Source organism: Nomascus leucogenys, chromosome 6 (genome assembly GCF_006542625.1).
Source record: "Nomascus leucogenys isolate Asia chromosome 6, Asia_NLE_v1, whole genome shotgun sequence".
Classification (NCBI taxonomy): Eukaryota; Metazoa; Chordata; class Mammalia; order Primates; family Hylobatidae; genus Nomascus; species Nomascus leucogenys.
In genome coordinates, this window is record NC_044386.1 from 114,929,259 (window position 1) to 115,073,437 (window position 144,179).

At 44.0% G+C, this 144,179-nt stretch overlaps 1 protein-coding gene and 1 long non-coding RNA gene across 4 annotated transcripts; one reads left to right on the forward strand and one right to left on the reverse strand.

Moving 5' to 3' along the window:
• Positions 1-20,115: 20,115 nt before the first annotated feature.
• Positions 20,116-80,974, reverse strand: LOC100589380. The gene is made up of 8 exons (XR_004030610.1): positions 80,783-80,974; positions 44,010-44,164; positions 42,017-42,108; positions 38,668-38,801; positions 36,201-36,349; positions 25,442-25,537; positions 23,594-23,743; positions 20,116-20,313 (listed from the first exon to the last, which is right to left on the reverse strand). It is a non-coding gene; the product is annotated as an uncharacterized LOC100589380 (long non-coding RNA).
• NR2F2 (nuclear receptor subfamily 2 group F member 2) lies at positions 79,509-92,379 on the forward strand. Of its 3 annotated transcripts, none has more exons than XM_003268531.4 (3): positions 79,509-79,933; positions 87,668-88,195; positions 90,919-92,379. In XM_003268531.4, the coding sequence occupies exons 1-3, from the start codon at positions 79,891-79,893 to the stop codon at positions 91,191-91,193; spliced, it is 846 nt and encodes a 281-aa protein (XP_003268579.1). In that variant the 5' UTR covers positions 79,509-79,890; the 3' UTR covers positions 91,194-92,379. The 3 variants fall into 3 exon arrangements, with proteins under 3 accessions (XP_003268579.1, XP_003268580.1, XP_004088401.1); XM_003268532.4 differs by lacking the exon at positions 79,509-79,933 and adding an exon at positions 84,278-86,143; XM_004088353.3 differs by lacking the exon at positions 79,509-79,933 and adding an exon at positions 86,756-87,448.
• The last annotated feature ends 51,800 nt before the right edge of the window (positions 92,380-144,179 follow it).

A 144,179-nucleotide genomic window follows, 5' to 3' on the forward strand; every position in this document is an offset into this window, starting at 1 on the left:
CCCCCAGCTCGCCAGCAGGTGCCCATTGTTGGAATTCTTCGGCTGTAATGGTCATTCCCATTTCTCCCATGGAGAAAGACAGCATCTCCTTTGACATTCTTTGTGGGTAAGGTGAAACCAGGGCAGGAGGAGCCACAGCCCATCACTTTCTGAGTTGACCAGAGACCTCTCAGGGGCAGCCTGGGCTCCTCTACCAGATGGCCCGGGTTCTAATTCTAATTCTTCCATTGAGTAGTTGTGTGACCTCAGGCAAGCTACTTATCCTCTGTGTGTCTCAGTAAAAGGATGCTTTATTAACAAATTTTTATATTGCACTATTTAAAGGACTTTACAAATACAAATCCATTTAGTCCTTATAGCCATAGAAGGTAGGTCAGGGCCAGGTGCTGTGGCTTGTAATCCCAGCACTTTGGGAGGCCAAGACAGGTGGATCACTTGGGGTCAGGAGTTCAACACCAGCCTAGCCAATATGGTTGAAACCCTGTCTCTACCAAAAGATAAAAAATTAGCCAGGCATGGTAGTGTGAGCCTGTAATTTCAGCTACTCGGGAGGCTGAGGCACAAGAATCACTTGAACCTGGGAGGCAGAGGTTGCAGTGAGCCAAGATCATGCCACTGCACTCCCACCTGGGCAACAGAGTGAGACCCTACCTCAAAAAAAAAAGAAGGTAGGCCAGACAAAATGTGGTAAAGATGAAATGGTTCATATACACAACGTGCTTAGAGGCCCCTGTTTGGTACATGGTAAATGTAAGCACGATCCGGTGTTGTCATTATCATTGTAAATGCTGTCCATTAGCTGCCATCATCTTCTTCTCCATCTTCCAGGGGTTCTGTTGTGGTATAGCACTTGAGGGCATTTTTCCCTCCTCATTCCACCACCAAACTCTCCTCATTTTTTGGAGGGGGGCATATCTAATTTTATTTATTTATGTTTTTTTTTTTTGTAGCAATTTCAACTTTTAGATTTAGGGGCTACATATGCAGGTTAGTTAAATGGGTATACTGTGTGATGCTGATGTTTGGGATACAGATGATCCCATCACCCAGGTAGCAAGCATAGGACTCAATAGGTAGTTTTTTTAGCCCATGCTCCCTTTCCTCACCCTCTGCTCTAGCAGTCTACAGTGTTCATTGTTTATGTCCATGCATACTCAGTATTTGGCTCCCACTTACATGTGAGAATGTGCGCTATTTGGTTTTCTGTTTCTGTGTGTGTTTGTTTAGGATAATGGCCTCCAGCTGCAAACAGGTTGCTGCAAAGGACATGATTTTGTTCTTTTTGTGGCTGCATAGTATTCCATGGTATATGTAACCACATTACCCAATCCACAGTTGATGGGCACCTAGACATTCCATGTCTTTGCTATTGTGAATAGCTCTGCAATGAACATAGAAGTGTATGTATCTCTTGGATAGAAAAATTTATTTTCCTTTGAGTATATACCCAGTAATAGGATTGCTGAGTGGAATGCCAGTTCCATTTTTAAGTTCTTTAAGAAATCTCCAAACTGCTTTCCACAGTGGTTGAAATTGTACATTCCCACCAGCATTGTAGAAGCATTCCCTCTTCTCCACAGCCTCACCAGCATGTTGTTTTTTGACTTTTAATAATGGCCATTCTGACAGGTATGAGATGGTATCTCATTGCGGTTTTTAATTTACATTTTTGTAATGGTTAGTGATGTTGAGCATTTTTTCATGTTTTTTGTTTGCTTGTATGTCTTCTTTTGAGAAGAGTCTGTTTCTGTCCTTTGTCCATTTTTTAATGGGTTGTTTGTTCTTTGCATGTTGAATTGTTTAAGTTCCTTATAGATTATGGATGTTAGACTTTTATTGGATGCATAGTTTGTGAATATTTCCTCCCATTCTGCAGGCTGTCTGTTTACTCTGTTGATGGAGTCTTTTGTTGTGCAGAAGCTCTTTAGTTTAGTTAGATCCTGCTTATACATTTTTGCTTTTGTTGCAATTGCTTTTGTGGACTTAGCGAAGAATTCTTTACAAGGATGATGTCTAGTAAATATTTCCTAGGTTTTCTTCTAGAATTTTTACAGTTTGAGGTCTTACATTTAAATCTTTAATCCATTTCAAGTTAATTTTTGTATGTGGTCAAAGGCAGGGGTCCAGTTTCATTATTCTGCATATGCCTAGCCAGCGATCCCAGCACCATTTATTGACCATTTATTGAATGCTCTCCCTGCTTTTGAGACACAGTCATTTTAGTATTTCCATCACATTCTTGCCTCCCCTTGACACTGCTTACCTTTACCATCCTTGTGTTCTGAATCCCTGCTTCTTCCAGCTAATTTAAATGGGTTCCAACTCTCCCCAGGCCCACAGTGTGCCAAGCACAGTGCTAGATATTCTCACCTACACATAGCCTAGGGCTTGGGGAAGCTGAGTGTAAACATCCATTCATCTCCAAAACCCAGTCCCATCCAATTTTACCAAATAATTTAAAAATATTCCCCTCACCTTCCCAACTTTTTTATTCATCACCCTTAAACACTGAACTGATTTGTTTACAAGGCACATCATCTAAATGTTTAAAGATTCATGCTAACTTAGTGTATTTATATATGATTCTCAGCTGTCTGTATCTTTTAATTTTTTAAAAAAGCTAGTATGTGAGCTGCTATTTATCATGTAATGTGCCTTCTTGACTGGCGGTAGGTTCTTATTCAAGCACATAACCTTAAATAGGGCTAGTGACATGGATGTATTTGCTATGTTAAGAGGAAAAGCTGGTTACAAAACATATGTAGAATAGCATGCTATTTTATACATCTGCAAAGATATATACCAATGCAATCACAATGGCTAACTTGTAGAAAAGGAAAAAGTTCTTTTTCAGGGTATTCTTCTTAGTTTGGCTTTTTGTATATTCTAATTTTCCTTTGTTTTGAGTATGTACTGCTTTTGTAACGCCACAAAGAAGGACAAGAAACCATATTTTGATGGGAAACATGGTTGGAACTTAGCCAGCTGAAACCATCCTCAATAAAGCCTTTTATTTTTTGTTTGGTTTTATTTTGTTTTTTTAAGATAAAGTCTCATTTTGTTGCCCAGGCTGGAGTGCAGTGGCATGATCACTGCAGCCTCGAACTCCTGGGCTCAAGCAATCCTCTTGCTTCAGCCTCCCGAGTAGCTGGGACTACAGGTGTGTGCGACTATGCCAGGCTAATTTTTGGGGGGGTGAGTAGAGATGGAGTCTTGCTATGTTGTCCAGATTGGTCTTGAACTCCTCAAGCAATCCTCCCATCTTGGCCTCCCAAGGGGCTTGGATTACAGGCATGTGCCCCCACACCTGGCCCCATTAAGCCTTTAATCTGCTGTCTCATCAGGCTGTGCACTTGTCTGAAAGATGGCTCTGTTTATTGTGTCCTATCATGTTGTTAATTACTTCGAACTGAAAACAACTGGGTGGCAGTGTCTATAGCTATTTAAGATTCTTTTTTTCATGTTTTGAATCCATTGAAAGGTATATAAAATTTTTTCTGATCATAATGATGAAATCAAGAACAATCAGTCCTATGTGTTGAAGGCAACATTGACTTCCCTAGCTTGGTGAATGAAGAAAAACAAAGGCTGAGCTAAGTCCTCCCACTCTGCCCCACCAGCAGCATCTTAGGATGCAGGGCACACTGAAGGCCCTTGGCCACGTCACAAGCAATCTCAGATGGAGGGTACTTACTCTCTCACCCCATTTTCTTCCTTGTATAACTGTGCAGTTTCTTAAACTACCCTTTGCCTCACTACATATTTTAATCACATTCATTAATTTTCAAAGTGCCTATTTTTCTTATCATTCTAGAAGTACACTCCATATAGTGAAAGCTAATGAGCATGTGTTCAGGAAACAGTGAAGAGCTGAATTTAGATTTTTATTAAATTTGTATTTTATTTTTTTCTATTTACATTTTTCTGATTAAAAATGTGGCTTGTATTTTGCTTACTTCTACAGGAAACAAAGAGGGTGGTTATGTCTGCTCAAAACCAAGCATGTATCTGAAAAAGCAAAATTTCAACTAAATATCCAGACATTACATCTTTTTGCTTTTTATTTTGTTTTGTTTTTTGAGACAGAGTGTCGCTCTGTCACCTAGGCTGGAGTGCAGTGGCGCCATCTCAGCTTACTGCAACCTCGGCCTACCGTGTTTAAGTGATTCTCCTGCCTCAGCCTCTCAAGTAGCTAGGATTACAAGTCGGATAATTTTTGTATTTTTAATAGAGACAAGGTTTCACCATGTGGGCCAGGTTGGTCTCTCGAACTTGTGGCCTCAAATGATCCACCTGCATCGGCCTCCCAAAGTGTTGGGATTATGGGTCTGAGCTACCGTGTCCAGCCCCAGCTATTATATCTATTTAATATCAATACATGAAGAGCTGGGTTGGTGTGTGTTTGCTTTGCTTTTTGTTAGGTTGATTGGCATTATGTAGAATGCCACAGTGGAACCAAAAACTCCTCTCTACATCAAAAATTAGAATAAAATGAATTTAAATTTTTTCTTATACTTTTCTCAGGTGCCTTTGAAAAATATTAAGGGCACTAGTTTAAAGCTATAAGAGGCATATGTTTGTAAGTAAGAATTGTAAGAACTGACATAACTGAATATTAAGAATTACTTTAAAAGCTAAAAACTTTAAAGAAATATTAGCCTGGAAAAGTGGAGAATAAGGGTGATTTAACACTTAGTTCCAAATAAGTAACAGATTGGTAGACGGTAGGCATCTTGTTGCCATCCCACTTAAAGACAAGGACTCTTGAGAATTGCCTTTAGATTCTATCGTGTCTTTGATCAGACATAACACAGTGCTGGACACGTAGTGAATGTCCTTCAACACCTCCTATTCAGCATACCTCCCATATGTATGCAGCCACTGTGTGACCACCTGGGGCAGGTAAACAGAGCTGCACCATGCTGCCACAGAACTGGACCCAAAGTGTTCTGAGAAGTGTCCACTAATAACCCAGACAAGCATCAAGGAAGAGAAGCTGTCAGAAAGGGCAACATCTCTAGGAGTAGCTTTTACAGGTGAAGAGAGACTGTGCAAGTGAAAAAAAGAAAGTCAGGGAGTCCAGGCAAGGGGAATTGCATGGTCAAAGGCACTAAGGTATAATGTGCCTGGCAAATAGACTTCTGCAGGACTAGAGAGCTGGATTTGTGAAGAGATGGCATATTAGAAGCAGGCCCAGGCCATGTTAGCAAAAGTTTTTCTTGTACACCATGTTAAAAGTCTGGGTTTTGTCTCCAAGACAATTGTAGAACTCTTACAGTAAGGACTCTCTACAGAAAAATGACATAATCTTATTAACATAATAATGTTTAAAATATCACTATAGCAGCAGTATGGAGAATAGAATGGTAAGGAATGAATACTGGACATTGTTGCAAGGTTCTAGGCAAAAAAATTTTTAGGAACTGAATTAAGACAGTGGCTGTACAGGTAGGGATGAAGAGAAGGAAGTAGAGTCAGGAGATGATAAACAGTGCTGGCAGAACTTGTGAATCGCCTTGAGGAAGAGGAAAGAGGAAGAGAATCGCCCAAGACGACCCTAGGTTCTTGCATTGAGTGACTGAGTAGATGGTGGCTCATTTTCCCCAAACAGGCAATACAGGAGGAGATACAGATTTGGGGGGGCTACCAAGGGAGATAATCCATTTAGTTTCCTAGTTGTAGAACTTAAGAGTACCTCTAAGGAGGAAGTCACATTTACTAGCATATAAGAACCATGAGAATGGGGACTTTGTTCGTTTCATTCACTATGTCCTTAGTGCCTAGCACAGCACCCAGCAGATGATAAATCCTGGTAAATTCTAGTTGAATGTGTGTTCCTGGACACATTTTTGGGTCCAGGTCTCAGCAATTATTCAATGCTCTTTGGTTTTCTTCCATAGAAAATCCTAGAACCTCCTTTGATGTTGACCAAGGTTGTCTTGCATCCAGAAATAAGAGATTCTGCTCCACGCTCACGGCGGTGAGTTACAAAACCATGACTAAGATTCTTAATGGTCTTATCACTATTCGTTAACACATATAAGCAGGGCTAGTTAATTGTTAACTGACAAAAAAGCAAAAACTACAATAATAAAGTTTGAAGTGGTCAGAGAAGAAATAGTCACTGGAGTGAGCCTCTAATATTGTAATAAGACATGTGGCTTTCAAGCTGCCATTGAAATGATTAGGAGGCGGGGCGTGGTGGTTTATGCCTGTAATTCCAGCACCTTGGGAGGCTGAGGTGGGAGGATTCCTTGAGCACAAGAGTTTGTGACCAGCCTGGGCAACATGGCAAGACTCTGTCTCTACAAAAAACTAAAAAATTAGCTATGCATGGTGGCTCACACCTGTAGTCCCAGCTACTTGGGAGGCTGAGGTGGGAGGTTCACTTGAGCCTGGGAGGTTGAGGCTGCACTTAGCTGTGATTGTGCCACTGCACTCTATTGTGGGTTTCAGAGTGAGACCCTGGTCTCAAAAAAAAAAAAAAAAAAATTAGGGGAACCAAGTATAATTGTTAAGAATGAATATGAGCCAATTTAATTTGGTTTTAGAGTACCAACAACTCTAAAAGGGATTGTTGCATTAAAACAAGAAACAGTGAGAAGTACATAGATCAAATAAAAACCTGGAAAAAACTTTAAGAAAAAAGAAAGAAAATCTAATAAATGGCACTGCTACTTGGAGAAGTTGGAGCAAATCTTCCTTGCCAGGGAAGCTTGAATTACCTGCCTATCTCTTTAAGCATTTTTGTGTACAAATCAAACACAGATGGCCCATTACGTTTATGACCTCACTGTCGATTACTCTAGATGGAGCATGCATTAATTATTGAAATATTTTCATAGTATACAAGTTTTTAGTGGGCTACATTGCCACAGATAATTTCAACTTTCTGATTAGAAGCTGGTATAAACAATTTTATTTATGAGAATTAATCTCTTGAATGTAGTAAATGCTACGAATACAGTAGTGATTTTCTTTTCCCCCATTTAACAAAGCCAAACTAGGAATCCTGGCCTCTATCCTTGAAACTCAGCGTTATGTTAGCATTGCATACAATACATAAACTCTGCCAAAATCTATTACAATTGTAGTAAATTTTGATTACCGGAGTTGTTTGCTATTTATGTCTACAAGATAAAGATAATATTGGGATAGCCCTCTTCCATTCAATGTATAAATTACTTCCATAAAATATCTTGTTTTGTAAACAGTAAAAAAAGAAGAAGAGACTAAACTTAGTTGAAGCTTCAAATTGTTGCATCTACTTTAGTTCAAGTCAATAAACACTTCAGATGATGTGGAAGTCCACGGAAGGGTTTAGACTTTTAATGGTGCCCTGGTTTATCTCTGGCATGATAAACAAAATGCTGGGGTCATTCACTGATAAAGAACAATAAAAACATTCCAGTGAAGGAGTGCTCGGAGAGAAGGCACCTGGAGAAACATTTTGCAGGACTTTAAGGAAGACGCGTATTTTCTATCATTCTGGAAGAAAGCTATTCATTCAACAAACATCAACTGAGCACCTATTGTGTGCTCAGGACTTTTCTAAGCATTCGTAGTGCTTTGGGAGGAAAAACTAAACTCTCTTTCTGCCAGGTGTAGATTCTAGCAGAATTGATTACCTCCTTAAATCCTCTTTGCACAGAGAAGGAAGCTGAAGCTTAGCAAAGTGAGCTAACTACCCGGAGATTACTCACACAGAAGGCAGTGAAGCTGAATAAGAGCCCGGGCCGTGTGGCTCCACAGCCCCTGTTCTTCACCTACCGTATCTCAGTTGCCTTCACCATTTTCAACCTTTCTCTGGCTCAAAGGTCTATTAATCTGGGTCACTGTGAATTTATATTTAAAAGTAGGCAGCTGGACTTCCTTCAGTCCAGGTCTTCATTTAGGTCAGTTAACTTTTAAAAAATAGTTATCTGTATTTCTTCTTTCTGAAATTCACCATAGGAAAGAATGTTCAGGCAAAGAATGGCACAAATAAGATAGGCATCGCAGAAATGCTGATTTCACAGCCCAGTGGGATATAGTGGCCCTAGAAGCAGCAAGCAAGGTCAACATGCAATTATTGGTTTCTTTCTCTGGCCAAAGACAAACAGGTATAGAAAATTATACTTCTAGCAACACACAGATAGCAGCACTGACGGCACTGTGCTTTCACAATGGGTTGCACAACACAAAAGAGAGAAATTCCTGCATACCTTGGGGACAACTAAGGCTGGAATAATATGATCCTCAACCAGAATAGTGCAAGAAGATGGAAATTTAGCATATGTATTAGGTGAGAATCTTCCACCAGTGAGTAATGCTTACATATAAAACCCCTCTAGCAAACATTTATAAGACACACTGCTAATGGAGAGAATTCATGTAAAAATTAACAATATATTAATTAATTCAATGCTGTTCAATTAATTTTGGATATTCATTTCATTAAATTAAAAAGTAATGCATTTTCCTACTGCTCATAATAAAAACTCTCTCAAGATTTGTTTAGCACTTTATACATTTAAAAACTCTTTTGCTATTGGTGGAAGAGAGAGGATCAGAGACATCTGACAACTTGTCTGAGGTCATGTCAAATTTGGCAGGGAACAGCCTAGAATCCAGAGTTACTGATTTACACGGTCAGTCCTCGGACATTCTTTCACATTATTCTTATTTGATCCCCAATAAAGTAGGTATTATCGTGTTCACTGATCATAGGAGAGGCTGAGGCTTAGGGATGCAGAACAAGTCAATGCTCAATTCCTTTCCAAAAAATGTAACTGTGCATACAAATTCTATTAAGGGTGTGTGGGTAAGAGGGCATGGTTATTGGGAGCCAAGGTGTGCAAGAATAGAACATAAAATATGCAATAATGTACACGGTAAAGAAGTTGTACCATGGTAGAAGAAATTAATTTTATCTAGAATAAAAAAGAAAGGTCCAACCAATTATAAATACAACTGAGTGTAAAAGCTATAATGATATTGGTTGGGCGCGGTGGCTCATACCTGTAATCCCAGCACTTGGGAGGCAAAGGCAAGCAGATCACTTGAGGTCAGGAGTTCGAGACCAGCCTGGTCATGGTGAAACCCTGACTCGACTTAAAAAATGCAAAAATTAAGCAGGTGTGGTGGTGGGTGCCTGTAGTTCCAGCTACTCAGGAGGCTGAGGCAGGAGAACTGCTTGAACGTGGGAGTCAGAGGTTATAGTGAGTGAGCTGACATCACACCACTGCACTCCAGCATGGGCGACAGAGCAAGAGTCTGTCTTAAAAAATAAAAATGAAAAAGAATTATAATGATATTGTGTATTGTGACTGGTTATATAGTGTCTGATGTTATGGTTCCTTATGAGATCACGCAATACAATTACCTTGGACACTTGAGAAAAAGTAGAATCTTGTACCTATGGAATCAGACACTTTGGACATAGACAGCATAAATCTGGTTTTTAACAAGCTGTATTAGGGGCCCATGGTCTAAAATCTTGCTATTCAAAGTACGGCCCATGAGCCTGCAGCATCAGTGTCACCTGGGAGTCTCTTAAGAACGCAGAAACTGAAACCCAACCCCAGATCTACTGACTGAGAATCTGCATTTGGTTAAATAACGAGATCCCCTGGTGATTTCCTCTAGTCTTTACAGTTTGAAGAGACTACAGTTTGCTGGCTTATGGCATCCCTTCCTACCACACATTCACCTTATCAGAAAAAAAAAAAATAAGTCAGCATGACTTGAGCTGTTTTTAGTGAATCCATGAGGGATCTAAGCGAACTGTTTCTATTTCCAACTTCCTTCTCAGTCTAATGTTCTAGATTTCCATCATCCTCTGATAAAGCTTTACCAAATATCCAATTAAAAATGTATCCTAAATTCTGTTGAAGCTCAACATCTAATTCATGGGCCATCAAGTGTTTCACTTCCAAAATTCACCTTCAGAATATTTTTTTTTTTAACGTAAAAACCTTATTTGCATATCTCTAAATTTCCACTAATTCTTCCATTTTTTACAATTCCTCAAAGACTAGTAAGGTACATTGGCAATCCCACTGGCTACTTTTCTTCGTCCCCTCATAAGATAATCAATCTATTAAAAAATCAGGATATCTGGGTGTGTTTTTAGTAGCAGGAATAGCTATGATGTGTTCCACCCTTATACTGAGGCTTCAGGTTTCTCTTATAAGTGTTTGTTTAAGGCTGGGCACGGTGGTTCACACCTGTAATCCCAGCACTTTGAGAGGCCAAGGTGGGCGGATCAACTGAGGTCAGGGGTTCAAGACCAGCCTGACCAACATGGAGAAACCCCGTCTTTACTAAAAATACAAAATTAGCCAGGCACGGTGGCGCATGCCTGTAATCCCAGCTGCTTGGGAAGGCTGAGGCAGGAGAATCCCTTGAACCTGGGAGGCGGAGGTTGTGGTGAGCTGAGATCGCGCCATTGTACTTCAGCCTGGGCAACAAGAGCAAAACTTCGTCTCAAAAAAAAAAACGTGTTTGTTTAAACCAGTCTCTTCAAGTGAAATCAGGGTGGTTTTTCAGTTTGTCCATCTCAAGTTCCTTGTTTGCAAGAGCAATGTGTGCTCTTCCCTAGTTTTGGGGGAACCCCTCCAGCTGCCATTCTGAGGCTAGGAAAAGACAGAATCCTCTTTCTCTGATGCAGCTCTCACCACTCAGCTAGGAGTAATACAGCTACTGTAATGCTTGGATTTCAATGTCCACTCAATATAACATTAACTTTTGTTTGTTTGTTTGTTTGTTTTTTGAGATGGAGTCTCACTTTGTCATCCAAACTGGATTGCAGTGGCACAATCTCGGCTCACTGCAACCTCTGCTTCCTGGGTTCAAGCGATTCTCCTGCCTCAGCCTCTGGAGTAGCTGGGACTACAGGCACGTGCCACCACACCCAGCTAATTTTTGTATTTTTAGTAGAGATGAGGTTTTGCCATGTTAGCCAGGCTGGTCTTGAACCCCTGACCTCAAGTGATCCACCCGCCTCAGCCTCCCAAAGTTCTGGGATTACAGGCGTGAGCCACTGCTCCTTGCCCACATTTTAGAATTTTTTAAAGAAATGAAATAACTTCTCAATCTATCACGCTGACAAGTTCACAGTCCATAGAAAGTTAAGTTTAAATATGGGTTTGCCTTTTAACTGTCCGTAAGATTACCCTAAAACCTTTTTCAATATTAATATAGACTTTTATAACATTTTAAAGCCCATATAATATTTCAGTATTGATATATGTATGGACTCAATCTACTATTCTTGGACATATAGTTGGCTTCCAATTTTTCATTATTATACATAAATTCTAAAAGTTAATTTTCGAGATTTAATCCCAATATTTGACAGTTATCCTTAAAGAAAAAAAGAAAAAGCTAGTGCAAGATCAGGATTCCATGGCTGACTTCCACCAGGCTTCTCATAAATGTATACCATTAGTTACAGGGGGAACAGGCAGAAAAGGGTAGAGAAAACTGTATAAAACAGATCCTTTTTATCTTAAAAATCAGCTGAAAATACATGTTCTACTAATAGACTCAAAGTATCATTTTCATCTCTGAATTGGTATACATAACATAGTCTAAATATGTCATTAATATATATGGGGTTAGCTTCTTTGCACTTAAGGGTCCTGAGTTACAAACAATCCAGGGGTTATACAGGAGGCCATTTCCTCATTAGATGCCTGCACTAGAGTAGGAGCTGAACAGAGACTTAACTGTAGCATAACATTTTAATACAGCTACAATGAGATTACATTCTCACATTCTGTTTTAGACTGTGGAGTGGAAAATACACCCACCACTTAGAATGTGTGTAACCCTTATTTAGGTTATAGTGGGTTGAGCCATTTCACTTAGAACTCAGAGGTTAGCCCAACCTCTGACTGCTGGTTTCCCTCTCCGATTTTTTTTGTTTTTTAGACAGAGTTTCACTCTTGTTGCCCAGGTTGGAGTGCAATGGCGCGATCTTGGCTCACCACAACCTCCGCCTCCCGGGTTCAAACGATTCTCTTGCCCCAGCCTCCCCAGTAGCCGGGATTACAGGCATATGCCACCATACCCGGCTAATTTTGTATTTTTAGTGGAGATGGGGTTTCTCCATGTTGCTCAGGCTGGTCTCAAACTCCCGACCTCAGGTGATCCGCCTGCCTTGGCCTCCCAAAGTGCTGGGATTACAGGTGTGAACCACTGCACCCGGCCTCCCTCTCCCATTTTAATCCCTGTCATTGTCTTCTATTAACAGTCACACTCATTTGGTAGAAAATGAGGAAGACAGGAAAAGCCTCATGGAGTGGCCTGACTTTGAAGACACGGATTTCTCTGCAGTTGAGGAAAGAGCATTCTGGCCAAGGGAAGAGTAAAGAGGCAGGAAAGTTGAGGGAAGGGTAACCGTTTCATTTTGCTAAGTAAAATATACATGAAGGAGAAGAAGAAAGGAAGTTTTAAAAGACAAGTTTGGGAAAAAATCATGGAGGACTTTGAATGGCAGGATAAAGGGTACAAGTAGTAAGAAGAAGCTATGTTAAACGATAGCCAATCAAAACCAGATTGGGGCCAGGAAGGATGGTTCATGCTTGCAATCTCAGCACTTTGGGAGGCCAAGGTGGAAGGATGGATTGATCCCAGGAATTGGAGACCAGCCTGGGCGACATGGTGAGACCCCATATCCACAGAAAATAAAAAATAGTTAGCTGGGCATGGTGGTGCATGCCTGTGGTACTAGCTACTCCGGAGGCTGAGGTGGGAGATCCCTTGAGCCCAGGAGTTCAAGGCTGCAGTGAGCTACGATTGTGCCACTGCCCTCCAGCCTGGGCAACTGAGGGAGACACTGTCTCTTGAAAATAAACAAACAAAAAAACTAAAAACCAGATTTGTACTTCATGAAGATTTAGCAGGGTAAAATGGATGGAAGAAAGAGGAGACTAGCAGAGACAAATTAACAAGAAGCCACCAGAATGATTTAAAGGTGAGTCTGAATGAAGAGGCAGCAATAAGTCTGGGAAGGAGTTCATGGGTGTAAGATACTGTGCAGAGGACCAGAAAAACACTGGGTGAAGGGGATAAGGAAAGTTGTTCCCAGGAGCATCCCCTTCCTGGGCCCTAAATCCTAAACAAACACCCGAAGTCTGATTATAAGTCTTTCTACCTCGCCCCCAAGGCTGTCTCTGAAAATAGGAAAAATGTGTAGGCCTCAGCTATAAAACTGGCAGAGACAATTGTTTGAATTTGGACATCAATGTTATGATCAAAATGAAAATGTGTCACTGACTTTATTGATGCATTTTTAAAAGATGAACAGGCTTCGTTTGTTGACCTAATGCTCCCCAGTTTCTGAATGTCTGGTCACCTCAATGGCCCTGAGCAGCCCCGTTTCTGAACATCTGGCTATGCCCCCGTGATTAGCCTGCCTGGCCCCAGCTTGTCCTAGAAAAGGGAAAGCTCAGTAGAAAAGGCATTCTGGATGGTTTCCATCTTCTTGGAGAAGCAGAAACAAAATTATTAACAGAGAATGAGACTGGCTGTAGCAATGTGTAGGTTTCAGTAGAGTTGAGAAAAACTGTATCAGAGATTAGGGTAGGACTTTCATTTAAAATTAAAATTGCTGGATAATATGGCAGTAACTAGTAAAACATAAAATATGTATACTTATGACCCAGCAGTTTCACTTTAAGTGCCCATGCTAGAGAAGTACTCATGGCATATGAGTATTGTATTATGCATATGAGCATATGACAAATACTAGAGTACATAGGAAGTATGTACCGGGATCTTTACTAAAGTGCTATTTATAATAGCGAAAAGGTAGAAGGAATCTACGTGCGCATCACAGGAGAAAAACTCTGAGAGCATGGTCTACCCGCATCATGGGAAATTCTCTAAGCAGTAAGAAGGAATGGGGTATACCTGTTTCTCCTAACCAGGTAAGATCTCCAAGACATGGATAAGTGAAAATAACAAATGTGCAATGATACATACAATATGGCACATTTTGGTGACTCATTTGGACAGAAAAGGGACTGGCAAGATGCACATCCTTGGTAACATAGATCACATCAAGGGAGGCAGAGAAGTCACAGCAGAGAGCACTTTAGCCTTATCCTCTAATACCTTAATATTTACAAGTAGAATGAATATATGGTAATTGTTTGGTGTTTCAAAATTTATTTGAAAATTTTAAACTTCTTAGTTCTAAGGAGTCCCTTTTCACATTAAATATCAGATCTTATGCCAAAGACATCTTTCTTTCAAAATGATCGTTTAAAAAAGTCAATGAGGCACTGGTGTAATGCAGGACTTAATGGTTGAATAACAATAGAAAGACAGAAAGATAGATACATAGAGAGATAGACAGAGAGACAGAGAGATAGACAAATCAGCCAAGCTACTTGCATAGCCAGTTTCCCTAAGAGCTGCAAATTTTATGCAAGATTATCAAGGCAACTCTGTTCAATATAATGATGGGGCCCCCACAAGTTAGGTAGTGTAGCAAAATAAATATCAATGGCATGCCACTGAACTGCCAACACAGGCAAATTCTTGCATATGTCATATTTAAAAGGCAGAGTGAAACATCAGGAGGCTGAGATGAGGTCCAGGAATGGAGCTGATTCAAAATCAGAACTGAAGAATCTAGGCCAGGTGCGGTGGCTCACGCCTGTAATCCAGCATTTTGGGAGGCCAAGGCAGGTAGATCACGAGGTGAGGAGTTCAAAACCAGCCTGGCCAAGATGGTGAAACCCCATCTCTACTAAAAATACAAAAATTAGCCGAGTGTGGTGGTGGGCGCCTGTAGTTCCAGTACAAAGGAGGCTGAGGCAGGAGAATTGCTTGAACCCGGGAGGCGGAGGTTGCAGTGAGCCAAGATCATGCCACTGCACTCCAGCATGTCTCAAAAAAAATAAATAAATAAAAAGGAATCTAGACTGGAATTTATTCACTGGAATATTTTTCTAGGTTCAAAAATCAGTGGTAGCAAATTATTTTCTAAATTGGAAACTATATCTGCAATACTTTTATATCGGTTCCCATTTAGAGGACAAGGTAGAGCTAATGCAATTTTAATACAGTTTAGCAGATAATGATTATTGGCAAAATCATCTTTTGCTCCCTTAGGACTTTTTCACTTAAAAACTTGATGGTGTTTGGGGTAAAATGTCATAAGAGACATTCTAGCACATGACAGAAAAGAAAATATTAACTCACTATGTAGCCAAGAGATGGATTAATCTTTCAAGCAATTCAAAAAGAGAATTGGAACATGAACTCTAAGAAACAGTTCAAGTATCCTGAAAACTGCTAAAATAGCTCTGTTTGGTGAATCTCAGGTATTTTGGTCGCATCGCTTCAACTCCTTAATTCAGAAGTTAAGTTTTAATGTGAGTCGTTTCAGTTTTCATGTATTTAAAAGTAATAACCACTGAAACAGTTTTTACAAAAATACGTCTTTGAGCCTAATGTTGAACACAGTCTGCATTGCTGAGCTTGTGAGAGTCACTCTGGGAAAAGGGTGTTTAATGAATAACTTTACAGTAAAAGGCTTGAAAACTTCCTCTAAACATTAGACCCGTGCTTGCTTTCTGAAATACATTAACAGCCTCCAGAAGCCTCATAGATGCTGGCAAGCCCTTTAGGCAGACTTTTGAAGTCCCTGACATTTGTGTGCAGGGAAAGGTGCCTGCCCGCTCTCCACCCCGCCCCCAGCCCCTCCCCCCACCCAGGCAGTGTTTGGAGATCCTGTTGACTTAGGAGTTTTGCTGGAGAGAAAGATTGATAAAGCAAAGCAATCGGAGTTATTTCCTATGCATGAAATTGATTAAATGCTTCACTAAATGGCTTATAAATTTGCTTCTCATATTTCTGTCACCCACTGAAAAGATTACAGAAACTCTGCATATAACTATGTTGTATACAATACCAAATTACAAAAGGTTGTAAAAACTAATGTTTTGTTTAAAGTTTTGAGCAGGACCATATGCCTTCAGTGACCTTGAGTAAGCTATTTTAATTCAAAACATTTCAAAGAATATAAAGGGGAGAAATATCCAACTACATAACAAATCAGACCAGTGGTGGGTAGATCTCCGGTAACTATGTTGAACTTCTGCTCTTTTCTGCAAGGGTGTACAGTGAATCCCATCATACAAACGCCTTATGTCTGGAAAGCTTGGAAGCACGTGTGGTGTCAATGGGGATATATTTACAAAGGAGATGAAAAAAAGGGCTTTAGGACCTCCCAAGGTTGAATCTGCTCTAGTATTTTTAGTTGAGAGACACATCCTAATGAGTTCTGAGTGTAGCAGAGACTTGTAAAACTATGTAGAAAAGGTGACAAATATTAACAAGGGTGGTGGGGTTGTTTTATTTTGGAGGAATTTTTGTTTGTTTGTTTTTAATCTTTACATATCTTTCAAATGTCAGCTAAGTTCTATTCTTTCTACCATGTGACAATTTCTTCTAACAGTTGGAAGGGATGTTAGCATAGAGGCGATTTATAAGCAAGCAGGTGACCTGCAGATGTTATGGGGAAACTGGCCCTTTTCTTAACATGGCCTTAAAAGTACCTGCACTGCTACAGGAAAAATGATATTCTTTCATAACATTTATAAGACATCATGTCCCCAGCAAGAATTAACATTTGGCATTAATGCACAATTCTGGCCATAACTTCAAGAAAAGAAATTTTACAACCAGTAATGTGCTTAAATCCCTCCTGACCTGCCCTCTGTAATACATATCCCCAAACTTTCACCTTCAGAAATAGCCAGTGGGGGGACAAAGATGGCTACCACAGCTATGGCCATCTGGAGCCCCGTGAGCTAGAAAAGCCCAGGAAAGTACTGTCAAAGGAGGGGCCAGAAGTACTTTCTAACATCAGGCCCAGCCCAATGCCCGTCTGCTCATGCAACCAGTTTCTGGGTACAGGCAAGTATTGCACTGGAATTATCCCTCATATATGAAAACACAATGTAATCTCACTTAGCAAAACCCAGGTTTCTTTCTTTCTTTTTTTATGAGTACCTGTTCTGGGAGATATGCCAAAAATTCAGGGATAATTTAACCAAACCATCAACAACTGGACAACTTATTTAACTCTTTGGTGAGTGTTACATGAACCTTTTTGCTGGCATCAAGCCACCACATAATGAATCCTGATGCCAGACACAGAGGGTTTGATAAATTAGAATAAAGGAAGAGGTTCCTTACTGTACAACATATAAAAGAATTAGCTTCTACCAACAGGTATTTGCCATCTTAGAAGAGAGGAATCTGTGTCTCCTGAAAGTCTATTCCTTGAACACCAATGCTACAAGCTTATCCTTTATAAAATGGTTTGGGTAATCAAATCTATTGAAGATCAAATGTCCTGGGGATTCACAGTGCATAGTAATGTGCTGGAGGCTTTGGGGGCCCTGCTGCAAATAATCCTATTTAACTCAGGTTAATCTACTGTTTCTCACTTGACCCCAGACATTTTCTTAAATCAATGTTTTGAGACATGAAATTACTTTTTCAAACGTATTCTGGAGAACACTGATGTAAATCTACTGCATGGCTGACAAACGAGTCCACCTCTTTTGAAAGTTTAGCAAGCCCCTTTAGGAGGACCCTTGGCTGAATAAAGGAAGTCTCAACTCAACTGCAAGAAGGTCTTTGCCATTCCTCTTCTGAGGATATGCTGACCTTGGGCCATGCATATTCTCTTCTAATTAAGACATGTTGCATGTTCTGTGGCTACCAAAGACTAAAACAGCAGACCTCACTAATTTGCCCATGGGTTTCACAAATGGCGCTGGTTACCTAGATAAATATTTGTCGTACATCAAATAAATGCTTCACGTACATTGATTTTTCTTATGGACTCCTTTTCTTTTAAGATTATGTACAAATCCACTCTTTCTTTCTACTTCAAATAATAGACAAAAGCTATGTTTATTCTTCCTATTCTATAATCAAAGTCACTCATACATCAAGATCATTCAAGAAAGCCTAGCAGTATGCAAGTGAATGAGAGTGGCATGATTGTGAAGATAATCTTGGATCTACTCTAATTGAATTTTTTGAAGTAAATCATTTGCAAACTCCAGCATTCTAACTAGTACAAGTAACAAATTACCCATGAGGAGCCTCAGAGGCTACAGATGACAGAGCTGTGTTGCAACACCTTGGCAAGGATCTTTGTACTACAGCCTTGGTTCTCAAACTGCAGAGTGCATCAGAATCACCTGGGGGCTGTGTTAAAACACAGATCTCTAGGCCCCACCCCTAGTGAGTTTCAGTTTCAGTGGGTTTAGGGAGGGGCCCAAGAATGTGCATTTGCAACACACTCCCAGGTGATAGGGATGCAGCTGCTCTGGCTGGGGGACAGCACTTTGGGAATTACAACTGTACAGCAGTTCCCTAATGCTCCCGATCAGGATTACCTGGAAACTTTGTTAAAACCACTAAGTCCCACCCTTAGCCCCAGACTCCTGAGATGGACTCTCTAGGAAGGAAAGTCAGGAATCTGTATTTTTGATAAACTCCCCAGGGGATTCAAATCATCCAGCTCTAGACCTCTTCAGCCTGAGAAGAGGGGCTTGCCTTTTAGATCTGGGCCTGAGGTCTTGAACCTTTGCCTGCCTCTGGGCACACGGACTCTCCCTGCTAGAGGCCCCTTCAAAGTGCAAGCAGGATGAAGACACGTGAATGCCTCCTCCAATAACTTGTCCAGTAATTGGTATATTGATTGCTAATGTCATCATGTTTTAGTATATATAAACCCCTCACTCTATTACACAGCCCCCAACAATCCAAAAAGTCATTGTTTATTCATTGTGACTCCCAAACTGGCCCTTGTCAGCTCCTGCTGGAGGGCTTGCTGATAAAAATCAGCAGATGATTGGACGCACACATTCTTAACATGACTGACCCATGACATCTCAGAGGGCAGCTCGAGAGCCTGTCATTACAGTACAATACATTTCTTTCTTCCTTCTTATCTAGCCCAGATGACTTCGAGATTTTTATTAACTCATTAATGACTGAAGATGTCATTAGAATCAGTGGGAAGGGTTATTTTTTCTCTCTCTCTTTTTTTTTTTTGTTAAGTGGGAATAAGTGTGCAATTTGCTGGGAAGGGGGGAGGGGCTCATTGATGAAACAGCTAAGACAAACCTAAGTGGAGAGACCCTTAGACTTTATTAGAATCTGAAATCTGATTGACAGGTCCTGGACCTGAAAATCTGCAGACAGAAACACCAAGTTGATTCAGAAACATGTTGGGAAGAATGGGACAATTTGATCAAGGAAATAGCGACCCATAAAATTCAGTAATTTTTATTGTGTTGTGGACCCAATCTTTCCAACATAACAGCTAAACAAACAAACAAAAACGTCAGAGTAAAGCTACTGAAACCTCTAAATGTTTCTTAACCTACACATTCATTAAATCATATCTTGTTTCTGTGTGCCTTTAACATTCACATCTGCAAAATTGCTTTTAGAAATCAAATTAGACCTTTTGAAGGCACTTAAATTGCAACAACCTTATGTTTTTTTATATACTCTTGGGTTTCAGCCTTTTCATCTGGGTTGTGTGTCCAATTAATGGGATATCTCAAGGAAGCACTAATCATTTTGAAAACTTAAGAATATGAAAAGCAAGCAGACTATTTTCATTATAACTGATTGGATTGAGAATAAGCTGCAGAGGAAATGTTCAATAATTATGATAACTTTTTTAGAGGAGATCACAAAAAAATGTCAGTCACAGAAGGTGCTTTTCATTGCGACAAAGGCTTTGAAGTCCGGTTTCAGTAGATTCCTCTTCAGGGTTCAGCCTCAGGCATGTCAGAAGGCTGCTCTGAGAGTGGGTTTTACACTGATTTTTATCAGCCCCAGATAATTCACTTGGCAAAGAAAACATCTATTACTAGATGTATCTCATATGTTACTGAATGTTTACTAAATTTTACTACTGTCAAAACATATTGTAAATGAACAGACCCTCATAAGAACCAGGGAAATCTATTCCTCAGAAGAGAAAATGGTTGTCTGAGGACCTAAAAAGATTTTTGCCCAAGGAAATTAATGCCAGTAAACTATGACCAAGATTTAAATACGCTTTAAGCCAAGCTTTACGCTTAAATCACCTAATTACATCTTTCTTTCTTTATTTACCTGGTGGAGAATTAGATTCATTACATGTTATGGTAAACAGAATAATTAGTTAATATTTACAGATTAATTAAACACAATCATTTTATCTAATTCAGTAATAACGGTGCTGAATTTTATTTTTCGCATTTCTGAACATGATGCCAAACACCCAGATGAAACCTAGGAGGAGAAAAGAGTCAAAAATCCAGATGTTATTAAAAGATCCAGATGTATGGTATCAAGTAAACAGAACATCAAGGATTTTTACTTTTTTTTTCCATTTTCATCCAGATGTTTGGTGTCGTATAGACAAAGTCTTCATCTGTTCAGTCACAATCACAGCGTTCTTTAATATCATTTGCCAATATTTCACTCCCTTCTTCACAAAATGATCTCTGAAAATCCTGTGTAATTCATTCACGAGGAGAACAGGGATATTTTCTTCAGAAACAAAAATATAATGCCTAGTGGATTCATAAGACAAGATCACCATCCAGGATGGTGCCCAAGTCTTTATATTGAAAAAGATTTCATATCTGCATTTTTAAATGATGAAAGTTAATTCAACTTAAATGGTTGGAATGGCAACTTAATTTTAGTTGACATGCACATGCAAATTTCAGTCCTAGTAAGTAGCTTTGGAGAATAACAGGCTCTGAAGTGTAAATGATGGTCATCTTTTCAATGGGATCCTTTCCCGATTCATTCACTTATCATTAAATCCTAAAAGAGATTACCTGCCATTTTAAGAATAATTTCTGCTCTGCAACTTTGGGTACCTTAAAGCACTGACCCAGGGACTTAAGAACTTGATGCTGAGCCCCAGCATCTCATTTTTCTGTGTGACCTTGAGCCAGTCACTTAACCTCTGAGCCTCAATTTTCTCTTCCTTAAAAAAAAAAAAAATTAAATAATAGACCTGATTCTAGTGAACCCAAGGATCTAAAAACAAGAACTTGGGGAGGGCAAAATCCTTTATGAATATAAAATTATCAGTAACACACAGAATATTTTATTATGAGTTTTACATATCATTAATACATGAATAGTATTACTATGTAAAAGTGTCATTACTATTAAAATGAAATCCAAGAGGGCACAGTAGATACAGTCATGCTAACAAGACCTGGTCAGCTATTTACTGTTTACAAATTAAATACAGGAATGACTATAATCCCTGGATGTGCAAAGCAATATCAGATTCTACTTCCTTGTGCTGCCGTGTTTCACCACGCTAAATCTGAGAAATAGTTTGAGTGCTACCCTTTTCATGGTACTAAACGGACTAATCGTAAGACACACTGTATCTCTGATTACAATAGGACACTTCTGCCAATCTAGGACCCTATGCTTGGCTGACTGGTGGACTTAATTTTGACAGACACACGTACCCTCCTCCCTCCTGGCCAATGGCAAAGACTCAAGCCTTTGCATAGAGCAAATTGTTGCTGCTGAATACTCAAACAGATCTCATGGTTTCCATCATGGGAGATTGCTTCTACTTTTTTTTTTCTGTTAGTAAAATGTACATCCTAGGAAGTTATCATCAAAGAACAAGCTTTTTGCTAACATTCCTCTTCACAGTATAAGAGGGTTTCTACGTGAGAAATCAACTCATGCACTTGTAAAATGCTAAATAAGCACTAAAAATCTCTGAAACACTTTAGTCTTACACTTTTCTGTAACGGTGCCGAGATTTTGGGAAGAGACATAGAAACTTTTGAGTTGTGCATTTAAGATACTAAAAGACTCTGGAAGTACAACAAAGGGAATAAAATAAACGAAAGGAAGATAACTTCGTTAATTTTAAATTTAAAAAAAAAATCTGCAGTGTCAAGATGCTACAGTCAAAAAAAACAAAAAACAAACAACAAAAAAAACTCACACATCAAGAAATTTCTTTCAAAGTTTAGCCCAACTCTTTGCTCAATTATATGACTACAGAGAAGACGGGATGAATAATCAAGTTTTAGTTCTTCAACGTTGAAGGCACAAATCACTCATTAGCATGTTGCTCTGTTTGATGCAACTTATTTTGAAGAGCCAGAAATCAATACAAAAGGAAACAATAATAATAAAAGGAAAGATTTCTACTGTCATAATAGGGAAAGGTGTGTGAGCTGGAAGAAAGTACAGTACAGAAGCCCATGACAAGTCATGATAAATGGGTCTTTATAAAATTCATGTTTAGGCAGCACTAGGCCGCGGATAATGCCATTCGTCATGGCAACACGAGGCCGCTAATGAGCCCTCATTGCATATTCATGTTGGTGGCGTTTCTTCCCTCCCACCCTGAACTAGTGCCTGGAAATATCTCCACCTCCAGCTGACGCTCAGCTTAGGTCTTCTTCTTCTTCTCTCTCTCTCTCTCTCTTTTTTTTTTTTATTTGTTATGTTGCAGCAATTACACTGTAAAAGTGCTGCCCAAGATTGATTGCTCTGATCTGTAGTTCAATTGTAAATTAGAATACACATCCCCCCAGGGACACACGGCCCCTATTTGTGATTAAGAAAAAAGCCCCATAATAGACTAATAGCTAAAGTTCTCTCTCTTTTACTTTCAGGCAATTAGCTTGATGAAATGGCCTCTTTTTGTGTACCCTGGAAGTGTAAACCGATATCATAATGAAGTATATGATGTTTATTCTATTATTTTCACCTTGCTGGGTATGCAGGAATGCATAAGTAATGGCTGCTTTGTCTAGTACGTTTACTGATTCACAAGTAAACTATTTCTTAAAGATGCAGTGTATGCTTTCTGAGGCTTGAGTTAAGCAACTCCTAACTGTGGATTAACCTTCACGCAAATGTCTACTGCAGAGGAGGAAAGTGAATCCCCCAGGTTGGGGGAGAGCATGATGCTGATATTCAAGAGGCCTCCAGCCACTGGGGCAGCTCTGGGATGGACGTGGTGACAAAGTGCAAGTGCCAGCACTCAGGATCAGTGAAGACACCAGGGTACTTTGGAAAAGTGTCATATACCGATTTCAGGCCCAAAGAGACTCCACCTGACTACAGTATACTCTTCATCTCCCCCAGTTACTTGTGGAAGACCAACTCACTCCCGGCTGTAGGGTGGCTGAAGCTCTTCCTACACAATGGTTATACAGTCTTTTTTTTTATTATTATTATTGGATTGCACCCTTGAGCCCACCACCCAGCAAATGTAAGTCTTGCCAAAACGTTGGCAAGAAAATATTCTTCAACTTCCTACATGCACCAGCTGACACAGAGCCAACGAATCCACCTGCAGTTGGTGCATTATCAAAGCTATTTGTGTTCTTCCTATGTAATATTTTAATATTTGTTTTGTTTTCATCCATGAGGATCTCAAAATTAGAGAATAAAAAAGGGTGTCCTACATGACAAGATACAAAAAAAATAGAAAAGAAGACATAGAAGAAAAAAAGAAAAACAAAAATCTATCTTTCTCTAAAGCATTTTATGGTGGGTAACTTACCAAGAGGTTAATTACCGTTTCAATTCTACATTCCAGTTGCCCGCTGTTCATCCATAACCCAGTTCATTTCACCCTTCAAACCCTTCCTGGGTTTGTGTTGTCTAAACAAATCCATCCTTCTCTTCTTTAATATGAATCCAATTTGAGTTTCTAGAAAATATAAGGAAATCATTTTTATGGCAAAGGATCTCAATAATTTTTAATGCTGAGTTTGATGTGCACCTTTTGATGTCTTATATTTTGAAACTAATATGTGAGACGTTGTTTGTCACATATAAAATGTGCTTGCCTTTCCTCCAGTTACTTAGCTCCTTCTTGATTAAATAAAACATTTTGGGGAAAGTTTGTTACTATATTCTGGAAAGCAATTCTATTGTTACATAATTTCCAAAAATACTGCAAAGTGAGTTACCAAGAAATATTTCATGAAAATTTGCTTTATGCCTTCTTTTCTAAAAATCAAAAGTTTTTATCAATCTTTATTTGGGGGGCTGACTTTCTCTTTAATTTGTACAACATTGAACTGCCTTCTAAACTATAAACCTGCAACACAATAAGTGTAAATTTTCACTGCTCTCAGAAACTTTTGCATGTCTAGCCACATTGCCATATTTGAAATATGCTATTTTCAATTTTCAAATGATATTGAGCTTGGGTAGGGCCTCTCCATTCACCTACATAACCTGGCACATTTTTAAGTACGCTTTTTCTGGAATAACAATGCCTCCTATTTACAAGGTGCTTTATAATGTTTAAAGTTTTTTCAAATAGATTGCCTTATATAAATAATTCTATGAGATAAATGAGCCAAATAACCTTATTATTACCACAAAGTTAGTGGGGGAAAAGTTATGACTCAGAGAGGTTATGCGACTTGCCCAGGGTCACAGGTTAGTAAGTGCCAAGTTGATCCTTGTCCCCAGGTCTTTAACTCCAAAACGTGAGCTCTTTCTGGTACGCAATGCTGCCTCTTCACTAGGTATACATTCCAGAAGCAGCAGCTCACCAAAATCTCACAGCTCTTAACATAAACAAGATCTGTGATCTTTATTTATACATGGGCAAGATTAACAAATGAGTTTAAAGACACATGTGCACACACACACACAAGCCCTTCTTGATAAAAACACCCAGGAAAAAAAGTAATGAAATTCACACTGCTGCTGGGCACGGTGGTTCACCCCTGTAATCCCAGCACTTTGGGAGGCCAAGGCGGGTGGATCATGAGGTCAGGAGTTCGAGACCAGCCTGGCCAAGGTGGTAAAACCCTGTCTCTGCCAAAAAATACAAAAATTAGCTGGGCATGGTGGCGCATGCCTGTAATCTCAGCTACTCGGGAGGCTGAGGCAGGAGAATCACTTGAACCTGGGAGGTGGAGGTTACAGTGAGCCGAGATCGTGCCATTGCACTCCAGCCTGGGCGACAGAGCGAGACTCCGTCTCAAACAAACAAACAAGCAAAAAACAGAAATTCACACTGCATTGTTACCTATCAAACAAAATTTAAGTAATCTACATTAGATTACAAATATATGCTTAGACTGGGTACATACCAGGCACAAAATTGAAGCAATTATCTACATAATTCAAATCCGAGGGATGGGAGATTACCACTCTTCTCACAGTCCATTAATTGGTTTTGTATGTCCAGAGATTTGGTTGAGCCTTTTCACCAAACATCTCTTCAGGCCTTTGCACTGCTATTCCCTCAGCCCACCATTACACCATGTCACGTATGTCCATCTGAGTAACTCAGTCCTGACCACCAATCTAGATTCAGCTCAAAGATCACTTCTGCCTGGAGACATTCCCTGACTTCTATCAATCCCTTTATCCCTGTTCCAAATACCTCTTTGGTTTGCTCTCCGCTAAGGAGCCTCCTTCATCCCAGTTTTGAAGCCAGTGAAGACAGGATTCTTGAAGCCAGTGAAGACAGGATTTGGATCTAGAATTCAGCAGATATAAAGATTTTAAAGGGTGTGCTGGACCTGTCTGCCAAGGTACCTCCCATGCTCAAGACCCTCTGTCTACCAAAGAGCCATGTTCAGAGCCCCGGGATTAGCAAAGCAGCTCTAGGCTATTCTTTGCAAAGCAATGGCCACCATTTCAGTCAGCAGTGGGCATCCAACCCAGTTTGCCCATTGTTGGAGCAGCCTTGAGATGACAACTTCACCAAATAAAACACCTAGAGCAGAAACCACTGAAGAAGACAAAATCATGTCGGGCATGATATTTTTTTTTTTTTTTTTTTTTTTTTTTTTTTGAGACGGAGTTTCGCTCTTGTCCCCCAGGCTGGAGTGCAATGGTGCTATCTTGGCTCACTGCAACCTCCACCTCCTGGATTCAAGCAATTCTCCTGCCTCACCTGCCTCAGCCTCCCAAGTAGCTGGGATTATAGGCATGTGCCACCACACCCGGCTAATTTCTAATTTTGTATTTTCAGTAGAGACTGATTTTCTCCATGTTAGTCAGGCTGGTCTCACAATCCCCACCTCAGATGATCTGCCCACCTCGGCCTCCCAAATTGCTGGGATTACAGGCATGAGCCACCACACCCAGCCCAGCCATGATTTTTATGAGAAATGATTGCTGCCTGAACTTGAGAAAGAAACGACTCCAGAAATGATCCCAAAACACTGTATAGATACTTCCAAATCTCAGGTGTAGCATTACCTAAACATAGGAGAAATAAGGGTATATGTCACTATTTCTTTCACTTATTCATGTTTTCATTTATTCAATAATTCATTCAAGAAATGCTTATTGAGCCTTTAGCCTTCATAAAAATGACATCATTCTGGCCCTCATGGAACTTACAATTTAATGGGAGAGATAAATATTATATAATCACACCAATGAATAGAAAATTGCATACAATAATAAATACACAAAGTAAAAGTAAGAGTAAAGTGGACCTTACAGTGAAGCCTTCGTATAAACAAGTGCTTCAGTATAGAAGGTCTTGCAATAGAAGCCTGAAGAATGAGGTTATAGATAAAAGTATCAGGAAAAATGAAAACATTTCCAAAAACATGTGAAAAGGTCCAGGAGTAGGAAACAGCTCGGAAGTTAAAGAAATAATAAACAGGCCAGCATGCTTGGACCACGAGGACCTGGAGATAAAGCAGAATGTGATGAGACATAGGTGAGCAGAGCCACATCACATAGGGCCTTGTAGACCACATGCTTAGGTAGGAATTTTGGATGCCACCTTAAGTCTAGTGTAAAGCAACTGAGGGGTTCTAAGCAAGAAAGCCCAATGGTAAGACCCACAGCGGCTTGGAGGGTGATAGTGTTATCTCATTTTGAATAAGAAACTTCAATTTGTTAGGAAAGAAAAATAAAACTGTTATATTTTTCCAACACCAACTAACCAACCGTGCTCTAGGAAAACACTTCACCTTCACTGGGGGAAAGCAAACCCCTCTTCGCCCCAAGTCTTATGTGAGCCCAGCACCAGGCCTGCCAGCATCGAATGGAAAAGATCTGACATCAGGTATGATATCAAAGAGCTTTTTTTTTTTGAGACAGAGGTTCACTCTGTCACCCAGGCTGGAGTGCAGTGGTCACCGAAGCCTTTACCCCCGGGATCAACTGATCCTCCCACCTCAGCTTCCCAAGTAGCTGGGACCACAGGTCCACGCCACCATGCCCAGCTAATTTTTATATTTTTTGTAGAGGGGGGTTTCGCCGTGTCATCCAGGCTGGTCTCAAACTCCTGAGCTCAAGCCATCCTCCCACCTAGGCCTCCCAAAGTGCTGAGATTACAGGCATTAGCCACTATGTCCGGCCTTCAAAGAGCTTTTGAATCAGTTCGGAGAAACACTGACTGCTCTCGTGATAGCAAGCCATCTGCTAAAATGCGATAGCACAACTGGAAGATGCTTTATGGGGTCTGCATGAAATATAGTCAGAGATTGGTTCAAAGAACCCATAAAGTAGTCATGCTCAGCGTCTTGAGATGCTGGCCTTGACCTCATGACACACTCCTGAGTCACTTTCCTATACCCACTGATCTGGTTAGGACCCACCCACGCCGAACCACAGCTCCCTGTTAGAGCACGTTGCTGTCATCACTCATTAATGGTCTTATCTCCTGCACTCAGCAGTGAGCTCCACAGAACAGGAAGAGCATGCATCTTATTCACCTAATGCCTAATGCCTGGTACAGTGCAGGGCACTTTTAGGTGCTTAGTCATGTTGGTGTGTTTCATTTGTGTTATGGTATGTAGCTACGTGTTGTAATTGTTGATTGGCTTTTCTGTCTCCTCCTGTGAGTTATTCACAAGTATAATCCATGCCTCCATCTTTGCATCTCCAGTTTATCAAAGAGGCTGGCTCATAGTTGCTCTTGATTAGGATTGATTAATTGATTAGTTAATTAACATATGGATAAAGCAATTAGGTATAAAGGACCTTCCTAAATGCAACCAGCTCTACTTCTCTTTCAGTCAATCACAAGATGCATAAAACCACATTGTCTGAGAATCTTGCATATCATCAATATTCATTGGTGAGAGATGCTTTCTTAACGCTGGTGTTTTATGCATTTCTACATGTTATTATACACCCCAGAAAAGAGTGCATGTAAAACTGCTGAAGCCTGAATAAAGCCTCTGACTGAGTTAACAATATTGAATCAATTTCCTCATGTTTAGAATGTGCTGTGGTTATGTGATATGCTGTCTTTGGGGAAAGCTGGGTGAAGGGTACAGGGGATCTCTCTGAATTATTTTTACAGCTTCAGTGAGTCCTATATTATTTCAAAAAAAGTGATAATTTTTAAATACTTTCTGATTTTTACGTTTATACTTTTACATATATTTGTATATATTTCTATAATATCTAAAATGTAGTTGAAATGTCATAAATAATAATTAAATGATGTTTTCATATATTACACTAGCATACAGGAAAGAAAATGCCCTAATTTGGGGCACTATTCTTTTTGTCTGGCTAGGTTGGCATTTAAAATATGCTAGGAGAGGAAGGAGATGCATTACTTTTGCCTGATTCAAGCATATTTTCGAAATGATGTTTTCATAAACAAAGTGCCAACAGCTATGATCTTATCTTCTCCTTTTTATCCTAATTCAGGTCAATAACAAGTATTTCTGCTCTCTTCTGCAGATTCTAGGTTTTGGAAGACAGGATGCAATTATGAGCAACGGGGAACTGTTAGTGAAAAATTCACCAAGAAGTCAGAGAGTGCCTTTAAACTTCTTTCTATCCAGTGTTGTCCTATTAAGAAAATGTCAGTTTCAGAGAGTGATGTTTTAAATAAATAAGGCTAGCGTTTACAGTATCGCTGGACTTTTAAATTACATGTTCAAGATCCCACTGTTGGTTACATGGATAACAATGTAGGTCATCACATCTAAACTCTGAAACATGGTAGGCAATTCTTCTACTACCTGAGAGATCTGAAAGCCACCAACAAAAAAATCCATACGGCAGATTAAGGTAAAATTTCAATATGTCTTAAACTGCTTAAACATGTAAGTTCAACTCCCCCCCCAAAAAAAAACTCTTTTAGCATAAAGAGCTGCAGTTTCCAATACTATTCAATTAATTAGTTTCCTGTAGTCAATCAAATGAAAATTCTGAAATAGCCTGTAGGTGTCATAAACCTAAAGTCAAATTCAGAGACGAATGACATTCTCCCATACGCTTCCTTCTTTTTCTGGAAACTGCAAACTCATTAGTAGGTACATCTAAGAAGTATACCTGCCCAGAAGTCCCTGTAGTTTTGTGATAACCTATGTAAAATAAGTTCAGCCCAAGGTGTGGCATGGTAGCTTCATTCTACAGACCCACCGGTTTCTCCCGGAGAGGTTCTGAAGGACACAGTAAAATAACCAGGTGCAGGGAAAGAGTGCCTCTCTGCTTGCTAAAGCTCATTAGAGAAGGGCATCCATCTTTACTCCTTCAGGATAATATCTATGAGCTGTAAAAATAGAGCTTTACTTAGTAAAGGAAGGGGAGAATAAATGCAAGAATGTTCTTAGGATCTGGCATATTGAATAATGAATCAAAGAAGAAGAAACTATAATTACCTCTCGTTCTATCGAACAGAGAAATTTCTTCCACACGATCTTTTGTGTGGCAAGAATAAAGCTTCATTCCAAAGAAAATCCAGTTAAAATATCCCAAAAGAAATAAAATACGAGATCCTGCAGCTCTTTAATGGTTGCTGCTGGCCAAATCTTGCAATTAGAATCAGTCACTTTAAGTGCTGAAGTCGTACAATGCTAATAGATCACTTTATAAAGTGAGCAGTTTTTAGGGCCGGGCGCGGTGGCTCACGCCTGTAATCCCAGCACTCTGGGAGGCCGAGGCGGGTGGCTCACTAGGTCAGGAGATTGAGACCATCCTGGCTAACACGGTGAAACCCCGTCTCTACTAAAAATACAAAAAATTAGCCGGGCGTAATGGCGGGCGCCTGTAGTCCCAGCTACTCGGAGAGGCTGAGGCAGGAGAATGGCGGGAACCCGGGAGGCGGGGCTTGCAGTGAGCCGAGATTGCGCCGCTGCACTCCAGCCTGGGTGAAAGCGCGAGACTCCGTCTCAAAAAAAATAATAAATAAATAAATAATAAAGTGAGCAGTTTTTTAAAGTTGTATTTAATTTTCCATCATTACAGTACTGAATGCCAGTTGTGTCTGTCCATTCTGATACAGGTTCTTAAGTCTCCAAAGGATACAGACTACTGCTTGCCTAGGCATTGCTTAATTCTGGCTTTAATTCTCAGAGGCCTGAATTAGAGCTGTAAAATGGACTGTATTTCAACTTTTTCCCTAACTGTGTTTATTTTTATTTTCAAACCAAATGATGACGGCTCCTTTTTATTTCATAATTATTTTATTTCAAAAAATAGAAATTGAGGTGAGGAGTGTATGTCTGAATGTGTGTGTGCACATGCACACGTGTGTGTGGTTTTCTTTAAGAAAATGAAATGAACCAGAAAATAAGCCCTTAGCAGTAACCTAAGAAATAAAACAAAATCATTTACAACACATGGGATTGTTGCAGGATATGTCAAGATTAGATGGTTTTAAGGGAGCTATCCTGAATGTGGAAGCAATTATAATGAAATTCATGACTCATTAGCAAACATTCCATATTGTGTTTCTCATTTCTGGGTCAATGTTACTAGGAAATATAGACTTAAGATTTAGATGTTTCATTGACTTCAATGCCAGATTATAGATAGTTGGATTGTACAATGACATAAAGAAAAGACTCCAGGGTTTTGAAGTTCTTCACTTCTCAGATGTAGGCAATTTGGTCTTAAGATACCTATGAGCAAAGTAACTTCAAAAATGTATTGGTAAGAATTAAGTTGGTGATAGAAGGGTTGTCTGTAAATGTAAAGAATTACCTGGTGCAAATGCATGCTGGTGGATGTCGGTGGGGATTTTGCCTGCACACTGCTTGGTATGCAAAATGGCTGGTGAACTCAAGCACCCAGTACTGTACGTAATGGGAACCAGATGTCTAACAGAGAGAGAAAAATATTTTATAGCAATAAATGTGACATTGACTCTTAAAGGGTTTGCTGTTTTTAAACAACTTCCCAGTCTTACTTTCCCTCATATTTTAATGTAGTTTAAAGTAGATTGCGTAAGGAAATTATTTTCATATTTTAAAAGAAAAAGTATTTAACTTGCCACTAACTTATAAAATGCAGACATAAGGAGGAATGATCTGAATAAGATAATTTTGGAATTCATTCATTTACCAAAGCACTATGCTCAGCAATGTAAAAAATAAAAAAATATATTAAGGCAAATAAAGCATAATTCCTCCTGCCCTTAAGGAACTCAAAACATACTAGATGTGATAAGATGCACACAGCTGGATGGGGACATGGCACAAGCAAGCCCTAGGAAAGATGCCCAGAGTGCTCCGAGAATTCCAAGAAGGAAAAGAAAAGGCGATGCGATGGCCAGCAGGTTCCATGAAGGAGGGTCCCACTGGTCCGTCCTGTATCCTGGTCAACATCTCCCCCATCCACCCCCTCCTCTTCACGGCACTAGGCCACCTTGGTGAAGGCCCTCCTGCTCTCTGGCCAATGCAGCGGTCTCCAATAGCTCAGCAGCTTTGCTCTCTCAGTGTCCCCACACTCACACTCCATGCAACCCTGACTTTGCTACCAGGGTAGTTGTTCAGAAGCACTAATCCAGCTGGGAAGTGGGGTGCCCCAATGATTAGATTGCAAGCTCTGTAATGAAGCTTGGGGTTCACTTCCTGCTTTGATGTTCATTGGTTGTGACCTTGGAGAAGTCACTTAACCGATCTCCCTAGATCTGCTTTTTCGCCTCTGTAATAGCACATGTATTATATGCTTGGAGTCAGGATTTCATGAGCTGCTGCACACCATGTGCTTTCCACAGCACCAGCATGGAGTTGGGGCACTGTTGGAAACTCTTTTAGCTGTTATCTGATCAGTCATCCAATCTAGTTTGTTTGTTTGTTTGTTTGAGACAGAGTCTCATTCTGTCACCCAGGCTGGAGTGCAGTGGCACAATCTTGGCTCACTGCAACCACTTCCTCTTCTGCTTCCCGGGTTCAAGGGATTCTCCTGCCTCGGCCTCCTGAGTAGCTGGGATTGTAGGCACCTGCCACCATGCCTGACTAATTTTTGTATTTTAAGTAGAGACAGGGTTTCACTATGTTGGCCAGGCTGGTTTCGAAATCCTAACCTCAAGTGATCCACCCACCTTGGCCTCCCAAAGTGTTGGGATTACAGGTATGAACTACTATGCCCAGCAGGAGAACTCATTTCATTCCCTGGCTAAAAGATCAGCCATGCCTCACTGTTACCATGGTGGAATAGGGGCTAATTATTGTCAATTCTTTCATTTTTTCAAGGTAAGACAGAAATCTGTATTTTTACCTAAAATCTACAGTGTTCATTTTTGGTAACTAAAAAGAAATCAAATACTATAACTTTAGAACAACTAAAACCCCCTGGGGACCAAGTGGCTAACTGCATGCAGACCTTGGCTCATGGAATGCCTTATTCTGGGATTTCCTTGCAGGTGCACACCACCAATCTGGCACATTTAATTTTGCCCTCTAATTGTTTGCACACCTACTTCCCTAACAAACTATGCCCTTGAGGATAAGGATCATTTAGGGTTACCTTTGTCTTCCCAAGGTGCCTAGCACAGTGGGTGGCTCAAAGAAGCCTCTCACTAAATTTCACATTGATATTTTCCAGAGCCTTGAAGCCAGGGAAGGGTCTGTCGATGGCAGGTCATTCCAGGCACATCAAAAGATAAAGATATTCCAAATGTTCTTGTTTCTAGAAAGGAAAGATTTTACAGATACTGTAAGCCTTAGTCTACATTTGACTTCCTTAGGACCATCTGGAACTCTTCCTATGATGGCTGCAAAGTCCACTCCATCATTAGCAACACTCCAGCCAGCTCTCAAAATATAAACCTAATCCATAAATCTGGGCTATATATAAACTTAATCTATACCTGACATGTAGGTGAATAGCTAAATGAATTAATTAACTTTACCCCAAAGAGTCCCAACTCAAATGTCAGATGTGACGTTTTAATTTTGTTGGAAAGTGAACACAGACCACATCCTGGACCCAGAAAGAAACATGTTTTCTCTAAATGTGAGGCCAAGAAGAAAATTGTTAAGGCTAGGGTGGTGGATAACACTGAAGATTCAGAGACAGCCATCCTAGTGTATGTTTTTTTTTTGTTTGTTTGTTTTGTTTTGTTTTGTTTTTGAGATGGAGTCTTGCTCTGTCGCCCAGTCTGGAGTGCAGTAGTATGATCTTGGCTCACTGCAACCTCCGCCTCCCGAGTTCCAGTGATTCTCCTGCCTCAGCCTCCCGAGTAGCTGGAATTACAGGCACCTGCCACCACACCTGGCTAATTTTTGTATTTTTAGTAGAGATGGGGTTTCACCATCTTGGCTAGGCTGGTCTCAAACTCCTGACCTTGTGATCCGCCTGCCTCAGCCTCCCAAAGTGCGGGGATTACAGGCATGAGCCACCACACCTGGCTCCTAGTGCATGTTTTAAAAAAAATTTTATGCCCATAATCTTTGATCCAATAATGCAACTTCTTGGCATTTTTCTCAAAGAATAATCATGTGCAAATATTTGACTGTAAGGATGTTCACTGCCGTTCTGTTTATAATGTTGAAAATAGAGGCCGGGTATGGTGTCTCATGCTCGTAATCCCAGCACTTTGGAAGGCTGAAGTGGTCGGGTCACCCGAGGGTAGGAGTTTGAGACCAGCCTGACCAATGTGGTGAAACCTCATCTCTACTAAAAATACAAAAGAGGCAGGAGAATTGCTTGAACCCAGGAGGCAGAGGTTGCAGTGAGCTGAGATTGCACCATTGCACTCCATCCTAGGCAACAAGAGCAAAACTCCATGAAGAAGAAGAAGAAGGAGGAGGAGGAGGAGAGGAGGAGGAAGAAGGCGGAGGAGGATGAGGAAAATAGGAGGGTTGTTACAGGAGTAGTCACAGAGTACTGGTTTCATGATTATAAATAATGGGAGGTGAAGTCTACTGAACCCTCACTTATATGACAGAAAATGTGCTATGAGCTTTAAGAATCATTACATCATTTAACCTTATTGTTGTGCCTATCTTACAGAGGAGGGAACTGAGTGAGGCATAGGGTGTTTAAATAATTTGCCCAAATCACATAGCCAACAAGTGTTCAGGGCAGGGCATTTGAACTCAGTACTCTTTAACACCAGAGCTCAAGCTTCTCCCACAAATTGCACTTCTCCCATAAATATTGAGACATCCACAATAGTCACTGTGCAGCCATGAAAATTATAATCTAGGAGGACATATGATGACTCAGAAAAAAAAGATGATGTATTTTTCAGTGAACAAAGCCTGTGCCTGTCATTCTGCACAAGCATTGTTAGATGAAAATATCAGAATCCCATAGACATTGCTCCATTAAAGATGAATATTAGGTAAGGATGCAAGGCAATTCCACAAAATTTGCTGCAGGGATCAGTGCCAGGATACAAGGAGTCTCTGCCCCTAGAACTCCGCCATCTCTTCCTGTGCTTCTCACTGTCTCCTCTACTCATCTCTTGCCAACCACCTTCTCCACTAAAGCTTTAGCTTTCAAGGTACAAATTCTAATCCCGTGTTGATATGGCTTGGCTGTGTCCCAACCCAAATCTCACCTTGAATTGTAATAATCCCCATGTGTCAAAGGAGGGGCCAGGTGGAGATAATTGAATCATAGGGGCGGTCTCCCCCATACTGTTCTCCTGGTAGTGAATAAGTCTCATGAGTTCTGAAGGTTTTATAAAGGGGACTTCCCCTGCACAAACTCTCTTGCCTGCTGCCATGTAAGACATGCCTTTGCTTCCCCTTTACCTTCTGCCATAATTGTGAGGCCTCCCCAGCCATACGGAACTGTGAGTCCATTAAACCTCTTTCCTTGACAGATTACCCAGTCTTGGGTATGTCTTTATTAGCAGCATGAGAATAGACTAATGCATATGCCGATGTGCTATTATAGCACCAGTCCTGCATACAATCTAATTTAATCCCAGGGAAAGAGCAGGGACTAGCCCAGCTGGGCCAGATGTCCACGCCTGTTCCAATCACCTGGGGCCAGGGAATAGAGTTCTGTAGAACTGGTTCAGTAAAATAGGAAGTAGCTCAGATGAAAGCATTGACCATCTAAGTGGTAAGGCTACTTTTTTGGATATAAAAACCATAGTTAGAAAGAAAAAAGATGAGAAAGGCCCACATCAAGTTGTTAACCATGTTTCTGTCTACAGTGTTTGTTTTCTTATTTTTGCTTGTCTGTGTATTCTAAATTTTCTAAAGTGGACATACATCACTTTACACTAAGAGGATAAAAGAGACCCAACCTACATGGAGATTAAAAATGAATGTCCCCTGGCCAGGCACAGTGGCTCATGCCTGTAATCCCAGCATGTTGCGAGGCCAAGGTAGGCATCCGCTTGAGGCCAGGAGTTTGAGACCAGTTTGGCCAACATGACTAAAAATGTTTATATTTTTTTTAAAAGGCGGTCAGGTCACCCGAGGGTAGGAGTCTGAGACCAGCCTGACCAATGTGGTGAAACCTCATCTCTACTAAAAATACAAAAGAGGCAGGAGAATTGCTTGAACCCAGGAGGCAGAGGTTGCAGTGAGCTGAGATTGCACCAAAAAAAAATATAAATGTTTATATTTTTCTACTAAAAATGTTTATATTTTTAGTAGAAAAAAATACAAAATTTTTAGAATTTAGTAGAATAATACAAGAATTTTTTGTAGAAAAATTTAGTAGAAAAATACAAAATTTTTCTACTAAAAATACAAAAATTAGCTGGGTGTCATGGCACAAACCTGTAATCCCGTCTACTCAGGAGGCTGAGGCACAAGAATCACTGGAACCTGGGAGACAGAGGTTGCAATAAGCCAAGATTGCACCACTGCACTCCATTTGGGGCAACAGAGCAAGACTCCGTCTCAAAACAAAATAAAACAGAAACAAAGAATGTCCCAAGTGGGTGCTATTAGGAGACTGAAGGTCCAAATCAAGATTAAAAGTAATTTCAGTGATGATGGAATATAGTAAATACTTACCAAAGAAAGGTTAGCAGCTGAACAGCAACCCTACCTGACAGCCCTTGGATTGGAGCAAGCTTCATCATGAAGATCTCAAAGCTGTATCTGGTGGAGATGCCAGGCATTGTGGCACCAGGGCCCATGACACTGTGCTGGACAACTGGCTCCTGGGATAAGACAAGTCAGAGCAGAGAAGGGCGTGAGTCACGTGGAATATAAGATAGGATTTGAGGAGGCAAGAGACAGTGGCCATAAAGAAGGAAAACAAGATGAATAGGTATATTTCAAGCAGTTGACTGAGGAATGAGACAAGGGCAGAGAGAAGTTCACTGGTCTGAAAAATGGCTATGGAGTAGCAAGTATGTAGGGAAGGAGACGGGGAGGCGAATCTTTTTCTTTTCTTTTTTTTTTTTTAATTTATTGCTCTGTCACCAGGCTGGAGTGCAGTGGCGCGGTCTCAGCTCACTGCAACCTCTGCCTCCTGGGTTCAAGTGATTCTCCTGCCTCAGCCTCCCGACGAGCTGGGATTACAGGTGCCCATGACCACACCCAGCTAATTTTTTGTATTTTTAGTAGCAACGGGATTTCACCGTGTTAGCCAGGATGGTCTCGAATCTCCTGACCTTGTGATTCGCCGGACTCAGCCTCCCAAAATACTGGGATTACAGGCGTGAGCCACCGCGCCTGGCCCGAATCTTTTTCATGCACAGAAAGGATAAAGTCACAGCAGAAGAACAAAAAAGCCAAGGTTTTTGGACCATTGCAGAATGATGTAATTGAAATAAAGTACAGTTGGTCATACCAAGGCGGGGCAGAGGAGGATAAATAAATCATCGAGCACAGACATAGGAGTTTGAATAAGGCGAGGAAGCACCCCCACTCCAGAGTGAGGGAACCTCAGCCACTGCTGTCCTATTTGCCTTCAACGCTCTCCAAATGATCAGTGGCCACAGGCCTTCCGAAGTACACTCTGCCTGTGACCTATACGAATGCGAGTGTTCATCTTGTATCCCACTTTGTACACGTTCTTCTATCACCTCACTCACCTGGTGAATGGGTATTTATTTTATTACTTTTCACAGAATACTTAATTGACTTCGATAGCTCCAACGAGATTGGAGATTGGAAGCTCCTGGAGATCGAGGGGCTGGGAGTAGCTGACACCATGATTGGATGCTTTAGCAGTTTTAAAACATGTCCACGAGTTCTTTAACACTCCCCACATCCAGAGGAGGTATCTAAATGCCCTGCCCTTGAATCTGAGCTGACCTTAGCGATTGGTGGACAATAGAAAAGGTGACTTGGTAGGTCAAAAAGGATAATTTGGGCCGGGTGCAGTGTCTCACACCTGTAATGACAGCACTTTGGGAGGCCAAGGCGGGCAGATCACTTGAGGTCAGGAGTTCGAGACCAGCCTGGGCAACATGTTGAAACCCCATCTCTACTAAAAATACAAAAGTTAGCCAGGCATGGTGGCGGGCGCCTGTAATCCCAGCTACTCTGGAGGCTGAGGCAAGAGAATCGCTTGAACCTGGGAGGTGGAGGTTGCAGTAAGCTGAGATCACGCCACTGCACTCCAGTCTGGGCGACAGAGTGAGACTCCATCTCAAGGAAAAAAAAAAAAAAAAAAAAAGGATCATTCAGCCTCAACCTTACTCTCTTGGGACACTCATCTTTGGAGTCCTGAGTGGCCATGTAAGAAGTGCAAGGATGAGATGCTGTGAGGAAGTTTGGATTACATGGAGTGACCCCATGCAGGGGTTCCAGTTGACAGCCCCAGCTGAGGTCGCAGCCATGGCCAGCATCAACCAGCAGACATGAGAGTGAGGCAACCTCAGTGATGACTCCAGCCTTGGCCACCGCCAGACCTCATCCTTACCCTCAAGAAAAACTGTGTGGGAACCACCCAGCTGATCCCAGTCAACGCTCAAAACAATGACAGATCATCATAACTTGATTGTTGTGGTTTTAAGTTAATAAATTTCAGGGTGATCTGTCATGCAGAAATAGATAACTGGATTAGATATCGTTGGTTCTCAGTAAGTTTCTATTAAATGTCATCCAATAGCAGATAAGAGAAGGTAACATTGTCTCTTGATCTTTTTCTCCCCTTTTGTCTAACTCCTTGCTATTTTGTTCCTTGGTCAGTCTCTCCTTATATCCTCTGTCTCTCTCTCACTATTTTTTTCTCTCTCTCTCTGCAAATTCAGAATTCTCCCCCTTTTTTGTGGCCATGGAAGCTGGAGAAAACAGAACTTCCATCCAGATAGCCAGGGCTCTCTCTATATCTATAAAAGGCCTCTATTTTCTCTCTTTTGGCATAAAGAAACTCAATTCCTTTGTTTTTAACTGCTCCCATTTCTCTGTTCTGTACTGACTTTATTCCTCCTTCCTGAATGATCTTTGAGTCTTCTGTGTACTTTTTAGGTTGTAAAACAAAGAACAAGACACCCTACCCCAGTGATGATCTTGGCTATAACATTACCCTCATCTGGAAAGCGCTGTTATTTTTGGCCACCTTCGGCTCTTCGTGTAGCTGTTCCACCCCTCTGCTGCAGGAGCTCCGACTCACTTCCCCAGGCAGTCCAGGGGGTCTGCAGACAGCAGCTGCATCGGGAGCTTGAGTGGGAAGATAGCAAGCCGGGTGGTCAGAAGAATCTCTGTGAGGATGCAGCTTCAAATGAAGCAGTGTGGGCGGGAATGCACGAACCCTGTGGCCTGGAAGCTGCCTGGCTCGCCTCACCCAGAGGGCGAGTGACTCATAGAATGGTCTCTGAGCAGCTGATAAAGTATGGAGGCTGAGGGAGACCCAGAAACTGGACTGGAAATCTTCCCCCACCCCCAATGTGAAAGGACGTCTGTTCCATCTGCGTTGCCCCTCAGAGGTGCCCTGACCACTGCCTGACTGTGTCACCCTGGGGCAAGCCTAGGTGGGCACGCGTGAACTGGTTCACACCCTTGCTCAAACATACAGCATCGTGCATGAGCACAGAGCTGCTTGGCAGAAAGAGGAAGAAGCCAGCCCCCAGGAATGGCAAACACGTTGCAAAAAGGACCGCGTGCAGGGTTGGCTGGGTGCACTAGCAGCAGGCCAGGGAATATCATCTCAGGTCAAGGAGAAAGCCCCATGGCCAAAAATAGCTGCCCTTCCCAGTTGCCACAGTGTCTAAAATTATACCATTGGAGATTTATTCCTTTGTGCACCTCACCTTTGCTGGGGGTGGGTCCGGGGAAGACCCACGAAATGTCTTCACATTAAGGTGCAAAAGGTCTGGCAGCTCCACAGAGTTATTTGGGGGCAGGAAAGGAGGGAGGTGTTGAAAGGGCAGGAATAAGGAGAGGAAGTGCTGGGAAGGGACAGCGCTGGGCAGCTTCTCCTATTTCAGAGTTTTACCCTGAAGGAGCCTGGCTGGCAGCTACACCATAAAACTGAGGCCTAAGCAATTTGCCAGTAAATTTGAACCATGCATATAAACAATTCTAATAATTTATTCCTTGAAATGTTTCCTATAATACATTATTATGCAGAGCTGCACATGCTGTATTTCAAATTGCCTAAACTGAAAAAAAAAAAAAAAAACGTACATTAAGGGACAATTAAAAACAATAACAAGAGGCAACATGAGGAAGCAGTGTATGCATATGCCAGTCAGGCTGGAACACAGAGGGAAGCTGAAGGCAGCCAGGCAGCCCGGTGCAACCAAAGGCTTGGTTTCTGGGGCAAGATTCCCTCGGAAATTCAGGCAAGGACTGTCTTTATACATAGAAGTTTGGATAACTTGACCCCAGAAGATTAAGCAGTAAACAAAATAAAAGCAAACAATCACTATTCAAAAGCCACATCCAGTCCACTGCATCAATACACAACAGCTCCATTGTAAAAGTTCCTAAGACGTAGATAAGAATTTCAGAAAGGTAAGTCCACCCTGCTTAAGCCACCTCTGGGACAGAAAGCGAAGTCCCATGGATGCCCTGGTGGGCTTTAGGAAGGGGCAGGGATAAAGTAGGGAATGGAAGGAAGCAGAACATGAGGAAGGGAGAGAGGAAAGAATGAAAGAGCAGAGCCTGACACTGGGAACAGCTGGTTCCCTCAAGAATAACCACACCTCTACACCATTTGGCAGTTTAAAAAGAACTTTCATGTTAACTTTGCCTTCAAACCTCCAACTCCCATGAAGGAAGGAAGTTTACTCTCATTTTTATAAAGGAGGGTTGTTTGGATGAGAGCAATTAGGTAACTTGCCCAAGGCCACACAGCTGGTAAGCTGGGGACCACGGTCAGGTCTTGAAACCCAGTCCAACTAACTACAGCCCCCGCTTTGTTTATTCCCACAGTGTTGGGAGTTACAGAACGTGGGGATTCAAGAAGTGATCCTCCCAAATCTGCTCAGTAAATTCCTGGGGATTTTAGTAACTAAGGCTTTCCTTCTCCACCTTAATTCATTCATGCACTCAACAAATAATGATTGAACCTCAACAACTACTGGGCATTGTTGTGGAGCTGGAGTTCACCTTCATGGAGATTTCACATAGGGCGCTCCTTGACAGCTGATGGCAACTGTCACCTTTTCAGAGAGCCACTCCCTGACTGTGCAATGCAAATCGGCTCCAGCCACTCTTTCAATCTTCCCATAATACTTAACACCATCTGAAACCATGAGGTTCATAGATTTATTCACTGTATTACTGCTTATCTCCTTCTCTAGAAAAGTAGGTCCTTCAGAAAAATGACCCAGTCTTATTTGAAGCTGACTCTCCAAAATTAGAACAGTTCCTGCACATAATAGATGCTCAGTAAATATTTGTCCAATAAATGACATTGAATACCAAGGAAAGCTTTTTACCAGTGTCTACTATCTTCACAAAATAGTGTGAGACTACTTACATAAATCATTTCATTAAATCAAGATTATATATGCCAAAATAGAAAATATATGAAGAAAATAGGGTTTTAATATTAGTGAAGAAACTGCTTGGAAGAAATAAGGGTCAATTTGAAATGCTTCTATCCTGTGCCACTTAATGCAAGAACAAAGGCTATTCTGTGACATTAAAAAGCAACAAATTTAAACCCAAGAAAAGGAAATACTTTTTAAAGCAGCGTATAATCTACCTGTGGAATTCAGTGCCGCAGGATATTATTGAGGCAAATAGTCTAGCAAGATTCAAGAAAGGATTAGACATTTATATGAATAGGAATAATATTGGCAATTACACTAACTAAGTTAAAAAGTTACAAGGCATGTCCGTCCTGGGCTCCAGGGCATAGCTGTTCACCAGCTGGAGTGAGGAAGGAATTTCCCCCTGGGATGGAGCATTGCAGAACTGGCCAGATGCACGATGGCTCATATTTTTGCCTTCTTCTGTAACATAGGCAGGGACCACTGCCAAGGGGAAGTTTCTAGAGTAGATGGACCAATGACCTCTAAACATGGTGTTTCTGTCTTCTCCTTGAACGGTCCTGAATAGGAGATGGAGGTTGCATGTAAAGTCTTTTGGGATTCATACCTGAGAATTTTTCAATTTCAGAAAACAGAAATTGACGGGTAAAAATAACTTCACTCTTCCTAATGACGAAAATATTACATGGAATGAAATCATGCCCTGCCTGTAATCTTATTAGCAGCACAGCCAATAGCGCCAGGAGGCTGCCTGAGCAACTTCCAAACCTCAGCACATCGGAGTCTTTGTAGAATCTCATACAAGGACATCATCTACCCGTGTTTTACTTCCATCTATCACTGTGCCTTATGCGCATGTGCTTAACACAGGTGTTTAACGAAAATGCATTTCTGCAGATGTGAACAAAGCCTCTCATGATGCTGTCCACTCACCTAGCGAAGCTTCTCTCTTTATTACAGAGTCAATTACACTGCCAGGCACAACCTTTGATTCTTGGTGATGTATGCCATGCATTTTTTTCATTCTAACATGAAAAATCCAAAAGGTAGTTGTTAGCTACGCAACCAAATACGAGTGTTCACAATGGTATGGTATCATATTAATGAAAACATTGAAACTAAATTATACATTATACTTGCTTACTTTACCAACCTCAGTTTTCCAGGTGTAGACAACACTCAGAAAAAACTGTATCAGTATTTAAATTATTAGAGATACAGGCCAGGTGCGGTGGCTCATGCCTGGAATCCCAGCACTTTGGGAGGCCCAGGCAGGTGGACCACTTGAGGTCAGGAATTCACGATGAGCAGCCGGGCCAGCATAGTGAAATCTCCATCTCTACTAAAAATACAAAAATTAGCTGGGCATGATGGTGTGCGCCTGTAGTCCCAGATACTCGGGAGGCTGAGGAAGGAGAATGGCTTGATCCTGGGAGGCAGAAGTTGCAGTGAGCCAAGATTGTGCCACTACACTCCAGCCTGGGTGACAGAGTGAGACTCTGTCTCCAAAAAAAAAAAAAAAAAAAAAAAAAAAAAAAAAAAAAAATTATTAGGGAAAGGAAAGTCCTTTCTCTGAGGTATAAAGAACATTCTGGAAGCCAAAACAGAAAGGGAAATGTTAGTTTAACTCTTAAACCAGCAATAAACCTAAAATTATCAAAGTTTCCTGAAAAAAAAACGATAAAATATATACAGCAAAATGTTGAATAATGTTAATATATGTGTTTTTCTGGAGAGAGAAAGAGAAACCGTAGATTCCATTAATATCTTCAGCTTTGTTCTCACACGGTGTAAGTTAAGAAAGTTAAGAAACACTAATCTAGGTCCCAGTCCAAAAGAAAATTCTCACCTAAGTCTGGACAAAGTCCTTTCAAAGTCCTTTGCAACTTCGTGTAAGACTTGTTCCCTTGAACTTTCCTTAAATTAGCAGAATAGTATCAATTAGATTATTTTGGTCAAAAATCATTCATATAGGGTCTAATTCCCATCCAGAGGAAAAAAAGCCTTAAAACATGTAAGTGTTGAAGGCTACCTGTCATTTTATTAACTGGTTGCAGATAAGCTTTTTTAGGGTTGGCCGTTTTCTCAGTCTAAGCTTTCCTAGTATTTTTTCATGTGGTTATTATAAGAGAAGAGCTTATCTGATTTTTGTTTGTTGGTGTTGGTTTTTCTTTTTTTGGTTGTTAATGTTTTTTTTTTTTTCTTATAACCACATATTATGAGGAATGATAAGGTATTATAAATTAATAGTGTAAGCTCTGTAATCAATTAGGATGGGTTGAAATCTCACACTAGACTCCAAATAAACCAATTAGTCTCCCCAGGCCTCTCTTTTTTAATCTGTAAAATGGAGATATAATAATATCTACCACACAATGTCTGTGTACAAAATAAATGAGACAATGCCTATAAAACATGTGGCATTGTGCTTGTCATATATGAAGTGGACAATAAACATTACCCATTGGTATGACTATGTATATTTTGCCTATGTATTTATAAGCATTAAGAGCGCATATCCTGTTTCCTTATTATCACATAGTTCTCATACATTTTTATGGGCCCTTGATGCACACTGTGAATGAATTTCCAAAAGGGTTTTGCTAGTATATCCTATCATAGCAATATGACAGTGTCAGTTTTACCACTCCTTGGTTAAAAATGGGAATTACTATTAACCAGGAATAAAAGAAAAAGACCAAAAAAAGAAAGAAAAAAGCAGGGAAAAAAAGGAAGGCAAGAAAGAAAAGATAATTAAAAAAATTTTTTTAATGTGTACATGTAAGCTTTTGTGTTTCTTCTATATCTAGGAAAAGAAATCTGTGAATGTTCAAACTTCCGTTCGACATCAGCCAGTTTCTGTCCAAACACTTTCTCAAAGGGTCGTACTTCATCTTTCAAAAAGCCTCATCCTACAGTCACACACCTTGTAGTTTTCCGGCTGAGTGGACTCACAGAAGGGAACCGTGGTTTCCTGGTTCTCTGCCAGATGTCCAGTGGTCCCACGAAGGCCAGAGATTCAACTGCCTGCCACCCTTGTGAAGACGTTGCATACAGGACGATTCCCAGAGGAACTGGGACCTGGTGAGGCCAATATACAAATATTTTCTCGTAAGGTAGGATAATGCAGAATGACACAGCCCGCATCTGACCACAAGTCATGGGAGGTGTAACCCAAGGTGGCTTATCACCTGAGCTCTGAAAGGGATAATCTGGGAGGAACAGTTGGTTTGTGCAGCTTTTCAAGAGACTTAAATAATACCTGGTTTTGTGGGAAGAGAAGGAACAAAAGAAAAGAAAGCAAGAGCCCGGGCATGATGGCTCATGCCTGTAATCCCAGCACTTTGGGAGGCCAGGGCAGGCAGATCACGAGGTCAGGAGTTCAAGATCAGCCCAGCCAACATGGTGAAACCCCGTCTCTACTAAAAATACAAAAAATTAGCCAGGCGTGGTGGCGGGTGCCTGTAATCCCAGCTACTTGGGAGGATGAGGCAGGAGAATTGCTTTAACTGGGGAGGCGGAGGTTGCAATGAGCCGAGATCGCACCACTACACTCCAGCCTGGATGACAGAGCAAGACTCCACCTAAAAAAAAAAAAAAAAGAAGAAGAAGAAAAGAAAAAGAAAACGAAAGCAAGATAACACTTTAGTTATGGGTACTGGATTTACTGCATGTCAGAGTGGGGAGATTGACAGTGTTGACTTGGAAATATTCTAATGCTAGACAACCAAATGGAGCCTTTTCCTCACCTTCTCCACACTGATGTCTGGCTGGCCCCCTCTTTCTTTTAAAACAGTTCCTGAAGAGGCCCCAAAATTCATTTGATGTCTGTATGAGCACTGTTCTAATAAGAAAACTGTGAACTCCCTGGTTTTTTTTTTGTTTTTTTTTTTTGTTTTTTGTTTTGTTTTTTTGAGATGGAGTCTCCCTCTGTTGCCCAGGCTGGAGTTCAGTGGCATGATCTCGGCTCACTGCAACCTCCACCTCTTGGGTGCAGGCAATTCTGCCTCAGCTTCCCGAGTAGCTGGGACTACAGGCACGCACCACCACCATGCCTGGCTAATTTTTTGTATTTTTAGTAGAGACGGGGTTTCACCATGTTGGCCAGGATGGTCGCGATTTCTTGACCTCGTGATCCACCCGCCTCAGCCTCCCAAAGCCTCCCTGCTTATTCACACAAATCACCGGATGAGAACTCTCTCCCAGGTGGACATGATTTATAGGGCTGATTCAACAGCTTCTCCTACTTTAGTTACCATGAAGGACTCACATTAAAATGCTTAGAAAAGATGAGAGTTGGGCTCTTTTGACTTTTGCTGGTGTTGTGGATTATCTGCTATATTCCTGAATCTGATGCTGGTTAAAGAGGTTGAGAGGATTTGCCCTCCAAGATGGGGACCACTGGCAGGACCTTTTTCCTTGGCTCTGTAGTCAAGCCACCCACTGCTCCACTTACTACCTGAGTGACGCCAGGCAATCACTTCACCTCTCTAGACCTCTGCCACCTAATTCAGTACATGGAGATAGTCACACCTGCCTTGCAGAGTTATGGTGAGGGAAGCGCCAGCTTCTGGTACATGGGAGATTTTATTTATACATGAACACATGTGTGCGTGCATACACACAGATGTGTACTTCAGTTTTTGAAAATCATCTCCATCTTTATAGCTCACAAGGTGATTTTTGAAAAGTCAATCAAGAAAAGAAGAAAAAAACCATCTTCCTCTGCAACAAGAAAAAGCAATTAAACGTCAAATATTAACTGTTCCTGGGAGTAAATTTTTTTAATGGGTTAAAGGCTTGGCCATTATAGACCTCCAATATGTAATTTCTAAGAAAGGACCAGGTAATATATTTTTTTAAATTAAGTGGAAGACAAAATGCTGGAAGCAGTGAATCCATTCAGAAAGCACTTTTTTATCCATTTTCAGTAGCTTCCCAATTGCATCATGCCTTTTAAGAGGCCCAATTTGTTTAACAGCATTTTATTTTAAACCTTTACTTGTGAAAAGCATTGATTTATGATAGGGCTGATTAAAGCAATGGTGTCTTAAGCAATAATGATTTCAACTATAGGACTTTCACCAACGTGCATTATTCTGATTTGCTCTCCATTCTTGCCACATTTTTATTCACAAAGGAAGGGGTAGGGATAGGTGATGTGATTTTGAAAAGTCCCTGGACAAATTTACTATCAGAAGGGAATGTATAGACAGATGGACTGATGGACCTTTTTTGATTCTGTGAATGTCTTGGATTTTAATATGTTCTGACAAAATCTTCAGCAGCTCCCTGATGAGCCCCTACTTGGTATCATCAGGGTTATTTAGTGCTTAGATTCAGCTCAATTCCCATGGGAGCCACACTGAGGTTGTAGAAATGTGCACACTACAGATTCACTCGAAGCCTAGCACTTAGAGTCTTCTCTTTTTGTGAAGCTGGAGAAAACAATTAAGCTCACACTTAGATCTTTAACTTGTTCAAAGCCAACAGCCACAGAAAGGCATACTAGGCTGGGCATGGTGGCTCACCCCTGTAATCCCAGCACTTTGGGAGGCCAAGACAGGTAGATCACTTGAGGTCAAGAGTTGGAGACAAGCTTGGCCAACGTGGTGAGACCCTGTATCTACTAAAAATACAAAAGTTAGGTGGATGTGATGGTGGGCACCTGTAATCCCAGCTACTCGGGAGGTTGAGGAATGAGAATCGCTTGAACCCGGGAGGTGGAGGTTGCAGTGAGCTCACGCCCCTGCATGTAGAGACATGGCAAAACCCTGTCTCTACAACAGATACAAATATTAGATGGGGATGGTGTTGCTAGTCCCAGTTACATGGGAGGCTGAGGTGGAAGGATTGCTTGAGCCTCAGGAGATAGAATCTGCAGGGGGCTATGATCTCACCACTGCACTCTACCCTGAGCGACAGAGTGAGACACTGTCTCAAAAAAAAAAAAAAGAAAAAAAGAAATAACGTGAAGTCAGCCTGGAGTCATATGCAATGGAATTCAGTGCGTCCATCTAAATCTAATTCAGAATGCAACCTAACATGGTGGTGGTGGTGGTGGGGTGGGGGGGGGGTTGTTGGGAGGTGCAGGGGGCAATCTATCACATTTATTAATAATGGCAACCTGTGAAGGAGCCCCGCCTAACGGGGGCTGCTATTCCTGATAGTCACTATGCACAGCTGTTGACCAAACAGTGCCACAACTTCAGAATTCAGAAATTCATATTGTTATGCAAAGTTGAAGCTTCTTGATTTTAAAGAGTGGATAAACACTGGCCCAATTCAGCCTGCAGGCTGCCTGTGCAATGCTCCCTAGTTGGCGCACAACTGGCCAATCAATCAAGTTATTGAAAGGAAGATAGGCCCAAAACAGCATCATGCTCTGCAAGAACCTTTTTAAAAATGATCAAAGTGGCCGGGCGCGGTGGCTCGCTTGTAATCCCAGCACTTTGGGAGGCCGAGGCGGGTGGATCACGAGGTCAGGAGATCGAGACCACAGTGAAACCCCGTCTCTACTAAAAATACAAAAAATTAGCCGGGCGTGGTGGCGGGCACCTGTAGTCCCAGCTACTCGGGAGACTGAGGCAGGAGAATGGCGAGAACCGGGGAGGCGGAGCTTGCAGTGAGCCGAGATTGCGCCACTGCACTCCAGCCTGGGCGACAGAGCTTGACTCTGTCTCAAAAAAAAAAACATAAATAAAATACAATAAATAAAAATGATCAAAGTATTTCAATTCTTCTACTATGCAAACATTTAGTGGAAATCTATTATGTGCTAAGAACCATGAGTGGAGTACTGGGAACACACAAAAAGAATAATATCCATTAGCCCTCAAGGGGATGACAGTCTATTATTTACATATATGAACTATGAAAGATTTGGGGTTAAAAAACTAAGGAGAAATGCAGTCTAATATTGAGTCCCAATCCATCACGTTTATTTTTAGTTAAGAACCTCCTTTATTACCCTTTAGGTAAATTAGTTTGTCCCTATTCTCTGCTTTAAAGTATCATTTTAATTTGAGAGCTAGTCCTATGAATACCAAAGTCCATGTAGGATATATTCCTCTTAAAATCCCCAACAGCAATTGGAAGGGAAAATTCCAATCACACCTTGATAGAATTTTTCTCCATCAAATCAACTTTATAGATTTCTTAATTAGGCGCTGATATTAACTGAGCCCTCGCATGATTTAAATCTAACTTTTAATCTCAGCTATTCTATGCTGCTGTAGTTTTTATGAGAGTTGACCGGCAAATGCTTTATGCTTTAATGTCTCTGAAAAATCACCTTAATAATTTTTTAAACTTTTTTGGGGGGAATAGAAGTCCCAAGATGCAAATGAAGGCATTGAGGTCCGGCTATTAGAATTTGTGCTTTAGCACTTGAAAAATTATGTGCCAAATTGCTTTACAGAAGAAAATCAGATCAAAGTTAAGATTCTGTTTGAACTTTGTCATTATTTCTCAGACTCCCTTTTTAAATGCCTTAAACGTGCCTCCGTTGAAACGTATACGAACTTTTTCTCTCTTGTTTTCAGTATGTTGTTGCCATTTATTTCCTTCTCTGATGGCATTGCCTGAAGGAAAAGCTCTCACATATCACCACTGTGGGCAGGATATGGAAACAGCCAAAACAGCTGGTGCACTGTGCTAAGAACTCGGCATTGAATTGATTTAAACACAGCATTTGATACATTCTCTACCTTAATAAGAGGCTATTACAGGAGACCTCATTTCTTCGTTGCATGAAAGTCCCAGTCAAACTTGAGTGTACAGTTCCCCTTTCCTTCCTCTTCTTATCAGCCCATCCCCGCGAAGTTCTTCCCAGCGAGCATTAAATCATAGGTAATGTGCTCTACCTGCTCTGGACACTGGATATTGTAAAGCATTGGAACCTTTTTATTTGCTTTACAGGGATGACCATTCTCATAAGGTCATTGACTTTCTTAATTAGAAGCTACTTTGGGGCTGAGCGCAGTGGCTCACGCTTGTAATCTAAGCACTTTAGGAGGCCAAGGTGGGTGGATCATGAGGTCAGGAGTTCAAGACCAGCCTGGCCAAGATGGTGAAACCCCATCTCTACTAAAAATACAAAAATTAGTCGGGTGTGGTGGCAGGCCCCTGTAATCCCAGCTACTCGGGAGGCTGAGGCTTGAACCCGGGAGGCGGGGGTTGCAGTGAGCTGAGATGGCACCATTGCATTCCAGCCTGAGTGACAGAGTGAGACTCGTCTCAAACAAAAAAAAAACAAAAAACAAAAAACAAAAAGAAGCTACTTTGCCCATTTTCCTCCAAATCCTTTATGTGATAAGTAAAGGAGAAAAGACTGGGAGAAATGAGGTGACTTGCCCAGAGTCACGCAGCCAGCTCCTGTGACTTCATGGTCTAGTCCTCTCTTGCCCATCTTCAGGAGGATTCTCAACCAATGGAAACCAGAAGCATTCTAATTCTGATCCAATCCTGACCTGCTAATGACTCTTCCTCGCTGAACTGCTTAACAGAATCACTCCTGGCCGAACATCACCCAGAGTGTGAATGTGGAGAGGAAACAGAACTTTCATCTCAACTCCTCCTCATTTTACAAGAGAACACTGAGGCCCCCAGAGGTCTTAAGAGTGAGTTCATGTTAGAGGTAGGCCTAGAACTCACAGTGCTGACCCCCCAGTGCAGCTCTTTTCACTTGAATACATTCATCTAATTCAGAATGCATCTATCATGGGGCCCATTCTATCACATTTATTATACATATGTCCTTTGTCATCTTTCAGGTAAGTTTGTTTCTCCCTTTGGTCTGCTTTGAAGCTCCATTTTAACTTGAGAACTAGTTCTTTAAATGCCAACATCTACATAAGACACATTCACATTAAAATCTCCAGGAGCAATAGGACGATGGTCCATGGGACCCAGAGTTTAGGCACCTATGCGATGGAACTACAATGATTGGCAGTGTGCCTGGCAATAGCATGCACTCATACCTCAGACAGATTCAGGGCAGATCCGAGGAAGTAGTATCATAAGCTGTGGTCAACAGAGATACTATGATGTGTTTGGACTGTCTTCATACTAATGTAATGTTTGCACTCGCCACAGATACACTTAAAATACTAGCTACAGTTTATATATTTTTTCAATGATCTTGTAATTGAATCGTGTTCGATAATTTCAGCTGAAACTATAGATGGAAACTGGACCCATTAAAGAAGGAGTTAGATCTGCCATTTTTTTTTAAATGTGATCTTCCAGTAAGCGGCCTCTGGATATAACTACAGAAAATTAACACAATAAGTAAAGCCTTATAGAACAGCTATTAACTGATTACAATAATAAAAACCAAATGGGGGCCTTAATTCTGCCCCTCTGGGAAAGCAGGACAGATAAAATAAACAATAGAAAAAAAAAGCATGGAATAAAGGATAATTGATTTTAAACAATAACACAGATACCTCCCATTATGTTTAAAAAGATACAGATCTCTATCTTCATTTTGGGAATGATAGGGGTAAATTCTTATTTTACCTCATTAAGACTTAAGTTTGATACTAATAGGGGTGCTTTCCAGGCTAACAAATTGGAAAAATTAAGGGGTGCTGACAAGGAGGTTCTTAAATGATACCAGGCACATGGCTGTAATGACTAAATTTACTGTTTTACCAAAATTAGGAGCCCTTCTGGTCTCCCTCAGAGGAAGATAGAATCTAAACATTCACAGTTCATGCTCCATCAGGGTGGGACAGGAAGTAGGATCCAATAAACTCAGCAGTCAAGGCAAAGGCCAACCCTAATAGAGGAGAGAAGACAGGGTTTCCACTACCTTGGGCAGAGGCTGGGGAGCCCTTTAATGGCACCCCCAGTACAGTAATGCCTGTTGACTAAATCCTAAACTTCTTGAGCATGTTTGGGGTTAGTTCTATGTAGAAATTCATAGTAAAGTCTTTCCATTTGTTATCTAAACATGGACCATGTTCCTGCCTTCAAATCTGGCCAGAACCTAACAGCTTCTCTTTTAAGTGCCTGCTTAGGTGCCAAGTGTCCAACTAGATGCTTTCCAGAAGTTGTCCATGATTCTTACATTATCCTAGCAGGGGAAAGATGCTCAATTTAGAGTTGAAAAAATGGAAACTCAGGGTGATACAGAGATGTGTTTGAGATCTCACGGTTTTTAAGCTGTGGCTCATCCCAAAGGCCACCTCTGCTTGGAGAGGTTCACCATTCCACCTCTCCACGTGTAACCAAACACTCTTGCTAAACATTGCTATTTTTCCCCTCAGTCTATTTTCACATATTGTTCTAACCAGTCTAACCCATGGAACCAATTCTTTTTGCACGGCACATGCAAAATCCCAGGTTAGTTTTACTTTTCCCTGGCAGAAATCCAGCATAATTAAAATGAAATGACCACTTCTATGTGAGAAAAAAGTTTAGCATTTCTTAAAATGGAAAAATAAAAACTCTTATGCAAGACACTAACTTTTAAGGTGGCAGAAAATAGCGAGGTAGTTTTTTATGATTTACTAAATAAATCAAGGGTGATTCCAATTTTTATGGTTTTGGTCCAAGAATTGAAGGAGAGTGCTCCTGCTGTGAACCATGGGTGTTATGACTCAAAAAGAAGCATCAGTAGATAAGTAATGAGGCTGTGTGTACAGAGATAGAACATTCTTGTATACAAAAAGGGTAAGACGTATTCAGCACTGAGCAGGGAGGACGGGGAGCCATACATTGGGACTATGGTAGAGAAGGTTCAGGAATGGAGATTGAAAGTTGAATCCAAAAACACATCTAAGAGCCAGAGCTTATCAAAAATACAGTGTATTCCTAGCAGTGAAATATTGAAAGCCTTCCTAATGAAGAATCTTTTTAAATAATTTGGAAGTTCTAATCCTTTGCAATAAGACAGGAAAAATAAAGAAATTACATAATTTTGGGAAAGGAACAGAATGATCATTATTTGCAGATAATAATGTGATCTACCTCGATGATTCAAGAGAATCAAATTGACAAATTATTTGAATAAGAAACCAGTAAAGTGGCAAATATGAAATAAAAATGCTTAAAATGCTGAAAAAATAATGTTGCTCAGCGAAGTCATGAAATTGAGTAGCAAAACTGCATGCACAATAGCACTGAATAAATGTGAGATTTTATTGAGAAACTACCTGATGGAACTACAACTTTATAGAAGTTCATATGAAAAGATTGATGAGAAGGCATGGTTTATTTCTACCTGAGAAAACCTGGTTTTAAAAAGACCTCTAGGCCGGGCACGGTGGCTCACACCTGTAATCCCAGCACTTTGAGAGGCCGAGGCGGGCAGATCACGAGGTCAGGAGATCAAGACCACGGTGAAACCCTGTCTCTACTAAAAATACAAAAAATTAGCCGGGCGCGGTGGCGGGCGCCTGTAGTCCCAGCTACTCGGAGAGGCTGAGGCAGGAGAATGGCGTGAACCTGGGAGGCGGAGCTTGCAGTGAGCCAAGATCGCACCACTGCACTCCAGCCTGAGCAAGACTCTGTCTCAAAAAAAAAAAAAAAAGACCTCTAATCCACACACATTAATCTATAAATTGTACTCTCTCTCTCTCTTTTTTTTTTTAATCAGAATCTCTCTCTGTTGCCCAGGCTGAAGTGCAGCGGCTGTATCATGGCTCCTGCAGCCTTAAACTCCTAGTCTCAATTGATCCTCCCACCTCAGTCTTCCAAAGAGCTGGGATTATAGGTGTAAGCCACCGTGCTTGCCTTAAATTGTATTTTCTAACATTTAAACTTGAAACTGGATGCATTCTTATGGAATAGCAAATAAGAAAGCATCATCCAGAATACCAATCTTAAAGAGGGAGCGCTTACTTTACTAGATATAAAACCATATTCTTGAATTACAATAATAAAAACAGAATTTTGGCAAAAATGATGGAGACAAAAAGATAATAAAATAAACATGAAAACACAGAAACAGGCCCAATAGCATACATTTAGATCAATAAGGAAAAGAAATTTTAATGACCAAAAAAAATTCCAGATAAATAACATATTTAAATGTTTTTATAAATAAAAGGAGCCACAAAAGCACTAGTAGAAAATATAGGTTAATACTGATTTTACTCTGGGATAGGCAAAGCCTTTTAAAACATAAAGCAGAAGGAAGAATAAAGGAAAATATTTATGTACTTAAATTCATCAACATATCCATTAACAATTAAAAACCAAATGACAAAATGGAGAAAATGTTTGCAATATATGATAGTGAGAGAGTTGATAAACTTAATATGTAAAGAACTTTTATAATGTAATAGAAAATTAATGAAAATTTCCTTGGAACTACAGGGCAAATGTTAAATAAACAAATATTTTAAAAAGCATGCAAAATGACCTGCACACAAAACCAGACAGAGTCAAGAAATGTAAAGAAAGTTAGCATCACAAATAATCAACATAATACGAAGCACAATGGGATGCTATGTTTCTTATCTTTTGGGGGGAAAGAGTTAATTATGGTTCCTGAAATCTTTGTTTGTTCGCGTGCACCCTGAGTGAGAATACAAATCGGCAACTTTGGAGGGCAACTCTACAAAATGTAGCCAAAAGTAAAACAACAAAACAGAAAGAAGGCTTTGATCCATGATTTTCACATATAACAATTTATCCAGAGGAAATGAAGATACACAGGAAGATTTTATAAGGGCAAAAAGTTACAAATGGTATCAATATCTAACTGGAGGTTAGAGGAATGAATGAGTTACAGCCTCCACAGATAAGGAAATGCAATGCTGGCAGAGAAATCATGTTGTGGAGGCTGGGCACAGTGGCTCACACCTGTAAACCTAGCACTTTGGGATGCTGAGGTGGGTGGATCTCTAGAGCTCAGGAGTTCGAGACCAGCCCAGGCAACATGGCAAAACCCCATCTCTACAAAACAAACAAACAAACAAAATTAGCTAGGTGTGGTGGTGCAGGCCTGTAGTCCCAGCTACTTAGGGGAGCTGAAGTGGGAAGATCGCTTGAGCCTGGGAGGTCGACACTGTAGTGAACCCAGATCGCACCACTGCACTCCAGCCTGGGTGACAGAGTGAGACCCTGTCTCAAGAAAAAAAAAAAAAAGAAGAAGAAGAAGAAAGAAAGAAAGAAATTATGTTTTGGAATAGTTTTAACAAAATGAACAAATATTTACTATGACTTATCAAATGGGAAAAGCAGTTTGCAAAATAGTACACTACAGCAGGGCCTGCACTATAGTTCCAAACACACAAATATATGTGTGCAAAAAAAGTAGAGGAAAAAAATTAGAAAATGTCTATCAAAGTGTTCACAATGATTATATTTAAGTGGTGAGATCAGAGGCAATTTTTATTTACTTCTTCATGCTTTCCTCTAATTTCCAAATGTCTTACAATGGCCATGAATGGTCACTCTTAACCACTGTACCTCTTTGCAACTAAACACCAATATTTTCTTGTGTTTGTTTCAGTCCTACTTTGCCAGAAATGTGCAGGCGTCAGGTGGACTCTACCTGGAGAAGATGCTACAGGAGAAAGTGAACCCGGACCTCGAGGCCTCTTGAGCTTGTGAGTCTATGCCTTCACCTTGTTCTGGCTTTTTTTTTTCTTTTCTTTTTTATCTGTTCTCAGAAAGCTTGCAGCTTCCAACACCATTTTATTTGCTCCTCCTGTGAGTGACAGACCAGTGTGTCCCAAGAATACTTAATGTATTTTGTGTCAGGGGCCTGTGGGTCAGTAAGGTTATTAATAAACATCGCCTCTTGTTCTAATTTAGGTCCCTCCTCTCCTTCATGCCTCTCCTCCTGCCCTGCTTTTCCTTTCGCTTCTCTTTCTGTCTGACCCTTTTCCCCTTCTCCCTGATATAAAGCATTCAGCCTTCATTTCAGCTCAACTTCTGGCACTTTTCCCATGACGCTTTTTTGATGTTGGGTGGTGCTGTTACGTTTTCATGGAGAATTTAATTTTGGAGGAAATGCTTACCGTCCTAAATCAATTTTATGCAGGCTGATATGATGCTATGATCTGACAGGCATGGGAGGGTGAAGGGATCACTAAAACTGAGGCAAAATGTAGATGAGGAGGGAGAACACCTTTTTTTAAAAACGAATTTCTGTTTGACAAGATTCACTGACTACAAAACTAGCCCAGAACCTGAGAGGTCAGTATCATCAACCCTACATAAAAACAAGTGACGTTTGAAGGCAGAAGGCATATTTGAATTTTGGTATTTTTTTTTTATCTTTAATAAGACAAAAAGAATTTAACAAGTTTATTGTGTATATTTGAATATATGTATATCAATTTTATGTTCCATTAAGAGTTTGATTGACCACCTCAACTTACACTTAGATAAGCCTTGTTTTATTTGTGCTGATTTTATTATACAAATGGAAGTGGCGACATTGCCATCATCACTATCAAATTCTCACGCACACACTCTTCAAAGTCCCCGAATATTGTCCAAATCCTGTTTAATTTTTTTTTTTAACTTCTAACATTTTCTAAGTGCAACTTCAAACTGGAGGTTGTTTTGTAAACTGAAAAAAGTCAACTCCCCAGCAATACACACACACACACACACACACACACACAAATGCATGTGCTCTTTTCAATTTACTAAACTTCAGTTACTTTCTTCTAAAAAACACAATATTGCGTCTCCTATCTGAGCTCTATGGGAGTTACACGTGCCAATGGGAGTTTACTTAACAATGAGGAGGCAATATTTTTATATAGGAAAATATGTAAAGAGAAATGCATAATTTTGTGTTGAATTACTTATACTTTTCAAATTATTGTATTTTTTCATATTCAAGAACACATTATTTTTTAAATATAACCTAGACCACTGTTTTCAGAATGAGTGGTATGAGTGATGTCATGTTTTAACACATGATTAATTTGACTTCAAACTAGGGTCCTCATATTGTGAACTACTTTTTTTAAATGAAGAAATGACAAGAAAGCTAAATTTATTAAGGAAAAAGATAGTTTCCTTTTTCTAATTTCATTATCATTAAACATACTAGTTTTATAGCATTAACAGAATTGCACCTGATTTTTGGTCTTTCCCACATTGAGAAAGAAAATCTGTGGGAACTCTGAATGAATTAGGCATTCAACTTCTTAACGGTCACTCTTAACCACTGTACCTTAACAGCCAGAGAGGCAGGATCCTAAACTCAGCTAAAATCTCCACTGGAAATAGTCATACTTGACTGAATGTCTAATTTGGTTCTTTGTTTACTCTTTATTTTTCCATTTTTCTTTCGATTAGATCATTCTTACCTGTTCTATACCAATAATCAAAGGGTGAGTATAGCTTTAAATGTGTTCTGTTAAATGCATAGTCATTTGTTATTCATGGAATAATAGTTAAGTTTTTTTAAAGAGAGTATTTTTCTTAATATTCATAGGCTCGCATAAGCATTATTAGGAGATGGTGGGGAAGAAAAGATGAAAAAGAGGAAAGAAGCTTTTACTGAGTGCCTACTAAGTAGCACACGCCGCAACAGTTGCAGGCATTCGCTCGCTGGTGCATGTATGGTGTGCTAAGTGCTTGCTGATGTTATCCTCACAGCATTACTGTGAAGTTCCTGTCTTAACCTTAGGATATATAGATGAGAAAAATGGGGCTTAACGGCCACATGCCCAAGATACACACTTAGTGTGGCACAAAGCAGGGATTCAAACCAAGGCTTTGCTTGTCAAATGACGGCACTTCCGATGATTAGCAACAGGCTTCATTGTTTACAGCTGTGAGGGCCGTGACTCCAAGGAGGAAGGATTAAATCCTGGTGTTTGCTGCAACCAGAGCTTCTAAGCTGATTACTTAGAAGATATGATTTGAGGATATCTGAGGGGCCAAAAAGACCTTGCAAATAATCACATGAGATAACACGCTGGAAATCACTGTGAAAGGTTTAATATAGCAATCATCATATTCGCATGACAATATATGTGGGATACATGATAACACCCATAACAAATGTGATTCAACTCGGATGTACCAGCAACTTTCAAAAGATGAGCATCTTTGTGCCTTTGTTTTACCTATCTTAAATTTTCTATATTTAAAGGTCATTGGTTCCAAGATGCTCCTTTAAATTTTGATAAATAAATGTTCTGAAGGTCATCTATGGGGAATTCTTCCCCCTCACATAATAAGGTTGGATGCAAAGCATGGTTTTATGCCCTGTAGCAGACTTTATTTTTTTTTTTTAATGCCCACTCTGTTTTAGCTGCTTCCAAGTCCCAGCCTGGGATCTGCAGGTTGTGGGACAAGGATAAAGAGTGTGGTGAGTATCAGGCTACAGTTCTCAATGCTCGAGGGATAAGATTTCTTATGAAAACTGGCAGCTTTTTTGTTCTTCCTCAGCCTTTTTAACACACAGCCAGGTCTCTCTGTTCAGCTGCGCCCACTGTGCTTGTGACTGTACCGGGCTAAATTTATGCCACTGACAACCCCTATTGAAGTGTCTCGGTGGCACAGAGTCAGTGGGAGTTATGTGTATATAAGCACCAGCAGACCTTGGCCCGCTGAGTGTAATAGCATATCTGCCTTGGGAGATTATGGGTATGATATGGGCCATGTGTAATGGATAGGGCAGTCTGTGTACAAATTTCAAATGACTTGCTACACCCCTTTAGGATGGTTGCTGTCAAAAGTATTAGCACGTTACACACACAACAACCGCATATCATATTACCCATGGCCCCTGCTCCTACAGAATGGCTCCTCCCACCTCTTGCAGTAGGTAATTGCTTCAGGGGTACCTATTGAACACATTCAAAGGAGAAAACACTGGTGAATTTGATTCTTTGAGCTCGACTGTTTTAATATAGAAGTAGGAAAATACCGACTGTGTTTAAATTAGCACGGACAGAAGTTCAAAGGGAGTTACGTGTAAAAGATATCTCTGGAAGATTTAAATTTTCAACCTGATGAGAACTGGCTTTAACATACTGAAACTGAACCCAGGGGAGGGTTACATGGATATGCACCTAAAAATCAAGACATTCCCTGATGGCAAAACTTCACTTGTGATGTAAACAGAAAGGTAGGAGGATGCAGAAATTTTCACATCATGAACGATGTCTAAAACATTTATTTTTTAATCATATATTTTTTGAATGAATCTGCCTCAGGCCTAGGAATCTACAAAAGTTGAAACAAAATGAAGATCTGATTAGGAAACACTAGCATTCCTTGGTTAAGCTCCTTTTCTTGCTAAAAGTAGACAGTATCCCCTCTCAGACTAGTGTAGGCACAAATTAAGCAGAATGCATTCTTCTTTTCTGAGTTGAGAGTAGACTTAAGTGTGTGTCTTTTCTGGTCTTCCATGATAAAAGAGGCATGATAGATTAGGTCAATAAAGACACTGATGCTATTGTCGTTCACAGAAAGATTAGTGGCAAAATGACCACCATGGAGATGGTCTGAGGTTGAATGTACACAACTTCTCTTTCCATGGTCAGGACTTCTTTTTTATAATCATGTTGAAAATCTGTTAACATTAGGAGCCATGGCATTGAGTGTAGCATCTGCTTACATGCATGTCTACAACACTATGGAGACCCATTCATCATATTCTCAATATATTAGCAGCAAATGTACTCCAGGCACAGTATCAGTCTCTGGAGCTACAGATATAAACAAGACACTACCCTCTCCTTAGGCATCTTGTTTCAATTTATTTTATCTTCATTAATAAATAGTGCATTCTATGTGCCAGTCACTAGTCTAAGTGCTTTATATATCTTAACTCATTTAATCATCAAAACAACCATATGTGATAGTTACATTATTATCCCCATTTTAGAGATGAGGTAATTGAGGCATGGATAAGTTAATACACCTAATGCCACACACCGGTATATTGGCAGATCCAGTACTTAAACCCTCGCAAATCTTATTCCAGAGACCCTGCCATTAACCACTACTTGTGAGTTAACTGAAGAAATAAACATGCAACCATTTTCAACATAATCACTAGTCACACCAAAGACCCCAGAAACTCCAGAAGCCCTGGCATCTGCAATACTTAGTTCAATGACTGGGCAAAACTGTAAAAAAGAAAAAAAATGCTAGTAAATTTGTAAAGGAACAAAATATAAAAGAGACAGATTCTAAAAGCTACTACAAAGCCAAAACAAAATGAAATTTAATGGGGATAAGTGTGAGACGTTCTTAAATGCAATAAATCCCTTGTACAAGCCCCAGATGATTAAAATTTGACTCCAGGATATGGAGGCTCTTCCTTGATGAAAGGCTCCATTTAAAGCCAATCACATGGTGCAGTGGACAGACACTGTCCCTGATGGTCATGTAACTTCTGAGTAATTTACTTGTTTTGGGACACTTCTTAAGAGACTGGCAAACCAAGGCCAACTCAGGGAAGCAAATCTCTTGAGTCTATGTCATATGCAGAACTGGGAACTTTAGCCACTAAAACAAAAGCAGTAGATTGAGGGGCATGAAAGTTTTCAAAGATTTAAAGGTCTATCATATGGTAAAGGGATGAGATTTCATTATATTCCTTCTGAAGATAGAATCAGACAAAAGAGAAACATATTTCGAATACATCAATTTTTGCTTTCATACAAAGAACAAAGCTTTCTAAAAACAAAGTTCCCCAATAGTAGCAGCCTCGGAGGGCATGAGCCCTTCCCCTCCATCTCTCTAGTTGGCCCTGGGTGAAGGCAGCCTTCACCCAGACCTTCTCACGTTTATGTTACCTTCCTTGAATCTGCAACTCCTGAAATTCGCTCCATCTGCATCTGTTTGATCATCTGTCCATCTCCAGAACTCTGGGTTCAGTGGAAAGTTGGACCAATGCCCTCCAAACTTCCTTCCAAGCATAGAATTCCATGACTTCTTGATTCCATTATGGAGCCTTGAATTCCAAAAAATTTTAAAAGCAGATTATCTGTTTTATAGATGGAGGAGTGTCAGAGTGCTGAGTAACCAGCCAGAATGAGAGGCAGACAATGACTCCCTCTCACATCTAGATTCCTGCTCACACTTGAATAACTGCTTCTACACAACCAACCTTAACATCGTTACAGAGCACCGTAGTCCTAACCTTATTCCAGAAAATTGGTCTGCTCCCCAGTGGCCACTAGATCATTTAGCTGAGAGCTTACTATCATTTCTAAGTTAATTTGTGAGTTAATTGTAAATGTCAGGAAGCTCTGACTTTGCAAAAAATGGTAAATTGTTGAGATAAACCAGGATCCGAAAAATCCTAAATTGAATAAAGTTTGTTTTTTGACCAGTTTTTATCAGAAATATATGTTGACTTGTGAAGGGCCTGGAATGGCATCATATTTGAGTTGCCTCAGAAGATAGCCCTGCATTAAGTGCAGACAGGATGATGGGATAAAAAGTGCTTTCCAACTCCAAGACTTGCACAATACTCCACAGTCACAACCTCTGTCGTCTTTTTATGTAAATGGCTATCCAACCAACAGAGCTTGAAAAAGAACGACTGAGTCTCTGCCTGTGCTTACAATTTGATGGTCTAAGATGGTATTCAGTGTGGTTATGCTTCTTTTGAGACAGGGTCTCTATCTGTCACCCAGGCGGGAATGCAGTGGTGCGATCACAGCTCATTACAGTCTTGACCTCCCCAGCTTAAGCTATCCTCCCACCTCAGCCTCCCAAGTAGCTGGGACTATAGGTGTGAGCCACCACATCTGGCTAATTTTTTTTTTTAATTTTATGTAGAGACAGGGTCTCACTATGTTGCCCAGGGTGATCTCCAACTCCTGGGCTCAAGTGATCCTCTCGCCTCTCCCTCTCAAAGTATTAGGATTACAGGTGTGAACCACCACTCCCAGCCCTGGTTACGTTTTTTTTGTTGTTTTTTTTTTTTTTTTTTAACTCTAAACACATATGCATAGCTATAGCTACAGGTAAAATCATGACTTGTCTTTTCAATACTGCTGCATTGGGCAGTCCTGCTCTTCAGGAATAGATACCTCCTATTTCTTTTCCTTGTCACTTAGTTATTTTCCTCCTGTCAAGGTCAAGCCCTTAACATCAAGATTATGTTAAAAGAGAGACCAGTGTTTTCAAAAACTTCTGGAATTATCAGGGTTATGCAAAATGGAGACTGGTCTTCCTTTGTAGAGGGAGAAACCTGCACCTCCATCCCAAACGGTTCAAATCTCAACTTCAACTTGGGAGTTTTGGCCAAATGTTTCAAATGTCTCCGTTTGGCCCATAACATCGTATTTGCCACAATCTTATGTCTGATCATTCTCAGCAGCACAATTCTCCTGGTAATAACTTCATTTTCTACCATTTGTGACTGATTAATCCACAATGTATTGAAAATTAGAGTTAAATTGGAATGCTATGGTAATTAAGCACAAGATGGCAGGGAGCCTTTATTTTCCAACTTCTTTTATAAATAACATTTTTGAGGAGTGGCAAGTTGAAAAGCTATATCCTGACACAGTCAATTAGACTCTTCCTGAATGACAAAACCCATGCCTTCATGGCAGGGGATCTATGTGCTAACTGTGTTACCTAGAAGATGATATTCAGTTCCCCATGCATTGACATTTTAGGGAAGGTAACACAGGGCTTTTGCTACATGCCTTCCTCTATTCTCAGACACACAGGTCAGAAAAGAAGTCAATGTTAGGCTGAAATTCCTGTAAATTACAATCTCCAGTTTGTGGACCAGAGCCAAAGGGCTCTTGGCTACAAAGTGTAAACAGATCATTGTTGCTTCTTAATCTGGATAATTGGTCCCAAATGCTGTTGCCACTTTTCGGATCAATGGTTTTCGTACTTTTTAAAGAATCTGGAACTTTTCTCCATTGGCAGGGAAAAGTTTGAAGTATAATTCAGCCTTTTCATCGGCACTAAGACTCCTATAAACAGCTAAGTGATTTCATTTGGGGGCCTGCAGACACAGGAGGCTTGGGGCCTACTTCGAGAGTCCCACTCCATTTTCCCATGTCCATCCAGCTCTCCTTAGCTCCCACATTCCAGCTAACCACTGGGTGTTTACTTAACATGCACAACTTCTGAAAGAGCTGAGCAGACTCGGCCACCTCTTGAAGATGTCGGCCAGATTTCAGACGCAGGGCTATGTCTGATTCCAGCATAACGTGCTCTTATCAAAACATTCCTTGAGGGTGATGTGCTGTAATGAATTTGGCCTAAAATCAGTTGTTTTGTGACATCATCTCCTGAGCAAAATCCTGGGGACGTCATGGGAGAGAAGACAGCATGGTGTTCTGGGAAGAGACCAGGCTTAGGAAGGATTCCTAGGGATACCAACTGTCTGACCCTGGGCCCCTCAAACCTTTGTTTCTCTACCTGTAAAACAGACATAATAGTATATACCTTGTAAATTTATTATGAGGATTAAATGAGATAGTAAATATAAAGGTTATTACTTTTAGGGGGACATTCCACACATTATTATTATGTAAAGCATTTTTAACTATATTTTTAAGCCTGTCTTTCTGCTTCAACCTACACAAAGAAAGGAATAAAATTTTCTTTTCCTGTGAAATGCCTGGCTTGGACTTCAGCATTCCAAGAAAATATAACTTACACTGTGGGTCTTTCAAGACAATGACAAAATCTAACACTGTTCTCTTAATTTGTTTTTCTCTTAGACCTTCCTCTTTGCCTCTTTCCAACCGCCCTAGTGACGTTTTATGCCATTGTTTTTCTTCTAAATACTTCTAGAACACTATTGAGTTCTCTATTAACTATTACTTGGCCAACATTCTACTTGTCTAGTTCTTTTTATCTTCCCCTCTCACCCTGTCATTTTTGTATTTTTTCCTTTGAATTCCACTCAGTTTATCTCTATCTCTTCAGCACTGAGGCATCCTACGTAATGTAGTTTTCCAAGTGGAAGCTCAGCAAGGACTTACGGGAGATTTGGGAAACCAACTCCCTTCCTACTTCTGGGATAAGAAGATTAGACAAGAATGAGCTTGTCTACTTTGGCTTTCTCCATTAAATTTACTACTGCCCTCAGTCATTAAAAAATGGGAAAGCATGCCTCCCATTCACAGTCTGCAGCAGTTTGTTTTCAAACAACATTGCATACGCATTTTCTCTAGAGAGGAGGTATGGCATTGTACTTAAGTACAGAGATTCCAGAACCAGACATCTGGGGCTCAAATCCCTTTTACAAGCAGTATAACCTTGGACCAGTTACGTAACTTCCCTATGCTTAGTAGTCTTTCTCATTTTTGCAAAATGGGAGTGATAGTATTTGCCTAGTACTTTCTATAGTAAACCAAACTGAGTTAGTATGTGTAAAATGCTTAAAACAGTGCCTGATTATCGTAAGCACTCAAGAAATGTGAGTTAATAATATTTCATCCTCATTCTGCTTTTTAGAAAATCCTATGTATACTTAACATCCAAATGCTGCTAATTTTCCCTTTTGGACAGTCTTATGTGGTCATCTTTCCCTGTACATCATTGAAAATGTGCTTTATATACTGTTCTTCCCTAATTCAGAACATTATGAAACAAAATAAGATAAAATAGCAATTCCAAACACATCTTCTAGTTTACTCCATGCAACCCATCATCTATTTATCATCAGCTAAAGTGGGATGAAAGTTTTATTATGAACCCAAAATGCAACCGTAGTTTACCCCAAAGTTAGTAAGTCTGGGTTAGGTTTAAGAAAACCTGGTTTGAATTTTAGGTGAACCTCCTTTCTACTCTCAAATGCCAAGAGAAGATTTACAGTTTCAGGTGGACACCAAATGAAATTTGGTAAGTTCATCTGTGCTTTACTTTGAGTTTGTCATTTGAATGAACTCAAATTTCGTACAGCTTAATCCTCATATTTACAGTTTTTCTGCCATTTTCACCTCACTTGATAAAAAAAATTAAATAAAAACTGAGACATGCTGTTCAGTATGTGAGCAAATTGCAATATTACAGAATGCATACATTCCTTTGTCTCAGTGATAAATAATTATGGAGAAAATATCACATTATTGGTAAAATGTGCTTCAGTGAGTCAAACCATTTTTGGAGAATCTTCTTCTTTATCTACTATGACATTTATTTGCCATGAAATTCCAAACTGATCAGAAAATAATTAGCAAAATTGTCTGTTTCCATCAACATTTAAATATCTGCATTTTGCAGATCAGTTTTATCCCTGACTCAGTTAAACTGTGATTTTAAAATCAAATTTGTATAATCTAAGCTTTCTTCATTTTTGCATTTCATCCCCCAGAAGTCAGAAGCCCAGACTTTAAGCTAGCTAATTTCCTAAAATTATATGCTAGAGGTTTGGGAAGATTTAAGGATAGATATTTTATGTCAAAATGATAGGTTCACAGTTCGTGATTGATGATCTTGTACATATAAATGATATATGCCCATTAGACACAGGGTTCTTCTAAGATAAGGAGCTTAAGCAAAAGTGAGCTTAGAGAAATTTCTACATCCTAAATTTGCAGAGACAGGGGCAATATGCTTCCAGTTTCTGTTTTATTATAATGCAAAATAATCTTAAATAACTTACATATGGAGATGAGTATATCAAGGAGCTCTGAAAAGATTATTTTGCTTAAAACTGCCTGTTTCACTACAACAGTCAAGTAGAAGCTTTGTAGTTACATTACACTAAATGCCTACTTTTTAATTTAACTAAACAAAGTTATACTTGGATAAAGTTTTTTCCTTTAGAAATGTATACTATATAAAATTCCCTTCAAACACCACTACTATCTTTTCATAAGTTAAGTACGTTTTGTACTATTTTAAAAATTAAAACCTGGAAACATAAAAGTCTTTTTTTTCTTCGAATTTGTAGTCCCCAAACTACTGCTCATAAAAATAAACTTTACGACATCTCTGAGAATCCAAAAGAACCCCGGTCAAGATTTTTTTGGCTAGAAAAGAAAGCAGTTTTGATATTCAAAAATGTGGCTGCTCTTAGTCAATCCCCAAAAGAGAAAAATCAGCTAATCTTAGCAAGATGGTAAATTTAAGTGATTCTGTAATCTAACGTAGTCCTAAATCATGTTTTAAAATATGATCAAACAGTAGAGACTGGGAAAAGACAGAAACTTTAAAAATAACTCAAAATAGAAAAGTTGAACATTTTTTTAAGAGGCTTTTCTGTTTCTAAATTAAAGCATGAATAGTATCTGAAGAATGGCAGCAAAGTTTGTGCTGGCATATTCCACTTAACAGCAACAACAAATTTCACTTAATGTATTCTACTACTGGACCATATAAAACAGTATGAAACATCAGATTTTTGTTGGTCAGATCTTCTGGGTGTCATCCTAGAAAACAAGCCAGCTATGGACTCAGCCATACACAGGCACTAACATTCATGGAACATATGACTCTGTACACACACACACACACACACACAAACATATATACACGAAACCTGACCAGGCTCTGCTCTGGATCCTTGATAACTCTGGCATATTGTAAGCCCTGGAAAGAATTTTAATCTACATGGTTTGAAAATAGGGGCCTTTTAAACATGCTGCATACAATTTGTGATGGTCATCTCTAAAATGCGGTTCCATTATCCTTTTCCATTTTGAATGAATGAGGCTAATTAATTTCAGGCCATACTTGATGAGGTCAGCACCATACGAGGGGTGCGTGCTAGACATTGCTAATCTCTTTCAGCTGAGAGTGATGAATTAAAGATGAAGCATGCCTTTGCAGGCCTAATTTAGAATGTATATCAAAAAACCTACAGCAAATAATACTATACCCTACAACAAAGGAAAACTTGTTCTCTCAGGCTCCCTGAGTTGGGTTGATTTTAAAGACATTTTCGGTCGTCTTTGGAATTCCAGCTGTGGATGGGTGAACCATATCAAGAAAATCAAGCCATCTCTCACACATGGCCATGTGGACAAGAAGTGGGATTAAAGGAAAGAAAGAAAACAAAAACAAAATACAACAATCTGGGTTTGATCACTTGTGTATTAAAATTCCACCTACACATTAGGCATTTTTTTCAGAGCTACCAGACTAACAAAGATCCCAAATTAGCAATACCTGTATTCAAGCAATGACCACCCAGCTCTGCTGGGACATTTCACAGCAATGTGCTAAATGAGGCAGCCTTGTTTTTAAAGCAGATATCCTAATGAGGCTTATTAGGTTTTTCCATGTCTCTATTTTGAAAGCCAATAGAGATTGACCAGGTAGATAATGTGATACCTTTTATTATGCCAAGAAAGAAATTGTAATACAGATGCCTCGAGGCCAAAATGTTCTTATGAAAGTTAATGCTAAGCCAGCTTCTGAATTGGGAAAAGGAGGTACTTGCCCATCTGAACTCTAAAGAGAAGAACGAATTAGTCATAATTTCTTAAAGATGACTATTACCTATTACAAGTCCCTAAGGGTGGCAAGGAAGGTGGTTTTGCCCAGAGACTGGGGAACATAGCTTGCAAAAAGTGTTTTCAGCCTATCTAGCAAGAGAAATCCTGACAGGTTATTCTAATGCATTGGAATTTCCAACTAACTGGTGGCACAATGGCTCCTGACTTTGTATCCCAGTAGCCCTCATTAGAACAAAGCTGCTTCGAATTAGGTCCAATCTGCATGCTGAATCAATCTTTCATCCCTTTGATTGCTTCTGAAAATATTTATATTTCTTAATAATGCACATTTTGTCTTGCAACTTCTGATTAAATCCAGACGGAGGTTCCAAAACAGGCAATGGATATGAAAGGGTGATTTGGGACAGGAAAAGAAAAATTAAAAATACAGGTTTTTCCCATTGGGGAACCATCAGAGAATATAAATCTAGCAATTTGGGTGATGGAGGCATCAGAGGAGCATTGTAATAAATACAGATCGGGGTATTATTGTGACTTAATGGAGATGACAGAATATTCTTATTACTGTGTGATTCTTCATCGCAGCCTCCACTATGTAACTGGTGAGTTTAACAGGTTTTATGAAAAACTATTGTGAGAGAGACCTAGAAAAATTTCATATTACAGCCAATAATAACCCAATAAAAGCATCACATCATAAAATAGGGAAATGGTTATGATAGGGACATGATCAGATAATCTAAAGTGTTTTTTGTTGAGCAAGGAGCATAGCGTAAGGAAGACGCTTTCAGGAGGTGAGGATTCCTGGTTTGGGGGGCCAAGAGAAAGGGGTCCAGTTTCAACTGCATCACCAACCAGCTCAATGACCCTAAGTAAGTCCCCTAACCTTTACGGACCTGTTTTTTTTTTTTTTCTTTTACTTGGAAAATAATGGAGGTAAGGATTTTCTTGCAAGTTTTAAATTCTATGGTTTTCTAAAGAACCATCGTTGTTTTAAGTATTCAGTGCTCTCTGGAGGCAAGAAAAAGAAAAAGGAGACTTCCTCTAATGCTGAGTGTCCTCAAGACAGTCTCCAAGAAGGGGGAGCCATGCCCTCTCACAGTGCACTGTGTCACACGCTCCTACTCACCTCTGCATAGATGACTGTTGCTTCTCTTTTCCTCTTTTTTCCTCTTGGGCACCATAAGTGAGAGAAGCACACAAGTGCAATGTCCGTAGATCCATTTGACCCAACCAACTCATTTTAGAAATGAGGAAAGTAAAGGGCATAAAGGTTGAGGTCACCTACTTAGTAACTGGTAAAGCTAGAATGTAAGCCAAGGTCTCCTTATTTCCAGACCAGTGCCTCTTCCTCCATGACACACTGCTGCGGAGTCTAAGGAATTTTATATTCTGAAAAGACGTGGGGTTTCTTGTGACCATTCAATACAATCTAAGACTTCTTGTAATTGGAAACAGGAACATAGGATAGGGCAGCAGCTTTGAATTCTGACTTCCTGGATTTGAATAATATGCCTCCACCTTACTAACAATGTGAATTTCAGGCAGGTCCTTAAACTCTGTAAGTCTCATTCTGTTTGGTTTTCATTCTTTTCTCTTGGATAATAGAAATAATACCAGTATTTACCGCAGAGAGTTGTATAGAGATTAAATAAAGTAATATAAATAAATGCTTACCATAGTTCTGGTATACAGTAAATGTTAGCTGTTATTAGTATCATCATCCTCCTCTTTATTTACATAATGATGAGTGAAAACATCCTGAAAGAAACCCAGAAGGAATAGGTTCAAATTCTGACTGTGGTCCTATTGGCTCCATGACCTCAGTTTACTCATCAGCAAAATGGGAATTCAAAATCTCTTCTTGTACAGGACTTCAGTAAAATCAAATGAATCATGCATATGACCACATTTTTTAAACAGGTAGAGCCCTATAACAATACAATTGTTGATGGTTTTATCAAAACATAATTATCCCCAGGTTGGAAAGCCTCTGGATGCTCAGAGTTGGTTAATAAATAATAAAATGAGATCATGCCCCTGCTTTGCTTCTCAAATAAATCAACTTAAAAAAGAAATATCTAAAATACCATTAAATCATAAAAGAATAAATGCATGTCCCCAAGTATCACTGCCATCTATTGAATTCAATTGTACTGTTCTCAACTTAAACTTGCAGTTCTCTCAGAATTTGATCTTACCAGAGCGTTAGAGGACTATTAGGTCACAGGGTTTAGAACAGTAAACTCACTCTCTTCTTTGCCTTCCAAGTAAGGGAGAGAAAGATCTAAAAGTTAAAACACACACACACAAACATTTTATGAAATGTTAAATGATGACCTCCAAGAAGCCTTCGTACCCTCTCTAAAATACCGCCAACCTTTGCTATTGACCAGCTGCTTATTGTGCATAAACTTAAAAATATATTCATTATTGAGATATAATTTTGTTTAAGCTAAAGAAGCATCAGGGGATGGGGAATTGTTTTGTACATGGGATTATTAAAGAGTTGGGGCCTAAAAGTGTATGTCTATTTTAAAAAGAAATTTTCTGATTGCAGATAACTTCTCAATTTGATTTAGTGTCGAACGATAGTGATGGGGTTGATAAGTGAGCATTCATCGGTAATTCATCTTGTGCTGGTAGAAATTTACAGCAAAGCAGTGCTTTCCCAACAGTGACAAGCCCTATTAATCTTCTTCAGACACATTTCAATAGGTGTTCCCATCTGTGGCCAACATCTAAACACTCTGGCAACACTGGCGACTTGAAGACACCTTCATTTCAAGTTACACTAGTGAAAACGTGATACTAGATTGTACTCTATTTTTTAACCTAATTCTCTCTCTTCATTCAATTAGCCTTTCTTGCCTGGATTTTTCTGCTCATGTGTAACATCATTTCCCAGGGAGAGTACTCAAAGATTTGGTTTCTTAGAGATGCACAATCTCCCCCAAGGTTAGCAACCAATAACTTTTTTTACAAATTAAAATTGCATAGATGCCAGTTCTGACAGTCATTGGCCTCTGATCATGCATGTCCTTAGAAAGTAGAACCTGTTCAAATAAAGCCCGCCTGTGCATCAAGAAGGCTGAGGAAAAGGGGAAGGCTATAGAATCCATTTGTGTTCATATTCAAAATGCACTTTATTATTCTGAGCTATAATGTAAATTTCAGTGTGAGGGAATGCTGGGAAAAGGAGAGACAATTAGAAGAGTGTGGTGAAAAAGAAGCCCATAATTCAAAATATGTTTGCCCAATATATTCAGTCCATAGGATGAAATCTCTCTCCTGTCCTTTTGCATACATGGGAGGACCTCCTGTTAGAGCAGGAAATTAAATAATCACTTTAGTAATAGATTATTTCACTTAAATTGGCTTTATTCTACCAGCAACATGCTCTGGCTGGCTGCAAGCTCAGACTAGGTGAAAAATGTGGAGGGGTTGTTTGATTTTGGATTGCACCTAAGTGCTTTTTTTGTGACATTTTCAAACTCATAATGGGTTTGGTCTGGCAAAAAAAAAAATTGGATTTGAATAGCATTTTTCATGTGCACTTTAGAAATCTTTCAAAAGGAAAATTCTCTGACACATTCTTATTTAGGAAAGGTTAGATACATCTGTATAATGGATGGACTTTTTTTAACTTCACTGAACTTTTTTGTCATATGTGATCTGAATATATATATATATATACACACACACATATATGTTGGGGAGAGTGTGTACACATGCATGTGTACCCCTATGTGTTACTGGTTTGTATGTGAATATACTTACATATAATAATATAAGCATGCTCAAAAAATGTCTCCCTCCTTCACACAAACTGTTTTTCACAATGATCATTTGAGTTTGTTGTAGAGCTCAGTAACCTTATTGTAGGTGGCAAGTTTAAATGTGCCATATTAATAACTTGTTATCCAAGACAAATTAAGTTCTTATGTGTCAAAAGCACTCGGCACTGGATTATCTACAAGACAAGTATTTATTGAATAAATGTTGAGTCCAATTTCATTTTAATGTGACTGACGGTACGTTTCAGCCTCTTAGGCAGAGATAAAAACACTCAGACCTGTAACTGTGGTGCAACATTACACCCAACTTGTCTATTTCTATTATTGTCTCTTAACTTAGAATATGGAAAGAAGGCTTTTTTTTTTTTTTCGTTGTTGTTGTTCTGAAGAGCAAAGAGAAAGATAGAAAAACGGCTGGCATTCAGCCTAAAGAGAAATCATTGAAACAAATTAATCCTATGCTGTTTAAATTGACATGGTAATCCATCATCAGAGAAGGCAAACTCTGAAAGCAATCTAGAATCTGCCCTGCTCTTTCACTGGCCCTGGAGGCACAAAGACAGATAGTAAAGAAAGGAGGGGGGAAATCATAAAAGTTAGGAATGCCTGAGAAAAGAATAAAATTGGTGGTATCAGCTCTCACTGTCCTGCCTCTGCAAACCTCCTTTGGAAAGGAGAGGTTAACTCTCAACAGTTGCTTTCCCAACTTTCCCTCTAAGTGGCAGGTCTCTGGAGCTGAGCTCTAAAAGTCTGCCTCCTTCTCTAGGCTGCCAGGCTGCTCACCTCAGTCTAATCATTGCCTGCCGTGTTTAAAAAGTTGACCAGCCAGCAGCTTGGCAGGACCCACAGAAACAGTTCAGTTTGCACAGAAACTTTCCCAACATGGTAAGGGGCTTCATTTATGGGGTTTAGGATTTGGGTTTCTTTTTATTTTGTTTTGTTGTTGTTTGGGGTCTTTTGGTGGGAGAGAGTGAGAGGGGGACTTTTTCTTCATTTTCTTCCTCCTGTCTTATTTTGTACTTGATGAAAAAGCATGTTATTGTAATTTTTAAAAGAAAACTTTTGTAACGTCCGTAAAAACTTAGGCAAGACATCATGCCCTGTCACTTGTCTTTTATTTTGGAGGCTTATTTTTCAAATCTCTCTGCACTTCAAAAATCCTGCAATGTTCAAATTTGCTTTTAAATTCAAAAAGTATACAAAACTGTAAAACTGAAGTGTCCCATCTTAGTAGACAGTTAAGGTTTTAAAAGTAAAAAATTTTTAAAAACTTATTAAGAGCTCCATTGTTCAAACACACTGAATCCTAAGAATTGTTTTTTCTCTTGAGCTTAATTTGTGTAATGTTTATGTGTTTTGTTTTTTAGAGGAGGAGACATTTTACAGAACATACCTTTCTCATTATTGCCTGGACATACCAATTTGAACACAAAAGTGCATATTATTTTTTCAATTTAATAATGCATTCGACTATAAAGGCGAGACAATTTGAAAATATTTTTAACTTCAAAAATTCACTCTGTTAACAACAGACAGTATGTGAAGACAAAAACCCAAATATCTTTGTACCAAAAGCAAAAAGGCAGAAGGATATGAATGTAAACCCTACCCAACAACTGCCCTATTTTAATTTATCTAGGATAGTGTTTCTTCTAGTTTATTTTAAAAAACTTAGCATGCTACTGAAACTTCAGAATAAACATCACACCTCTTTTCTATGATTAGAATTTTTATTCACTTATTTTAAAAAGGGAGTGAATAATTCTTGTATACTGACTAATGCTTTTTAAAATACGTAAGCATAAAAGACAAATTAAAGGCATTTCGAGGGTAAATAGGAAAGGAGGGTTAAAGACTCATATTAAATATTCATTCACCCACAGCCATGCCAGTTGCAATTTTAAGAGTTGTTAGGAAAGAAGAACAGGTTTAGTTGTTTGTTTTTAATAGAATCTGGGGGGTTGAAATAGTAGCTCTTCAATAACTGAACATTCAAATTGCAATTCCTGAAAAAGATTTGATACTTTTAATTGGTTTTCAATTTATATATAGTGTAGATTTTAGCAAAATAGTATCTAATTTTAAAAGTCATTAAATTAACCAAAATCACATGTAAGAAAATCAATGAGTAAATAGGCATAAGTCTTTATCACTCAGAGGAGGCTAAGAAGAAAAGTACCTTTAAAATCCTCACTACTTAAATATCACAATACTACCATCTTTTTAATTACTTGGTAATGTGGCAACAAAGTATATGCAAAGAAACTGGAACATATCTTTAGAAGTAAATAAGTTATTAACATACATTCTACAAAGAAACAGGCTTCCCCAATTTTGCTAACCTCTTCTCCCTGAGGTGATGTGATGTGGTCCTGCCAAGAAATAACCAATGTGTCATTTTTCACTGAATTCAATATTCCCTTCCTTTAATGTTCTCAGTTTTGCTTTAAACTATTTAAAGTGACTTCCTCTCAATCAATTTACCTCAGTCAAGTACATAGAAATCTCCTAGATAAGGTTGATTAATTTATTATGAATTATAATAGATGGATAGGAAAAGTATCTTTCCCTACCTTGTATTCAAACTAAAAAGAAAAGTATAAATTTTATTTAAGCAATACACTTTGTAAACTCTCAAGCTAATACATCCTATGATCAAGAAGCTGAATATGAAGTTAAACAGCCTTCTCTTAATTTTACACAGAAGTTCTTTATTTATTTTTAAGACGCACCTTCAACTTTTCAAGAAATCAGCCTTTTAAGAGGAGAAATGAGGTTGTAATTAATTTGTGCATGTTTCCCTATTATGACAGTATGTCTGTCTCTGTCCACCTACTTACTCCTTTATATTGAAACTGTCCCCCCCCAAAAACAACCTTATAAAAACCAATAGAATGGAAATCACTCCTTAAACTATTTTTCTCCAACTGCAATTCACCTTGAGTTTGTGTTTCAAGAAAATTAAATTAGATCCCTTTTGTTGTTCTGCTTGTATTTTCTTTAAGTACTGCTGATGCAGCTAATTAACCATATTAATTTATCTGGGTATTTGCCTTACTAACACCTTCACATTTAAATGACTGGCACTTGATACCATTTGATTAATGCTTTTTTTGACATACCAAAAATTAACTGTCATTTAAAAGATTTCATTACCAGGCTCTTGAGAAAGAGAAAAATATAGAACCAGACAATAATTCCTCACTCTGTCCACTACTATGAACTGATGTCCACATGGCTTTAGATGTCTTTGGAACTTTCTCAGCAGGATTTGCCTTACAATATAATATTAGTATTAAAAGCATGTATAGCCCACATCACACTTGGTTAAATGGGCAGAGAGCCCCCTTATGCCATCATCTCTAGCTATAGCCTGTTCTCCTTTAATTCTTCAATCCATTGAAAAGTAAAATAGAAGGAGTAGCATATCCCTGAATTTTTAAATATTTAGGCAAAAGATGCTCACCTTTTATTTAAATGCCCTGCCAAAGCTACCAAACTACAAAATTGATGGTTTTACTTTGAAGTGTCTTTCTGTAATTTTGCAAGCCACAACAGCTCTACCATAGCTAAGTTGCTTCAGCTTGTATTTCAACAATGGTGACTCTAAGGAGCTCATTCAAAACTCTTTTTTGCACTGCCTTCTGCCTTTTTGCCAGTACACATGAGTGACAGCCCCTATCTAGTGCCTGAGTATATGAACCTTTAATCCATCAAGGAACTTCTAACACCATAAGAATATACACACCCACGTGCATACACCTTCATGCATATAACTATCAGACAACTACCCATTAGAATGCCACCAGGTTTGAAACCAGCGGAATATATTTTTCTAATCTCACCCAGATTTTATGGCTATAATTTCGCTACTGACAAGATTCTAAAATTAGCTTTTATTTAAATAAACCATGTATTTTTTTTTAAAACTCTCTGCCACAGCAATCTACTGTTGTAGTCATGGTTAGAAATATTTTTTAAATGGACTGGGCGGTCAGTTAAATACAAGAAAATATTTCGCTGTATTATAGCTTCTTATTCCCTAAAGTCCATCTCCATGGAGTGTGCTGCGGTTGATGGATGAGACTGTTGTCTCTCTGAATGGAAACCTGCTTTCATAGGAAGGGTGGAGGTGGGAGAGGACCAGTGAAGGGCAGAGCTCTAAAATTCTGGCAACTAGAGTGAATATACCCTTTCCTCCTTTCTTCCTTCTTCCTTTACTCCCTCCCTCCCTCGGTTCCTTTTTGCTACGTCTCCTTTTGGTAGATTAGTGTAGTTAACCTTCGTTCCGGCCAAGACCAAGAAGGGTTAATGGACACCCGGCTCCTGACACCTTCCAGGTCAGCTTGGCTTGCGAACTTCCAACGCAGGAATTAGAGGATTACCGAGGAAGGAATGCGAGGTACCCGATAGCCTCACACCTGAACACGGTGGCTTCAATCCACTGGGATTCATAAAAAAAAAAAAAGAAATTCTCTTCTGGAAAATGGTTAATTGGATCTGCAGCTATATTTCCTGTTGCACCGAAGAGCCAAGCAGGGCAGCCTGGATTGGATCCCTCAAGCTGCCAAGAAAATCGAGCAATTGGAGGGTGGTGTGGGGGTGAACCTTTCTAAATAAATAAACAAACGTAGGTAGCTATCAGTTGCTTTAGGGAGCGCAGATATTTACGAAAAGGCCAGGAGCGGGAAAAGGAAGAAGGAACGAAAAAGATTCTCCCCTTTTCTTACCTTTCGCCCCTCCTTTCCCCTCCCGAAATTTGCGCCTACTTGATTATTTGCAGCTGTTTCGAACCTCAAGGTTTGTTCACAGTAGCGAGGGAGACTTGCGCTTGGAGAAGTGAAAAGTCATTTTCGCGCCAGGACTTCGCTGCTTGAGTTTGGGGGTTTTGCTCTCCCTCCCAGCAAACTCCCTTCAAAGCCTTGCTAACTTCGTCAAGCCCTGCCAGCCTTTACTCCTTGGCCACTTGGGTTCGCAGTACCCAGCCAAGGGCCCCGGGCGGGTTTCCATCGCTGGGGGTGGCCTGATACCCCCAAAGCTGAGTTCCCGCCTAGGAGAGGACGCAGACGTCCTGGGGCTTCGTCGGTGTCTGTCACCCAGCCCCCTGCCTTCCTCCTCGGCCTCAGATGTCGTCCCACCTGCCCACGAGCAGGGAACCTGGAATCCACTCTCCCGGCAGTCCCCAGCGGGTTCTGCCACCCGGCGGCCGCCCCTGACACCGAGTAGGTGGGAGGAAGAGGCAGCTGGCGGGGATGGGCCATTGAGACCTCTTGAAAAATATTAAAAGACAGGATGGGTAGAGATTTCTCCGGGAGAAAGTTCGAGGGTGCATCGGGTCGCGGCTGGGAGGAGTACCCGAAATGCCAGCAGGAGAAATGCAACTCGTTTAGGCCACACCTTTAATCCCCGGGGCTGTCTGGAGAGACTGCGTGTGGGGGACTTGCCGGCGTTCCCACACCGCGCCTGCAATCCACTCCCGCGGCTACCTGGCCACTGCCACTCGCGGCGTGAAGCCAGTGGCTCTCAAGCCCTCGGCCCCGCGGCGGCCCGCGCAGCCTTCACCCGGCGCCGGCACCACGAAGCCGGGCCGCAGTGGACTCCCCGCAGCTCGCTGCGCCCTCGCGTCTCCCGTCGAGGAGGGAGGGAGGGACGGAGGCCCGAGCCGGGGAGCTCCCTGGCGGTGGTCGGGCCGCCCCCCTTGAGGCCTGCTGCCCGCTCTCGGCCTCGCCAAATCCTTGAAAGCCCAGTCCCCCTTCGTCACCCCGGGGGCTTCTAATCACTCGGCATCGATTTCCCTAACTCTTTTCATCCTGTTGAAGACACATCTTAAAACACTCCAGCCCGGAGTGTGCTCTGGGCTTTATCCACACTAATAAAATGATTTACCCTTCTCTCCGCGCTCTCCTCACAGAGGAAAATCGTTCGAGCCCCGGCTATTTGTGTGTGATCAGTAAATATTTAGTGCGGTGACATCCTTAGCCAGGCTTCGGATCGATTCGGGGCCCACCGGGAGGTGCGCACGGTCCGGGCGGGGCCGCGCCGAGCTCGCCGAGGGGGCTCCTCCCGCCCTCGCCGCCGGCCGCTGATTTACGGCCCCTGCAACCAGCTAAGGGGGGCGAAAGCGCGCCTGGAAAATTGGCTTTTCAACCTTTTACTTTTGACATTCAGCCACTTCCCCAGGCTCTAATTCTCGCCCCCACTCCTCCCTCCCGCCCTACTAAGGGTTGCCCTGTGCGCCCTGCGAGCCCTTCCAGCGGCAACGCGCGGCGCTCGCGCCCCCTCGGCCCGGGACCACCTATCACAGCCCTGAGTGGCGACGCGGGGAGGCCCCGGCCCCTGCTATGGGGGTCGCCTCCTTGGAGGAGAGATGCTCTCCGCCCGCCCACACCTCAGAGGGAGGAGAGGGGGTGGAGAAGCCCAGAGCTGCATCAGCTGGACGACGGCCGCTCTCCCTGCTACCCTTTCTCCGACCCCTCGGCCTTTCTCCTGCTCTAGAGACTGATCTTCGACGTCCATCGGGCCGGATGGCGTCGGGCGGGAGCGATACTTCCCTCGCAGAAAAACTCCCCTTTCCTAAGATGAGAAAAAGCGCTTAGCTTGGAGGTATTAGGTGGACGCCTCCTGCCCTGATAGTGGCTGTGAGAGGGCTGCGGCCGTGACACTGTCTGTGTCCCCTGGCCCTCCTGGCCTTCCCCGGGAGCAGACGATTTCATTATTGCAGGGCCGCACTGTGGACCTGGCACATCGGGTAGTGGGCTCGACCTGGAGTAGGGCACTGCGGGGTCCCGCTGCGTGCTACGAAACCTGATACCTCGGTCTGCTACGTTGCCCGAGTAAGATGTGAGGAATCCCGACCCTCAGACTCCACTACTCTTGGGCCGGGGCTTCGGGCCTGAAAGTCTCCGGCATTGTCGCCCACCTGTTAGCGAGCTTGTTCCCCTCTCACCTGGGGCCCGGGCCTTTGCAATTCCCCTGGGGCCCAAGGAGGAAGGGGCATGACCTTGCTGGGTCTAGGCACCTCTCCAAAATGCTAGCGCCCTCTCCTTTGTCCTACACATGATTTTCTAAACAACCTTATCTGCAGACCATATCTTTATACTAATGCATACTTAATTGGTCCGTCTTGACTGTCCATATAAAACAATTTAATTAGGGTGCTTTCTTGCTTTGGAGAGCAAAGAAAAAAAAAAAAAAAACCCTGCCCAGTGCTTATTGTATTTAGCACCAATACAGGCAGAAAATGTAGCACAAGTTTTTGGTTGAAAGAGCACCTCTGTGCCCATTGAAGGGCGTTGATCCGAAAAGACAGAAAGGACAAGTAAAATCGATTTGAAGCGACCCTCTCTGTCCCTTTCACACCATTCAGAAACTCCATTCCTTCTAAGACAAAGACCAGCGCCTTGGGAATTCTCAGGGAAAAAGAGGACTCTAGTCCCACAAGCCTAGGGCACTTTTTTTAAAAAAAAATCCTCAATATTTCACTTAAAACCCACACTTGATGCTGTGCCCCCCAAGTATGGGTTCCACAGATGCCCCCTCCAAAGTGCCAAGCTGCAAGGCTGACAAACCCCCTCTCCCCTGCCTGTTTGGCCTTGTGGCCAGGCCAGGACAGCCGTTTAGGGTTAGTGCAGCCCTCACCTTTGACCTCCTAGATTCGAGTGGCTGCCAGCACTACAACTCTGGCCAAAGTTAAAAGGAAACCACAACAAAAAATTTTTTCTGCTCCCAAACCCAGGGAAACCAGTTCTGGTTCAGCCGCCTGAGCCACCTTACCCAATAGCAACCTCCATCTCTAACTTTTTTTTTCTCCTTCTTTTGCAATGAACTGCCTGAGCCATCTCTGAAGGAGGGAATTTAAGTTGTCAGGGCTCCATGGCTGGGTTGTGGGTGGGGTGAGTTTCTTGGTCTAACTGGTCCTCCATTAGGAATCCCCGAATGCCAGGTTATCCCATTGGTGCCCGAGCTGGGGAAGGCAGTCATCGATCAGAACTGGCAGCAAAGGGAGAAGTGAGAGGAGTAAGATGGGCAGGGAGGGGAGGGAAAAGGCCAGGCTGTGATCACCTTCACCTGCCCTGAGTCCAGCCTTCCTGTTCAACTATTCCTCGACCTTCTGCTGGGGATGAAGGGGGCGGGGGCGAAAGGGAGGGGGCACCCCCGAGTTACACAAGTGGCCTCCTTCTACTAAGAGAATGAGTTCACCTCCTCCCCAGAGGAGCCTCACCATCCATCCACTCAGTATAACTGATGAGACAAACCGCAAGGAAAAACTTCTGTAGCCCATATTTATGGTATTAATGAATAGTTAAAAAAGATTTACACTTCTTATGATCAATATTCTGAGTTATTTTGCTCAAAGTATATAATTACAGTGTCTTCAGAGTTTTCATCATTGTTTGAGGTGGCAAAACCATTTGTAATTTTCATTAGCCAGTAAACATGTAATTAACATTCAGCACTGTGTTTAACTTAATTCCTGTTTAAGACAAGGACAAGAAGCAGCCGAAGAGCGTTAGTTCCATTTGTCAAGTCTGACATAGATCTTACCATAACAGTTTCCTAAAATAAAAGATCCGTGTTTCCCCATTATTCTTCTCTTAAAACAAAACAAAACAAAAATCCATTAGTTAAAACTGTATTAAACTGTGAGAGGCAGCATAGTTTATATTCAATTTTCACTAGTTACCGTATTCCTGCTTCCTTTATTCGTTTTGGGGAGTAGAGAAAGGGAGGGGGTGAATCAAGCATTCATTATCTGAAGGCATGGAATGGGGAACCCCTCCCCCCAAAAGAAATAGATTTCCTCCTCAGGAAAGTTCTAGAATAAGGACCGGAAAGGGGGGAGGCAGAAATCCACAGGGGAGAGGGGGAAAAAAATCACTTGGGGAGACTTGAGTTAAAAGTAGAAAATGAGGATTCCAACGGATTCCTAGGAAAAATGTTGCCCTCTTGTCTCAAGTTCTATCTTTGATCCAGGACGAGGGGAGCCTGTCTGCCAGTCTGCGAGGCTGATGCTTTTTCCCCCTCCTCTTCCACCTCTGTTTTTTCCCAACTTGCTTTAGGATTAGCCTCCATCTCTCTCGACCCCAAACAGTGGAATTTGGCTGTGCCTTGGGTCGTCTTGCTTTGCAATATCGCCTATAGTTGTTGGCGGTTTTCTGCTGAGGCTGAGCCGTTTGCTCCAGCCTCCGACTAAACTCATTAAGTTGGGAGATTTTTTTCAATTGGACGGGTGTTTTTAAAGTCTCGTCTTTCCAGCCCCAAACAAGGTGTAACAACGCTCTCTTCCTTCTAAGGAATGAGATGAGAGACAAGGATCACTCCAGACATCTCCTACCTACGGTTTGGGGTTTTTTTTCTTAAAGGCGAGGCTTGCATTCCTCAGCAGCTATGTACAAAGCTCCCTGAAACCTTGTCTCTCTAAAGTTAGTGTGCAGGGTTTTCCAAGGCTGAGAGAGCCTAATACATGGGGAAGCACTTCCTTGAGGTGGAAGATCTCTCCCTTCACCTTTCCTCTTTTTCCCTGCAGGCTAGTGCCTACTTTTTATCAGTTTGCACAATCGCTTAGATAAACACCGAGGAGGAGATTCTCTTTAATTATCAAAGACACATCTTTTCAGGGGGCCAACAAAGCATTTATTTCACCCGCCAAACTAAAGGAGAGTTATTCCAGTTTAGGAGGAAGATGCAAGCGGTTTGGGACCTTGAACAAGGCAAATATGGTTTTGGTATGTTTACTTACAGTATTTTTTTTCTCTCTCTCTTTCCTTTCTCACTTTTCTCCTTGTGCTGTGTGGGGTTGGGGATGACTTGGGGCTTTTCAAAATATCGGTTTGCTAACGTGTATGAAATGCCGAGGGCTGTGGTCTAAGGGGTTCGGGGAAGGGGGGAACAGAGTCAATTCAATGCATTGCCATATTTTATTACATGTGTGTGGTAGGAGAGATGGTGGAGGGGGAGAGGGGGAAAATACAATTGCAAAGCTGCCAAAATATGATTAAACCGAAGCGTTAAGACTGCGGAGCCTCCTATCTCCTCGTCCTGTCTCCTCAAACTCATTTCCTTCCACAGAACAAACTAAAAACCAGTCCTATAAGCGTGGTTTTCCAAGCAGCAGATGACTCGGTTTTCTAGCAAAGGAGCTGCTAGGCTCGCACTAAGTATCAGAATTTACTGTTCGCTTTGCCTCTGCGCTTCATTTTGCAACCTTGTGCAACTGACAGCCAGGCAGGCGGGGAGGGAGAAAAGCCTAGCCCGGCGCCCTCGGCCACGGTTCGGGTAGGCGAGCGCTCGGTTAAGCTAGAAGGAGAATCGCGACGAGAAGGGTACTCACCATCGGGCGGGGTGGTGGAGCTGGCGTGCGGATTTCAGGCAAACGTTTACCTTTTTGCTGTCTATTACAACCGCGCCGGGCTGACTTAAGAAGCAATTCTGTGCTCTGTCCAGAACATTCAAGGAGCGGTTCCTCATTTTAAAAAAGCCAGCGAGAGAGACGACAGAGACAGAGAGAAAGAAAAAGAGAGGAGGGGGTGAGGGGGACGCACATAAACCCAGTTCAAAAAAAAAAAAAAAATCACCTCTTCGCCAATGACTCGGGAAACGCAGAGGTGGCGAGATCCGAGTACGGTCCAACCAAGCCAGAGCCAATTAATTTTAAATCCTGAAGAATTATTCAGATTAAAATGTACAGAAGTTTCGTTCTCCTATGCCTACGTGAGTCCAAAGTCGTTTCCCTTTAAGAGCTCCTTTTCTTTTAAAGTTGAATTTTAGGCAGCGAGGACTCTTACACTAGGGGGCAGACAGATACTGTACTTGCTCCAATCTTAAGCAATTTTTTTCCCTCCCAGCATATGCTCTGATTTAGCACTGTAAATTTTTCAGAGGACCTAACTCTGACAGCCCCTGGTGATTTTCAAAGTACCACAAGCCAGTGGTTAAAAATTGCATTGACTTGGAAGTTCAGAGGGACACAATGGAAGCCCCTTTCCCTATTCATGGAGCTCCAGTGTGGTGGAAGAGAAAAACACACACGGACTAGATTGAGGGAAAGGAGGAATTCAATGAATCCTGGAGGACGGAACTGGTTTCTACTGAGTTCAGAGTTAAACTCGGCATTTGCTGGGGTCTGTATTCATATTGTGATTTAATCTGTAAAGAAATACAGCCCATCAGGCCGCTTTCTGCAAGAAAATTATATTCCTGGGTGTTGAGTTTCTTTCTTTTCTTTTTTAGATTAGGGCAAATGTTGTCCCAACTTTCTCTAGGCAAATTAAAGCTTGCCATTCTTCTCATTAAAATAAATTTACATCTGCAAAAAAAAAGACTGAGTTGGATTTTTAAAAAACAACAATAATATATTGATTTTATCTTCTCAGAGCTTTTTAACCTTAGACGCACAGCAAGTGAGCATCTCTGGAGAAGACATTTTAAAATATTTTTGCCCTTTTTTCTTCTCAGTCTGTAGTCTTGTCTCTTCTTCTATGCATTAAAATTAAGTATAATTCATACGGTGATTTTTTCCCCCTTGTAACAGCATTTCATAAGTGAATGAGTCCTAAAATACAGAGTGAAACACCCCTGACTTTATGGCAGCCCTGTGATCATTTGCCAAGCAGGCTCCAATTTTTTAAGATATGGTTAGGAAATTCTTCCATTTCAATCTGAGGCCATCAGAACATACTTCAAATTCCAAAAATCTCTAAGTGGACTGGGGAAGCTCTTCCTCCTCGCTTGTCCCTTCCCATGTTTGTAAAAGGTAATCTGCTATGGAAGTCTCATTCAGGAGGCGAGATTAAGATTTCCCTATAATCAATTATTTTCATCCTCTATTGAGATGGGAATGCCCATTAGATTTCCTATCTCAACCCCAGTCTCGTCACATCTCAGCTGAGCTTGTCCCGAATCTACTGACATTTGTAACATTAGCAATTCCTGCATCATAGAGGTTGGAAGGGAAGACAACAACTACCCAAAACCTTCTCCTCTGTAATGATTTCTTTCCCATCCTTCTTATCCTCTTTAGGAGAAAGTTATATTGTGTCTCTAATTAACCTGAAATTCTCAGCTTGGCTTCACTCTGTGGCAATCTTATTACACACCAGGTTTATGATAGTTGAGTGTCCACTACAGATTTGTTGGGCTTTTTTATTTTTTAACAACTTTCAAATAAACCGAGAACCTGCAGCTTTAGTGAAATACGTGATTTCATCGGAGAAAGAGTAAGGGCTGAGGTTTCAGGAATGAAGCTTAAAGAAGATTTTTCCTTTCCTAAAAACCAGCCCCTATCTGCCCAGATCTTTAGTCCTTACCTCATATTCTGCCTATGTGTGTAAAGAGAATTGAATATAAAATGTAATCTATACATGTCAATTATATGTATGGTTTATTTTTAAAATATCTTTATCCTGTCAATTTTTTTCAGTTACCAAGGATGTTTTCTGTGGTCGTCATTTACTCTTCATATGTGTTCATTTCTTTCCTGGAGCTCAGCATCTTTTGTGTAAAATATTTTAATTGTTCACAAACCTGGTTGGCTTACCGGCATAAGGTTTTTTTCTTGGTGCAAAGTGTGTACAAAGGAGACACAATTTTCTTGTATAAATGTGGAATAATGATAATTCACTAACTGGTCATAAACAACAAGTTTACTGCGTTGGAATATAGTGTGTTCTGAGAGCAATTCTACATGTTTGACGTTTAAAACCAGACACCCTGGAATTCAAAGACACAACTGTCTCAATTATTTTAGCACATGGAGCAGAATGGCAATAGACTATGAAGTTGTTCTTTTTGCAGTGACTTCTTGAGGTAGAATATGGCTTGGGTTTGGTTCTTGTGACCTGTACTAGTATTATTTCCCATTTGGGGCAGAATCTCTGGGTGCGTTTTAATGACTATATGAATGCTTAAAAAGAACTTGAGGAACAATGAAGTCCGTACTCAACTGTTCTATGACCTAGAAGCATAGTCAGTGAAGTCTTTGTCTGTGTACATTGACAAATGTGCATCTGATACATGTGCGCTTACATGTGTGTACAGAGGGTGTGCACAGGGGAGGCTGGGCGGCTGCCTCCTCCTGTCCATCAGTGGGCAGAGGTCTTTCCCCTCTCACCATGACTGGGTGTGTGGCAGGATGTTGGCTGGAGAGTTAGCTAAAACCAGCGAGAGAGGGTAAAGTTGAGGAAAATTGATTTTAATTGCATCATGACAATCAGATGAAGTCTACTTCTGCTTCTCAGCATCCGAGATGCTTTATTTGGGCAATTAAAATGTCAGGCCACATACCTGTGAAATGTTAACCCTACAAGGAATATACAGAAACAGAATGGCCTTTATCCTCTGAAAAGAATATATATATATATACACACACACATATATGCCACCAAACCGAACAAGCGATCAGAGTTAATTAAGAGAAGGGTTTGCCATGACCCGGATTTGGCCAAATCTTTCGTTTGGAAAATGCCTACAAGCTCAGTTCGTGGCACCTTCCCACCCTCACTCCCTACCCCTCTGCAAAGAAACCAGGGAACTTTTCTTTGGCATTGTGGGCACTAAGATGCGCCAGGAGTCCCGGGTGGTGCGCGAGCGGCGGATTTCGTGACATCGCCAAGTTGCGAGAGGCAAAGTCCCCGATTCCATCCAAAGCCTCTCGCGGAGCCTTTAAGAGACGTGTGTGCGCGCTGCGCTAGTCTCCCCGCCGGGGCGGAAACCTCGGGTGCGGGAAGTGGAGAGAGCAGAGGCAGCGCTCGCAGGACCAGCACGGGCCCATCCCCCGCTCGGCGGCAGCGGCGGCGCGGCCACCCCGTCCCCGCCCCCCCAACCCCCGGTCCCCCGCGTGCCCCGCGCAGCGCCAGCGACGCCGCTCGCGCTAGGACCGGGCTGCGCCCGCGGCCGCCATGGCGGGGCCGCCGCAGTCCGGCCAATGACGGCGAGGGGGCGGCGCGCGCGCGCCTGGCCAGGCCAACCCCGGCTGCTGCCTTATAAGGCGCGCCGTCGCCATGGCAACGTGCGCTAAGTTGCAGCAGTCGTGTCAAAGTTCACTATATAGAGAGCTCAGTGAGCTGATCGCGGAGAAGCCACTTCTGCCAGCCCCGGCGCCTATAAATCGCATTCCCTCCCGCGCCCCCCTTTTTAGCATATTTGATCACTTTGATTCTCTGTTCTTTTCTCTCCGCGGTGTGTGTGTGCGTGCGCGCGTGTGTGTTTTCTTCTCCTCCTCCTCCTCTCCCCGAGTTGCCTCCTTTCTCCGGGTGCCGTGCTGCCTTTTTTCCCCTCTTTCATTCTTTCTCTCCGTCTTTTTCTCCCCCCTCTGCGCACGAAGGATGTGCTTCTAGGTGGTGATCTGCCCTCCTCTCTCTCTTTTATCATTTCTCCCCCGCCGCCGGCGAGTTGACTCTTTCCCTATGTGTGTGAGGCGGCGGCGGCAGCAGCAGCAGCAACGGCTCCGGCGGCGGCAGCAGCGGCAGCAGCGACTTCAGCGGCGGCGGCGGCGCTAGACGCGGCGGCTCCGGGCCCGACCCGGCGGCTTCGGCGGCGGCTCCGGCGGCAGCGGCGGCCCGGGCGGCCCGCAGGGAACGGCGAGCGGCCTCCACCCAGCGACTGAGGGCGGCGGCGGCCGGAGAGAGCGAGGCGCGCGCCGGACGCCCGGGGCAGGCGGCGGCGGCGGCGGCCCAGCGCCAGGACGACGCCGCGCAGCGCCCGACGCGGACCACTTTCATGCTGATTCCCCCGGACCCGGGCAGCGCTCCGGCCACTCCGCGGGCCGCCGGCCTCCGCCCCGGCCTGCCTGGCTCCCTGGGCGCGCCCGCACCCGGCGCCTCCGATCTCCTAGTCCTCTTGATTTCGATGGCTTTCCTGAATGGCTGACTGTGGGCTGCCCTGGACTTGGCCCCCGGACAGTCGCCTCTCCTCCTCCTCTACCTCCTCCTTCACCACCACCTCCTCTTCCTCCTCCTCCTCCTCTTCCTCCTCCTCCTCCGCCAACTCCTCGGCTGCACACCAGCTCTAACAGCGAGAGAGTGAACGAGAGAGGGAGGGAGAGAGTGAGAGCGAGCAAGATCTTTGGAGAGATTTTTTTTTTTTTTTTTTTTTGCCTCCTACTTCTGTCTTGAAGCCAGACAATCGACTTCAGCTCTCCCTCCCCTCCCTCTTTCTCCACGTTCTGCTCCCACTCGCTCTCCTGTCCCCTTCCCCTCCCCTCCCGGCGGAAAGCCCCCCGAAACCAACAAAGCTGAGCCGAGAGAAACAAACAAAACAAACACACCGGGCCAGACAAGCAATCGACAAAACTTTGCAAAAGCAAAAACAAAAAAGGAAAAACTAACCAACCTCAACCAACCAGCCCCCGAGCCACCCGGGGCGCCCTCCCGCGCCCTCTTGCACCCTCGCACACACAAAAGGCGGCGCGCCGGAGCCCGAGACCCGGGGAGCCGCCGCCGCCCCGCCGCCGCCCGCAGCCAGGGGAGCAGGAAGTCCGGACGCGGCCCCTATAGATATGGCAATGGTAGTCAGCACGTGGCGCGACCCCCAGGACGAGGTGCCCGGCTCACAGGGCAGCCAGGCCTCGCAGGCGCCGCCCGTGCCCGGCCCGCCGCCCGGCGCCCCGCACACGCCACAGACGCCCGGCCAAGGGGGCCCAGCCAGCACGCCAGCCCAGACGGCGGCCGGTGGCCAGGGCGGCCCTGGCGGCCCGGGTAGCGACAAGCAGCAGCAGCAGCAACACATCGAGTGCGTGGTGTGCGGGGACAAGTCGAGCGGCAAGCACTACGGCCAGTTCACGTGCGAGGGCTGCAAGAGCTTCTTCAAGCGCAGCGTGCGGAGGAACCTGAGCTACACGTGCCGCGCCAACCGGAACTGTCCCATCGACCAGCACCATCGCAACCAGTGCCAGTACTGCCGCCTCAAAAAGTGCCTCAAAGTGGGCATGAGACGGGAAGGTATCGGCCTCTCATTTCTCCTTCCCTCGTCCTGGGTCCCGGGGTCCTGGGTACGTTTGGCTAGCCTGCTCTGGGTAAGGACAAGAAGCCCCAAGCTCTGCTCTTCGTATTGCAGCGGAAAGGGGTTTTATACTAGAAGCGAGTTCTGCATTGGAACCCAGACCCCAAATCTGCATGCTTTGGCCGACTGATTTCCTTCTTTACTCTCTCTTTGGGCTGTTTTCATTTCCTTTGCATTGATTGTGAGTTCACTGAAGTCTGCCTTTCTGCAAGGGATGGGGTGTTTGTTGTTGTTGTTTTAAAGCCTAGTTTACTTCTCTCTCTCTCTGCCCTTGTTTTTCCTGCATGTTCAACATGTCCCTCCCCCTCACCCCTTTCCCCAGCCCCCACCCTCTCAAAAAAAAAAAACCTGAGATTGTACTTTTGTACAGGAGGTTCAAATTACAAATGGCAATTTTATGCACTTCGCCGTATTAACGCTGCCGCCCGGGCAGCGCTCATGTGACCCTCCGTGGATTAACATTCTGCTAAAAAAAAAAAAAATACCTCTGCTTTCTTTTTTCCTTTCACTTTTGAAACGAAGAGAGCGCGATAGGAAGTAGGAAAGGGTGGGCGAGGGGCCCTGGGCGGCTGCTTTCGCTCTGCGCGAGTTGGGTCTTTGTGATATAAAATTCGCCGAGCGCCGCGAGCCGTGCTTTGCCAATGGCGCGCTCGGCGCGGGGCGCGGGCTCCGGGTTGGGGCGAGCCAACGCCGGGGTTTCTTTGTGTTTCTGCGAGAGCGACTCTCCCGGTCCGGAGTCAGATAACAGCCTGAGCCCGAGCCTCGCCGGCTTTCCCCGGCCCTTACAGGCCCTGCCCAGGCTCCGCTAATGCCGGCCGCCTGCTCCCTGCCTCTCCCGGCTTCCTCTCTCCTTAGCCGGCCTCTCTCTCTCCGCCTTCTCCCTCCGTCTCTTTCGCCGAGCACACTGATTAGACAGACGCCAGACCTCCGCTCTCTGCTTGTCTCTCACTGGGGGTTCCCCGCCGGGCTGGGGCTGGGGCTTCGGGGTTTGTGAGAGAGTCGTTCCGGAGTGGCCACAGGCCGTCTGGGGTGAACCCTCGTGCCTTTTGCAAAAGCGTCTCACCCTCCCCCCAGACTCGCCCCTCCCGCTCCCTCTCCTCCAATCAATAAGAAATATCAGCTGTTTAGCAGTAAAGAAGAAAGATGCCCTCAGAATGCTACATCCCGCCCACAGCGCCGGGGACCCCGAGGCAAGGTGGCCAATTCTGGGTCCTCGGCGGACCAGCCCCGAGCGGGCCTCGGAGGCAAGTGTGCCCCTCTGGCCCTCAGAGCTCGCCTGGGTGGTGGTTTGAAAGGAATGGTGCCAAGAGCCTGGCGACTCCAGCTCTGTGGCAGGCCTGCCTGGTTCTTGCGCTGCTCAGGGCCTGGGTCAGGTGGGGGTCGGGCTGGGGCAGACCCCGCCGGGGAACCTGGGGACTGAGGCTGGTCATTAACTGTGGAGTGTCTCTTTTCCTCCCCCGCAGCGGTGCAGAGGGGCAGGATGCCGCCGACCCAGCCGACCCACGGGCAGTTCGCGCTGACCAACGGGGACCCCCTCAACTGCCATTCGTACCTGTCCGGATATATTTCCCTGCTGTTGCGCGCCGAGCCCTATCCCACGTCGCGCTTCGGCAGCCAATGCATGCAGCCCAACAACATCATGGGTATCGAGAACATTTGCGAACTGGCCGCGAGGATGCTCTTCAGCGCCGTCGAGTGGGCCCGGAACATCCCCTTCTTCCCCGACCTGCAGATCACGGACCAGGTGGCCCTGCTTCGCCTCACCTGGAGCGAGCTGTTTGTGTTGAATGCGGCGCAGTGCTCCATGCCCCTCCACGTCGCCCCGCTCCTGGCCGCCGCCGGCCTGCATGCTTCGCCCATGTCCGCCGACCGGGTGGTCGCCTTTATGGACCACATACGGATCTTCCAAGAGCAGGTGGAGAAGCTCAAGGCGCTGCACGTTGACTCAGCCGAGTACAGCTGCCTCAAGGCCATAGTCCTGTTCACCTCAGGTAGGAAGGAGCCCTGTCTTCTCGTGCCCATGGGCTCCTAGCCCAGAGTTGGGGCCCAGAGAACTTGGGAGTCCCCAGTGCAAACCCAAACTGCTCCTTGAAAGGCCAAACTGTTGAGTGCACCTTGAAGTGGGGACTTTGTATAGCTGCTGGGCACTACCAGGCCTGTCCTGGGGAGAGGAGTGGAAGGCTGGACTGCAGAAAGGATGCTTCAGATAGATTCCCCAAACGGGCCATAGGGCAGCCTCTGCTGCCTGTTTCACCCACCTGCAGTATCCAGATTGGGATGCCCTCTGCTGCTCCCTTTCCTGAGCCCAGGCCCTCTGGGCCTGCTGGGCCCCAGGGAATCTCCTCAAGCCCTCGGTTTTCTCTAGCGCCCTGGCTGGGCCTCCAGGAGATGCCCCTGGGCAGTGGAGCAGCCCTGACGTTGTTTCTGCAGGGGAAGGTTTGCCTGCTAACTCCGTAGGAGTTGGAGCTCCAGGCAAATCCAACCTGAGGGCAGCAGTTTTCAAAATCATATTCTTATTGGAATAACGCAGACTGCCAGGAGAGGGGAAAAGATCTGTCAGGATGGGGCAAGAGGAGCAAAGGGACCGTCATAACTCTTCAGAATGTCTGCAGGAGGTTGAAGACTCTGGCCTCTTGCTTCCCCTGCCCAAGCAAACGCTTAAGGCAGTTTTCAAACAACCCAAAGTGTATGCCAACTTGGGCTGGATATGGATATTGCTAGAGATATAAAACCATCATTGACTGCATTATGCAATCTAATTAGTTTGCATGCAGTTTAACCTGTGTGAGTAATAGATCTGATCTTAATTAACTCTTGAGGCAAAATGATTTTTGAAAGTGTCTGGCTTTCCATTTTGGGCCACACCTGAGCTTTTTGGCTGCCTCCAGGCTGAGTTCAGCATAGCCCAGGTGGATGGAAATCACCAACCCCCTTTCACATTCTCGTACTAAGTTGTCAGCTGATCCTTTTGTCAGTCATGGCTGAGAGGGGAAAGGGGTTCCCGATTAAGAATAACAAACATTTGGACATTAGCAGGGCTTGGAACCTAGTCACCCACTACAATTTTTTAAGCTTGTAACAGGAAACGAGGAGAGATGTGTAGTTTATGTGGCAAACATAAAGGAGGTCCACAATCTCTTCCTTATTGTTTGAAAGAAGTCTGGGGAACTAAGTCATTAGCTGAACAGCTTGCAGGTTCTTAGTCCTCAAACTGCTGTCTTGTACATTGCTGCTTTCCACATAAAATCTCCCCACACAGCCACCCCAAATTCTGCCTTTGGAAGTCCTTAGGTAATTAAAGGCCAGTGTCTGGGCAGGGAAGCTGTTTGCAAAGGTTTGGATAGGGATTTTCTCGAGTGCCCCTCATATCTAGAACATTTGCCTGCTGCAGATACACAGACAAGATATTTCCCTACCTCATAGCCACCTTCACCCCTGTCCCACAACCCGACACCTAGCCCACCTTCTTGGACGGTGGAGGTAGTTGTTAATTTCTTGATATCATTGCTAGCTCTTAGCCTTACCCTTGGTCTTTCAAGGAAAAAAAAAATGCCTGATACTGTCGTTAACAGTTTAATTTATGACTATTTGCAAAATGCGGAGGCCTGTGTGGAGAATGCAAATCGCCTCACAAAGAGATAAAGGTTCCTGTTATCTGATTCAGAGGGAGACACACAGTTCTGAGGATGCCAAGGGAAGGAGTCCTATGCAAACAGATCTTTTAGTTCCTGTCCACAGACACCTCTACATTCTGTAGACATGCAGAGTCCTAGATATACATATGAGGAGGTGGCATGTGTGTTCTGGTTCTTGGGGTGGAGGTGGTGGTGGTGATTTTTGAATATCTGTTTTAATGATTCACAATATGCATGTGTTAACCCCAGTCTTGTCTGGGGAGCCCTGAAAGGTCAGGTCACAACCTGAACCGCCTTTACCAAGAAGCTTCTCATTTCAAAGGCACTTATTGTATTTTCACGTATCAAAAAAGAAAAGTGTTTTCCTGAAGATAACAGGGAGGGGGGATGCTTCTCGGAGGGACCTAGGTTTTAAAAAATAAAGGGGGGTGGGAGAAAAAGGGAGAGAGAAGAAAAGGGGGGAAAAGAAACAGCTCAAATGAACAGAGAGATCACAGTTCGCATGGCTGCCCTTCAATAGGCTAAACTGACAAGATCAGTTTTAAAGGGCCACTTAAATCAGTTTCAAAGACTGGAGAAAAATGAGTCGCCCTCTTTGGGGGGAATCTGAGGCTGGATCGTGGACGCCATTACTCGGGACTGGGCCAGGTTGTCCACCCCCAACCCCCACCAACCCCTATATAATTATAAGCCAAACTATTATTTACAGAGGAGGAGGGGAAAGAGTGCTAGTAGTTTTGGTTTCTTCTGTTTACTGACTTGGGCCAGATAGACCCAATGCACTTTTGCTTGGGCCTCTCAATGACCCAGGCTAAGGACTCGGGCAGTGAAAGCCTGTAGCACACTGAGCTATGTTTTATTTTAAAGCAAACACTTCTTCAGGACCGTCTCTTGCTCTTTCTTCCCCCACCCCACCTCCCCCCCCCCTTTAAGTTTTCAGTACATAGACATTTGCTCCAACTCCGGTTGGGGCAGTTTGACAGAGCTCTGTGCACACACCTCATGTGACCCAATTCAAACCTCTTAATCTGATGACTGAATTCTTCTTCTTCTTCTTCTGTTTTTAAACTTTCTTCCAGATGCCTGTGGTCTCTCTGATGTAGCCCATGTGGAAAGCTTGCAGGAAAAGTCTCAGTGTGCTTTGGAAGAATACGTTAGGAGCCAGTACCCCAACCAGCCGACGAGATTCGGAAAGCTTTTGCTTCGCCTCCCTTCCCTCCGCACCGTCTCCTCCTCAGTCATAGAGCAATTGTTTTTCGTCCGTTTGGTAGGTAAAACCCCCATCGAAACCCTCATCCGGGATATGTTACTGTCCGGCAGCAGTTTTAACTGGCCGTATATGGCAATTCAATAAATAAATAAAATAAGAAGGGGGAGTGAAACAGAGAAAGAAAAGGCAAAAGACTGGTTTGTTTGCTTAATTTCCTTCTGTTAAGAAAGGATATAAAAGGATGTTACAAGTTTGCTAAAAGAAGAGAGGGGAAGAATTTAATGGACTGTGAATTTCAAAAAAAAAAAAAAGACTGTCAAATGAACTTTTACAGAATGCATTAAAAAAAAACTCCTGTGTCGGTCAGAACAACTTGCTACTTATCATTTTTGTATAAAAAGGAAATTAGTCTTTTTCTTTTTTTGGTAAATTTTTGAAAAATATTGCTAAAAGTGCATTTAAGGAGATTGGGAGACAATTAGCAGAATGGAGAAAGTAAGTCTTTTTTTTTTTCCAAATTATTAATTGTCCTGTGTCTATGTACCTCTAGCTGTTCTTTTTTGTACTTTTCTGGTTCCAAACCAGTTTATTCTGTGGTTCTATAATAAGTTTTGATATAATCTTGGCTTCTTAAAAACTGTGTATCATTAAAATATATGTTCTGCAAGAATTAAAACTGAGTCCATGAAAATATCATAGGAAGACATAAAACTTTAAAAGGCAACTCAAAGATGATGGAAACGCACTTACAAGTGGTGACCAAAATTTTTAGGTGAAGTTGAGCACTCTAATTAGAGAACTGGAGGAACCACATATAACACTTAACTTCCCCTACCCTGCCCCTCCCCAAAAGATACCATGACAAACCTAGCTTTTAAAAAATATTTTAAGAAAGAGAATGAACTGTGGAATTTATTGGCAGCCAAGGAATGTGTCCAAGACACATGCTGAGGTTTTGAATAAAAAGTGAACTTTTGTAATCTGAATTGGGTCCCGCTTAGTTCTTGAATTGTTATGAAAATCCTATATCTGTTTGTATATTTGCAAACCCTTTGTATTATAATTGTTGATATTTTCCCTTTTTAAAAAATACCATTGAAATCAGCATGACAAAAATAACACTGTTGGCACTTATAGGTAACGTGATTGATTCAGTATCTTAGAGTTTACAGTTTGTGTTTTAAAAAAACTGAAGGTTTTTTTTTAAGTGCAACATTTCTGTATACTGTAAAAGTTATAATAACTGAACTGTTTGGTCGAGTCTTTGTGTGTTATATTCCAAGGAAAATTGAAAGTATTCAGAAATTAAAATATTATTTGATATCTGAAACCTGGCTGTCCCCACTCACTGTCTTTACATCTAGAAGAGCCCCTGTGAGCTCTCGCTGAGCTGGCCGGGCAGGGGGCGGTGGGGGGTGGGGGGCATTTGTTTACTCCCCTCAGTCAGTTTGTTCAAAGGTGGACTACTGTATTTGCCTGTTCAATTTGGGTGTGTGTGTGTTGAGCGGGGGAGCTGAAGTTAATGGTTTATCTCTGGTTTAGGAAGTGCCATACTGATATAGTAAACCACCCCCATTCACCTAATCCTCCTTTTAATTAAAAATGGATTTTCCAGGAAAAGAAAAAGGGCCCTTAATATTTGTCACACTTAAGTGCCTGCTTAGGGAAGGTATTGTGAAAAAGTATTAGAAATCTTGAGATCAGTATCTATTTTATGATCAGAAAAAAATACTCTTTTGTACATTTCTGACAGTTACTCAGAAGATCGTTCAAGCAAGCTAATCACAGCATTGTAACTAGAGGACAGTTATTTGCAATGAGTTTTTCCTTAAGTAGGTGCGATTTTTAAAAATATTCTGATTCTACTCTAGCATGGTTGTTGAGAGAGTTTCAAATTCAGTGATATAGGTTATAAGACTGAAAGGTCTATTTTTAATGTATATATGATAACTTGCAGTTGGTTTCCCTCTCCCCTCCCCCCTTTACCTTCAGTCTGTGAGAGCATGACCACAGGGTCAAGGGAATCTTTTCCATTGGAGTTATGTACATAAAAACACATCGACATTTTGACATTTCAGATTGTGTGGCTACAATCTGTGCTGCTCCTGGCATCCTTTGTCCTTAGAAGCCAAATTAAGGAAGAGAAAGCAGGACAGAGAAAAAGAAAGAAGGAAGGAGGGAAACTTTACAGGGTGTGCTGATTTGGAAGTAGTAACTATTTCTTTTGGAGTCTTTTTTCATTTTTCCTTTCTCTTTTCCTGGTTTGGAGGAAGCTCAGTGCTGGGAGCTTGCAATTTTGTTCTTATTCAAGGTTTCCAACCCACCCCCCACCCCACTCCCCGCACCGCCAGTACTTCAGCATGTTGTGGTTTAATTTTAAGTGGTGGGGGGGAGGACTAGTGAGGGAGGTGAAAGAAAAGGGATCATTTTGTATTAAACGTTAATATTCAGATCCAGTCAATAGACGCAGACTAGTAAAATCTGATTTGTGCAGAGTTCTCCATCTGACTCTCACTTATTTCTGTAGATATATACACATATAAATACAAGTATGTTCTTATGGCACAGTATTGCTGACCTTTAGTTCGAGGTTTTGTCGGTTGTTGTTTATTTTCTTCCTCTTGCAAGTGCTATCCATGTGAGTGTGTGAAGTTCCTCTAATAAGTAAAACACAGGCCCTTTTCCTTGTTTGTTTTGTGTTAGTTTATTGTAAACAGCCATTTGTTGTAAATTATTATTGGCATTAAATTATAATTTATGATTTTCAAAGCAAAAGACAATCCCTGTTTTATTATGCTTTAAGCATGTGTTCTAGACGTTGGAAATCTCTCTCGCACTCTTAAGTTTCAGCAATGAGCTTGGGGTCTGCGAGGCAGAAAAACAGGACCCAAAATTTTTCAACCGGTTAAAACAAACCCCCTTGTATATGTTTAGAGTGGCTGGAGGAGGATCTGTTTAGAGTCTTGAGTTCGGTTTAAGTTTATTGCATTTAAAGAAAGTTTTTCTTTTCACGCTGAGTTAGAACAAAAGATCTTTGCTGCGACTGAATTGGACAAAAGACGAGGGCTGGGACCCAGCGAGCGCGTTCTGTGTGAAATTGACGAGATCTTTAAAAAAGCTGCTAAACATGGCGACTCTTTCCCTTTAAGTGTCTCTTTTTCCTTGCTGGGTTTTTTTTTTTTTTTTTCATCTGATCTGAGCTCGCTTTATTTCTTTTCCCAACCCCGCTCCCCCTCCTCCTCGTGGCCCTCGGGGGTGTGAGAGAACCCAGTTAGACGCGAAATGCAACAATAGTGCAAGGAGAGAGAGGGGCGCTCGCTGCTTCTCGCCACTTTCAAACAAACCTGGGGGAAGATTGAGGCCGGGGGGGATTCCAGCCTGCTCGCTCGGCTCGCGGTCGCCCTGCCTCGGCCTTTCACCATTAGCTCTCCCTGGGCCGCGAGGAGCTGGGGCTCAAAGTTAGCGGGCGACGTCCGAGGCTGGTTCCGCGGAGACGGCTGGGTTAGCATCCAGCCGGCTGTAAGGACGGGGGCCTGGAGTTGGCAGCTGCTGCGGGAAAGTGCCTGCCCCCCAGCCCCCGCCCCCACTTACGTGCGGCAGAATTCCGCCAGCGCCCCGGGAAAGTCCGGGGTGCCGGGCGCGCGGAGCTGCACTCCTGGGATGTGCATTAAGCGGCGACAGGCGGGGGGGCAGGGGCGGGGGCGGGGGGCGGTCGGGGGAGCTCGAGCGTGTGAAACTCTGCCTCGAAGCTCGCTTTTGACTTGGTCCTATGAGCTGAGCCAACATGGCGTCTCCCATTGCACCGCGAGCGCCGGGCTGCCAGGCACGGCAGGGCCGGGTAATAGAAAACACATTGGTTACCAAAAAGAAAAAAAGGAGGGCGGGGGGCGCTAAAGGCCATTCCGTCTGCAGGCAGAAAACCCTCTTTTAAACTCTTGCTGGCAAGTGAGTCCGGTCCTCGATTCTTTAATTAAAGCAACAGAATTCGTAAGGAAAATATTGGTAACGCTGTACCCTCTCCCCTCCCCCTCCCATATTCAGGAGAGTTGATTTCCTGTCTCCTCTCCTTCCAAGAACCAAATTAGAAAAATAAAAAGTCTGTATCCGCAAATGATCTTAAATGTTTGAATGGTATAGGGGGATGGGGAGAGGACGGTCTTTACAGACCTCGGTCAGTTCTCGCGCTCATTAATGCAGGGGTTGCGCCGGGGTTTGCGCGGGCCGGAGCGGAGCTGGGGCGCGGTGGGGAGGGCGGAATGCGAACCCCGCTGGACTTGGGCAGAACTTGCTGCTTGCACGTCCAAGTTGTGGGAAAGGTGGCTTTGCGGGCGGAGGGTTGATTGGGGGGTGGAAGGGTCTAGCAGGGGCTGAGGGCCGGTTCCAGGCGGGTGGTCGCAGACTCTAGAAATGTGTGAGCCCGCGTGGACTGTACCCCTGGCAGGAGAGCGACTGCAGCGGAGGACCCTCTTTCTCTAATAGGTTTGAGAGTGGGCAAGGGCGGCCGTGGGACAGACCTGGCCTCCTAGAGAGAGTCTTCTGAGGGTCTATGCAGAGATGGTGGATCCGGGCCCAGGCCCCGTTCTCGGGCCGATGGGATATCGCCCCGCTACGTCCGCTCCATCCCCAGCCCCGGCCTGGACAGCCCTCTCCCTCAGCCGCCTGGGATACTCTCTGAATTCCAGGCCTCGTCAAGATTTATTGAAGTTGGGCTTAAAAAACGTGCTTCAGATGATTTTTCCCATTTTCTCAGATTTCAAAGGCTCCCTGCAGTGCGGCTGCCTAATTAATGGTGAAATTCCACTAAATCTAATTATGCAGTAATTTTAAAGCAGTTAGTGCTGGGCGTTGGTTTGTAATAGGACCCCAGTTTTTTAAAGTTTGCTTACTGTGTTGGTTTAGGGGAAAGCTATCTTTTGTATGGTAAAGAAAGACCGGGAAATAGTTCTACTGGAGGAACCAGAGGGCTAAGAACCGCTCCCCACCCCACCTCTATCTCCATCCCCAATTCTATCTCGTTTTCCTTCTGTTTTTTTCTATCCCAAGCACACGCTAAAAAGCTAAGCAAGGTGCTAACCCAACAAGGAGACCCTATTTCATAGTCAAAGGGGAAAGGGAGAATCTTTCATATGGGGACACAAAGGGCTTGGTGTCTGTCCTGGAGGCCTCTGTAAATGCCCCCAAACCCGGGAAGGGATTCTCATCTCCTCTAATAGAGAACAGATTTCCTCCTCTTAACACCCATTGTCATTAAGGCGCAAAGCTGACTCTTGGAGTTATAAATCTTATCGTCCTTCTGATAACACACTTGTAATAAGTTAGCGTCCTATTCAAAGTGAATTGTAAAACTGCCTCATTTAATATGGCATCTGTGTCATTAAAACTTTTATTTTTCTCCCCTTCGTGTCTTGCAGGTTTGGCCTTGGGGCTAGCGCTGAAGTCTCTGCCTATGGGGCCTCTGGGGTAGGGCTGAGGGGAAGAAAGGTGTGAAAGACGGGCTGCCTGGATTCAGCCTCTGGATCTTAGACCGGGGTGAGAGACCCGAGGCAGAATGGGCCTGGGGGGTGGTGTCCCTCTCTCCCATCTCCCCCGGAGCGGCCCCCTCGAAATGACGTTCCTTGAAAGAAACATGCTTGTGATTAGCTAAGCAAACACATCTGCTTTCGGAGTTGGGCCTTCGTTAATTAGCTGAACAAAGGGCCGTTTTGCTTTTTACCTTTTGCTGGGGAGAGTGTGTTATTTCAGGAGTGTTGCGGGCCCTCCTCTTTTCAATTGCAGCCACGACGTTAATTTTATTGGGATTACTGATGGGAAATGAGGTGGCGCAGGCTTCCGAGAGGAAAAGCTTGATCATTACCCCCTTTGGAACTATATTTTTCCACCCAACCTCCTGCTTGAGAGGAGGGGGTGGGGGGCGAACTGCGCAGCAAGTTCGGAGCAATTGGAATCAGGCTCGCGGTGCGCTGATCTCGGGTGACAGAGCGTGTGTTGAAGCTGAACTCTATAATTTGCGCTTCTGTTCCTTTATTAGGCCTGGACAACGAACTAATGAGCTTTGGCCCAGTACAATGTCACTTGTATTTATTTTCTTATGGTAACTTTGAGATAGCGGAAGTGTTCTTTACCAAGAGCCAGGGAGGGCCCGGAGTCCTGCCGGCTGCTGTCCCGGCCCGGGTCGGTGGCTGCGTCCCGGGGGAGCGAGGGCGCGGTGAGAGCGCGAGCAGAGCCGGCAGAGCTCGGGGACTGGGCTTTTAGGCGAAGCTAATGGGGCCCTCAGGAAGGCGTTAGGCCCTTTGGAGGCCCAGGCATCCCTACAGGACCAGCTCCCTGAGGATGAGGTTGGGGGCGCGGGGCAAGTCCAGGGCAAGTTCCCAGGCACGAGATGATGGAAGGCGCGAAAGTGGCATGGCTTCTTCCTGGCGCAGAGCAGGGGGTCCTTCCGCAAAGACTTCCAGGCCAAGGAGCCGTCTGAGCAAGCAGATCTACTCTGCCCGGTGGCCTGGGCGTCTGCTTTGTGCTGCAGGAGCCTGGCCCAGCTCTGTTGCTATCTGGGTTGGGGGTGAGGTGGGGTGAAGAGGATGCTTTAAAGGAGTTCTTGGGGTCCTCGGCATGCGGGGACTCCCTTCCTTCTATTTCTGATTTGGCCACTCCAAAGGGTCGAAGTTGGAGAGGCCTGGAATAAAGTGAAGAAACAGTAGGGGCTGGAGGGACAGAAAGGGTCGGCAGAGGCAGTGCGGCGTCCCTTGTTCCCTGGCAGAGAGAATACGAGCCCACCACGCGGGGCTTGTGGGTGGGGGGCAAGGGAGGGGAAGCCCCAGGAACTGCGAGGGGAGCGAGTACTTCTCTCCGCAGCCTGCCACTTCCTGAGGCTCTAGCCTTGCTCCCGCCAGGCAGCCCTCTAATAACGCCTAGACACCGTGCCCCTGCCTGCCCCATCTCTCCTTGCCTCTCCTCACTTCATCTCTCTGCCTTACCACCCCCTCCCCACCTTTTCCTTCCTTCCTGCAAATGGGTGTTAACGTGGGTCTTTATGTTCTGTCTATAACTAGGATGTAATCACGCGCCCCATGCCTCTCTCTAAAAGCATTTAATAAATGTCTATTAAAGCGCTACAAATGTAAGATGAATTTAGTGGCGCGGCTGCCTCCCTGAATCCGAACGGTAATGATGGATTTATCAACGGGGATTCGCCTTCAGCCCAGCGAGGGAGGTTTACTCAGCAAATATGTCGGCGAGCACCCACCCAAATGCAATCGTTTGACCCCCTGCGGACGATAGCTGCCGTGCCCCTTCCCACCGCTGGTCCTGGTTGGCCAGGGTCGCTCGGGGCCAGAGGCTGGCCCGGATGACCAAAGAGGTGGCCTCACGGATCCCTTGGCCTCTCGCCCCCTCCTCTGTTTCCTCCACTCAGCCTGAGGCTCTCCTGGCAAGGGGGATCAATCTGGCGTGTAGGTTTGGTGGGGAGGGAGAGGGTGGTGGCGGTGCCAGAGCACAAGATGAAGTGTGGGCTGCCTTGGCGTTGCCAGGAGACATCAGTGGGTGCCGTCGTGCCCTTCTTAGTATGGAAGGGGCACAACTGTACCGAAGTCTCTGAGTGTGAGCTTAAGTGCCCTGGTTTTGACCAAATCTTAGTGTCTGGGATCGTGGCTGACTCGGCCCAGCCCTGGGCCCCATTGTAGGAAAGGTGGCTGTAGGACAGAAGCCTCTGGTGCCCAGCCCCTTGGAAGGGCTCAGGTGTGCCCAGAGCGAGTGCCTTGCATGCCCATCCTCCCGGGGCTCCCCAGACCCCAAGCCAAAGCAGAGATGCCTGTTATCAAAGGTTGGGGAAGAGCCTCCAAGGAAGGGGCAAAACTTCCATATCTCTTTCCCCCAAACTGATCTGGCTTCTCCTTCACCTTCCCCCACCGAGGCCACCCGGCCATTTTAAAGTTTAGTGGCTGTGGACTTTTAGAATTTGGTTTGGGCTGTGATCCATACCGCACAGACCCAATGACCACCAGCTCTTTCTTTTTGTCTTTTATCTGCTCTCCTTTTGAGGGGGAGGAAAGTGCTGGCCTGTTCCATCAAGCCCAGTTCGCATTTGCTTTAGCCTCTGATTTCTCTTTCTTCTTTGGAAATTTCATTGAGATGTCTCTGTACTTCGCTTGTCAGTTATCTTTGTTCCTTTTAAATAAAGGGCTTTTAAATGGACTTATTGCTCCCAGCGTGGGTTCCTCTCTCTAAATGTTAGAAAATTGTGCCATCTACCCGCTATGCTGAGTACTGTCACACTCGGAGACCTCGGGGACCTCCGGGCAGGCTTCAATGCTGCAGTGTCAGGGGCCGCGGGCAGCAGGAGGAGGGGGCGGCTCACGTGGATTTTTACAGATCTCCGCCTGCAGCCGGCCCGCGTGGCCACGCCAGGGCACGGCCCGAGACGCGCGCAGCCGCCAGCTTGATGGCGGCCGCGAACTTGGCTGCAGCGGCAGATCTCCGACCAAATCGCAGGCGTGGCTGGGACTCTTCGCTTCTCCAGGATACAGCTGGCCGAGGGGGAGCCGCGGGTGGTTTTGGACCCCAACAGCAACTGGGGGTCAGGGATAACGGAGGACAATGGGAAAGGGAGAGCTGCCTAGGAGGGGGAGAGGGGTGGATTTTGCCGCGCCGCTTTGGAGCGCTCCCGCGGCGTCTCCAGGCAGGTCTCTTTCCTTGGGGGATGCCAGGCTAGGGCAGCGGAGAGCGAAAGCCGCGGAGTGGCTTCCCTGTCTCTTGGCCAGAGAGAGTTCTGGCCAGGCAGTTCGGCTGCAACTTTCAGATCCATTTTCTCTGGTGGAGATATTTCTGGTGTCTTTTTGTAGGCCAGACTTCTTTCCTTTAGGGGAGAGTGGTTTAGATGGACCGAATTTGAGCAAATCAGGTGTCTGATGTGGGGTCCCTTCACCCCAACCCCACCTCTGCAAAACACCCATCCGCAACCGCAGGTTCTTTTGAATGAGTTAAAATGGATTAACAATTTGGATTTTATTATGTGGCTACCCCTCACAGATGCCTTTTTTGTTGTTGTTTTGTTTTAACCCATTAGGAGTATTAGCTAAGATTTCCAAGTGTCAGTTGGGTATTTATGCTTGTGGGGGAAAAAAAATCTCCGATACGGTTTATGACTTTTATTACATGCTTCACACTGTTCGAGAAATGGAGTTTTAAGCAACATACAATTAAATCTATATTGCTCTTTGGAAAAGGGCCAAGGAACTCAGCAATCAATTAGTTTAGATCTTTTGATACTTGTTGCTAAAATCAAAGTATAAAACTACAACCCTGGCTATACCTAAGAATAGCTTCTTTTCCTATTTTTTTTTCAAGTCGTGTAGCTATCACGTAGGAAATGGCAGCTGCCTTATTTTCCCAAGTTTCTTTTTTCTGATTCTTCTGCATAGATTAGCCTTTAAATAATCAAACTATTTTCTTCCCCCCCCACACACACCCTTTTCTCTCATTGCAGTTTCTCATCTGCCTTTATCTGCCTGGTTTAGTTTTTAAAAATGCATTTATTTGTAATATGTATTATTTTTAAAATAAATGTTCCTTATCCTGTCTCTTTCTTCCTCCTCCCCTTGCCTGGCAGTAAGAAAGGAAACTATGTTGTTTAATAATCACAGTAATACAGTGGTTTCTAGACAAAGGCAAAATTAAATTTTTTATAACCACAACAAGAAGGGAATCAACCTCTCTTTCTCTCTCTCTCATCTCTGTCTCTTTAAATAAGCAGCTTAGGAAATAATCTCCCGCACTGAACAGAAACTGCTTCCTCCTTGAAAATGCCACCGTTCCCACCTCCCTGGCCCTCTCTGGGCCAATCCCTTGGGCTGTCGGCTGTCTGCCTGTCCAAGGCCCTGGTTGGGGGTGGGGGTGCGCCTATGGAGATCCAGGGGCGTAGTGAGAAGGCAATGGGGTCTCGCTCGCCTACGTGCGGCTGCCGAGGCGGGGCTGACAGCAAGTTCTAAAGAGGGGCAGCTAATTTATTAAGTAATTCTTACTTCGCTTCAGCATCTTCTCCCTACAGCTCCCGAGGCTCCGGCGAGGAGGGGGAGGGGTCTGGGGCTGTGCATCTCCCCCTCCGCATTTCCTTCTCCGCCTTCCAGGCTCCGCCAGCCCCTTCACCAGCCTCATCACTAATTAAAACGCCCTGTGGCTTTGGGACTGAGTAGGCCGGTCGTTGAACTGTCATCTCCGCCAGGATGGGAAATCTAGAACATCCCCTCTTCTGCAAAAAAGGTTCCGAACCCAGTGAAGTGATTGGGCGGAGTGTCATTAATCTCTCTCCAGAAGCTTTCCTTTTCCTGCTGGAGAGTGAGGACTCCGGCCTTTGCCTCCACCCGACACAGTCGCCCTGCTAGGCCCCACCCTCCCCACTGTCGACCCCGCCGTTGTGCCCATCCATATGCCCTAATTGTGAGGAAGTTCTGGGAAACATTTTCTTTGCGCTAATTTTATATTTCCCCTTTCCCCCTTGCAACATTAAACATAATTTTGCGCTGTCACTGTCACTAAGATTGTGGTTTGCTGATGTCTCTACTTGGAAACATGACCCCTTCGTCTCCGACAGGGAGTCCTCCCCTTGCTTGCAGCCTCTAGGGCGGCCCCTTCTCCAGCGGGGACTTGAGAGCGTTTATGAAAATGCTGGGGCGGGGGGTGAGGGGGTGGGGAGGTACTGATAGTAGTAAAGGCCAGAAGGGTTCCTACCAGAACCCTACAATCATTCCAAACCCTCTTTTCCTGTGACAGCAGGAGCAAATGTGGTTTTGATGTGCGTTTGGTTGTTGGCTTGTTTGTTTAATAAAATCCGTGTGTGTGTGTGTGTGTGTGTGTGTGTGTGTGTGTGTGTGTGTGTTTTAATGTCTCAGTGTATGTGACAGGAAACCACTTTCAGAATTTCCCTTTGAATTTCTTTTTTGTTTGTTTGTTTTTGTGTCTGTCCTCCTCAACTTCTCTCTTTTCTTTATTCCCCTCCCCACTACATTTTCTCTGGCTAAGCAATAATCCCGTGGCCCAGTGGCCACGCTCTGGAGATAAAATCCATTTATCCCTTGTGTTGCCTCACCGAGGCCCGGTTATCCAGGGCCTTTGGCGACAGACTGGAACAAACAGAGATGAAGATATTTTTTTCGTTTTCCGTACCTGCTCCTCCCTTCCTTCAGTGTGCCAGCCTAGAGGGGCTCTGGAGTTGAACAAATGTCCCCACAACTACAGGTTTGCTCTGGTGCCTGGTTGTGGTCCTAGTTGCTATTTGTTTGTCTCTTTGGAAGGAGCTGTTAGTTACATTCTGCTCTCCACAACAGTCTCAGAGCTTGCTTGCACCATGGTTGGGAGGCTTCAGAGCGATTATCTCATTTCGCTGGTGCAGAGGGAAGCTGCTGGCAGCCCCTGGATCAGACATTCAGTGGAAGGCCCATGTCACAGACCCAACCCGAAGGTTAATTTCCCCTCATTAGCATCTCCGTAGTCTGCTCCTTGCAAGGGATCTCAGGTCCTTGCTGCTATTTTCTCCCTTCTCACTCTTTCTGAGGAATTCACTCTCACTCATGGTCTCCTCATCACAACCTTACATTCTGCCAGGTTCCTATTGAATCCATAGACTGATTGCTGAAAACCCATTTCATCAGTTTCCAACCAGTATGCCTATTTTTAATCCTAGAGCCCCTCTCCTCCATCTGTATCTCTCTATCCTCAATGCACCTCATTTACAAAGTGTTCTGCTTTATCCAAATTAGTTCACTTCCCCCCTTTTACTTTCTCATACCCCCTCATTCTTTCATTGAGTTCTAGCAAAAACAAAAGCTACAAAATGGCAAAGTTTGATGGGTTGGGGGAGACCATCCCAGCCATTTAGAAAGAAGCTGGAGGTTTGTAATGACAGAAAAAAATGACAAAGAAAAGAGAATTGCATTTGTGGCTTAAGTGGGAGAATGTGTTTGTGTGTCTATATCTCGGTGTGTTTTTAAGATTTCTTTGAACTGCTTTTGTGCTGACCCAACAAAGGCATTTGCCGAAGCTAGTCACGGTGTAGGAACTTTGAGTTAACCTCTTATATCAAATGAATCTTTTCATTTAGAGACCAATAAATCTCAATCTCTAGCTACTTTTTGTAGACCCAGCTTGGGTTCAATGAGACAAAACTGGGGCTTATAATACAGACCAGATAAAGTTTGCCAAAGTTGTTTTTTCCCCTCCATCCTTTTTTACCAACCTGAAAAATCTCCCCATCCAACAAATTAAAGCTCAACAAATAAAAGTAGCAGCTCTTCCTCAGTGAGCAGAAGGTTGGGAATTTCTTCAGCATTTCACAGCAAAGCCTTTTCACTGAAATGGTTTTCCATACTCAGAGGCCGAAATGATTTATAGTTCTTCAACAAGTCATTATTTGGGTGTGTTTTTTAGGTGGGGCTGAGACAATCTAATAATCAATGTAAGACGGGTGGGTGGGGGGATTGGCTATGACCAAAAGAAGAGTTAACACCAGAAACATGAAAGCCAGTCTGGTCTCCAGGGATTGAATTTGGGAAAGAGCCTGCACACGGCTGCTCCTGGGCCATAAAGAAATACATTGTTAACAACAACAAAACAGACAATGCCCTGAGCTCTGCCTGGATTCAGAGCTGAGCTACTTTCAAGATATTTTAGCAGCACTGTTCATTTTGAAGGGGTTTCTGGGCCATTTGAAATTCAACCTTTAGCCAGCCTGCTCATGGGGTATGGTTACAGAATTCATTTTCTGATTTACTACCCCTCCTCCTGTATTTTCTTTATTTCCTGATGACCTCCCATGGGGTTAATCTTTTTTCCCTTTCTTTTATATTTTCCAGTTTTGTTCTCCCCACAAACGACTCAGTGTTTTTCCTGTTTCTGCTGATCACTCATTTGCTTCCTTTCTCTCTTTCCTTCTTTAAGAGCCAGAGAAAAATAAAAAGAATGAGAAGGGGATTTCCAAATCGTTCTTTTCTAAGCATTATTAATTACCGTTACAAGGCAAGAGATTTTTAACCAATAAAGTTGTAAATTACCACTGACTTTCAAATATTTCTCATTTGTCAGCTCTGATTGATTTGATTAATATTCCACTATGAAATAATTTCAACCGCACTTATAATCAGTTCTACTCATGAAGCAAAGAGCAGACTATCACTGCTGTATGGGATCCGACCACTCTGCTTTTACTCTTAATGTGAAGTTTGGGGTTTTGTCCTGAGGCCCGAGGTTCCGGGAAGGTGTACAGGCCGTTGAGTTTCAGCGATGAAGTGGACTGGCATATCTCCATATATCCAGTTATTTATATGTAATTTTGAAAACTTTGTTCAGGAACCTATTTGTATTGAAATAACAAAACGGCATCATTTCCTTGCTCTCCTGAACATTTTTTTTAAACTGAATATTCAAGGCTGAAGGAATGAATTTTTAAACAGTTCCTAAATCCAAGAAACTCATTCGAACCCTATTAATTCCTATCCTACTGGATAGCATTTCTGAGAAAGAGTGGGCCTACTCTCTGCTCAGACCTATGGGAGATTCGGGTTACTGGTGGGGAAAAAGAGTGTGTGCAGGGACAGGCGGGCGGGAGGGGCTCAGCACAAGACAGGGGCAGCCAGAAGACTCCACTTTTGGGGAATGGGGTTATAGTTTCCCAAGGTCCTTTTCCGTGCCACCGTCATATCCAGAATGTAATTTTTGAAGCTATCAATACCCGCTGCCTCCAATACCTCTCGAGTTTTAATCTTAATTATATTATTAAGTGAAGTACCCTGCTGTCAGGGCATTGAACATGATTTATGACGTCTGCCTATTAGGGGATCGATTGTGAATATCGCTACTATCATCTATCAATATTCTCAAGCCGAGGGTATTTCTCGCTCCACGGTAGTTATTTGTAATACCGAAATGATAGACTGCAGGAAAAGACTACTTCAGAGGACTAGCTTTTCAGGAGCAGCAGAGAGTTAGTGTGGTGAACCAGGAGACTCGGAGAGTTCCAACCACATCTCACACCCAGAGAGAGTTTAAAGGTTTTTTGTTTTTGTTTTTTAATGTAAAAACCAGTGAATTCTCTCGTGGGTCTAGTAGAAGAAAGCAAGCCAGAGTCGTTTTTAGGGAAAGGAGTAACCTCTGCAGGTCGATATCAGGGGGCGAGCGTTTCTAGCTGCCAGGTGATTTGCAATCAGACTAGAAGGAAACAACCGGCAACCAGGGGCCCCTTTACAGGAAGATGGCTGGATGAGGGCTGCTGAGGGGTGCTGGGGGTAGACTGTGTATTTCTGCAGCAGATGCCCGGTCGTACCTATTGCCTGTGGATTCGGAGGTGGTCAGTTTCTGGGATCAATTAAGACTCGCTGGCTGAGCCCTCGCTGCATCGCCGCTTTCACCTGCTCCTGCCTCCTCTGCATAGGTGGAAGCGGGTGCGAAAGACCTAGTGGCCAGGCCCGAGGGAGCCTGAACGCAGAGGCCTTTTGTCTCCAGACAGAGAGCAGCGCCTGCTTTTTTCCACTCTCACGGGGCACGGCACTGGGTCACCAGCGAGTCTCAGCCTCCAGCGTTAGGGGGATGGGAGGAAGAGTCAGAGAATGGAGCAAAACTCCGGTTCTGGCGGCCTGGAGCCTGGAGGCTAGAACACCCCGGCGGGGTGGGGTGTGGAGAGCGGCCTGAGTGCCGCGCCTGGCCCCTGCCCTGGGTGCGCACCAGGCCGCCAAAGCCGGGGGCCGCCTTCTCGGCTGCTGAAGCCCGGGAGTCAGTCAAGCGCCCTCTGGCACCGCGAGGGAGGCGCACCTCGCCTGGTGCAGCGTTGCCGCGACCTGAGCGGGAGGAGGCACAGGACGCAGGGCTCCTGGCCCGGCTGTGGGCTTGGCCTGGGCGCACGGAGCGCTCCCCATGGGCCCGAGCCTGGCCTCCGAGGCCCTCTCGGCCCAGTCTACGTTCCTTTAAGGACTTCAGCGCGAAGAAGAGCGAACGTGGCTAGAACCTGTTGACCTCCCCTCTGGCCTGGCAGTCCGCACAGCTCGTAGCAACACTGGACGGACTGGTTGTCACGGGACGACCGCGGGCAGGTGGGGAGGAGGCCTTGGTCTGGCTCCTGGATTCCACCCTGGGACGGACGGGGAAGCGGAAACCTTGACCTCAGCCACACAAGGACACCTATCTGGCTGGCTGCCTGCCCTGGCCCAGCCACCCGGCTCAGAGGCCTACCCTGGGCCACAGTGGTTTGTCCTCAGGCTTGGAGGCCCCAGAGATGTGGACACAGTGACTGGCACATAGTAAGCGCTTAATAAATGTTAGGTTGGCGGTGTCAATCATTTATAGGCACATCCGGTTTCCTCCATGGGCATCTCCCCTCTCACACACGTTTATTCCAGGCCGACAACATGCCTAGCTAGGTCCTTAAGCACCGCCACTCATACCCAGAGGCCCATCAGCTGCCTCTGCTCCCTCTGAGCCCTGGAGCTGCAGCCCTCCACCCTTGACATGCGGGAGAAAGCCAGAGGCCCCTAGAGTCCCCCCTCGGGGTATTTTCCAGGCCTGGGACACCTGAGCAGAAGCACAGAGGCCTGAAGAAGGGTTAGCAGGTCCCTAATATGCCCCATCCATGTCAGCACCAGAGGAGGGGAATTCTGGTTAAATAAGAATATTCTGGACAGGGAGATTGTGGTTAGTCAGTTAAAAGAGAGAGAGAATCCTTCAGTAAGGGATGCATGTGTGGGAAGAGTGGGGGGCACCTAGGGGCAGGCTGACGCAGAAGAAGCAATAGAGGCTGAGTCAGAGCACAGCAATGACACCTTTTCCTTCCAGAAATAATTCTTTAGTTAAGCCTTTAATCGGCCTTCGGTGAGCAGTGAGTTGTGGGACGTAGTGCCATTAACTATACATACAATGTTCATGTAACCAGATTTTAATCATTTATGATCTTAATAAATAAATGCTGCCTTCTGATTCTTTTTATTATCAACGATATTAATACTGTTGTTGTTGTTATTTAAACGAGATTTTAGTCCCGGTTCGTCCCCAGAGCAGCTGCAGGAGCCGTGCCCAGGACTATTGTCACCTGCTGTGCCGTAGCTCAGACTTCAGCCTGCTCGTCTCCTCTTCCCTCTTCCCCGGATCCCCCAGGCTGATGGATATTCTTCGGTCGGGGCCCTTTTTAAAATGACCAGTGTGTTATCAATATAGGCTACCCATCGTCTCTTCGTTTCTAACCATTTTGCAGCGCGAAGAGAGAGACCCAGGCGCAGGCCAGGCGGCGCGTGTCACTCGGTCTGAATTGCACCGTAATCGCCAAAACCTTGGCCTAATTTGCAGCTAATAGATCTCGAGCGAGGGAGTCGGAAAGAAACCAGTGGCTTTGGAGGGATCGGAAATTAAGGGACTGGAAGAAGGATGTGATTCATATTATTCTCCCCCTCCCCCTCCTGCACACGACCATGTGTCTCCTGGCTGGGCCTTTAGGGACGCGGCCCCTCGCTCTCCGTGGCCTGTGTCCCTGTTGTTCGCTTCTCTCCCAGCGGACCACTGTGTCTGGGGCGCCGCGCTCTTCGGTGCGCTCAGACCTCGCGCCCTCCCACCGGCTTCTCCCAGTCCCCGGGAGGAGGCGCTGGTGCCCGGGCTGGCCTCTGGTCCCTCCCAGCCGATGTCCTGGAGCCCCCATTCACAAAACCCCTCCTGGAAGAGGACACACACACACACACACACACACACACACACACACACACACACGCACTACGAGAAGGGGAGTTTGATCTTGTCTCATTGGCGTCTCGGGTCTGAAAGGAAAATCGTTTGGGTAAACAGCCAAGCTTCCAGGCTTAACGCCCGGCTCCCGCCCCCGCCCCTCCATCCCCTCCTGCCTCCCCCACTCGCCTTCAACCCCACCCGCCACCCACACTCGGCTCCGCAGCCGGGCCCCGAGCGAGCTCCGCGAGTCCTGGCGAGAGCCGAGGGCTCCCCGGGTTCAAAGGGCCGCAGCCCCGAGGGAACGCCCTCCTTGCTGTGCCCCGGGGGGCAGAAGCGGACTGCTGGGCGGTGGGACCGGCCTGGGCCACGGTAGGAACCGCGAAACCTCCCGCTTCCCTAAATAGAGCTGGTCTCGGGGGAGGGCGCCGGGGAGTTCGGAGCCCGGAGGGACATTTTTGCCAAGACCGAGCGGAAGCCGAGCCCGGGAGGCTGGCTGCGCCTAGGAGTTCTGCCACAGGTCCGACGGGGCACCCTGGGCCCCAACGGCCCGTCACAGGCGTTTGCACATTTGTGTGCACAACCACTGGCGGGGGCGTTGAGCCTCTGCTAGCCGCCTCGGGCTCCGCACACCCTTGGGTGATTACCCGGCCCCCACCTCCCTCCAAGCGACCTCGGCTCCAGGAAAAGGCTTTAATCTGCTATTAAGCGTTTTCCAAAGTTTCTTTCCAAAGGAGAGTTCTTCACTTAACTGGCTGTAAACATAATTAATAGTTATTAACATGCAAAAAAACCTTTGTGGTGTTTAAAAGGATAATGGTCTCTCTCTAGCTCACACTCTTAAGCGTGGAGAGAACCTTGAAATCTGAAAATATCCTGATTAGATTATTAGAGCTGATTATACAGTGATTTTCCCCGTTCTCTAATGAAATTCTTCTCTCTCCTCCCTTCCTCTGTCTCTTGTTCTCTTTTTCTTTTTCTCCCAGTCTCAATCTCACTCTAATCCAGGAGTCATTAGCAACACCCTCTGGCTACATGTTTTGCATCAGTGAAACATTGTGACATAGTTGTAATACAAACTCGGCCGCCTTGCACTGCATCTTGCGGTAGGAAGTGTAATAGCAATAAAAATCATTTTTCATCTCCAGGCATTATTGCGTGAAAATAAAAAACCAGAAAACCTGAATGTGAGAAGAGGAAGGGGTGGAGAAAAGAGAAATGAAGGGAGAGAAGAAGGGAGTGGAGGGGGGGAAGAGAGAGAGAGACAGAGAGAAAGAGAGAGAGACACAAAACCTTTTCCAGTTTAGAACTCCTTTTCCAAACTGTAGGCATGCAGATTCACACATATCATTTTCTATTCTTTCCTCTCCTCGGTTTTTGTCCTAGTTCCTCATTGCTGGCCCTCAGTGGGCCCCAGGACCCTCTTGGGAATTCCCTCTGAGCTCCCATTATCTCTCATCAGCTGCCTTCTCCCCATGTTAGCACCAACCCCCACCCCCACCCCCATGCCCAGGCCTCAAGACCCCCAGGGCCCGGGCCACCCCTCCTTAGCTGGCAGTTACTAGGGATGCTCATTCAAGTCCTGCTAGGAAATTGGGGCCTTTCTCCTGTGTGGTCTCACAGGAATCTTTCCTAGCCTGATGGAGAAGAGACAAACCAGCCAGAAAGCCAACCTGGCTATTTTCCTGGCGCAGCCGTGTAATTTCTGAGCAAGATCTGAGAGCTCCTAATCAGCAAGGAGGAGCCCTGGTTACAGGGAGAAGGGGCACTCACTCTCTCCCCTGCCTGCCCTTTGGGGGCTCACCCCGCTAACTCAGGGGACTGCGGAGTTTCAAGAAGAGATCTCTATGTTGGGATTGCTCAGGCAGGGAAATACAGGGGCTTACACAACACCACATAAACTCTATCTCCACCCTATAGTCCGCAGTTCGGCTCCCATTATTTGTAGGATCCACAGAGCTCCTTTAAAAAAAAAAGGATTTGAAATTTGTAATAAAAACTACATTAAATAAAGGTTCTGTACCTCCCTTCAAAACAAAGAAACCACACAAATCCTCACTGGACCATGACAGACATGCTATATTTTTAAAACCATGTTTGACATGTAACATTTGCTTTAACTTATAACACCCATCTCTGGGATGGTGCACTTTGAAGACAAATTGAAGCAAAGGCTCACCATATACGTAGGTTAAATTTTCTGTATATTTTATGGTCGTGTGGATATAAGATTGCGGCAAACCTGTTAAGTTATCAACTGGATAAAATAGTGTCAAATGCCCAGTTGCACCTTGGAAAGAAAGGCTGTGTAATTTGCAATTCTTGCCAGTTGCTACTTTCACCGGCGGATAGGTGTCCATGTTGGGGGCTATATTTTGTGGTTATTTAGTCAGCAAAGCCAAAAGCTGTGGGTACAGTGTCCCAGTAGGCTGGAGACTGGTACTGCAGAACCCCTCTAATGCTAGACTGACCAGAATAAATGAATTTTGGTGGAAATCATAATTGGGAAGGGATGACTTTATAGGCACCACCTCATGGGAGATATCTGCATTGGCCGCAGCTGAATGACCCGAAATGCACGGCGGCCCGAACTAGTGGCTGCCTAAAGACCATGTCTCATTTATTTTATCCTTTCTAGGAAAGCAGCTCCCCAGCTTGAGTGACTACTTTAGACTTGGTGAAATTGTGCCTATATATTTTTCTCCTTCTTCTGTTATTTTCCCTTCATCCCAATGCAGCCACTGTGGGATCTGTCGGTCACAGATAATGGTTTTTAACCTGTCAGCAGACCTGTGCGTTGCGGCTTCTCTGAGGGTTTCGATTAGGGAAAAAGTCCGGGTGACGTACAAGTTAGGCTGCAGCAGGCTGGGAGGCTTGGCGGCGTCATTCCAGTTTCTGCAGCGAGGTGGCGCTCCAAGGTACGGCAGCGCGCCCGGGTTTTCTCCACCGAGCGCATCCGCCGCCGCGTCCCCGCAGCGAGGCAGCGGCCACCGAGCAATGTTAACTCGGGGTTCCTAAAGCCTCTGAGCGGAAAGTCGGGAGCGCTCAGACCCACCTAGGCCGAGCAGTCCGCAGGGTGGGCGAAGGCCTGAGGCCACGACTGGGGAAGGCTGGCGGCGGCGGGGAGCGCTGTGATGGCGACGGCCGCAGCACACTCCGCGCGCCGCCGCTCGGTGGAAATCTTCGTAATTCCCGGGCGGGGCGGAGGCTGGGGCTGCAGGTGCCCAGGCTCGGGGAGAGGCGCGCTGGAGTCAGCCTCGTCCCAGGCACACCCAGCAAGCGCCCCATCCACCACAAGCTCAGAGATGTAGCTTAGGGGTTTTGTTGTTGTTGTTGTTCTTTTTCAAAGAAAAAAATAAGGAAAATATGTGTTCTATCGTTGTCCCCCAAACTAAAAAAGAAAAAATATATAGTTTTTGGGTTTTCCTTTGCTTTCTTCTCTTCTCTGATTTCCTTTTTCTTCCCTTCCTTTTCCTTTTATTTTCTGTAGTTTTTTTTTTCTTACTTCTCCTTTCGCTTATTTTTTTCTGTATTCTTCCCCCTATTTCTTAGAGCTGGGTGTGTGTGTGTGTGTGTGTGTGAGAGAGAGAGAGAGAGAGAGAGAGAGACAGCTTGAAAGAGAGAGAGAGAGAAAGTGAAAGTATTACCACCGGCTGGTAATACTAGAAGGCTTGGGCAAATTGTAGCAAAATTGAAGAAACTATTTCTATTTATTGAACGGACTTTAGTGCGTACGATTTCATTCGGATGCTTCTGTTCTTTCTGGGTGTCTCACAAGCTCTGAGTCAAAGATGACTGGGAGAAAATGGCTCTTACTCTGCCACTCCGAATCTGCGGTCGTGGGGGCCCTTTAAAATCATTTTTGAAACAGTGATAGAAGTAATAATAGTAATAGTCCCAATGAACAGCGTTTCCTTCTGGCATGAATTTTCTCGTGGTTTTGCAGCCTGGTCGGCGGGACCCCAGGAAAGCGGGCGGGCGGCGCGGCTGCTAGGCTGGGGCCCTCCTGTCAGCAGCTGGTTCCACGGGAATCCCCTGACCCGTGAGCTGTCCCCCTCTCTGTGGCCCTGGGTCTCGGGCCTGGGCCCTCGCAGCTGCTGGGATGCTTTGCTGCGACAACACCCTGCCTTCCACATGCAGCCGCTGCACTTCTCCCTTGAGTCGCATTTCCGGCCACCTCACCTTCCTTGAAGTTTTCTAGTATATAAGGAGGAATTTTCGGCCCAATTTAGAAGTCTGCAGAAACTCAGAGGGTCAGGTCATTAGGAATGTTAACGCGGCGACCAAGAATTATAAACATGATCTGAAAGTCTCTTCCAATTCATTTCTTCAAGTATTTATTTGAGCTAAGTGATGAAAAGTGACAGTTGTGAAATAGACAGCTTTTAAAAGTAATGAAGTCAGATGAGGCTTTAACCTGTCGATTGCTATAAATCAACTTTGAAAAAGAGGAATGAAGAATGTTATTTGAGCACCTAACCGCCAGCATTTGCTTTGCCGGCTGTCGACCCTGGAGTTGGTCTGCGAGCACCTTCCAGGAGGCAGGACCTAGTGAAGCCCTGCACCTGCAGTGTGACCCTCAGGTGACATGCAGGATTGGGGGCCGTACTGCCAAAAGGAGACATTTTCGTGTGTGGGGGAAGGAGAACTCCATTTCCACTCAGACTTTTGTCATGGGTTTGGGCTATGCAACGTATCTGGGCAGGTGACCCCAGCCCCTAGCACAGTTGGGAATTCAGAGAGGTTGCCACCCATGGGGCTGAACCCCGAAATATAGATCGGCGCCCAGCCCAGCTCCCCAGCTGGTTGAGGGCGTCTACTTCCTTCTTCCATCCGGTTGGGGAAAGCCCAGGGCCTGCATGACGCCCTAACTCTTACTAAACCTTTAGAAATGGTGGCAGCAGGGTGAGGAAGATGAGGAGACTAAATTTCCCCAGGGGTGGGTGGGTTGGGCCGGGGCTGAGTTATCTGTAACATTAAATGACTCTCTTCTGTGAGGGAAACCCGGGAAGGAGGGGTCCTGGGGGCCTGGGGGCTGAAGGCAGGATAGAGCAGGTGTCTGAAGTTCTTGTGGGGTGGGGAGAAGGGTCCCATTCCCGGCATGGCCCCGTCAGGGCATCCAGAATGCCTTCTGAGAAAAGTGAACTGGTTGGGTGTCTTAAAGTAAACCTCACACATTCTTTTGGAGATCTCAGTTCCCTACGATTGCAGTTTCAGTCTTAGCCGGGCTTAGGGACGCTATCCTTTTCACAGTGACTTCACCCCACTCTGTCCCTGTCTGCACTCCAAGCCTAAGCCGGGCAAGAGTTCCCGGGGCCTCTGGCCCTCTGCGTCTGCTAGTCTCTTTCGCCCAAGACTCCCCGAGGTGGGGAGAGCACTGGTGCTCCCTGGAGAAATCAAGGTGTCCAACATTCTCTCCGAGGCGAGGCTGCTTGAGCGCCAGCAACAGGTCCTGGCACTTTCTTCCCCGGCTCCTTCACTCCGCTTGCTCTCCATCCTCATTTCTGGGGTCAAATGGGAAAGAGCGAATACTCCTCGACCCCTCTCCCCCCTTGACTATCCAAAGCAGCCCGAAGATGGCGAGGAGACTGTGCCGGGTCTTCAGGCAAATGCCCCGCTGGGTGGCTACAGAAATGGCCTGTGACCTGCACACGCCTCGGAGAAATTCCAACTCTTGGTTGAAGACTCCGACTCAGAGGAGCCCTCTGAGGATGCGCCCCTGGAGAAAGTGCACGGAGGGGGAAAGTGGAGAGAACCACGCCGTCCCCAGGCGCTAGCCAGCGACTCCCGGGTCAGCAGGGCCGGTGGCTCCATTCGGCCCCACCCTGGCCTAGTGACTCTCTGCGGCCTTGGATGGGTGCCGAGAGGTGAAGCCGATCTCAGGCAGCACCCCTCCCCTTGCAGGTCTCATTTCCCCTCTCTGGGGACCTGGATGCGGGAAGCTGGCCGCCCAACTCGGGCTCTATCGGCGTCCAGCCCGCCCTCGGAGTTAGCTGGAGCTGGAACCTGGCGGCCTCGGGGGTCCGCAGCAGGCTGTGTGGCCACCGGCCTCTGCCCGCTCCGCTAGCGCCAGGGCTTCCCGCACCCCAGGCTGGGGCAGCGAGGGCGAGGGGGTCTCCTAGACCCGCCCGGGTGACGGCGGTAGGGGACCAGCAACTTCCATTTTGCGACCCCGAGAAGGGAAACTCAACGGAGGGGGCCGGTCGAGACTCCTCCTCCACTCCGCCCCGAGGCAGCCTGGCTAGGCTAGCGGCGGGTCTCCGCCCGCCCGAACGTTTCCATAAATCAGGCCGCTGGCAGGCTGCTAATTAGCTCGACCGAAAAGAATAGAAAGAGGGAGAGTTCGGTAGCGCACTGTGGGGTGGGGGTGGGGGTGGGGGTGGGGGTGGGGACTCAGTAGGTGGGAGATCAGAATTTCTCTAGGACCATTGGGGGACTCCCTGGGGTACCTCAGCAACACCCCCGCCCCGCACCCCCGGCCCAGGCCACCGCAGACCACCTCCCCCCCAGCCTGGGCCTCCAAGCAGGGGCTTCGGGCTCACAAGCCTCCCGCACTGCGCTCCCCAGCGTTCGACCTGGCCCGCCCACCCACGCCGAGTCCCCCTCTGCCACTCGCTGAGCAAGCCCAGCGTTAATTAACTCCCCTCCTTGCCCCCTGCAATATCGGAAGACTTTCAAAACTCATCTCCAAGTGTTTCCTTTTTAAGCCTAAAGCTTGGAACAACCGCCAGGGAAAGAGGGGAGCTGGGTCTAGAAGAGTCGGTCACCTCCGAGCTTTGGGGCAACAAGACTTCCCCAACGATTGTGCGGGTTGTGGGATGAGATGCAGCAACCCTATTTCTCCATCCGCAGTGAAAAGGCAAGACGATCAATCAAGATTAGAAATAACATTTAAGTTGGATTATTGATTTCCATGTAAATTGCGAACAGAGGATGTGGCCAGTGAGAGCGACTTCTGTTTATTTTCTCTTTTCCTCCCCCATCCTTCTCCTAGCTCCGCGCCCCTCCCAGCCTTCCCGCCCTTAGCCGGGAAAGGACTCTGAGATGACCTCACCACAGAGACCCGCGGCCTCCCCGCCCCCGGCCCCGGGACCCCGGAGCGGAGATTGACAGGTGTCGCTCGTTAGGACAATGCCTTCCAGGTGCCACTGTCACAGTCCCATCCTTCCTGACCCGCCCTCTTTTCCCCCTTGCCTTCCAACTCTCATACCTCCCCCCTTTCTCCTCTGGGGGAAGTTCTCACATTCGCACTCCCAAACCCCAGCTTCTCGCATCTGGGCACAGGGCCCCAGGTCTAGAAATGCGGGCAGGGGGTCGGCACCGAAGGGCAGGGGTGGCAGAGGCTCCCCCTGCTGCCTGCCGTGGGGCCGCTCCGAGGTGCCAGGAACTCCGGTAAGGGTCCCGGCGGCGGCAGCCCGGGAATGGGCAAAGAGGGAACATGCGTGTATTGTAAAGGAACCAGCGCGGTCTCTGGACTTCCCTGTCTTCGCTCTCCACCCCCGCTCCCCCTCAACACACACATAATATAACAGACGCGAAGATAATCCTGCCATCTGGCAAATCCCAAATTTGGCGACCAAGCTCGGAAAGCAACAGCGACGGCTCATCCCGGGAGTAGGTGGCTGGTCCTGCCGGACTCTCCAGAGCTGAGGCAAGGGCGGTGGGCTCTGCCCGCACCTGCCCCCACCTCTGCCCCTTCCCTGCCCTGACCCAGTAGACTGTGGGGTTTTTCTCTCGCACTGGGCAGCAGTTCTGGGTGTCTGGAATGGGGGAGCTGTAAGTGTGGGGCTCCGGCCCCACTTTCCACCAATACTTCCTCAATGAGCTAAAACCCAAATTCGGCTTCATTATGTACAACCGAATGTAATTTATAGCTAGGCGGTCTGTCGGCGGCGATTTAGATCATTTGGTGATAAGGATCACACTTATTAGATTTCTTCAAAGCCGATGGGGGTTTTCTATCTTTTTTTTTTTTTTTTTTGGAGGGCATTTGTGCTAAATTGCCCAGTGCTGGTGTGATAACTGTCAAAAGTTTGACATCAAAGGAGCTAATATTATTCAGTTACCAGAGAAGCTGTCTGTCTAAATAAGAATATCTTAATTACTGCATCACAAAGGTAGAAAAGGGGTCGGATCTGAAAAGGGGAGAGGCATTCAGCCGCTCCTTTTGATGCGCTATCTATATTAGACCGATGCGCCGTTCTTAATCAGGCCTAGTCCGATTTCCTTTCCTCTCCCGGTCGGTCCTCTGAACTTTATAACTATATGTAAACACGTTGTCAGTGGGGACATAATCTTCTCAGGTTCTTATTAGAAGAAATTTCCATCCTCTCCCGTTCTAGATTAGGCAGTGGAGTCCGCTCCATCAATGAAGGGACTAAGGTTTCGTGGACAATAATGTGGCAATTGTTGATGGTTTGTGACCCATAAAATGTGGAGGTGACTGTTCTGGCTTTGGTATGTAATTATGCAAAACACTTTCCATAAAGACTTGCCATTCGATCTAATGGCAGTCCCTGCGGTCTATTTCAAAAAGGGAGGGTCTATGTACAGAGAGAGAAAAGTAACATTTGTTTTAACACAGGTTTTATAGGGGGGATGGATAAATACAAACACATCACAACGCCGCCCAAAGTATTTTTTCGAGTCAAATTAAAATAATGATCAGGGGGTTTAATAAGTTAATCATAGCAACATGGCCTATCCAAACACACAGGGAGGGGGGTTCAGGCTTCAGCCCACCACCTCTCGACCTGGGACTGTGCTTAAGAGTGGCGAGTCACCCCTGGGTTCTGTAGAGCTGGAGCTCGTCCCTGTCTCAACTCAGTCCACCTGGGTGCTGGGCTGGGCTCTAAAGCCCCGATCTGGGGCTGAGGTTGGGGGAGGGGTGGGCGGCATCTGGACCCCAAAGGCTTGTCCCTGGAATTATTTGGCATGGGGCATTTTAACAAAGCAGCACTCTTTGAAGAAGCGTCCCCCATCCCCTTTCCCTTTAGTGCCCTCAAGCTCCCAGGATTTAGGTACCCACAGAAAGGCAGGCGGAAAAACAAGTCCCGAGACAGGAATGAGTCTGACTGTTTCGGGTGGAATGGCTAAACCTGGCGCCCACGCTCAGAGGGCCAGCAGCTGAGCACACTCGAATCAGCTAAAGCTGCCCCCAGCACTTTCTCAAGACACCTGAGGGTTTGTTTTGTTTTTTTTTTCAAAAGTAATATGGGGAATTAAAAAGGCCTGAAGGAGAGGGGTGGAGTGAGATGGGAAGGTCTTCACTGCCTTGGGCCCAGCCCTGGCCTCTGGCTTAAAAAGCAAGTCTTTCTTTGGCACCCCACCGGCCCTTACCTTGTCTGGAGACGCGCCCCCCACCCCACACTCCCTGAACTGCTGTGCGTCGAGCTGAGTCCTCGCCATCGGCCGCACGGTGACGTTGCCGTGTGAGCCCAGCAGTCGCGGGCAACAGGGGATTTTTCAAGGGGGAAATGATGATTAGAAGAGAGAATCATCTAAATATCAAAGTGACACATGGGGAGACCTGGAAAAAATATTTAAGCTAATGAAAAGCAAATAAAGAAGCAGACACTTAGGCTGGGAAATTAAATATTATGTTTAAAATGGTGCTTTTGTCCGGGCTTGAAGATTTCCGATTCATGTACACATAATAAACACTCGGGTTTGTCATCTGGAGGTGCAAATCTGAAAGATATTCCGACAAATGAAGTGCTGGCAGAGAGAGGAATAAAGAGATCGGTGCCTGTCAGGGGTCAGGCAGCCTGAGATTGCTTCTAGAGATCTTTTGAAAATTTCACACGATTGAAGGCTTAGGGGCTTCACTGCGTTCGCATTTCAAACTCAGATCAGTGGGATCACAATCAAAAATAGAGGTCTGAAAAATTTTGATGCAAAGATGGCCACAGGCTTCAGGGCTTCTCTCACCAGCTCTCTCTCTCTCTCTTTTTTTCTTCCTAAGACAGACACCCTGACATGGCTGTGATCCTTTGGATGACAGAGTTGTCAGAAAAGAAAGAGAAAATTGCATCTTGTCTGATAACTTCCTTTCAGTCAAAAGGAATTTAGGGTCTTATTTTCAATAAAAGAGAAAAAAAAAGATGGTTCATTTCTAGCAAGCATAGGATGCTCAAAAGAGTCTCGGATTTCATAATTAATGATCTACTCCTAGACATTTAGGTGTGATTCACCTCTTCATTTATCCAGATTAACATGATTTCTCACTCAGTTTATACTCTGGCATTACATTGAAAATTTGTCTCAATTTCTCAACACTATGATTTGTATACACAGTCAGGTGTACGAACATGATTACATGCATATGCACTTCAACATATATGTGTGCACGCACAGCTTTAATCCCTAAATCTGGACATTGGCCTGTTTGTCTGATATTCCATGAGAGTTATTGCCCACTCCCCAAGATGTCAGCACTTTCTGGTTTGAACAGGACACAACAAAATCAATTGTCTCTGTGATTGATCTGGTGGTGGTGGGGGCGGGGTGGGGTGGGAAATAAGAGGACCTGGGGACGGGCATTCTGTGAGACCAAATCAAACTAAGGAACTCTGGAATGGAACCAGGCTAAGTAGATGCAGAGGAGCTGGCTAGACATCCAGCGGACCAACTGGAGAACACCTTGGGAACAAGATGTGATGGCAATTATGCCAAAATGTGAATCATCTAAAATTATTTGCTATTGGTTTGGCCAACTTTAGGGTGAGCAGAAAAAGGACCAATTTAGCATCAGTTGGCAGGTTGTAATTTTTACCTGACTGTTTCAGACAAATGAGCAAGATACTTTTGGAAATAATCTGAATTACAGTCGAGTTTCATTAACTTTCAAACCAACATGAACAGATGTTGAATTCCTGAAACGTCTCCTAACTGCATATATTAGGAGATCTCTGTTGAGGAGGGTCCCCACAGTGGAGAAAGAAGAGACCTGTATAAAAAATATCTCCTGTTCCCTGAATTATAAACTCAAATTGTTAATAATATATGTTGTTTCACACATGGTCAGAAAGAGAAAAGTGTAATAGTTGCTTTAAGTGGATTCATAAGCTCAAAGCTTTTACTCCTCCCACTTCTGCAGGCTGGGGCAGCCACCACAAACACCAGGACTTGGAGGCAGAGGCAGAACCCCAAAAACTGCTTGGCAAGCTGGACGGGTCCCAGACGAACAGCTCTGGTATGCCAAGCCAGGGAGGACAACTTGGCCCTGGCACCCTGAGTTTGGTGACTCCAGGATGAGGGCTGGGGAGGTGAGATGGAATGTGAGTGCCTCTGAAGTCCTGCATTCAGAAACCTTCCAGACACCCACATTGCAATTCTGGTGGAGAAATTCCCACCCTGAAGCTTTCAGGAGAGCAGCCAGTGTCTGCAGAGCAGCTAGTATCCTCAGATGGGCTTCTCCATTCCCCCGCCCCCGTCCCCACCCCACTCCGTCCACAGAAAAGGGATAGAGAGCAGGTCGTTAGTGTAACTTTAAAGCACTTGAGCAGAGACGCAAACGAAGGAGAGTCTTCTCTTCGTAGAAGGGCCACCCACAGGGCGCTCAATTTCGCTTTTTCTAAGTCTCCTACAAAGGACGGAGGCCCCTAACCGGGCTTTAAAAGCGGGGTTTTGTGCAGTAAATACGGTGGGGCCCGTCCTGGTGTCCAGGAGAAGCACTAGAAGAGAAAAACGGGCGACAGGATGACCGCAAGGGAGCAGGGAGCGGTAGGAGGGGACCCTCGGCCGAGTAGGGACAGTGCCGCCTCGGAGCCTGAGCCGCGAACTGGTCCCAGCAGGGAGGCCGCGCAGCCTGGCTAGGGTTCGCTGGGATGCACGCCACCGCGGGCGTGCTGAGTGCCCGGGATGTCCCCTAAACTAGGCCGGAGAAGGATTCAGGTCTCCTCTGGTGGATGTGGGAGGTCTTGGGATAACTCTTCGTGAGAATGCAGAGCTGGCAGGAGCCTCCGTAAAAACACCACAAGAAGCGGTCTTGAGGGCCGTCTGATTGGCTCACAAAACACGGTTTTTCTCCAGCCAGGAAGGGCGGCGAGACCCAGGCAACTTGGACCCGGTTAGGGACCCGTGCGGGATGTGTTTTCTGAAACTTCTTACGTAGGAACTCCAGGGGGCGGGGGATGAGGGCGGCGACCCCAGATCACAGGCGGCCGACGACCTCCGGTTATAGTGATGGGTCCTCTTTTCCTGCCATCGCCAGCCCTGGGAGCCAAGGACAGGCGAGTAACATTTCTCTCTCCATCCCATTCTCACTTTAACACGCCCCCCTCCAAAAAATGTCAGGGTCCAGAGGAGAATTCCAAACAGGAGGTCAGAGGCTGAGCAGAGCTTGAGATGAAACGGCGCCTATAGATTTAAAAGCAAACAAAGCCGAAAACAACCCCTAACTATTCTGGCTGCGCAAGGGCCAGAGCTCCTCCGGTGCGCCTGGGGCAGGGCGGTCGCCGCACACTCTGCTCCGGGGCCGTCAGGAGCTATATCAAGGGCTGGGCCCCAGCTCGCTCCTGTCTGGCTGGCCCCGAGTCGGGACACCCCGAGTGCAACCTTCTTCTCATCTGCTCTACCCCTCCTGACCCGACACGCTGGTTGTGGGGGGAGCCACTGGTATCAAGAAACGCGCCAGGCGCAGGTGGACCGCCAAGGGGGGCTAGAGGCTGGGCAGCCGTGGCCCAGGCCAGGTCCCAAGTGCAGTGCCCTGGGTCCTGCCCCATCCAGGAGTCAGACACAAACACACTCCGGGTCCTAGTCAAATGTAGAGTTGGGAGAAAGGAACCTACGGAGGCATCTTCTCGCTGTTCTACCCCCAGGCGCGAGAAAACTGAGCATTCCCTGCCTGTAGGGAGAGGTCCACCGCGCTAGGGGGCCGTGAGAACGCAGTAGGACACCTGAGTTGCTATTTTGGCCTTTTCTAAAATAATGTTTTAAAAAATATTATGAAACTAAAAACTCCAGGCGAGGCATCGCCTTTCTTCTCGTTTTGATATGACACCCACTAAATAAAATCCTCTTTTAAGCCATCTTCACTCTAACTTCAAAGGAGCGAATGTTAATTTTACCTTTATTTAAATGATTGCAGAGGCTAACTGGTGAGGGATTCTCCCCTTCCTCCAGCCCTCCCTCCGGATTTTAACATATGGAGTACAGTCACGATTTACCGCCACCCTGGAAAGCCAGCCGCCACCTCCCCAACCCCCATCTTGCCTTTTTTTCCCTTTGGTTGATATTAATTTCATGGAATGCTATTTAAAGTTTAGCATGAAATGCACGTGCTATAACACAAGTGGCGAGTTATCGCCAATGAACTAGGAGTGGAAACACATCAGGAGCAGACTTGACCTTTCCTTGGATGCCTGCAGACTACGCCAAGTGGGATTTAGTGGGCACCTTCTCCCCATAGGAGGCTTCATGATCTGAGCCCGGATCTAAGCCCGAATGACCACACCCCCAGGAGTCTTTGCCACAGAGGGCTGAAGCTGTGTTCCTTGAAGGCAAGGACTTTAGCCACGGAAGGGAACGCGAGGAACTTCGGGCAATCTTTTTGATGCCACGTTCCATTTTCTAGGATCTCTTGCCAATTTCTCAGTGTGTTTCTGTCCAGATAGACTAAGCTCTTTGGAGTTAATTAACCTGTGGCAGAGCCACAATTAATACGGAGCGAAGACGGAAAGGAGAAAATTCAGAAAGAAGGGGGAAAATAAAAGTAATGCTTGTCTAGCCGGATTCTTTCACACCGCTCGGTCACAGTTAGTTACCGACTTTCCAGCTGCGAGGACGATGCGCGCCATTTACTGTAATTGAATTGCTGTAATAACACCTTGCAAGGGGACAGCAATGCGTTTCAAAAAAAAAAGGTTGCGTGTCTGCCTGGCCAGCAGTTGCCTCAGCTCCTCCTGGAGTCACTGGTTGCCTGCTAGATAGAGCTGCCCCAAGGGGATGGGGACACAGGGCTCGGTGGGTTCTCGGGTGGGGCTCGAGGAGCCTGGTTGCAGGTGAATTCGCTCCGGGCGTTCGGTGTCCCTGGGCTTGCCTAGGGGTACTGGGGACCCTTAGTGGGCCACAACCCGAAGCTGAACCTGAATAAGGGATAGGGGTAGGACCTGACATTGCAGAGACATAGAAAATCAATACGTGGTCGGGAGTCAACTGCGCGCGGCCAAGGGCTCTGCCCTCCCTCTCTCCGTTGATGTGGACGCTGGGAAGCTGCCCGCCGTCCTTCCCCACCCCCTTTGCCCAGCCTTGGCAAGACCTCTCCGGAAACATACTCGCGTGAAGGAACTAGGAAAGCTTCCTGGCCCGGGGCTAAGAGCCCGACGCTGGGGCTCCTTGCTGAGTGAGACGCTCAGTCCTGCGCTCCCCGCCCCGCCCCAGGCGCCCAGCCCCGCTGGGATCCATCTCCTCAGCCCCGGTTTGGGAACTACAGGATCTGCCACCTCGGTTTTTCAGACACAGCCCCTGGCCTCTTTCCTTGGCCTGCCAAACCTTTGTTCACTTCTCCCACCCGTTGTCTCCTCTCCTCTATCCCTCAGCAGTGTTCTCGTTTGGACAAGAGGGCCCAATGCTTTTCTTTGCTACTCCTCGCCCCTCGTAGGCCTTTCTCGGTCTCCACAGAGCTCCACGGGCACAGAGAGCAAACCGTAGACTCTGACGCTCCCCAGGACAGCCACGGGCTCCCGAATTTCAGCACCGCCTTGGGGGTGGTTTCCAGGGGCGCAACAGGATGAAAGAAGTGGCTGGATGGCGGAGGGAAGACGGTCTTCCCACACCGTCGCCCCAAATCGGGTCCCCAAGGCTAGCTTAAAAAGGCTTCGAAGGAGGCCGGGCACGGTGGCTCATGCCTGCAATCCCAGCACTTTGGGAGGCCGAAGCGGGCGCATCACCTGAGGTCAGGAGTTCGAGATCAGCCTGGCTAACATGGTGAAACCCTGTATCTACTAAAAAAAAAAAAAAAAAAAAAAAAAAAAAAAAAAAAAAAACGCCAGGCGTGGTGGTGGGCGCCTGTAATCGCAGCTTCTCGGGAGGCTCAGGCAGGAGAATCGCTTGAACCCGAGAGGCGAAGGTTGCAGTGAGCCGAGAACGCCCCATTGCCCTCCAGCCTGGGCGACAACAGTGAAACTCCGTCTCAAAAAAAAAAAAAAAAAAAACCTTCGGAGGAAATAAAAGAATTAGAGGTTAGAATGCACCTCACCAGTGCTGGGAGGGTGTCCAGAGTGCTGCTGAGAAGAGCGCACTGGGCCCAGAGGGTACTCCATGGACTTGCGGATGCTCAGTCTTGCCCACGCAGGTCTGGCGGAGAAGGCAGAGACTTCCACGCCCACGCTGGACCCCCAGCGACCCGCAAGGTGCGTGGTAGAAATAAGCGTGTTTCAAAATTACTATCCGGGGAAGTTGAGATTGCAATACAAGCGCAGGCCGGGGGTGGTGGGGGGGAGGGAGGAGAAAACAGTCCTGGAGAGGAGGAAACGGCGTGGGGCCTGGCCCTCAGCGGCAGGGTGGGGAAACCTTATGGCTGTTTGGAATTCACCTATAGTGTGTGCGTGCCCCAGGACGTGGGCGCCAGTAAGATGGGTGGAAGATGCTTGGGGAGGGGTTGGCATCCATCACACTCCAATATTACTCCAGTCGATCCCTTTTCCTAGGGGATTCTTCCGCTTCCTTTAGGGTTTGCTAGACATAAGGTTGTTTTTGCAACCAAAAAGCCGACTGCTCTTGGAGGCATCCGGCAACTGAAGCATTGCTCCCGGGTCCTGAGAGCTGGAGGGCATGCTGCAACGCCCGGCGCCCACTCCCAGACACCTACACCTACAGCTACTTTTCTGCAAAACAAAGTTCTGTCCCTTTCCTGTGTGCCGGAAGATGGGGTGTGGGAGGATTCCCCGCTGTCTGGTCCTTCCATGGCTTCCTGGGCTTCCTGCAGAGTGGAACAGGTTGGAGGTGGAGTTGGAAAGGGCGGTAGTAACTGCAAGAATTCAGGAAAGTAAAGCTCTGGCGTGATAGGGAGGCCTTGAGGCCGTGTTGGAGGTGGATTGCTTTAAGGCTCACCTGTGGGCAGGGAAAAAGCAGGTCCCACCCAAATGCGTCTGGACTTGGTTTTCTCTGCGGGGAGCCCCAGAGTGTTCCATTTGCACGTTGATGTCTGAGAGGTGAGACAGGCTGGCAGCTGCCTCTTTGAAATGTGGCGAGCACTAGCAGGCACCAGAGGGAGGAAATGCTTCCTAGTGCGTTAAAGACTCAAGGATCAAGACTCAAGCTCGCATTGGGTCAATAGCAAGGCTGCGGTGGTCTGGCTGACCTGAGAACCGCGGCAACCGGAACTTCGGCCAAGGCTGGGCTTGTGCTCAGCAGCTCTGGCTCCCACCTCACTGCACTGCTCCATCTATCCTGGCTGCTCATCTCTGCTCCCCCAGTCCTGACAGAATCAGAGCCTTTCCATTTTTGACCTTCCCATCTCTAGACTTTCCTCTGGAGCAAATTTTGCCTAATTCTAATGTTTGCCAACGAAGTTGATTGTCAACAGCTACAAAAGTTCTTGTGGAAAAGATAGGAAGAATATTAGAAAGAAGGAGAGCTGACATAAGTCAGAAGCCCTGCTCAAAGCTAAGCCACTTACCTGCCTTATCTCTTTTACAGCCTCACAATACCGCCAAGACAGAAATACTACTATAGTCAACTTTTTGCTGCTGGGGAAACTGAGGCTTAGCAAATTTAAGAGCCTTGTCCAACCAAGCCTAGGCAGCTAGGAACAGGCCAGGCCTAGATGGAATAGGGCTGGCCCTTCTGGCCACCAGCTGTGGTCCCAGACAGGACTTAGGAGATAAACTGCATCATTTGGATGGCTAAATGCAGATTCTGTCTGGGGCAGAGCAGAGCTCATCCCAGGAGAGCTGTCCCAGCCTCTACTATAGTCAACTTTTTGCTGCTGGGGTAAACTGAGGCTCAGTGAAGTTAAGAGCCCTGACCAAGCCCAGCCAACCAGGAACAGGCCAAGCCTGAATGGAACAGGACTAGGCCTTCTGGCCGCCGCCAGCTCTGGTCCCAGACTGAACTGTATATAGCTATATCTTTATATTATCTGTATATCACACACACACACACACACACACATATATATATATAAAATACCCTACAAGTGTGTATAAATGGGTGTGTCTTAGGGTGTGTGTGTGTGTGTATATATATATGTATATATATTCATTCAAATAACAAACAAAGCCCATGGCTATTCTGATATTAGCCATGTAGAGCCAGGAAAACAACTGGAAACAAGTGAACCCCATCAGGCCAATTGTATCTGTATCCTATCACTTCTCATATTAAAACCTATAGCATCAAGTATTACCTCTTATCTGAAGAACCTTTTAGCTGTGTGATCCAGGCAGGCTCCTACTTCATCTATTTGTCATATAATTTAACTCTAGCAAATACTTGTGACACAATTAGTTGTATTATCCCCATTTTACAGATGTGGACACTGAAGCACAGAAAACTCAACTCACATGCCCATAGTCATACACAGCTAGCTTATCAGTGGCAGAGACAAGGTTTGAATCAAAATCATCTGCTCATAAAATCCATGTCACAGGCCAGGCACAGTGGCTCACACCTGTAATCCCAGCACTTTGGGAGGCTGAGCCGGGTAGATCACCTGAGGTCAGGAGTTCGAGACCAGCCTGGCCAACATGACAAAACCCCGTATCTATTAAAAATACAAAAATTAGCCAGGTGTAGTGGTGTGCACCTGTAGTCGCAGCTACTTGGGAGGCTGAGGCATGAGAATCGCTTGAACCTGGGAGGCAGAGGTTGCAGTGAACTGACATCATGCCACTGCACTCCAGCCTGGATGACAGAGAGAGTCTCTGTCTCAAAAAAAAAAAAAAAAAAAAATCCATATCACAAAGTTTTGCATTTCAATCAAGTCTATGGGAAGGCTATATGCAAAGACATTTCTTATTTCAAAAATACATTATTTTGGTGGGGATTAGGTGGACTGAAAGGCAAGGAACGTGAAGATAGTTGTATTCCCTCTCCCACCCCAAATTGCCTCAACTCTTCGTTCTATAACTGTGTCTTCAAAATTTTCACTGCCTTAAAAGATTCGAATGCTTTTTCTGTCTCAGGTGTAATGCCACATGCATAGGTTTTCGCAAATGTTCAGAAGGCTGCCTGAATTACCTGTTTCGCTGCCTGTTTGGGGTCCTTTTCTCCTCTGTGAGAAGGATTTTTTGCATGCTCCTCACAGGTGTGCTACTGCTCATACCGGCCTTGCTGGGAGAGGATCCTTGATGACTGGGGCCTACATGGATGCCAGGGTGCTAAGGAGTCAACGCCTTGTTCCCTGGGTCACTGGCTCAGGCTGGTTCTAACAGAGTCTGTAGATGCAAACCAGAATTTTGAAGCTTGGTTCACAAAGTTGAGACAACTCCAGTGTTCTCTGTGTTGGTCAGTAGAGTACTGGAAGCCAGCTGAAAGTATATGTTCAGCCAAACTGAAGGGAAAATTCGAAACAAAGTAAACTGGTGACTCAGATTCAAATTTGGTGGCTGGATGCAAACAAAAGTTAGCTCTCCATGAGGCTAAGCATCTAATATTCCTAAGGCCACTGTGAAGCAGAAATCATTGTACCTAGTTAATTATTATTTTGTTGATTCAAAGCAACAGAGTGAGAGATAGCATTCAAATCTTCAGCTTGTAAAAATAAACCATTCAAGTGTGTGTTCCTCATCTGGCCATTCAAGTGTGTGACCATCTGGAGATGGTCAGCCTAGGTCAGCCTGTCCTAGGGGAATATTCAAAGTCAAGATCAACTGTGTCTACCTGGTATGCCTCAGGCCTATTCCAGATTTAGAACTTCCTGGTTTGGGAAGTGGGTCATGGGAAATTTGGAGGCGGTGGAAATGTGGGTGGGGCCATGAGTCCGAACGTGTAGCATGGAGAATGCAGGAAGCTAGTGGGTGAAAAGAATAATTCTTCTCCTACACAAATGGAAACGTTCTCATTTGTGCATTTATTTAACATCCAGTTATTAAGCAGGCAAGATGTGGCCAGCATGGTACCAGGCACCTGTGGATACAAAGATTGAAAAGTCACAGTCCCTGCCCTCCAGGAGTTTTTAGGTCAGTGAGGGAGAGGCAAGAAAGCCGATATGATTTAATATAATACACCCTGGTAATTAGTACAAAGAGCTTTGGAAGTTTGAGAGCGTGATCTGTCCTGCCATGAATAACTGCCTGGGAAAGACTTCACAGTGCAGATGATTTTGACTTGGATCTCAGAAGATGGGTGAAGTAGGAGCAGAGCAAGGGTGAGACAAGAGACAGATGGCAATTCCACTGGAGGGAAGCACAAAGCAAAAGTGGAGGAGGTCAGACCACGTTCTTTTTTTTTTTTTGAGATGGAGTTTCACGCTTTGTGACCCAGGCTGGAGTGCAGTGGCTCGGCTCACTGCAACCTCTGCCTCCCGGGTTCAAGTGATTCTCCTGTTTCAGCCTCCCGTGTAGCTGGAATTATAGGCACCTGCCACCATGCCCAGCGAATTTTTGTGTTTTTTGTAGAGATGGGGTTTCACCATGTTGGCCAGGCTGGTCTCGAACTCCTGACCTCTGGTGATCCACCAGCATCAGTCTCCCAAAGTGCTGGGATAACAGGCGTGAGCCACCACGCCTGGCCCAGACCATGATCTTATTTCTCTTGGGGGGACAATCAAAGATATTGGGATTTGTGTAAATAAGCTATAGGTTTCTCACATTGTTCTTTGTAGGTCCCTGCCCGCCCCGCCACCACCACAGGTTCTCACTCTGTTGCTCAGGATGGAGTGCAGTGGCATGATCATGGCTCACTGTAGTCTCAAACCCCTGGGCTCAAGAGATCCCTAGACTGCCCTTGGCTTCCCCAGTAGATGGGACTGCAGGCACACACCATCATGCCTGGCTCATTTAATTTTTTTGTTGTTGTTGTTAGAGACCAGGTCTTACTATGTTGCCCAGGCTGGTCTTGAACTCCTGGCCTCAAGCGATCCTCCCACCTAGGCCTCCCAAAGTGCTGGGATTACAGGCATGAACCATCCTGTCCGTTCTGTCACACAGTTCTTCATTAGGGTGTGTCTTATCTCTGTCATGTTTCATGGGGAATAAAGAGAGGAGTGGATTTGAAATGGTTTCCCAGAAGATAGAGTTTCTTTTTGTCAAATTTAGATTTCCATTTAGAGTGAGTAAATTCAGCTGTTTGTGTCCTGGACATTTACCTGAAGGCTTAAGGCAGAGAGAAGGACTCATAAAAGTAGACAAGACTGTGGAAATATCAGAGATTAGTACATGGAGAACTACGGCCAAAAAAAAAAAAAAAAAAAAAAAAATCCTGCCAGAATGTATTCCTCACTTTGCACAAATGCCAGAAGGATTGGTACCTTTGGATTCCTCCCCAGTGCTTGTGCCTATCAGAACAGATAAAAGATGCTGTTTTGGTTAGTTCCCTATGTGTCTCTCTGTCCCTCCGGGCTGGAAGCTCCTTGGAGGCTGGGAGTGCGGCTGATTCGCTTACGTTCCCCGTCCCTGGAATAGTGCCAGTCACATAAGAGCTCAGTACATTATGAATGAACGCATGATGCAAGTTTAAGAATATTGGTTTTTAATTTGTGTTAATGATAGCTGGCGCATCTGAATATCTTTTTATGTTTGCATTTGGAGTTTTTAATTGGGATTTCATAAAGTAGCTATTGTCCAACTGGCTCTTATTTATGGCGGGACCAGCCTGGCAGAACGGAAGGGCCTGAATGCAGATGTTCAACTGTGTACTCTCCATTGACCTTGGACAGTCACCACCAAGAAACTCAAGAGCACCCAATGTGAAAATCACTGGCCAAGAGGCTTTAAATCAATGCCGTCACATTTGTTGCTTTAGTCACTTCTCAGAGTGATAGCAAAGACTCAATCATACTCTTTATATTGGTCCTTCTACCATTCAGAGCCATGATAGAATCTCACAGGACTGAAACATAATGTAATCTTTATGTGTATGTTTTCTTGTTGTAGTTATTTGTCATTTTATGTATAGTCTGAGCATTAGTCAAGATATTTTCTTAGTTAGACTAAAGAGTGGATTAAGAAGACAATATCTGGCCGGGCAAGGTGGCTCATGCCTGTAATCCCAACACTTTGGGAGGCCAAGATGGGAGGATTGCTTGAGCCCGGGAGTTCGAGATCAGCCTGGGCAACATGATGAAACGCCACCTATACAAAAAATAGAAAAATTAACAGGACATGGTGGCATGCACGTGTAGTCCCAGAAACTCGGGTGGCTGAGGTGAGAGAATCACCCGAGCCTAGGGAGTTGCAGGCTGCAGTGACACATGATTTCACCACTCCGCTCTTTCTTTGCCCCATGACTTCCATATAAAGTTTAGATAACTTAGGGAATGGCAATAACCTGGGTTCTTTTTTTTTTTTTTTTTTGAGATGGAGTTGCCAGGCTGTAGTGCAGTGGTGTGATCTCGGCTCACTGCAGCCTCCGCCTCCTGGGTTCCAGCGATTCTCTTGCCTCAGCCTCCTGAGTAGCTGGGACTACAGGCACGCATCACCATGCGCAGCTAGTTTTTGTATTTTTAGTAGAGACGGGGTTTCACCATGTTGGCCAGGATGGTCTTGATCTCTTGACCTTGTGATGCACCTTCCTTGGCCTCCCAAAGTGCCGGAATTATAGGTGTGAGCCACTGTGCCCGGCCAACCTGGGTTCTTAATAGTTAGGATCTTATGGTTACTGTCCCAGGGAAAGGTCAAGATCTACGTAGGTAGAGGAATTTATCCAAGAAGTTCTGATGCTCTTCTTTTCACCATGGCTCTGCATTAGTTAACATTTTCCAAGGTAGACACCGATTAGATCTTGGAAACAGGCGTGAAGAAAAGCATTACATGAGATCAAAACACGATCAGCTCCCTCTGAATTCTACCTTATGTTTTAGACACTCTATTGGCTCCCTGGCTTGGAGTAATTTCAAATTCCCACTGGTTCAGTGGCAAGACATCTTCTCATTCTTCTTTTCTAAATATATTCTTCATTAAAAAAATTCTCCTCACCCCTTTATCTCTCTTGTGATTTCTCTTTTTAGAATTCAAATTGCAAAGGACTTCACAAGTGAAATAGAATACATTTTTGAGCATTATGTTTAATGCTGTTCATAGCTCTAGGGAGCAGTAAACATTTTCAGTAAAGAAATTTATAGCTTTTGTTTGCTTTGAGTTGAAAAGACCATGTTAGCCTTGATAATCATTTCAGAGATACTGGCTTGTGTCTTTGTATCCAGACAGCCGAGGTACTGTACAAATATCACCAACAGATGACTCAAAGACAGGCCAAATTTTGAGGGTTATGGGACTCCAGTCACAAGGACAGAATCAAGCTCTCTTATTATCAATACTAAAATATGACTCCTGAGGCCTGTTACAAGAGATTCAGATGAGATTGAATGACAAAAATGCAAAAGATGGGAAATCTAGCTTTCGGTCAATTGGCAATCCTGCACTAGGTGGCAAGTCTATAAAAAATGGATTACCTGGGTACCATGGCATTTGCCTGTAGTCCCAGTTACTCAGGATGCTGAAGTGGGAGGATCATTTGAATCCAGGAGTTCAAGTCCAGCCTGGGCAACATAGTGAGACTCCATGTCTAAAATTTCTTTTAAAAAATGACTAATTTTGTCTAAAAAAAAGACTAATTTTTCTTCCTTCCTTCCTTCCTCTCTCTCTCTCTCTCTCTTTCTTTCCTTCCTTCCTTTCCCTTTCTTTCTTTCTTTCCTTCCTTCCTTCCTTCCTTCCTTCCTTCCTTCCTCTCTCTCTCCTTCCTTCCTTCCTTCCTTCCTTCTTTCCTTCCTTCCTTCTCTTTCTTTTCTTCTCTTTTTTTTTGGGACAGGGTCTTGCCCCACTGCCCAGACTGGAATGCAGTGGCATAATTATAGCTCACTGTACCCTTGACCTCCTGGGCCCAAGTGATCCTCCCAGCTCATCCTCCCACATAGCTGGAAATATAGGTGCTTGTCACCACACCCAGTTAATTTTTAATTTTTTGTTGAGATAGGGCTTCACTATGTGGTCCAGGTTGGTCTCAAACTTCCGTGCCCAGTCCTCCTGCCTTGGCCTCCCAAGATGTTGGGATTACAGGCATGAGCCACTGTGCCCGGCTGACAACTTCACTTTCATGATTCTAATATGAAGCCAACATAGTATCCTCTGCCACTTTGGAGAATTATGTTCATGCACAGATGCCTATATCTAGGAATCTAAATAATTATTACAACAAATACATCAATTTAATACCCTCAATGCAAATATTCCTAAGAAATAATAAGGACAGAAGTCCTAGTACTTCATTACGGAATAATTACAAATAACATCCTTCAACCCACAGCTGTATTTATTGGATACAAAAACAAAAAGAGAGGAAAATGAAACCTTCATTAATCATTAGAATAAAAACTATAAATATCTAGATGTTTGTGAGTTTGTACCTGAATAATGGAACACAGTTCCTACTTTGCAACCATAGAACTTGACCTTGTGCACACAAATTCAATCCGTTTTTCATCAAGGGACAAAACAATGGAAGAGCTGGTATCTATCACTTGCTGAGAAAGACAAAGCTGAGAACAAAGAGTTAATATTTACCTGTCAAGAAAGCCAACATTTTAGGACAGTGAGCTATTATCTTGGCATAGATCTAAAACTGAAAAAAAAAATACAGAAGTAGAGTGAATTATAGACCTCACGTTTTCTTGGATTTACCTGGTTTTGAGGAAGAGGGACTATAAAAGGTGAAGGGTATCCTGGAGTTGGACTGTCTAGAGAAGAATTTTGTGTGAATGGGCAATTGTGTAAAAACTAAAATTATACATTTATAAATTCAAAAGATATAAATTATTTTCATTTAAAACACAGGATGCTAGGAAATTTCCTTTTGTACGACGTATGGCTGCTTGAACTGTCTTTACCTGCACAAGATGGCCTTTAATAATCTTCCATGGTAGTCAATGAAAAAATTCTTCCTATGTTGCCAATTTACTGAGCATAAATTACGGGGAACCTTATATGGAATAAATTATGTTCTTAAGCCTTCTCAGATGTGAAGCCAATAGAGATTTTAAAGCAGAAAACGAAATGCAAAACGTAGCTCGAAGGGGCGTTGGTGTGTATTTGGAACCCTCTCTGGAGCTGTTTACTCCCCACCCCTGTGAGGGGATTACAGGGCCGCATTCCAACCTGAGGCTTTCTTAGCCACATGTGGCTCTTCAAAAACCTGCATGCGGTTTTCTTCTTAGATTTAAATACAGTGACAGGAATATTGCAACGTTGATGTGGCAGCGGGCCCAAGAAAAAAACTGAAGAACTCCGCTTGAGTCACAGACAGGACAAATAGGGAAAGTATCACTGACCCCAGATGTGCCCTTACCTGACTTGGGAGCCTTCGTTGAGAAGCCGGCACTAACATACCCTTTTGTACAACCATCGTAAGTGCAATTCATGGGTACTCATAAACGCGAGGTAAGTTTAATTGATTTGTGGCTTTCCACATTGCTGACGATGAAGTGGTTCTTTGGCTGTTGAAAGGTGAGAGGGACTTGATTTCAATACAGAGATGAGATGCTGCATTCTCTAAACTGACAGATGGAAATTCTGCCTCAGAATTCATTATTTGATGTGAAGGACAATGATGAAAATTTGAATCTGTGAAACAGTTCAGCAGGTCAAAATATAGTCAGACCATTAAAAGTTAAATGAATTTGGATGTTAAAATTCACTGGGAAATACATTTATATGGCAGTTTTTAGGTTCCCTGATAATCATTTTGATGGCCTTTTCTGTATTGTCTTGAGTTTCCTCCATTCTTTCTGCACTACTGAGGTTTGCAAACTTGCTGGAATTTTGTGTCTATGCAATACCTTGACATAGGAATGGAAAATAGAATCCCTTATCAAAAGATAACAAAGATCTCCATGAGAGATGGAAGCTTTCTTGGTCTTCTGTGGAGAGGTTGAGAAAGGAGAGGAAGATCAACCCCACCCCTGACCCATGTCTAATTATCTGCTTTCTCATCCTAAGTATACGGCTATATATTGTCTATTAATGGAAAATTAGGTTACAATTATAATTGGTTAAGATATTTAAAAGTATATGAATAAAATTTAACAGTTTCCCCTTCTAATCAACCTCCCCTCCATAGTTTTTTTTTATAATTAATTTTTGGAGACAGTCTCACTGTGTCACCCAGGCTGGAGTGCAGTGGTACAATCATAGCTCACTTCAACCTGGAAGTCCTGGGCTCAAGAGATCCTCCCAAGTAGCTAGGACTACAGGCATATGCCACTGTGCCCAACTAACTTTTTTTTATTATACTTTAAGTTCTAGGGTACAGGTGCACAATGTGCAGGTTTGTTACATATGTGTACATGTGCCATGTTGGTGTACTGCACCCATTAACTGGTCATTTACATTAGGTATATTCCTAATGCTATCCCATGTGTGATGTTCCCCATCTTGTGTCCAAGTGTTCTCATTGTTCAATTCCTACCTATGAGTGAGGACATGCAGTGTTTGGTTTTCTGCCTTTGAGATAGTTTGCTCAGAATGATGGTTTCCAGCTTCATCCATGTCCCTACAAAGGACATGAACTCATCATTTTTTATGGCTGCATAGTATTCCACGGTGTGTATGTGCCACATTTTCTTAATCCAGTCTATCATTGATGGACATTTGGGTTGGTTCCAAGTCTTTGCTATTGTGAATAGTGCCACAATAAACATATGTGTGCATGTGTCTTTATAGGAGCATGATTTATAATCCTTTGGGTATATACCCAGTAATGGGATGGCTGGGTCAAATGGTATTTCTAGTTCTAGATCCTTGAGGAATCGCCACACTGTCTTCCACAATGGTTGAACTAGTTTACAGTCCCACCAACAGTGTAAAAGTGTTCCTATTTCTCTGCATCCTCTCCAGCACCTGTTGTTTCCTGACTTTTTAATGATCACCATTCTAACTGGTGTGAGATGGTATCTCATTGTGGCTTTGATTTGCATTTCTCTGATGGCCAGTGATGATGAGCATTTTTTCATGTGTCTGTTGGCTACATAAATGTCTTCTTTTGAGAAGTGTCTGTTCATATACTTCACCCACTTTTTGGTGGGGTTTGATTTTTTTCTTGTAAATTTGTTTAAATTCTTTGTAGATTCTGGATATTAGCCTTTTGTCAGATGGGTAGATTGTAAAAATTTTCTCCCATTCTGTAGGTTGCCTGTTCACTCTGATGGTAGTTTCTTTTGCTGTGCAGAAGCTCTTTAGTTTAATTAGATCCCATTTGTCAGTTTTGGCTTTTGTTGCCATTGCTTTTGGTGTTTTAGTCATGAACTCCTTGCCCATGCCTATGTCCTGAATGGCATTGCCTAGGTTTTCTTCTAGGGTTTTTATGGTTTTAGGTCTAACATGTAAGTCTTTAATCCATCTTGAATTAATTTTTGTATAAGGTGTAAGGAAGGGATCCAGTTTCAGCTTTCTACATATGGCTAGCCAGTTTTCCCAGCACCATTTATTAAATAGGGAATCCTTTCCCCATTTCTTGTTTTTGTCAGGTTTGTCAAAGATCAGATGGTTGTAGATGTGTGGTATTATTTCTGAGGGCTCTGTTTTGTTCCACTGGTCTGTATTTCTGTTTTGGTACCAGTACCATGCTGTTTTGGTTACTGTAGCCTTGTATAGTTTGAAGTCAGGTAGCGTGATGCCTCCAGCTTTGTTCTTTTGGCTTAGGATTATCTTGGCAATGCAGTGTGCCCAACTAATTTTTAAATTTATTTTATTTTTTTTCTGAGATGGAGTTTCGCTCTTGTTGCCCAGGCTGGAGTGAAATGGTGCAATCTCGGCTCACTGCAACCTCCACCTCCTGGGTTCCAGCAATTCTCCTGTTTCAGCCTCCCGAGTAGCTGGGATTACAGGCATGCTCCACCACGCCTGGCTAATTTTGTATTTTTAATAGAGATGGGGTTTCTCCATGTTGGTCAGGCTGGTCTTGAACTCCCGATCTCAGGTGATCCGCCCGCCTCAGCCTCCCGAGGTGCTGGGATCACAGTCACGAGCCACCGCGCCCATCCATTTTTAAATTTTTAAGAGATGAGGTCTTACTACGTTGCCCAAGTTGGTCTCAAACTGTTGGCGTCAAGTAATCCTCCTGCCTATGCCTCCCAAAGTGCTGGGATTACAGGCATGAGCCACTGGGCCTGGCTTCCTCTTCGTAGTTTTAAAATTGTATCCACTAATTCCCTGATTCTCCCGACTCCAAGAGGTGGAGCCTAACTCCCAAAAGTGACACTGTACAACTTTGGAGGCTAGGTAATAAAAAGCTGGGTAGTAAAAAATCCATTCTGGCTCTGGCGTGGGTGTATGCTCTTTCTCTTTCTTCCTCTCTTGGATCATTGGCTCTGGGAAGCCTTACAGAACAGCCCACATGGTGAGAAACTGAAGTCTCTGCCAATTACCACAAGGAACAGAGGCCTGCCAACTGTGAGAGTGAGCTTGGAACCAGGTCTTTCTACCGCAGTCAACTCTTGAGATGACCTCTGCTCCACCCAGCAGCTTGACTTCAACCTCCGAAGAGACCCTGAACTGAAAACACCCAGCTATGTCACTTTCAGATTTCTGACCCTCAGAAACTGGGAGAAAATAAATGCTTGTTGTTTTAACTTGCCAAACTTTCGGTTAATTTTTTACATAGCAATGGACAACTAGTACAACCCCATGAGTGAAATTAGTACAGTGTCTGATATTGACTAGAAAAGGCACTTAATAAATATTTGTGGAAGGCATAAATTAAAATGAATAAATAAAAGATTTTATTTATGGCCTTCTACACCTTTCTCATTTGTATAGCCTCTTTGAAAGTAGCTTAACAGAAGGGTGTTTCTGAGAGAGGATCTCTTTAATTATTAAACATTCAATCATTCAACAAATATTTATTACTGCTACTATTTGTCAATGAACCACTTTCTTCAACTATGAAATACTTGTAAGACCAATTAAGTATCTGCCAAGCTTTCATAAAAATATATTAATTGAATCTCTCCCTGAAAGACTCTCTGCTATAGAGGTTAAAACCCAGTTGTTGGGTTAGTTAGATAAAGATGACCAAGAAAGGTGAAGGGTTAGTGAAAGGAGAGAAGTTATTTTAATACTGACATACTTAAAGTAATCATTGGTGAGAATGAGACCCATCACTGAACTAATAAGGAATAATAAGTATGGGTGTAAATAATGCAAGGCATTCAATAGTTACTGGGAACAATTTGGGGGAAATGTAGCTTACTCGTAGTCTGTGCATTGTGAAGTGTGGCCAAAGCTGGTTTGGGGGTCAGGTGATCTGGGTTAGAATCCTACCGCTGCCTTTACAAACTGTGAGAATTTATAGAACTCACTGAATCCTTTTGACCTTATTTTCTTCATCTATAAATTGAGCAAGTAACACTATGATTTAGAGTTTTTTGGGTTTTTTTGAGACAGGGTCTTGCTCCGTCCCACCCAGGCTGGAGTGCAGTGGTGCGATCATGACTCACTGCAGCCTTGAGACTTCCTGGGCTCAAGTGATCCCCCCGCCTCAGTCTCCTGGGTGACTAGGTCTAGAGGCACACCCACCATGACTGACTAGTTGTAGGGATTTTAAATTACACAAAGCATGCAAAAGGTTTAGCTTATAGCCTGGCATATAGTAGCTACTTGAAAAATTGTTAGCTCAAAAAAAAAAAAGAAAAAAAGAAAAAAAGTCTGGGCACAGTGGCTCACGACTGTAATCTCAGCACTTTGGGAGGCCGGGGTGGGAGTATTGCTTGGAGTTCAGGAGTTTGAGAGCAGCCTGAGACACATGGCAAAATCCTGTCTCTATAAAAAACACAAAAAACTAGCCAGGCATGGTTGCACATGCCTGTAGTCCCAGCTACTCAGGGGCTGGGGTGGGAGAATTACTTGAGCCTGGAAGGTCAAGACTGCAGTGAACTGTGATCCTGCCACTGCACTCCAGTCTGGGTAACAGAGTGAGACCCTATCTTGAAAAAAAAAAAGTTAGCTACTTTTTTTTTTTTTTTTTGAGATGGAGTCTCACTCTGTCACCCAGGCTGGAGTACAATGGTGTGATCTCGGCTCACTGCAACCTCTGCTTCCCGGGTTGAAGCAATTCTACTGCCTCAGCCTCCCAAGTAGCTGGGATTACAGGCACGCGCCACCGCACCCAGCTAATTTTGTATTTTTAGTACAGTCGGGGTTTCACCACGTTGGCCAGGCTGGGCTCGGAGGTTTTCAAGTCTCCTACATTGTTAGAACACTTTCCGGCTTATGTGCACCTCCCTCCTTTTACCTAGACATCAGTATGGCGGAATCGTCTGAAAATCTAGAGTCAGGAGGAATGACTGGAGTATTGTTGGCCTTCTCAGCTGCTCTAGGAGGAGCTTGGTGAGATGGGATAAAGGCAACATGAACACAGTGGCCGTCTCTGTGCCGCGCCCTCACATTCCACATGGTCTTCCATCCCACAGTGATTCTGCTTGTTGGTTGGTCTCTCTTAAGAGACCATTTGGAGGCTCCTCTTGCACCAAAGTGACCTTAATTGTGGTTCCTGCATGTCTCTAACCTACACTTCTGAGAGGTGAGGTACAGGGGCCATTGCAGAACTAGCTCAACTAAAACATTTCAGGGCCATTTAGTAAAAGAGTCAAGAAATGTTTTCTTGTTCACTAGTTGGCTGCTTCACCTTAACTTGACCATGATTGAAACTGTGAGCCTCTCTGCATTTCCCTTCTTTCTGTTTATCTTACTAACCCTTCTCACTTTGCCAATTTCTTCTTCTACTTTCACCTACCCCTCCCTCCCTCCCTCCCTCCTTCCTTCCTTCCTTCCTTCCTTCCTTCCTTCCTTCCTTCCTCTCTCTCTCTTTTTTCCTTCCTTCCTTCCTTTTTTTTGGGGTTTCACTCTGTCACCCAGGCCTGAGGGCAGTGGTGTGATTATGGCTTGTTATAGCCACAACCTCCTGGGCTCAAGCAATCCTCCTGCCTCAACCTCCTAAGTAGCTGGAGCCACAGGCATGTGCCACGAAACCCAACTAATTTTTAAAAAAATTATTTGTAGAGATGAGGTCACCCTGGGCTTCCCAGGCTGGTCTTGAGCTCCAGGGCTCCAGCGATCCTCCTACCTTAGCCAGTTTTGTTCATTTTTTTTCCCTTCCTATCTCCTCTGTCCATCTGTCACTCATGGTGAGGTAGGAGCTAAGAAAACAAGAGGGACTGGAACCATTTTGGTTCCTTTCTTTTCTTCTTTTTTCTTACTCATGTCACATACTTCCATAGCAGAGGCACTTTGGAATTTGCCAGGCAAATGAGCTTGTTTCAGATGAATCCATTTATATTTGAGTAGAGGTCTAGGGCTTATTTGGGCTCAATAAAATCAAGTAAGTCTTTGGATAAAGTGGACAAATTATCCTTTTTGTTTGGCTTGCTCTTTGGCTACAAACACATCATTATTCTTATTCTCATCTATTTGACATTTCCTTGAATGAGTATTCTCATCTTTTGGCAAAAACAAACACACAAACAAACAACAAACAAACCAACAAAATACCTCAAAAAGCATGAATACGTGAAATTTATTTTACATCAGACAGTTTGAACATACTCCTTGGTAAAGAGGGTAAAGATATGATGAGCACAGTTAGGAATATGATGTTATTTGCTAGATTTACTAAAGTGTGCTTATTATTTAAGTCCTTCGGATGACATCTGCAAATAAATGACTAATGCATTAAATACAATGTCTATATTAAACCTACATTTACATTCTGCACATTTTTGTATTAGCACGCGTGTCTTTCACATTTGACATCTATTTTCTGATACTTAGTAACATAGAGTACATCTTTTAATTCATTTTTTAAAGTCCTGATGGGAAGAATTAGAAGACATATTTAACAAGATCTTGTAGAATGTCCTCCTTTTCTCACAGTGGTAGACAAACTCCATGGTGCCTCTCCTTACACTCATCTCTCATGTAACTTATTTAAAAAATATCCTAGCAGATCTGTGAGGTTTGCAGCTTCTTTTTGCTCTAAATTCATTCTTTAAGTATAGAAAACATATATGTATAGAATTGCAGTATATGAAAATTGAGAGAAAATATAGAAATTACCTGTATTAGTTAGGATAAGCCAGATTATGCTGCTGTAACAACTTAGCACTAAAATATTTATAGTTTAAAAAACAATTTCTCAGGCTCATTTCTCAGTCACATTACATATCAATTGCATGTTGACATGGTGATTCTATTTCACATACCCACTAAAGGGCCCAAGATGATAGAGGCAATGCTATCAATAACTGGACCAAATCAAATTAGTGGTATACTTTGTGACCACAGCAGGGGAAGAGAGCACTGGAATATCTCTCATGGGCAATGAAATACCCAGAAATAACACATGTCTCTTTTGCTTATATCCTGTTGGCCAGAACTAGTCACCTGGCTGAGCATAACTAGAATGGGGTATGAAAAGTATAGTCTTCTGTGTGCCTGGAAGGAAGAGGAGAGCCAGACATCGGTGAGCATTCTTGATGGCCACCACATTACATAATTTAATCCTTTTATTATGTAGATAAACAAAACTGAGGGCTAGAGAAAGCTGGTACACTAGGTCACAAAGGAAGCTAGTGGCAGAGCTAGCACTAGAACCCAGTTCTCTTGGTAACAGGTAATGTTTTTTTGTTGTTGTTGTATAGTAGTTACTCTTTTCTATGTAGGAGCTGATGGCACAGACATGTTGCAGAGCTATAGATAAATCATTAAACACGAATAGAAAATATTACCTTGGCTGGAAGCAGTGGCTCGTGCCTGTAATCCCAGCACTTTGGGAGGCTGAAGTGGGAAGATCACTGGAATCCAGGAGTTGGAGACCAGCCTGGGCAACATAGTGAGACCCCATCTCTACAAAAAATAAAAAATATTAGCCAGGCATGGTAGTGCATGCCTCTAGTCCCAGCTACTCAGGAAGCTGAGGCAGGAGGATCACTCAAGCTGAGGAGTTTGAGGCTGCAGTGAGCCTGAGTGATTATGCCACTGCACTCCAGCCTGAGTGACAGAGTGAAACCCTGTCTCAAAACTAAACTAAACTAAACTAAACTAAACTAAACTAAACTAAACTAAACTAAACTAAAATAATTAAGCAGTGTTGCATGCTGCAGGGTTAGACAAGTAGACTAATGCAGCAAATAGAGTTCTGAAATAGATCCACGAATACATGGTCAGCTAATTTTCCTTTTCTTTTTTTTCCTTTTTTTTTGGTGGGGGACGGAGTCTCCCTGTGTCACCCAGGCTGGAGTGCAGTGGTGCAATCTTGGCTCACTGCAACTTCTGCCTCCCGGGTCCAAACAATTCTCCTGCCTCTGCCTCCAGGGTAGCTGGGACTACAGGCACCTGCCACCACATCTGGCTAATTTTTGTATTTTTAGTAGAGACAGGGTTTCACCATGTTGGCCAGGATGGTCTCAATCTCCTGACCTCGTGATCTGCCTGCCTTGGCCTCCCAGAGTGCTGGGTTTAGAGGCGTGAGCTACTGAGCCCAGCATGGTCAGTTAATTTTCACCAAGTACACAAGATGGTTCAATGAATTTTGTGTGTGTGTGCAGTATATGGTCTGGAGCAACTGACTAGCCAAGTAAAAATTGTGGGACCTGTATTTCACATAAACAAACAATAATTTCAACTGACTGTAGATCTAAAGTAAAAGCAAAAATTGTACATTCTAGAAGTAAAAAAGAGACTATCTTTAAGAACATAGGGTAGGTAAAGTTTTTTCAGGCAGAACATAAAGACAGTTTTAAAAAGATGAAAATTAAATATAAAAATATAAATTATACGTTATTAAAGTAGAAAGTCCTCAGCATCAAAAAACGTTGTTAAGTAAATGAATAGGGTTGGTTTTTCTCCATTTTTAAGAACTGGAGGAGGAGGTGGGAGGATCACTTGAGCCTCGGAGGTTGAGGCTGCAGTGAGTTGTGATTGTGCCACTGCACTACCGCCTGGGTGACAGACAGAGATCCGGTCTAAAAAAAATAAAAAATAAATAAAAATAAAAAAGTAGAAGAATGACCTCACGGTGATTTCCAGGCCATATCCTCTAATGCCATGATGAGGGAAATTTTCTCTCTTATTCAGACAAATGTGAAACTTTGACATTTACTGTTACTAGTAACAATATCGTGCATGTACTCAGAACCTTAAACTTCTCAAAGCATTTTCAAATGTCTTTTCTCTCTTGCTTCCCCATAATTTATCTGAGGTAAGCAGGTTCACTGTCACTGACTTAATTTTATAGATACCCACGGCAATGAAATGTGCTCAAGCTCACAAAACCAGCTAATAGTGACATTAGGATTAGAATCCAAAGCTTTGCACAACATGAAAAACAATGAAATCATGTCCTTTGCAGCAACATGGATGCAGCTGGAGGCATTTATCCTAAGTGAATTAATGCCAGAACAGAAAACCAATCACTGAATATTCTCACTTATAAGTGGGAGCTAAACATTGGGTGCTCATGGACATAAAGATGGCAACATTAGACACTGGGGGCTACTAGAAGGGGGAGGCAGAGAAGGAGACAAGGGTTGAAAAACTAACTGTTGGGTACTATTCTCAGTATCTAGGTAATGGGATCATTCATACCCCAAACCACAGCATTATGCAATATACCCATGTAACAAAGCTGCACATGTGCCCCCTGAATCTAAAATAGAAGTTGGTATTATAAAAAAATAAATCCAGAGCTTTGATCTGTAAGACCAATGCTAGAGCATAAGCCAATCGTTTCCTTCCCTTTTCCTAGGATTGTAGATTTCTTCTTGGCGTGAACGAAAATAGTTGGATGACTTTTTTCAACCACCAACAGCTCTTTAGTAGCAGGGTAAGGAGCATAATTTGGCCCTTAATCTAGAATGCTTTTTCTAGATTCTTCCCCTTTTTAAAAATCCTAAAGCCTTTACTTTGATTTTTTTTTTTTTTTTTGAGACGGAGTCTCGCTCTGTCGCCCAGGCTGGAGTGCAGTGGCGCAATCTCAGCTCACTGCAAGCTCCGCCTCCCGGGTTCACGCCATTCTCCTGCCTCAGCCTCTCCGAGTAGCTGGGACTACAGGTGCCCGCCACCATGCCCGGCTAATTTTTTTTTTTGTATTTTTAGTAGAGACGGGGTTTCACCGTGGTCTCGATCTCCTGACCTTGTTATCCGCCTGCCTCGGCCTCCCAAAGTGCTGGGATTACAAGCGTGAGCCACCACGCCCGGCCAAAGCCTTTAATTTGAGATACTCTTTCATCCATCCCTTCACCCATGTACCAGTGAAAAAATGCATACTTGGCATATGTAAGGTCAAACTTGTGGTCCAGGTGAGCCCAGGCCTCAGCAATGGCAATGGTGCTGCTCAGCATGCACACAGCTCTCTGTACCTTGGCCAGGTCTCCACCGGGTACCACATTGGGAGGCTGATAACTGATGCCAACCTTGAAGCCAGTGGGACACCAATCCACCAAGTGGATGCTGTGGTTCGTCCTGAGGGTGACAATGCCAACATTGACATATCTGGGAACATCTGGTACATCAGGCAGCAAGTACATGTATTTACCATGTACTTAATGGTACAACATCATGGTACAACAGGCAGCGAGCCATGTATTTACCACGGTAAGACTCAGATTTTGCCATCAGATTGACTGGCTCAAAGCAAGCATTGGTGATCTTTGCTCTAGTAAGCTGTTCATGGTAGGCTTTCTCAGCAGAGATGTTGGGGGCCTACATGAGCAGAGGGAAGTGAATGTGGGGACAGGGTACCAGACTGATCTGAGGTTCCGTCAGATCAATATTCAGGGCTCCATCAAATCTGAAGGAAGCAGTGATGGAAGGCACAATCTGGCTAATAAAGCAGTTAAGGTGAGTGTAGGTTGGGTGCTCAATATTGAAATTTCTATGGCAGATGTCATAGATGGCCTCATTGTCTACCATGAAGCACAATCAGAGTGCTCTAGGGTGGTATGAGTGGTGAGGATGAAGTTGTAGGGCTCAGCTACAGCTGTGGAAACCTGGGGTGTGGTGGGATTGAGTAATGGAGAGTTCCAGCTTGGACTTCTTGCCATAATCAACAGAAAGAAGTTGTTATATTACATGTGCTCTGTGTATAAAATACTCAACATACTGAGATGATCAGGAACAGAGATGGAAGTGAAACAAAAGGAGAAAATCCAGCTGTACATATTTTCTTTCTATTTCTACTCACTATCCCTTAGAAGCTATCGGGGTCCTGACAGACTGTAAATGTAACAACTGTGAATTTTGCACAACTGATAAATTATTTTAGATTAGTGAGATTGCCTTCAGTTGCAAGTAATAGAACCTCACTAGAGACTGGCATAATTTAAAAAAGAATGTATTAGCATATATAATGGAAAAGATCAGGGAAAGAGCTAAGTATGCAAATACAATAGGAAACTATTTTTCATCTCTTGGCTCTGCTTTTCTTTGTGTTGGCTTCATTCTGTAGTAGATTCTCTTCAAATGTCAGCGCAGATGGCTACTAACATTTCAGATTATATTTTACTAGTTTAGCCTCTTTCTCGATAGTTGCATTAAACATTTCAGAGTTGATATCCATAGGTCTTGATTGGATAACATATCCAGGCTTGAAAAAATTTACCATCATTCTGATTGGCTGGGCTTAGGTCACCTGCCAACTGCTGGAAACGATCAGTGGAGTTAGCACCACTTAAATCTTAAGGAAGGACCAAAAAAGGAGAAAGGGAATGGTATCCTAAAGGAAAATCAAAGTGCTATATAAACAGGGAATGTATGCTGGACAGAGAAAAATTACAGATATCTGTTCTAGTACTCAACTACATGCTTCAGTACTCAACAAATGCAGGAGGGAACATAAATTATTATAGCCAAGAGTGACTTGACTTTACTTAACTGAAAGCAAAGAGGGTTATGATGCTAAGGACGGGTGGAAAAATCTGATAGATGAAATGTTTTCAAGTTACCTTCTCTTTAACACTACATTTCCGCACAGCTTTGCACATGTAGCAGGATTAGATAACATCTTTTGCGGCATTTTTACAGAAAAATATATTGGTGGAGAGAAGTTATGTAGGCTATAAAACAAAATTTTAAAAACTTGCCAGTGATCAATGTTCTCCAAATAAATAAATATTTGGATATTTATTAATATACGGATGCAAAGATGCTGGTCTGTTCTTTAGATAAGATTATTTTTTAACTCCCGGGAAATCCCTGTGATTCACCTTTGCTTAATCTGCAAGCAGTGTTGATTCCAAGCACAATTATGTTTAGAATGGGAACACTGTCTTTGTGTCCTATTTTTCTACAGGTGGCAATT

Coding starts and splice junctions, on each gene's coding strand:
- NR2F2 (XM_003268532.4), top strand. CDS start 85,702: ATGGCAATGGTAGTCAGCACGTGGCGCGACCCCCAGGACGAGGTGCCC. Junction 86,144..87,667: donor AGTGGGCATGAGACGGGAAG/GTATCGGCCTCT, acceptor CCTCCCCCGCAG/CGGTGCAGAGGGGCAGGATG. Junction 88,196..90,918: donor CATAGTCCTGTTCACCTCAG/GTAGGAAGGAGC, acceptor ACTTTCTTCCAG/ATGCCTGTGGTCTCTCTGAT.